The sequence below is a fragment of the Homarus americanus genome, unplaced genomic scaffold (genome assembly GCF_018991925.1).
Source record: "Homarus americanus isolate GMGI-L3 unplaced genomic scaffold, GMGI_Hamer_2.0 scaffold6317, whole genome shotgun sequence".
Lineage (NCBI taxonomy): Eukaryota > Metazoa > Arthropoda > Malacostraca > Decapoda > Nephropidae > Homarus > Homarus americanus.
Genome location: NW_024730668.1, coordinates 17724907 through 17867726, shown reverse-complemented (window position 1 = coordinate 17867726; position 142820 = coordinate 17724907). Strand labels below are relative to the sequence as shown.

The 142820-nt window shown below is 41.3% G+C and overlaps 2 protein-coding genes across 4 annotated transcripts; one reads left to right on the top strand and one right to left on the bottom strand.

Moving 5' to 3' along the window:
• Positions 1 to 21681: 21681 nt before the first annotated feature.
• LOC121867256 (signal peptidase complex catalytic subunit SEC11A-like) lies at positions 21682 to 51298 on the bottom strand. The gene is made up of 4 exons (XM_042367115.1): positions 51159 to 51298; positions 23006 to 23115; positions 22370 to 22519; positions 21682 to 21922 (listed from the first exon to the last, which is right to left on the bottom strand). Exons 1-4 carry the CDS (start codon positions 51207 to 51209, stop codon positions 21697 to 21699), a joined length of 537 nt encoding a protein of 178 aa, XP_042223049.1. The 5' UTR covers positions 51210 to 51298; the 3' UTR covers positions 21682 to 21696.
• Positions 51299 to 51752: 454 nt separating this feature from the next.
• On the top strand, positions 51753 to 97870 carry LOC121867252 (nucleotide exchange factor SIL1-like). Of its 3 annotated transcripts, none has more exons than XM_042367112.1 (8): positions 51753 to 51869; positions 64656 to 64880; positions 67849 to 68138; positions 74755 to 74977; positions 75387 to 75559; positions 78377 to 78529; positions 89537 to 89761; positions 89906 to 97870. In XM_042367112.1, exons 2-8 carry the CDS (start codon positions 64673 to 64675, stop codon positions 90122 to 90124), a joined length of 1491 nt encoding a protein of 496 aa, XP_042223046.1. In that variant the 5' UTR covers positions 51753 to 51869; positions 64656 to 64672; the 3' UTR covers positions 90125 to 97870. The 3 variants fall into 3 exon arrangements, with proteins under 3 accessions (XP_042223046.1, XP_042223048.1, XP_042223047.1); XM_042367113.1 differs by lacking the exon at positions 51753 to 51869 and adding an exon at positions 59376 to 59467; XM_042367114.1 differs by lacking the exon at positions 64656 to 64880.
• The last annotated feature ends 44950 nt before the right edge of the window (positions 97871 to 142820 follow it).

Genomic DNA, 142820 nt, shown 5'->3' with positions numbered 1-142820 from the left:
ATATATATATATATATATATATATATATATATATATATATATATATATATATATATATATATATATATATATATATATATATATATATATATATATGACTACTAGCAAGGAATCGAACCCTCGAGGGTTCGATTCTCTTGCAGAGGTCTGATTATATGTCTAAAGTCCAGGATATGGACTAAAAATGAAGTATATATGCAATCATCGCTTCATACCAGCTGGATTCGTAAAATGCTACTGACACCACATAAGAGGCACGGGCAGTTTCCCAATGAGGTTCACGGCGCCATCAGCTCGATGAACAGGCTTTGTGTGAAAATATAACAGAGTCTAGAACTGCTTTTAGTGTCCTTGTGGCCTAGCCGGTAGCTCCCTAGTCCCACCCAGTACGCTGGAGGTTCGATTCCTTGCTGGTGAGGTCTGTTGATTATATATATATATATATATATATATATATATATATATATATATATATATATATATATATATATATATATATATATATATATATATATATATATATATATATATATATATGTAATATTCAGAAATTTCAGAGTAATTTCGAATGCCCCGCCATTGGCGATACTGAGCGTTCAAGGTCGTCGGAGGGAAGAGAGCGCTCCCTGCACATAGCGAGAGTTTGTGGAACTAGGCCTATATGATATTAAATGTAATTTGCCGAATTAATAATGATGCGATTCATGAAGTTAAGGGACTATTATTGAATTTGAAATTATTATAGATCGTTTATCAGTCTGAATAATGTCACGGGTGTCCCAAGGAATTATTAGTTAGGCGGAAAATATGTCACGTAGGCCTAAGCTAACGTGTAGTGGAATTCTCCCCTACAAACGCTGTTTGTCGCTGCCTAGCCGACCCCACCAATTCCCCAGTGTATGCCTCGTGGTCTAGGTCAACCAGCGCCGCCATACACCACGGAGCGGGGGTCAACTGCTAAGCCACGCCTACCCCCGCTATTTAAGACCTGACCTCGTGTTGATCTGTCTCTCTTTCTACCTACACGAACCAGCCAGCAACACCTCCGCCTGCCTGGCGGTCCTCGCTCCTCCGCCTGCCTGGCGGTCCTCTCTCCCGCTGGCGAGCATGGCGACCCACAAGCTGTCCTTCTCTGAGCGTCCTCACCAACCAGCTCTCTCTACATCACGCTTGTAACCATGCTGCCTTCCCAGCACCAAGCTGCATTGTACATCCAATACAACATGTATATAGAGAGCACATTGTGAGTTTCCTTTCTCCATCCCATCCTGAGTGTGAACCAAACATCTCATACCCCACAAACGCCTTGAGAGGAGACGCGATGCTGGCTGGTCCTCAGTCACGGGGAGCATTCAGACATACAAGACGTCCCTGCGCGTCCGTCACAGAAATAGTCACGTGGCCTAGTCACCTGTGCTGCGCTATTGCAGTATAACAAGGTTTCCGTCAGAACCCACTTGACCGGAGTTGACTGCGAGAGATTGACTGCCAATTGAGACTGCCGTTGATGATTGAGGGTGGCGATTGTCGCCATTGGACCGATCAGAGTAGGCCTGTCCCTGTTTAGCGGGGTATCAAAGGATCTCTGGAGGGAATCTAGCCGTCTGGATGCCCAGCTGACGACGGGACGATCGTTGGGGTCAGCAGCTCTCCTCTACCTCGGCTCACAACACCACATGTCTCGAGCAGCTTAGTGAAACCCTCTTGCTAACGGGAAGCTAAAGCTTCTCTCAACTGTACAAGGTCTGATTGGCTTACTCCCTTCCACTTGATGGACGCACTGGGAGTACACTGAGGCTATCTGAGTAAATTAATGGTCACACACTGAGACAGTGAGTCTAGGACTCTAGGAGATACCTAGTAGGAACATTTTATCTCCCTTATTACGGGTGTATGTTGAGTTGGGTGGAGCATGGTTCACGAGTATTGGTGGACCCAGTAACATATTAATAATAGTGAATATATTTGGGGGTAGTTAATACCATTTCTCAGTTACTGATATTATCTTGACGTGTAGTTTAATATTTCTTAAATAATTTTGATAGTATTGTTGTTTGAATGTTTGTGTCATTAAGTGGAACCAGAGTGATACTGTGATTTGATTCTTTTAATGCATCTAATTTTTCTTCATAATTCTGATCTCAGGTACAACCTTTGTTCCCCAGAGTAGTGGTTAAGTTAGGTTAGGAAGAGTGCATCTGTTGGGGTGATATAATTTTGTTGAGTGCCCTTAAGGCCTATTCATTGTAGGGTATTTAATTTCTTATTTTTATTACCATTTCCTCAGTGACTGATATTATTTTGTTGAAAGCCCTTGAGGCCTATTCATTGTAGAGTATTTAATTTCTTATTTTTTATTACCATTTCCTCAGTGACTGATATTATTTTGTTGAAAGCCCTTAAGGCCTATTCATTGTAGAGTATTTAATTTCTTATTTTTTATTACCATTTCCTCAGTGACTGATATAATTTTGTTGAGTGCCCTTAAGGCCTATTCATGGTAGAGTATTTAATTTCTTATTTTTTAATACCATTTCCTAAGTGACTGATATTATTTTGTGAAAGCCCTTAAGGCCTGTTTCATGTGTGCAAGCAACATTTCTTAATACTTCAAATTTATTGTTGCCTGAGTTTCTAATAATTTCTATATCATGTATAACTTTTACTCCCCAGAGTAGTGTTTTAAGTTCAAGTTAAGAGGTGCGCATATTGGTGTACCATTATTTGATTGTGTTTGTAGTGTTGGAGGAAATATAAGTGTCTAAATTTTACAGTGTGTCTCATTCATCCCAGTCACAGACGCTATCCTTCCACGGGTCACGGACAATTCATTTTGTTTAGTAGATTTAAGTGTTCTTGTGCTGGTTCGGGATTTTTCTCAAAGGGGCGCTTCCACTGCCATTACCATCTTATAATCTTTAATAAACCCCAAGTCAAGTGAGAAATTAATGTCCAGTAAATTCCGACCGGATATATATATATATATATATATATATATATATATATATATATATATATATATATATATAGACCCCGTCTTACGACTGCTTCGACTTACGACCGCCGCAGTTGTGACCATTTTTTTTTTCAATTTTTTTTTTGAAATGACGCACGCATTTTCTATACCGAAACGTTTCCAGTTAATGTAGTCTCCATGTATAATTAGAAAATTATGGGGGCCCCATGTGCATTCAGCTGACTACATTAAAGGTAAGTGCTCAGTCACACTGTAACCATTCCTTATTATTTATTACTTTCACTGTATTGTATCCATTCCTCATTATTCATTACTTTTACTGTACTGTATTTCATTGTAGATTATTTATTTAAAAAAAAATATATCTATGTCGGACTTACGACCTGGATTTGGGTCCCTAACCCCGTCGTAAGTCGGGGTCTATCTGTATATGTGTGTGTGTGTGTATATATATATATATATATATATATATATATATATATATATATATATATAAACAGTGGGTATGCTATAACTAACCGGATCCTACTACGAATATTCCTATAATGAACGGTTTTACCTAATTGAGAATGCTATAACGAACTAAACTCCTGCAACTAACATTATTTAATTTTTTTTTTTACTAATTTATTGTTTTTATTACAAGTATTAATGATATTCTTTATTTCAGAGGTTTAGATGCATATGCACTTTTTGCTAATTTTTACAATTTTATATTACAGTATTAATTTCGGCTTTACAATTTGTTTCACTCTCTCACATTTCTATTTACGTGTAATTTTGCCAGAACCGGATTCACTTTCCACAAGGTGCATCTACTCATAGGCTATATATGCCGGTGAAGTATAATTTATTTATTTTTATTTAGCTCATAAAATTCATACAAATTACTCAAGCAGAATATAATTTATATTGTTGAATTCTACAATATGATGATCATTTGGAATATAAACATCGCGGATTTTGTATTAGACATACAATTTTTATTTCTAATGTAATAATTTTGTTTACACAAAGTAAGTATTTTATCTTGTGCAAAATATGAAGTTTTAAATTCAAAAATATTCCCCTGACCTGCAAGGAATCCAGAAATGTCAATTATATTATCCTAACTTTAGTCTGAAAGTTATTATTTATTAATAAAAATGTAAATATACTATTTTCCTCAAAGCTTCTTCCAGAGGGAGGGACCCCACCCAGCTAGGGCGGAGTATTTTGATTGACAGATAGTGTCCTTTTGAAGAATATTTCTTTGTTTATTTAATGAAGATATATGTTTTAGCCTGGCAAAAATCTATACAAATTACCCGACAGAATATAATTTCATATATTGCTGAATTCTTACAATATGATGATCATTTTGAATATAAACATTATGGATTATGCATTAGACATACACCAGATCCAATGTAATAATTTGGTTTGCATGGAAGCAAGTATTTTATCTTTTAGTGCAAAATATTATATGACGCTTATATTCAAAAATATTCCTGACCTGCAAGGAATCCAGAAATGTCAATTTTATATTATCCTAACTTTAGTCTGAGGCATTATTTATTACTAAAAAGTTAAATCTAGTTTTTTCACCCAACATTTCTCTGGTAGGAGGGAAGGTGGGGGGTGGGGAGGAATTAGATCGACCGACCGACCATCTGGCGCGGTTGGAAGAGGGGGGGAGGCAAGTTGGGGTAATTTTGATTGACAGATACTGTGATATCTCAGCTTATAAGATTGGAATTTGAACATAAAAAATCTGCCTCAAAGTTAGGGTCATTTTAATCACCAAAGTTATAAAATTCTTATCTCTTAAATATTGTGGTTTAGTGTGTCAAGACTGGTGATGCAAGAATGTAAGCCACCTCACAAGCGTCCTACTCACTCACTGTTTTTATACTGAAACTTACGTTTGGCAAGGTAAGCTGGATCTCAAATTAAGATTACCGTATATTAAAAATAATAAAATGTATTATAAACCCGTTCAATATACTGTAAAAAGAGAATTATACCCTGTAATAAACATAGCTATCATCACACACTTCCATTTCCACAGTGAGGAGACAAGAAAGGAAAGGATCACAGATTGGGCTATATTTAGCCGTGGAGGTATTTTAGTATCGTATATTTGCATATTTACTGATAATAATACTTATCTCCTATAAATAATTAATTTAAAATTTATTTTACAAAGAATATTCAGTAAATGACTGCGCGACTCAAAAACTACCGACAGTTAAATACAGACGCTATGACATCACTAGTGTTTCATAATGATACACCAGCCGGCAATATTTGATGCTAATACTGAAGTGAATTGGCCTTATTTTAAGTAACTAACCATAAACAAATTCAAAATTACAAAAAAGATCAAAAGGAGAAATACTATACCAAAGTGGCTGTTGTGTTGTCGTGCTAAGAGGAACAATTGAACTGCAATTGTGTGTAATGAGGCAGAAAGTCAGGTCAGCAACTCCGGGGACTTGATTTCACAATTTTCGTGATGCCATATGGTGGCAGCAGGGCTCACTATTAGACAAACACATTATGCTTCCCAATATCTCAGGCGGTAGTACTCTTTAAATCAACACTGCACTGCATTATATATTGTCAGTATGTAAAATAAATTTCAAAATGACCAATAATTTGCTTGCAAACACAGAAAAAAGCATTTAGTTGAAGAGAGTCTCAAGCAAGATGTTACCTCCACTGAAAAGAGAGAGAGACTGGCGCCTGTTTGGTGTGTTGCCAGGCTGGATGGCGCGCATGAAACTAGTTTCCTTACCTTCAATTATGTTCAATAATTGTTAAAATGACTAAAAAATTTAATATTAAACTTATAAAATTATTGAATAGTATAAACTTCTTGATATCTACTAAAATAGTAAGGAATTTAAGCCCTAAAACTGATTACTGTATTGGCGGACTAATACAGGTTGACAATCCTTTATCCGAAATCCTTGGGGCCAGAGGCATTTCGGTTTTCGGAATTTTTCGGTTTTCAGAATGGTTAGGTTTTTTTTTTATGTGTATTAGCCCACCCGGGCATAGATCACTGACCCACATTGGGGCATGGGGGTCTAAAATATAATAAAAATTATAATAATAATAATAATAATAAAAATAATAATAATAATAATAATTCATAGGTCTAGGTCGTGTTTCTCACTTTTGATCTTTTTTTCATTCTTGTATTTCTTTACTGTATTATTATTTTATTATTACAGTATTATTATTATTATTATTATTATTATTATTATTATTATTATTATTAATTTTATTATTATATTTCATTATTATTATTATTATTATTATTATTATTATTATTGCAATCATTATTATTTTATTTTGGTGTACAGTTGGTCCTCATATTACGCGGTTACTGTAACCCGGAGGGTCCCGCAGAAAGTGAACAACATAACATATGGGATTAATTGAAATGGAGTCCAGGCCGATCCCCAAACTCCACTTTTTGACGACACACAACTATGTTGTAGTAAAAATTTTATCTTAACTTTATGATGGTATGAAAAAACAAGTAATATAGAAGAGGTTAGGTTAGGAAAGATAAAGGTTAACATAGGAAAAATAAAGGTTAGGTTAGAAAACTAAAAATTTTGTGTAACACTTACGGTAGTAGAAGAGATGGGTCGGCATACGGGGATGGAGGCTGGTTCCGAGGCAGAGGGCAGATTACTGGCCCTCAGGTGAATCACCATTACTAGGTGAATCATCATCACAGGTAAGGAAAGGTTTTTCTCTGGGGGTGGTGGTCCGGCGGAAGCCATTTTACGGAACAATGGATGCGCGTTTACACGGAGTGGCCTTGAGGGATGAAACTGCCGCGGCTAGGTCAAGCGTCGTCTTTCCTCCCTCCCTCCCTCCCCCGGGTGGACACGTCATAATACTTTAAGCCAATTACAGCTAGCAGCAGAGGAGGGTAGGGATGCATGGCCAATCACAGGTCTGATACGTCATATGACGTCAGTGATAACGCAACAAAGACACACACTGCGCAACCTTACCGCGCCGCTTGCCCAAGCGGAGGGAGGAGGAGGGAGGAGGAGGGAGAGGCAGGCAGGCGGGCGGGCGGGTGGCGCGTGGGGAAAATCTAAAAATAGCGTCGCGCCGGACACTCTCCGCGTAATGGCGTTCGCTACCGCGGAATGTAAGAATGTTAGGTTCTGGCAAGGCACCGCGTTAACGGTGAAACGCGGAATGCGGGACCGCGTAATATGAGGACCAACTGTATAATTATTAAAAATTTTATTTACTATGAATAATTATTAGTATTATAATTATTATTACTATTACATTTTTGCCCCCCAGGCCCCGATGTGGGTCAGTGATCTGTGCCTGGCTGGGCTAATAATACCTGCAAAAAAAAAAAAAAAATGCCCAAAAAAACTTCCGGTTTTTAGAGCTTTTCGGTTTTCGGAATTTCGGATAAAGGGTTGTCAACCTGTACTACAGCTGGTGGACCGCCAAATGCAAGCGAAAACATGTTGAGGTCGGCTCGTAAAAAACTCGTTAATCGAGGGATTGCTCGTTAACAAAAGTTAAGAATCTTATGGAAGGTAAATCGTCAACCAAAATCTCATTAACCGAGGGATTACTGTACTGTATTTTTGGTTTTACTTCTGTATAAATGATGTGTGTGTATGTGACGTCACACTGAGTGAGTGAGTGAGTGAGGGAGGGAGGGAGGGAGGGAGGGAGGGAGGGAGGGCTCCTCAGTTATCAGGCGGTTCACTTTCTACCCACTCACACCCACGTTCATCATTTTTTCCTATTTTATAGTTTTATATTATATTACCTTCATATATAAGCCACAATAAGAGTATTTTAGTGATTTTTCTATAACTTTTACAGCATCAATGCTCCAGAAATGTTTGTGAAACGTGGCACAGTGTGTGTGTGTGTGTGTGTGTGTGTGTAATAATAATAATAATAATAATAATAATAATTAACGGTTTATTGAAAAAGTTCTGCAGCCCGAAGGCTGAAAATATACATTGGGCATAAATGACTTATTACATACATTGGTGGTTTAACAAAAGCCTTCATTAGAGAAAGGTAAAGGAACATACAGTGAACATACAGATTAATGTAGGTGTTGAACAGCAAAAACGTAGTGTAGTAACTCCCTCCCAGATGGTGTTAGGAGGGACCTCACGTGGTGTAGTAGTTCCCTCACAGATGGTGTTATGAGGGGCCTCACGTGGTGTACGATGGTGTTAGTACCCTCACAGATGGTGTCCTCACAGGGTTTATGAGGAGAGTAATTCTCACAGATGGTGTTATGAGGGGCCTCACGTGGTGTAGTAATTCCCTCACAGATGGTGTTATGAGGGGCCTCACGTGGTGTAGTAATTCCCTCACAGATGGTGTTATGAGGGGCCTCACGTGGTGTAGTAATTCCCTCACAGATGGTGTTATGAGGGGCCTCACGTGGTGTAGTAACTCCTTCACATATGGTGTTATGAGGGGCCTCACGTGGTGTAGTAATTCCCTCACAGATGGTGTTATATGAGTGAGGTGTGGTTCCAGGCCTTCCTATCGTAGACGGATTAACACATCGCTGGTAGTTGGGTCTCACGGGCCGTTATCACTGGGTACCTGGGACCTCACTGTGTGAAAGGTCAACTTGGGTACCACTGTTACTGTTGAGTTGTTCTCACTGACTTAAGCACTGTTCACCACTGTTCACCTCTGTTTAACACTGGTTCCATTTCTTTCCTAAATGAAATAGTAACTTCTGGCGTGAACTTGTTGATATTCCGGTGGGGAGGAGGGTTCAGGGGAGGGAGTTGGTATGGGCCAACATAACAGTTGACCTGGCTGCTCCGAGAGGAGCGCCAGGTGTGTGTGTGTGTGTGTGTGTGTGTCTACCGCTCTGTATGTGACATCATAGGACACAGCTGGAGTGGCGAGTGAGCCACTCCACACACACACACACCCATGGCTCCTCTTAGTTTATAGTTTTATATTACAGTATAGTCTCGGTTTATGCGGTCAATTGAACCCGCGGAGGTTCGCGTAAAACGAGAAATGCGTAAGCGAAATAACAGAACATATGGGATTAATTGAAATAGAGACCGGGCCGACCCCCAGACTACCCTTTTTCCGACACAATACATATGTTGTATTAAAAATAACATCTTAATTTTATGATGGTATGCACACACAATTAATATTTAAGAGAAATATCAATAATATTAGGTTTTTTAACACTTACGTTAGTAGAAGAGATGGCTGGGCACACGGGGATGGGGGGTTGGTTCCGAGGCAGAGGGCAGATTATTGGCCTTCACCTGTATCACTTGTATCACTATCCACAAGAGAGGCTTGCAGGGCCTCTTTGTCAAGCCCCTCAAAGTCCATATCCTCACTATCACTATCACTGACTTGGGCTGGCTGTGGTGGGTGAAGAACTCGGTAATGTTTTGTTGACTGGGCAACTTAGTGTGCACCCTGCCCGCACCGCTTCCCGCGTAAATGATGGAATGTACCGCGTAACTAATAATTGCTGGTCTGGCCAGGTGCCGCGTAAATGACCAACCGCGTAAATCGAGACTATACTGTATATTATCTGTTTCTAACCCACATTAGACTATTGTAATGATTTTTCCACAACTTTATAGCATTACTGTTGACTTTTAGAAGTTGTGGAACATATCCTAATTTTCCCCATAAGATTAAGTAAAGTGCATTCGTTCCCCCGGTTCATCCGGACACCCTCTCCTCCCTAATTATCCGGAAGTGCGAGGGTTTACTGTACATTACTTTCTTCATATATTTTTACTCAATTACATGTACGTATACACCATCCTCCAGAAAGATTGTGAAAAAAGTAAAAGAAATAATTGTCCTCCCCGACTTATGACGGGGTTAGGGACCCAAATCCAGGTCGGAAGTCGAAATGGTCGTAAATCGAAAATGCTTAAATAATACATAGAAAATCTAAAATGGGTGTCTCTTTTTCTTCTCAGCACCACAGAACTCTCACTTTTAAGCTTGGCAGCCATTTTAAAGTGAATTACAAACGAAAATTTTGTCAGTACACAGCGTAATCACTGACGTTGGGACTCGAAAATACATAATTTGACAAAATTTGGGTATGACTGAGGCGGTCGTATGTCCAGGTGGTCGTAAGTCGAGTAGGTCGTAAGTCAGGGAGGAGCTGTATAGAGAGAAGAAGCGGGAGGAGGGCGCAGAGTGTGGCAGTCAGCGGAGGTAGTGTTCCTGTTGGTCTGGTTGCTATGGTGAAGCAGGGAGTGTATGCAAATGATGATTGTGTTACTGTTTCATTTGGCTTTTATTTACGGTTCTGGCAATACAGTACAGTAATATCTCCGTTAGCCGGACTCCTTCAAACCCGGAACTCTGTGATAGTCGGAATTGAAATTTTCTCGGAAAATCGTTCCCAAAGCCGGAATTTTCCAAGAAAATTCAGAGAAAATTTTCCCGATAACCAGAAAATTCAGGGGATGGAGGAGTTTTTTTGGGGGTTTGAGAGATGAAAATCAGGCGCACTTTCTGGAAATTCCGAGAAAACTTTCCTGTACTGTACCCGGAAAATTCTAGAAAATTCCAGGGATGGGAGATATTTTTCCGGGTTCAAGAGAAGACGTAATGGGTAATTTCTGAAACTTCTAGGAACATTTTTCCGTTATCCAGAAAATTCCGGGGATGAGGGATTTTTTCCGGCTTTGAGAGAGTCGTCTCGTTACCCGGAAATCTCTCATTCCCGGAAGTGCTCAGCACCAATTGTTCCGGCGAAATAAGATATCACTGTACTGTACAGTATTTTGGTTGTAACTTATTTATTGGTACATGTATCCTCGATAATCGTGGGACCCAATATTCGCTGATCTGTCTTAGAACAGTATCCTCAATTGCGACCACATGTACAGTCAACCCTCACTTTACGCGGTCCCACATTCCGCGTTTCCACGTTTACGCGGTACCCTGCCGGAACCCGGGATGCTCGCATTCCGCGGTGCGAGTACCCCTTTACGCGGGTGAAGTATAATTTTTTTATTTAGCTCATAAAATTCATACAAATTATCCGGCCAGAATATAATTTACATTGCTGGAATTCTTACAATTTGATAATCATTTTGAATATAAGCATCATAGATTTTGCATTAAGCATACAAATTTTAGATCTAATGCAAGTATTTTGTTTACTCAGAGCAAATATGTTATCTTTTGTGCAAAATATATGAAGTGTATATTCAAAATATTCCTCGTCTTGCAAGGAATCCAGCAATGTCAATTATATTATCCTAACTTTAGTTTGAGGTATTATTTATTACTATACCTTAATATCTAGTGGTTTTCCCCCAAAAATTTCTCAGAGAGGGAAGAGCCAGGGAGTGTAGTGTGAGAAGAGGGGGAGGGAGTTGAATCCATTATTTGAATGGACATTAACTTGCGACTGTATTTCTCTATTTCTCTTAAGAATTAATTGTGTGCATGTACAGTGATCCCTCGGTTAACGAACGCCTCGGTTAACAAAATTTCGGTTAACGAACTGCCTTCCATAAGAATCTTCAATTCGGTTAACGAATTTCTTACGAACCGACCTCAACATGTTTTCGCTTGCACTGGCCGGGCAACCAGCTTTAGTATCAGTCCGCCAATACATTAAATGGTTCTAGGGCTTAAATTCCTTACTATTTTAGTAAATATCTAGAAGTTTATACTATTCAATAATTTTAAAAGTTTAATATTCAATTTTTTAGTCATTTTAACAATTATTGAACATAATTGATGGTAAAGTGACTACTGTAGTTTAATGTGCGGCATCCAGCCTCTTAACACAGCAAACAGGCATTAGTCTCTCTCTGTTTTCACTGGAGGTAACATCTTGCTTGAGACTCTCTTCAATTAAACCCTTTTTTCTGTGTTTCCAAGCAAATTATTGATCATTTTGAAATATATTTTACATATTGACAATATATAATGCAGTGCAGTGTTGATTTAAAGAAAATAATCTTGAAATACACCAAGAGAACTAAAATTTTATGGGTGAAATGGTGCCATGGGGTGACTTCTCTTCCACCCCCAATGCCTTCTCTTCTTCCTTCTCCTCCACCCCCATTCTAATTCCCATCATCATCATCATCATCATCATCATCCAGGAGCCTTCTACATACACACCTCAAAGTAAGTGAACTTTTCTACCATTTTTGTTGAATTTAGGCAATTTTCGGTGAGCTGGAACCAATTACCCAAAAACCCATTGAAACAATGGTTTCGGTTAACGAACTTTTCGGTTAACGAACAACCTGCTGGAACGGATTGAGTTCGTTAACCGAGGGACCACTGTACCATCAAAAAATTAAGATGTTATTTTTACTAGAACATAGGTATTGTGTCGGAAAAAGTGGAGTTTGGGGGTCAGCCGGTCTCTATTTCATTTAATTCCATATGTTACGTTGTTCACTTTACGCATTTCTCACTTTCCGCGGTACCCTGTGGGTTGAGTTAACCGCGTAAAGTGAGGGTTCACTGTACGCTTATCACCGATTGATATGGGTTATCGCGGAATAATCATGGGACAGGGACAGGTCCACGAGAGCAACAGCGGTAACAATGACTGCCAAGAGATGGCAGCACGGCTCGTGGCGCCAACTTCCAGCGATAGCATTTGTTTTCCCGTGCCGTTTTGGCTGGTGTTTAAAGACAGTTTCCTGCTCTGTGCTTGTTTTTGGTGCAATATTAGTAACTTTTACTCTCCCTCCATCATGACACCTGTGAACAAGAAGAGCGTTAAGGTTCCTGATCCAGCTAAGTGACAAAGACGTGTGTATTCTCTGCAGGAAAAGATAGATATGATAAAAACGTAAGTGATGGTACTACGTCCGCTGCAGCGGTACCGGGAATATGGTGCCAATGAGTCGACCATACGGTCTATGTATAAGGTTCGCACTGATGTGATGAAAGTATTTAATGAAGCATCTTCAAGATCTGCGAGTCGTATCGTCAGGGTTCAAAAGGATCAATTTCTGCAACCAATGGAGAAGGGGGTATTTTTGTGGATGGAAGATTGCTACAAGAAGCAGCTTCCTGTAACATCAAAACGGCTGCAGAGCAAGGCAAGACACATCTACAATAGTTGGTTTAATGTTCCGATGTTCCCGACAAGGATAAGCATGTTTTTCAAGCAAGCAGGGACCGGCTGCAAAAATGTTATCAAGACACGCTGTAACAAGCAAGGTGGTGTCTGGTGAAGTTGCATCTGCCGATGCCGAGGCTGCTCGTTGGTACCCACAAGAGTTTCATTAGGTAATGCAAGAAGGTGAATGTTTACCTTGCCAAGTGTTTAACGTTGACGAAATAGCTTTGTTTTGGAAGTGTAAGCCTGACAGGACTTACCTTGCCAAAGAAGAGGCAAGGATGACAGGCCTCAAAGCTGCTAAGGAACGTGTGTCTCTTCTTTTCTGCGCCAACGCTGCAGGTGATTACAAGTGTAAGCCCCTGCTAATACACCACTTGGCCCAACCTAGTCCCTTAAAGAACAGAAGCATGTTAAAGCTACCTGTACATTGGTGTGCTAATAAGAAGGGCTGGATGACCAAAAGTATTTTTGAGGAATGGTTTATGACTCACTTTCATACAGAAATGAGGAACTACTGTGCCAAGAAAAATGTCCCCTTCAAAGTTATTCTTCTGTTAGACAACTGCACAGGCCACCCTACAAACCTCAATGATCTTCAAAAGTGAAATAAAAGTTATATATCTACCTCAACAAACTATATCACTGCTACAGCCTATGGATCAAGAAGTTATGTCTATATTCAAGCCGTTCTATCTGGATCTTGCCTTTGCGGCAATCAACAATGCAAAGGATGAAGACGAGGAGCTCACGGCTCAACAGTACAGGGGGCCCCCCAAATTCGTGGGGGTTACGTTCTCAAAATGATCGCGAATCGCTAAATCCACGAATAACATTTGTGGGTGGGGGGTGTTACATTTTTACTTGTGTACAAAGAAATGTATATTCCCTTTATGTGTTTGCCCTTAGGACAATTATTCCCTTTATGTGTTTGCCCTTAGGACAATTATTCCCTTTATGTGTTTGCCCTTAGGACAATTATTCCCTTTATGTGTTTGCCCTTAGGACAATTATTTCTTTTACCTGTAGTATTGTATGTATGTGTGTGTGTGCGCATACACACAAAACACATACAAATAAATAATAATTGGAAAAGCCTCTTGCAAATAATCAGAATCAAATTTATTAAAAATTTGAGTCTATCCTCAAGTCCGTGCTCTATTAATAACGTACAGCAAAGCCTCCGATAACGACGGTTCAACTAACGAATATTCATATCTAAGACCCTGGTTAATTTAGAACCCAATTCAATACGCCATTATTTTCTTCGTACTTACAACAAAATTTAAAACAAAATATTAAATTTTTGTTAAATAGTAACTAAATCCCGAAATTATAAAAAACCAGGCCTTGTGCACGGAGGCTGCCGGGTTTGTTGGTGGTGACGCCAACATCACTAGTATAAACAGTCGCAGCTGGCGGACCCTTTGTTTTCAAGCATCTGAACAGGAAAAGGAGAAAAACTTTCTTAGGTTTCTTACAGCATTTTTGCATCCCTATTCAACATGAGCAAGAGAGCAAGTGATGGTAGTGTTGTTTCAAAAGCTAATAGAAAGTGTACAAGGTTAGCCGAGAAACTAGATGAGTTAAAACGATATGAAAAAGGTGAAGTGGATCCATTAACAGAACAAAGCATTAAAATTTAAATAAATGCAAATGGCCTCTACATAAAGTTGTATAGAGAAAAGAAAGCAGCTATGCAAGGTTCTTTTGACAATTTTATTATTCAAAGGCCTAAACCATTAACTACAGCTATATCATCAAATTCAGCATCATAAGCAGCTTCAACAACAACTTCAGGTTCAGTAACAATTTCAGCAACAGCTTTATGTAAAGCTACAGCTTCAGCCAAAGTTGAACTTACAGCTTCAGCCAGAGTTGAACCTGATAACTTCGTCATCTGAGTAAAAACTCACACAACATCATTGGTTGTCCTTATGTTATAGACTTTACCACTATTGGCGAGTAGAATTTTTGTTTTACATTCGTAAGTATTATTTAAAACATATATGAACAGTAAATAAGTTTTGCTTTCATATTCGTATGTAGAGAAATGACGATATGTTTTAAAATGTACGCACTTACTGTACATATGTTGGTGTTCCCAATCGTCTTGCTTTATTTCTTTACCATTAGTGGTTAGCTACTTCTAGTGTTCCATTTATGAACATTAAATAACATTACTTAAAACATACATATTGGTATTAATTTTTTTTTACATTAAATTCACTGCAGCTACAACCAGGGTCTCATTTTCTTCAGTTTCTTGTGAAGAACCATCATCACACGAAAACAATGCTCTCTTGACTCCTCATGTGTGTTTTAATATTCTATGTATTATCAATGAATTGCATTGTTCATTTCACAAATATAAACATTAATTCAATCAAATACATATTCAGTAGTAAACAATAATGAATCTTTTGTACATATTCTTAAAATAAATGACTATGTTTCTTTGAGGGCGCAAGTATACATTGGCGTTCTACTATCAGTCTCACTTTTTTTCTTTAACATCAGTTTTTACTTTTACTGTACATTAAATAACATTAATTAAAACACATTTTTTTCATTAATTTTACTACAACAACAACCAGGGTCTTATTTTCTTCAGTTTCAGGTGGATAACTGACATTATGGGTGTAAACACTGACAACAATGCCATCTCTTAACCTCTAGTGTGTTTTAATATTCTACGTATTCTTAATGAATTGTATTGTTCATTAATTCAATCAAATACATAATCAGTAATAAACAAAAATGAATCTTTTTGTACCTATTCTTAAAAAGATAAATGACGGGGTATCCTTAAATGTGCACATACTGTATACTGTATGTTGGCATTCCCAATCCATTTCTTTTTTTTTTCTTTGCCATTAGTGGTTAGCTACTTCTATTGTTCCATTTAACAACATTAAATAACATTACTTAAAACATATGCAGTCATCCCTTGGTTATAGCGCACTTGGTTATCGCGATTTTCGTTATCACGCCTCCATCAAAATCTGCACACCTGCTGTTATAGCGCATTTTTCAAGCCGAGAATTTCGTTATCACGCAGTTGCCTCCAGGTGTTTTTACCCATTTGCTTCACCTACATCTATTGAGGATAAAATCTTTCACCTACAAATTGACAATAACACATTTGCTGTCATCAGACATATCTAAGTTGTCTCAACAATTGCAACCCCAGTTGCAATTTCAAATTCTGTGTCATTATTAAGGAATAACGAAGTCTCGGGTGCACTCTAAGATTGAGAGAAAACGGAGGACTCAGGTGTCCTGAAGCGATGAGAAAACGGACTCCTCAGACGAGGGTCTCAAATAAAGAATGCATAGCTACATGTTTTGTGGACTACAGTATTGAGCGTACCCTTTTCATCACTTCGTAATAAACCTAGCCATGCCTATGTGTGTTTCTGATACTTACCATTACATTATCTATATCTTTAAGCCGAGAATTTAGTTATCACACAGTTGCCTCCAAGGTGTATTGTTACCCCCTTGCTTCACCTACATCTATTGAGGATAAAATCTTTCACCTACAAATTGACAATAACACATTTGATGGATGAAAGTGGATGGAGGTAACAAAACTTGAAAAGCGGTTGTACAAACACAAGCACTCACACATGCCACTCATACTGACAGACTTGACACTCACTTACTTGACAAGTTTTACCAACCATAAAGACAGCTGAAGCTTTCAACATCACTCACAATGGATCTTGAATGTTCCAACTGTAATCAGACCTATCTAAGTTGCCTCAACAATTGCAACCCCAATTGCAATTTCAAATTCTGTGTCATTACTAAGGAATAACGAAGTCTCGGGTGCACTCTAAGATTGAGAGAAAACGGAGGACTCAGGCGTCCTGAAGTAATGAGAAAACGGACTCCTCAGACGGGGGACTCAAATAAAAAAAGCATAGCTACATGTTTTGTGGACTACAGTATTGAGTGTACCCTTTTCATCACTTTGTAATAAACCTAGCCATGCCTATGTGTGTTTCTGATACTTATCATAACATCTACAGTATATCTACAGTGGGTCTACATGGTCGTAAAATGGGAAAATTGGGGTTGGGTCTTGGGTGCCTGGAACCAAATAGAATAAATACCATAGGTTCTGTACTTTCATTATCGTGTTTTTCGTTATCACGCACTCGGTGCGGTCCCAATTAGGCATGATAACCAAGGGATGATTGTATATTAATTTTTTTACATTAATTTTACTACAGCTACAACCAGGGTCTTATTTTCTTAATTTTCTCGTATAGAACTATCATCCCGGACTCCCGGCTGTAAACACTAACGAAAACAATGGAGTCCCATCTTCTCTTGTATGACCATATTATTATTCATTTATATTGTATAAGGTGAATTCAGAAACATTATTTAAAGAATATAGTTTGCAATTTTCATTAATTGTATTTTAATGGCAATTAATGATTAACGATATGATGATTCACCTTACACTGCAATATTGGAGGACACATTACCGTCGTTATTCGAGGCCTTACTGTACTGTAATAGAGTACGGACTTGAGGGCAGACTGTCACATTTTTAATAAATTTGTTTGATTATTTGTGAGAGGCTTTTCCAATTACAGTATTATTTATTTGTATGTGTGTCTACACACACACACACACACATACATATTTACATTACAGGTAAAGGAAATTACTGTCTTTAGAACGAATGGCTCCCTGTCCCAGCCCCAAAAATGCCGGCAACTTTAAAACTACCCACAGATATTCTTGGGTACATCCAGGGTGTCATCCACAAATAACCGAGAACCGTGAAGTAAAAACTCTGCGAACTTGGTGTAAAGGCTTGGACTTAGGGATATAAATCCCTTGCCAGCCTAATCAGGATCTTATAAAAGGAAAGTCAAGAACCATGGGTTTCCAAGGGGTAACAAACAACCGTTAGAGATTGACATCTCTTTACTACGAAAATAATCACAATAATTGACACCACTCATACAAATATCAAATAAACAATTATGGGAGTCAAACAATTACGGGAGTCAAACAATTACGGGAGTCAAACAATTACGGGAGTCAAACAATTACGGGAGTCAAACAATTACAGGAGTCAAACAATTATGGGAGTCAAACAAAGTACAGATATTTCCTACGGCTGCAGCCCGTTAGAATGTTCTGTTAACGCGGTGGTCTGCTCTCAGGGAGAAGGTCCAGGGCAGCTTCCTCACTTGGCGTTGGTGGACGATGTCTTGCCACACAAGAGAGACGCCAGGGCATGGAGGAAGTGGCGATGACGTGGCAGCCGCGGTAGTAGCTGGAGTAGGTGTCCGGAGATTGACAGCCAAATAGTGAAGGACTAGGGAATCAGCCCACGAGCCCCAGGAGCCTCAGATGAGCACACAGAATTGTAACGAACAGTGAGGGAAGTGCAGCTGTGGTGCTGGCTGGGTAGTGTCTGATGTGTGACGATGCAGCAGCGACCTTCTCACCTCCGTCTACCCCCCCTAGTGGGGCCGCGAACAAGCAAACAAGCGGCGGACAACCATCCCGCTCATTACCGCCCTTACACTTGGGGGGGCATACTGTACCGGATGAATAAATTCAACGTTCTACATAGTGTTCGGTTTATTGACAAGGCCTGGGCTGCAGTCGGTGATACATGTCTCTTGAATGGTTGGTGCAAGCTGTTACCTGACAGCACTGACTTTGTTGGGTTTTAGCAGGATCACTTTTGACTTGGGTCCTGAATACGACATGAGCACAACTTGAAGAGGGTTTTGAAGACCTACAATCTGCTGACCTCATTAACTTTGTGGAAGCTGCTGAACAAGAATTTCCTGACAGTGATGTTCTTCAGTAAATAGGCGAGTCACTGAATGATCCTGGATTAGAAGAGGAAGATGAGGAATGTGTTGAACCCAGCTCTACATTAAGCATATTAAACCTTGCAAAAATACTGGCCCTTCACCAACAGTTAGTTGATCTCATAAATGAAGCCGACTCCAGTTTCAAGAGAAGAGAAACTTTAACTTCAAATTTAACAAGAGACATAGCACCCTACAAGCAAATTTATTGGGAATGTCACGCAACAGCCAAGCAGGCTATGATCATGACTTTCATTCGGAGCTTCTCTGCATCACCAAGACCATCACCAGCCACACCAACACCAGTGCCATTACCTGTAACACCACAACAGGAAGAAGAACAATAACCAACACCAGGTCCATCAGACATCACTCATGCCCAGGCATCAACTCCTACAGTAAATGACAGTGACTCTGATCCATACAACCCACCTTCACCACCATCTCCAATCCCTTGAGACTGACTGACACCCAAGACGATGACAACGGCGCCACCTACATGGATGTAGATGTAGATTCTAGCCTTATGTAAATAAGCCAAGCACCACACTAGACTACCTAGACCCAGTAAGCAGGAGCTTAGAAGACATGCCCATAAGTGTGATAAGCACTGATATTTTTTATTGATTATTGGTTGGCATTAATAAATACAATCTTATACAGTATTATATCGTTCAATGTACCTACACATTTTTGGGGGTATATTTTGGTCAGTTAGGGGGTGCATCTTTGGGGTCATGGGACAAAACTAGTTTTCAATATATGCGGTTTTACCATCACGGTAGTTTTCTGGAACCTAACCCCCATTATGGGTAATATTTTTATTTATTCCTCACATTTACTGGTACTGTATATATTATTTTAAGATAACTACGGCTACGGGAGGAAAATACACACACAAGTTTTTTCCTACATACTGTACTCCCTGCTGAAATGGGGTGTGTGTCTCATATGCCGTTATCTCCCCCAACCATACAGTGAGTTCTGCTATAACGCGTGTTCTGATAACGCGAATTTCCTCTAACGCGATTTATGAATTAGGAACGATATTTGTATAACGCGAATGCTTGTTTGCTATAACGCGATTTTTGCTTACTATTTCTCCAATTTTGTGGTATTAATTGTGAATATGGTAAAGAAGAATATCTCCAAGAAGCGTTCTGGTGATAGAATTCCCGGTGATGATCGTAAAAGAAAGGATATAACACTTGAAGAGAAGCTCGATGTTATCAACCTCAAAATCACCCTTCTCCCCCATCAAGTTACATTCATATTTTTTCAAGGTAAAGTGTTACATTTACTTATGATTTCATTATTAGATATGAATGTAACATTTATTTAGACTGTGCTATTCTTTGTGTTAGGCTAACTACTAAATTTTTTCGATTTCGAGTAATCTGCACCTAACCCTATTTTCTCCATAAGCCCTGTTATTTCTATTACGCGATTTTCTATAACACGATATTTTACAAGAACACAATTATCGCGTTATAGCAGAACTACCTGTACGCTTCTACAATAATATTTTTCTCGTTTTTTCCCCAAAGCCAAGCACGTAAAGTTAATATGAGTTAGCTAAATGTGCATAAGATGCAACACGACTGTATTTCCATTATGTGTTTGATCTTATGATAATTATGTTTTTGCACATTCTGTATGAATGATTGAGTGTGTGTGCGTACGTGCAAGAGTAAAAGAAAACGAAGAAAATTACGTACAGTATACAGTATCTAACCGAAATTACAAGTTGAAAAATAACATAGCTCACAGCTCAGCCTCACCTGCCCTGAGTGCTGTGGATATTATTCCTCTTATGTATACTCTTATGTATATCAAGGATTATACACAGTAACATCTCCATTAGAGGGAACCTCTCTAAGCTGGAACTCTCCAATAGCTGGAATTGAAATTTGCTCAGAGTTTTTCTGGAAAATTTCTCTGAACTCCAGGTTTGGGAACAAATTTCAAGGGTTAAAAATCAGGTGAACTTAATGAAAAATTCCGAGGATAAATCCAGACACTCACTCCATTTTTTCCCGGGTCTGGGAGCAAATTCTGAGGATGAAAATAATGAAAATTTTCTGAAAATTCATGTAACTCTCATATTTTTTCCAGATCTGAGAGAAAATTACGAGGATAAAAAAATGGGTAATTCTGGAAAACTCCAGAAACTCTCTCAAATTTTTTTTACCCAGGTCTGTGAGCAAATTCCCAGGATGAAACATTTCCCAGTACCTGTGCCAGGAAAAATCCTCGGGATGAGGGATTTTTTCCGTGTTTGAGAGTCGTCTCGTTACCCAGAATTCTCTCATTCCCAGCTAATGGGGATATCACTTCTGAAAAGCTCAAGTCAGTTTATACATTATGTATAAGAAAAAATAAGGCTGTTTTACCCAAAAATCAGGTGTTGGATTATGCACGTGTACAGTATACACAGTAATCATTCTACGTAATCCTTGTTCTTATCAGCAAAATTATTCCAACAAAAACAAAACTCATTGCTCTTATTCACAGCTTTTAAAACAAAGAAATAATTAAACTTATATAAGGAGGAATGGTCCGTCTCATGACAGCCCAGAACTACATGACCTTCACACCAATACCAAGTGAGTATCTCAAGTACTGTACAACACTAACTCACACACTTGTGCCTCCATTCATCATTCAATGTTACACAACCCTTCTCAGATGCCTGACACACACATCACATCCTTCACCTTGTCTCTGTTCAAACAAACTATTGATTATTGTTTTCCTACCAAGTAAAACTTTCTGGTAAAGTCAAAACTTACCTTGAATTTTGGATAGTCATTCATAATGATCGTAACTATGCCGATGAAAGGGACGTATCCCCGCGCACGTCCGACTACATCTTTGCGATTCAGCCAAGCCTGTCCATTTGCGTACAGGCCGCGGTCATCAACATTATTGTTGTCTCCCTTTGTCAAGAACTTGACACTTCCATCGTCCCTGCAAATATAACATTTATTACCATCAGCAACAATTGATGGCTGTACCCAAAGCTTACCCTTTACCAACTTCCAATATGAAATAATCATTAATTTGTTTACAGTCAACAAGAAAATTAAAATGTATTCAATGACTAAGATAATTTGTTTATTCATCAGTTTAATAAGTCTGGGCTGAATTTTCAGTAATATATTATTAACATTAACTCTCATATCAATTACAGTAACTGGAAAAGGAATATGGTTATTAAATAACTGTCCTGTATACTGTACTTATACAGTACAGCACAATACTGTATATGTATTTTTAGTTGTAATTCTATATCTGAATTCACATTAAGAGACTAAATAAGTAAGAAAATCAAAAGCTAATATCAAATAAAAGTTTAATCACTCGGTGAATAAGCTTGGGCAAGTGAGCTGTACAGTATAAGCGATGACAACCTACTTCTCATGGACCTTCATGACGCGGTGAACAATGGGAATGTCCCGCCCCTCAACCTTGAACACCACGATCTCCCCGGCACGAATAGGCTCATGGTCATAGTTGGTCAGGAAGAGGAGATCGCCCCGATGAAATGCTGGCTCCATACTCCCACTGTTGTTAACAAAATGTCACTGCATATAAAAAATGCATGAATGTAACAACAGCCATCACCACCTCATTGTTTCTCCTACACTCGTAACCAAGATATGTGTCCTGGTACTGTACCGCAGACAGGTATATTTTAATACTACAGTAAATATGTTCTTAAAAGTCAAAACAGTAGAAACATTGCCAAGGATGTCGAGAAAATCTGCATACAGACTCCCATATTAATAAACAAACACAGTACTACTGTACAATACAGGTAAATGTGGCTAATGGTAATGATAGTACAGTACTGTACAGTACAGGTATATTAATTACAGCACAGGAACAGTACAGTGTAGCACAAACTTTTCTACAAGTGAAACATTTCTCAACATATCTTTCTGACAGATAAATTAAACAAACAACCTTCTATGTGGCATTTATGATGTTTATGAAAACATCAAATTTGTATCCACTAAAGTACAGTAGCTACAATAGACAGAACTGTACCTGAGCACCACCACGATGGGACTCTCACTGCCCGTGACCACCATCAGTCCCTTCCAGATCATAAGAGCCGAGGAGACTATCATAGCAAAGTTCAGCACTTGGTAGAACAACTGGAAAATAGAATGAGTTATCGTTAAATGATTGTGTTACATCTATGGCACAGCATTACAAATACAGTACACATAGTACACTATACCTATATATCCTGTCTATTCATTAACAATCATATCTAATGCCTTGTTCCTTCAGAGGACCATCTAGTACAGGTTGACAATCCCTTATCCGAAATCCTTGGGGCCAGAGGCATTTCGGATTTCTGAATTTTTCGGTTTTCAGAATGGTTAGTTTTTTTTTTTTTTTTTATTAGCCCACCAGGGCACAAGTCACTGACCCACATTGGGGCCTGGAGGGCGAAAATATTATAATAATAATTATAATAATAATAATAATAATAATAATAATAATAATAATAATAATAATAATAATAATAATAATAATAATAATAATAATAACAACAACAATAATAATAATAATAATAATAATAATAATAATAATAATAATAATTCATAGGTCTAGGTCGTGTTTCTCACTTTTTATCTTTTTTCATTCTTGTATTTCTTTATTATTATTATTTTATTAATACAGTATTATTATTATTATAATTAATATTAATTTTATTATTATAATTATTATTGTTATCATTATTATTTAATTTTGGTGTATTTTTATTAAAATTTTTATTTACTATGAATAATTATTATTATTATAATTAGTACAAGCTGTATTACTATTACATTTTCGCCCCCCAGGCCCCAATGTGGGTCAGTGATCTATGCCTTGGTGGGCTAATCCCTGTTAAAAAAAAAAAAAAGTTTTGCTCCACAAAACACCTTTCGGTTTTCAGAGCTTTTCGGTTTTCGGAAATTCGGATAAAGGATTGTCAACCTGTACTGGAAACAAGCTTCTGATGGCTTTCTCGGTTATCCTTGGTCAAATTATTGTACTGTTTTGTTTTTTTACGAGGAATAACCCACCCGGGCAGAGGTCATCGACCCACAATGGGGCCTGGGGGCGAAAAAATAGGAGTAAAAAGAAACTAAAAATAGAAAAGAAAAAGATTACCGGTACTGTACGTTAATCTACACCACGAACATGCGGGAAAATCAGCTTTTTAAATTGAGACATTGTATGAGTGTGGAAACACAGAAGGCAGAGCATTCCACAGTTTGGCTGTAAATATTACCTCTACCTGCACTGCACAGTGGTCCCTCGGTTAACGAGCACAATCTGTCCCAGAAGGTTGCTCGTTAACCGAAACCACTGTTTCAATGGATTTTTGGGTAATTGGTTCCAGCTCACCGAAAATTGCCTAAATTAAAAAAAGGTAGAAAAGTACACTTACTTTGAGGTGTGTATGTAGAAGGCTCCTGGATGATGATGATGATGAGAATTAGAATAGGGGTGGAGGAGAAGGGAGAAGAAAAGGCATTGGGGTGGAAGAGAAGTCACCCCATGGCGCCATTTCACCCATAAAATTTTAGTTCTCTTGGTTTAATTCAAGATTATTTTCCTTAAATCAATGCTGCACTGCATTATATATTGTCAATATGTAAATTAAATTTCAAAATGACCAATAATTTGCATGCAAACACAGAAAAAAGCATTTAGTTGAAGAGTCTCAAGCAAGAGGTTCCCTCCACTGAAAAGAGAGAGAGACTGGCGCCTGTTTGGTGTGTTGCCAGGCTGGATGGCACGCATGAAACTAGTGTCTTTAATTCAATTAAGTTCAATAATTGTTAAAATGACTAAAAATTTTAATATTATACTTTTAAAATTATTGAATAGTATAACTTCTTGATATTTACTAAAATAGTAAGGAATTTAAGCCCTAAAACCGATTACTGTATTGGCGGACTAATACTACAGCTGGACCGCCAAATGCAAGTGAAAACATGTTGAGGGATTGCTCGTTAACCGAAGTTAAGAATCTTATGGGAGGTAACTCGTTAACCGAAATCTCGTTAACCGAGGCGCTCGTTGACCAAGGGACCACTATATAGTAACATTATACTAAGCAAACTCTACCTCTGATCAGAGCAGCTGTGTGGCTTGTTTATATTTTGGTCAAGAGAATTACCTACTGGATGTGAAACTCGTATTTTTAGCTGTGATGTTTTGTGTTGCCACGATCGGCCACCAGGGTGTAGCACCATCGCTATTGTTTTGGTGTCATCGACTCATTGCAAATGGCTGACTGGCAGCTGAACTTTCTGTTAACATTTCTTTAATATTTCTAGGGGCATTTTTCATTTAGATAATTTTTAATGAACATATGTTTCTTAAAGGTAATACAGTTTTTAAATAATGTAAGACATGTATCTGGTGTGGGTTACATATGCTGGGGAAGGAGGTACAGTGAGATGTTGTGAGCTTCCCTCTGCCGTTAAGCCATTATTTACATCTTCGGCAAATTTGTCGCAAGTTTTTTATAATAGATTGTGATAATTTGGCTTGTTTTTTCAGTATCTTATTATTAGTAACAAAATTTTTTTGCTTAGTGGACTACTGCTCGTCCCAGACTCCCTAGCTAGTCACCTCCGCCTTTGGCGCTCGGCCTCCCATCCGTAATACGGGCGCATTAGACGCAGGGTAATTTGTGAAACAATAAAAAATAAATAAAAATGAGTCTTATACACCGGCAAATACGGTACCTGCATTGTACACATGCTGAACTGCTGCAGTGTCTATATACATGCTGAACTGGATACAATACTTTACTTGCATTGTCTATACAAATGCCAATCCAACTAGTGTATAAACTTGTATGATAATTATACTCAATAAATATTATTATTATTATTATTATTCAAGAACTTGTGTCACAAAAAGAAATATTAAGATACTGAGCACCATAGTCTGATATGAAAGCTTGACCATGAAGCATCACTTTATGAGCTACAGCCAGCAACTAAGACCCATGTATGGACTGGGGAGACCTAAGAGACCCTTATCAATAGTGGCTGGGACTATTCCATGAATAACTAACACCTCACTCTCACAACAAGTCCCAAAGTGGATGTATAGAAGCGAGTCACCATTTAAATCAAAAGGATATGAGTCATGATGTCATGCTATCATAGGTACCATACAGTACAATATCAGGGGCAGATCCTGAGGGGGTTCCGGGGATCTGGACTCCCCATTTTCATCAGAAAATTCCAATACTTTTTTCTTAAATGCAGTATTTTACTCAGGTGTTTTTGTATAGTAAAAAGTAATTACTATTGACCTCAGAATATCTTTAAATATCAAGTGCACATGGCTTCAAAGTGCCCATGATATTGGTCAGATTTCAAAAAAATTTCTGGGAGGTTTACAGTGGCCCCCCCCCCCCCAGAAAAGCCCAGCTGGGTGGGCTCGCTGTGCTTGCCATGTACCCCCCACCCACAATTTCTTGGACCCCTCTCTTTTGACAGTCCTGGATCTGCCCCTGAATATTAACATTACTTTTGGGTTAGGTAGGATATAACTTTTGGTGGGTTGGCCAGCAGAAAAATACCTAAACCGTACTGTGTCCCATGACTGAGGAAAGGTTAGCCATGCTTGACTTAACCCATTGAGTATAATGACTTAACTCTCTGAGTAGGAATCTTAAACCAAGTCAACAATGTATATTTGCTCGAAACAAGACTAACAAGTACAGTACAGTAGGCTCTCGCCAATAACGACTTCCACAATAACGTTTTCGACAATAACGGCAAGTTACAATACATACCCATTTTCGATAATAACGTCTGGATTCTCTTGAATAACGAAAATTTCGCGGGAATCGTCCGAGTGCATCAATGATAGCGTTTGTTTGCCGCCATGATGATGACGTAGTTGTCCACTCCGCCTCACTCTCACACACGCTCAGTGGAATACAGCGCTGCGCCCACGTGTGGGATTTTCGCCACTATAACCAGTGGTTGTTAGGGTCGGTGATCAATAATGGCTTCTGCATTTTTGCCTGTGGGGGCTAAGGGAGGTGGTGGAGGGAGTGATTTGCCACCTGAATGACTGGGAACTTTTAAAGTGAGGAAATTGAACTATCCTGAGTCTACAGTGCAAAATATTAAGAGGAACTTAGAGGAGACCAAGAAGAGTATTGCGCTGGCTAAAAATATTTCGGTAGTGATGGAAATGCAAGGCGAGCTATGAATGATAAAGGCGATAGAAACAGGTTGTTAGTGATAACAGAGCATTTTCTTGTGAAATGGTAAGTTTGTAGAATGAAGACAGTGCAAGTGTTAGTGACCCTCAGATATGGAACAATCATCACACCAAGCACCTCAAAAACTCCCCCAAACTAAGTGTTATATTACTCAAACTCTTTATTTTGATGATTGAATAGCAATTCTTTTTATTTCAGCTAACAAAAAGTGTTAGGAGGGCTTCAAGGGGAAAAAATGGGTGAAATTCTTGTGGCGGCGGCACCAATAAACCCTTTTTACATGTATGTTAATGTCACACAAAAAACGCTTTCGCTAATAACGGTGTTTTTCAGGCACCTATTAAACGTTGTTGGTGAGAGCCTACTGTACTTGGGTTCATAAAAAGGAGTGGTAGTTACAAGACTAGCGAGGCCATCCTAAAAATATATCTTGCGCTTGTGAGACCTCACTTGGATTATGGAGTTCAATTCTGGTCACCGTACTACAGAATGGATATAGAATCCCTAGAGAGAACAAGTGATTGTGGGCTCTTCGTGCCCGGTGGCGAGTCCGGTGGTACAGTTTACCAAAGCTTGAAAGTTCGAACGCTCGTGCTTGGCTAGCACGCAACCGCCGGCCAGCTGACAGCGTACAGCAACATCGCTTTCCAGCGTAAATAAAATGGTTAATTAATGCCTTCCTAAAGAAACCATCGACATGGGACCAAGTTTGTTCCACTTTACGAATTTTTTGTGATTTTTCCACCAAATTTGATGAAAAACAATTGTGCCATTTCGGCTGCCCAGAACAGACACACGGCTATTCCTATAGTATATGAGATAACCATGGTCGTGGTTGTTATAATCATGGTCGTGGTTGTTATAATCATGGTCGTGGTTGTTATAATCATGGTCGTGGGTGTTATAATCATTGTCGTGGGTGTTATAATCATGGTCGTGGTTGTTATAATCATGGTCCTGGTTGTTATAATCATGGTCGTCGTGGTTGTTATAATCATGGTCGTGGATGTTATAATCATAGTCGTGGGTGTTATAATCATAGTAGAGTGGTTGTTATAATCGTGGTCCTGGTTGTTATAATCATGTGAGTCGTGGTTGTTATAATCATGGTCGTGGTTATTATAATCATGAGTAGGTGGTTGTTAGAATCATGGTGCATTAGTTTGTTACTATAATCATGAGTAAATGATTTGTTATAATCATAGTCATAGATAGTACAATCATGGTCGTGAGTTTATTTATAATCATAGTCGTGGTTGTTATAATCATGGTCGTGGTTGTTATAATCATGGTCGTGGTTGTTATAATCATAGTCGTGGTTGTTGAATCATGGTCGTGGTTGTTATAATCATGGTAAATTGGTTGTTATAATCATGGTCGTGTTGTTATAATCATAGTCGTGGTTGTTATAATCATGGTCGTGCTTCTTATAATCATGGTCGTGGTTGTTATAATCATGTTCCTGGTTGTTATAATCATGGTCCTGGTTGTTATAATCATAGTTGTAGTTGTTATAATATTAGTTGGGTGATATAATCATATCTGTGTTTGTTATAATCATGGTTGTGGTTATTATAATCATAGTCGTGGTTGTTATAATCATGGTCGTGGTTGTTATGATCAGAGTCGTGGTTGTTATGATCATATTCGTGGTTGTTATAATCATGGGCGTGTTTATTATAATCACGGTCGTGGTTATTATAATCATGGTTTAATGGGTGTTATAATCATGAGTAAGTAGTTGTTATAATCATAGTTGTGGTTTGTTATAATCATGAGTAGAGTGGTTGTTATAATCATGGTGGTTGTTATAATCATGGTAGAGTAGTTACGTAGTAGTCGTGGTTATAATCCTTAATTCGTGGTTGTTATAATCATGGTCGTGGTTGTTATAATCATGGTTGTGGTTATAATCCTTAATTAGGTGTTATAATCATGGTCGTGGTTGTTATAATCATGGTCGTGGTTGTTATAATCATGGTCGTGGTTGTTATAATCATAGTAATGGGTGTTATAATCATGGTCGTGGTTGTTATAATCATGGTCGTGGTTGTTATAATCATGGTCGTGGTTGTTATAATCATGGTCGTGGTTGTTATAATAATAGTCGGGGGTGTTATAATCATGGTCGTGGTTGTTATAATCATGGTTTTGGTCGTGATACTGTACTTACAGTATATAATATACTACAGTATAAGAAGGAATAGAATAAAGGTTAGAATAATTAATTAAAGAAATATTCACCATAAGGAGAGGTTAAAATCATAAAAAAAAATTATTATGAATCACCGATGACCATTCCGAGATAAATTATTTTTTATTTATTTTTATTTATTTTTTATTTATTGGGCACTCCCCTACATCCTTGTGTAAGGTGAAGCGCAGAAGCATTTACAGTGCCCAACAGGGAAGCATGCTAAGTTCATGCTTGCCTTCATGTCTCATGAGTTAAGGGCATAGAAGCCTGAAGAGTCAAGGGTATAGAAGCCTGAAGAATCAATAGTTTATGTCATTAAGTTATTGGAAGCTCCAACAACTTGTCCCTGAATACGAATTCGCAACTTTCGATTTACACTAGGTACCTACTTTACTGCTAGGTAAACAGGGGCTAATGGGGGCTAGGAAGTACTGTATGTCCAAACAACTTCCACCGGCGATAAATTATATTATGAAGAGAAGTGACCTTGATTCTGGTTATATTAGTCACCATCTGCTTAAGTCATTACCTGTGTTAAATCATCATAGTCATCATCTACGTTAGTCAGTTTTAAGCCCATCACACATGACTGCCCGACCATCGATGCTCTTTCCGCGCGAGGGTGTTAGTTTTCAATGCGTCTTATTATTTACGCAGGTGGATGTAAGACCTCCTACCCTCACTGACGCAGCTATGGTCAATTTGGTGACAGTGAAATGTTTGACAGTTAGCGCTAAAGGTCTAGTGAAGTATTTGTTAGTTTATTTGTCGTTTAGATTGAGCTTTTGTTTTTTGCTTATAAAATTTCATAGAAGTGACCGGGGAGAATATAATTTACATTGCTGGGATTCTTTTAAGATAGTGATTAATTTGAATGTAAACATGCAATAGTTTGCATTAGACTAAAATTTTAGTATTCATTTTGCACAAATATTAAAGAGCACAATTTTCTTGATATTTAATCCCCTGGAAACGAATGTTAACATAGAAAAGATTTCTGAATTACTGAATTGGCAGACTAGCCCATCAGCTGATGCTCACAACAAAACGTGATGTTCGTGAGGATTTCGTTAATCGAATTTTTGTTCGTTAACCGAATTGAAGATTCCTATGGAAAGTAATTCGTTACCTGAAAATTCGTTAACAGAGGGAACACTGTACAGGGTATATACATATACACTTTATATATGTATGTATATATATATATATATATATATATATATATATATATATATATATATATATATATATATATATATATATATATATATAATATATATATATATATATATATATATATATATATATAATATATATATATATATATATATATATATATATATATATATATATATATATATATATATATATATATACATACAAACAGTTAACCCTCACTTTACGCGGTCCCACATTCCGCGTTTCCACGTTTACGCGGTGCCCTGCCGGAACCCAGGATGCTCACATTCCGCGGTGCGTGTACCCCTTTACGCGGAAAGCGGCTGGCGAGCCGCGCCATTTTTGGATCCAAACCTCCCGCCATCCGCCATGTTGTGTAAGCTGCGTGAACATGGTGCGCACAAGGTCGCCCAGTCATCAAAACATTACCAGTTCTTCACCCGCCACCCACCACAGAAGGCCCAAGTCAGTGATAGTGATAATTATGGTGAGGATATGGACTTATATGGACTTTGGGGAGTTTGACAAAGAGGCCCTGCAAGCCTCTGTGGTGGATAGTGATACAATTGATACAAGTGACACAGGTGAGGGCCAATAATCTGCCCTCTGCCTCGGAACCAACCGCCCATCCCCGTGTGCCCAGCCATTTTTTCTACTAATGTAAGTGTTAAAAAACCTAATATTATTGATATTTCTCTTAATTATTAATTGTGTGTGCATACCATCATAAAGTTAAGATAATATTTTTACTACAACATAGTTGTGTGTCGTCAAAAAGTGGAGTTTGGGGATCGGCCCGGACTCCATTTCAATTAATCCCATATGTTATGTTATTCACTTTACGCGTTTCTCACTTCTGCTTGGGACCTTCAGGAGTTACGTGCCAGCGTAAAGTGGGGATATATATATATATATATATATATATATATATATATATATATATAAATATAACTAACTCTACCTGCCTTATATATATATATATATATATATATATATATATATATATATATATATATATATATATATATATATACTATATATACTTCTGCTGCTATATCACTATATATATATATATATATATATATATACTCATATATATATATATATATATATATATATATATATATATATATATATATATATATATATATATATATATACAGTGAGTTCTGCTATAATGCGTGTTTTGATAACGCGAATTTGCTCTAACGCGATTTATGAATTCGGAACAATATTTGTATAACGCGAACGCTTGTTTGCTATAACGCGATTTTTGCTTACTATTTCTCCAATTTTGTGGTATTAACTGTGAATATAGTAAAGAAGAATATCTCCAAAAAGCGTTCTGATGATAGAATTCCCGGTGATTATCGTAAAAGAAAGGATATAACACTTGAAGAGAAGCTTGATGTTATCAACCTCAAAATCACCCTTCTCCCCCATCAAGTTACATTCATATTTTTTCAAGGTAAAGTGTTAAATTTACTGTATGATTTCATTATTAGATATGAATGTAACATTTATTTAGACTGTGCTATCCTTTGTGTTAGGCTAACTACTAAATTTTTTCGATTTCGAGTAATCTGCACCTAACCATATTTTCTCCATAAGCCCTGTTATTTCTATTACGCGATTTTCTATAACACGATATTTTACAAGAACACAATTATCGCGTTATACCAGAACTACCTGTATATATATATATATATATATATATATATATATATATATATATATATATATATATATATATATATATATATATATATATATATATATATATATATATATATATATATACACACACACAGTCAACCCTAGCTCTACGCGGTCCCACATTCCGCGTTTCCAAGTTTACGCGGTACCCTGCTGAAACCCGGGATGCTCACATTCCGCGGTGCGTGTACCCCTTTACGCGGAGAGTGTATGGCTCGAAGCTATTTTTAGATTCGCCCCTCCCGCCTGCTCCCGCCTCCGCCTGGGCAAGCCGCGCGGTAAGGTTGCGCCGTGCATGTCTCTGTTGCGTTATCAGTGACGTCATATGACGTATCGGACTGTGATTGGCCATGCATCCCTACCTCCCTCCGCTGCTAGCTTTAATTGGTTTAAAGTAATATGATGTGTCCACCCGGGGGAGGGAGGGAGGGAGGAAAGATGACGCTTGACCTAGCCGCGGCAGTTTCATCCCTCCAGGCCACACCATGTAATCGTGCATCCATTGTTCTTTAAAATGGCATCCGCCGGACCACCGCCCCCAGAGAGAAACCTTTCCTTGCCTGGACCCAGCCGCCCTAAGCCAAAGAAGACACGACGTTCCTTAAGCTACGAGGTGAAGTACAAGATCATCCAAGAGTTGGAGAAAGGAAGAAGACAGGTTGATTTGGCGCGTCAGCATGGTGTGAACGAATCTACGATCCGGACGATAAAGAAGGATGCAGCCAAGATAAAGGAGCACATGAAGATCACAAAGGCTACAGGTGCTTCTATGATCAAGTATTTCCACAACCAGGTGCTTCTCAAGGCGGAAAAATTACTTGTGACCTACTTGGTGCATCAGGCGCGACGGAACATGGCGGTGGACACGCGCTCTGTTAAGGAGTTACGCACGTGAACTGTATGCTGCAGTGTCATGAAAGATGGGAATTACAGAGCCCAAACCCTTTAATGCTTCCTCTGGGTGGTTACAGAGGTTTAAGATGAGGAACAAGATCACCAATATCAACATTGGTGGTGAAAAAGCTAGTGCTAACCGTGTTGCGGCTAGAGATTTTCCTCCGTTTCTACGTGAGATTAAAAAGGAAGGACAGTACACCGATGACCAGGTGTTTAACATGGACGAATCTGGTCGTTTCTGGAAAAAGCTACCTTCCAAGACCTTCGTTGTGAAAAATGCCAGCAAGATTCGGGGCCGGAAGTTGCAGAAGGAGCGCATCACCGTCCTGTTTACCACCAATGCCTCCAGTGCCTGTAAGCTCAAGTTATTGGTGATCCACACAGCACGCAAGCCGCACGCCTACAACAGCATGGACATGACCAAGCTAAATGTCCACTGGCTGACCACACGTAAGGCGTGGATGTTCTCTACACTGTCCCTCTCCTGGTTTGATGACTGTTTTGTTCCCGATGTAAAAAAATTCTGTGAGCGACAGAATGTGCCATTCAATATTTTGTTGCTGCTGGACAACGCACCAGGACACTCGCCCCTAATGTTAGATCGTCACCCCAACGTAAAAGTGGTCTTCCTTCCTCCCAACACTACGTCTATATTACAGCCCATGGACCAGGAGTTGATTTGCAATGTGAAAGCTGCATTCTCAACCAAAAAATTCCAGCTCCTGAACGACTACACCAACACCAGGGAAGAGTTGCGTAACCTGAGTGATACCACCACCGATAGCAAGAGCGAAGAAGATGAGGATCAACAGTTGGAACAGCAAAAAATACTCTTCAAACAATTCTGGAGAATATTTAACACCAAGAAAGCTGTGGACTTCTTGGTGGAGTCATGGGATCAGCTGTCTATTGCTACAATTCGTCACGCATGGAGACATGTGTTGCATGGAATACCAGGTGAGAGGAGGAGTCAATCTGTGACTGGTGAGGTTCAGAATGTTGCAGTAGCAGTGGACCTTGCCAGAGAAGCTGCGCAGACTGTTACAGTTCCAGGCTTCTCCGAGACCACCAACGACGACATCCTGGAGGTGATCAGAGATCCTGAAGTGACTGCCGACGAGATGTTGGAAGAAGAACACGTCAGTGAAGAGGAGGAAGAAGGTGCGTCAGTCTCCGAAGAACACAATTTAAGTCATAGTGATATTAAGGGTGCTATGGAGTGTGCAGAGAAGATGAAGTCCTTCCTTTCCCGCGACAATGACGATGACCGCTATGAAGTCTTCCATACCCGGCTGGTGCAGGCTATGGAGCCGTACATCAAGGTGTATCACGACAACATCAACGCCAGCCGTCAGCAAAGCATAACAGATTTCTTCACCCGCAACCCACCACAGCCAGCCCAAGCCAGTGATAGTGACAGTGAAGATGACTTTGAGGGATTTGTCAGGGAAGCCCTGACAACTGTAAGTGACAGTGATGGTGATTCACCTAGTAATGGTGATTCACCTGAGGGCCAGTAATCTGCCCTCTGCCTCGGAACCAGCCTCCATCCCTGTATGCCGACCCATCTCTTCTACTACCGTAAGTGTTACACCAAATTTTTAGTTTTCTAACCTAACCTTTATTTTTCCTATGTTAACCTTTATCTTTCCTAACCTAACCTCTTCTATATTACTTGTTTTTTCATACCATCATAAAGTTAAGATAAAATTTTTACTGCAACATAGTTATGTGTCGTCAAAAGGTGGAGTTTGGGGATCGGCCTGGACTCCATTTCAATTAATCCCATATGTTATGTTGTTCACTTTACGCGTTCCTCACTTTCCGCGGTACCCTCCGGGTTACATTAACCGCGTAATGTGAGACCCAACTGTGTGTTAGCGGTTAGCGTTCCCCGGTCACAGTCATAGGCTTGTGTGCCGTGGGTTCGAATCCTGGTGGGTTGAGGTGTTGATTATATATATATATATATATATATATATATATATATATATATATATATATATACTGTACTGTATATAACTACAGTACTAAGTTTGTATTGGTACTCACCAATGGGCGGAGGTGGTAGAGCGAGTGTGTGGTGGGTAGTGGAGCAGAGGAGGAGGATGGCGGGAGCGGAGGAGGAGGGTGGGAGCGAAGGAGGGCGGGGAGTCACTGAGACTCTGTGGCTGCCTCCTGTTCTGACTGGGGTTCCTCCGCCGCTGCTTGCTCCTCCTCCGTTGATGTTTGCTCCTCCTCTGCTGCCGGCTGTTGTGAAGAAGTTACTTCTGTCGTCCCATGACGAAAAAATTAATCCAGTGTTGACTGCTTGGTGCTACTCATCATCTTCTTACAGATCTCAGTGTAACAACCAAGACTGTCCTCAATGCTCCATTGAACCTTTGAGCTACGTTCTCTGTTTGGGTCGTCATCTAGAAGGATTTGCATTGCTTGCTGGATCATGTTCAACGATTCTGCCATCCTCTTGGAAGTTAGCGTTCGTTGAGGTTCTTTGTCGTCGTCTTCAACGGGACTGTGTTCTGTTAGTTGTTGCAGATCTTCATTGGTGAGCTCTTCTGGATGGGATGCCAGGATGTCCTTAAGATCCTCTGATTTCAGCTCATCAAAGCCTGCCTCTCTAACCAAGCTAAGGATATCCCTATTCACAAATGGGACTAAGTCTGTGAATCCCGTAAAACTGTTGACGCACTCACGCCAGTTTACGCCACACACCATTCAGGCAACTTGCTGAAACCTCTTCCCATGCCTTGCCAATGTTGTCAATTGCATGAAGAATGTTGAAGCCGCGCCAATATTCTCGAATCGTTGGTTTATTTTCTCCATCTGTAGCCTTGAGCAGCTGGGCCATGGTATGGCGTAAATAATACGCCTTGAATGCGGTGATGACGCCTTGGTCCATAGGCTGCATCAGTGCTGTCGTGTTGGGAGGCAGGAATACAACTTTTACACTGTCATGCAAGAGAGGATGAGCTGGAGCATTGTCTATGATGAGAAGAATTTTGAAGTTAAGGTTCTCCTTGGCACAGTATTCCTTCAGTGCAGGGACGGCGTACACATTTAACCACTGGCTAAATATGGCGCCGGTTATCCTTGCCTTCTTATTTGCCTTGTAGATGACAGGAAGGTGATCCTTAGAGTAACCTTTCAAAGCCTGTGGGTTGGCAGCGCAAAAATCAGCATAGGCTTCAGCTTGAAGCCACCGGCAGCAGTTGCTCCAAGCGGTCTTTTGCCGCTTTAAAACCTGGCGCTCTTTTCTCCTCCTTGGAGATATAGGTCCTCTTAGGCATCCCCTTCCAAAAGAGACCAGTCTCATCCCCATTGTAGACTTGCTTCGGTGAGTAGCCTTGTAACAATGTCATGAGTTTCCCGCCACTTGAGAGTTCCCGCCAATTTTAAGCCAATAGTGTGAAGGCCTTAGGCCCGTCTTCGACCAATGAGAAAGCCTATGAGGCATGACGTCATGAAAGTTTGGGTGTCCCTTGTGGGCCCACCCGGAGTCTGCATTTGGTAAGAGTTAAGTGTGGTTGTGTCCTGGGTGTCACCACGTCATATGGCGGCTATAACATGAGTACCTATTAGGTTTGATCTGTTTCCGAAATGTATTGCGAGTACCGTATTTTGCGGCACAGAAGACGCTGCATCGTGGAAGACGCACCCTGATTTTGGAAATGTAATTCTAGGAAAAAAAAATTTATACTTACTAACCGACACCAATGAAACCGTTGCTTGATATACAGCCCCTTTGGCACAAGTACACACTTATAACTGCTTATCAGTCGTCATTTTCATCAATTTAAAAAAAATTAATAATCTGGATAAGTAGGTGAAATCTTTAAAAAGCATTCATTTTATACACCTGGTCACCTACGTGTCTAGCGGGCTGTAGTGTTTACATTCTTTCTCTTGTTTTTGTCGGTATGACAACGATGGGAAATATTTTCCAACAGTAGAAGGTAAGCAAATGTAAACATGTACAGTATATCAACGTCTAAAGAAAACTAAAAATCTTTATTTAAAAAAAATAAATTAAAAGTAAAAAAGCAACTCTAAAAATTAGACGAATTAAAATTTTTGGTGTGAAGAAAAAAAAATTTCTGCGCTTTGAGACCAGCAGACAATCTTTCACAATTCCTCAATTAGATGGTGCTGATGCACCACTGCCATTAGTAAACAAACCGCACAGCAGCAAGGGTTGTGTAGCTGCAGCCGTTTATTTTTTACCTACCGAGTAAGTAAATACAGTAATCGTATTTTTCGCAGTACAGTATATCAACAATATTAGTTAAATCAATTGTTTTATAGTACTGTATAGAGAATACTTGTAATTGCTAAGTAATGAGGTAACAGTCTTTGTAAGGGGCTAATTTCAGTTGACCCTAAGAAAACCTCTGCTACAACCCATCAACTAGCGTCGTGGAAGACGGATGGTAATTTTCAAGGTATATTTTTGTAATAAAAAGTGCGTCTTCCATGCCGTAAAAAATGGTAATGGACCCCTTGGTTAGCAAGCTAGGAATTTAGGTTTATTATTTTGAAGTGTAATTGTTCAATTTGAGTAACGTCGTTAATAAAAGAAGAACCATTATGATTAGTTCTCAATTTCCTTGTGTTGACTAAAACATTATCATGCATGTCTTTGGTATTATGCAGTAATACGGTGAGTCCTATATACAATAACTATCCTATATTTCCCCTCTATGAAGTATTGATATCTCAGTCCCTCTATGTTGCAGACAATACTCCTTGGTTCGTGGAATGAAACAAGTCATGAACCAATCCTCAAACAGTGCGAAGGTCATCCAGGCTTTCTTATTACTGCGATAAAACACTGGCAATGTGTGCTTGCTGACATGTTTAAAAGCCCTGGGGTTCTCTGAATGATAGATCATGAAGGGCTTTAGCTTGAAACCAGCAACCTCCCCCCCCCCCAACAGAAGTGTAATTCTGTCCTTGAATCCTGGCATTGTTTTCGTCCCTTTGTGGATGTATGTCCGCTCAGGCATGCGCTTCCACAATAATCCAGTCTCATCCACATTGAATGTTTGCTCAGGCAAATAATTCCCTTCCACAATCACTTCATCTAACTCCTCCTTAAAAGCTTCGGCAGCACCAACATCGGCACTAGCTGCCTCTCCACTCACCTTAACATTGTGTAGACTGTAGCGTTTTTAAATCTATCAAACCACCCATGACTTCCTGTAAAGGTTTGATCACATTCATCTCCTGCCTGCTCCTTCAGGCTTTGGAACAGACTTCTTGCTTTAGCCTGTATGGTTAGAAGGCTTAAGGGTACACGCTTCTGTATCTGGTCTTCTATCCATATCACCAATAATTTTTCCATATCGTGAATAGGACCTTGTCTTTTCTTTGAAATTATAGTTCCCTTTATAGGTGTTGTTCCTTTCACTACATCACGAATACGTTCCTTGTCCTTCAGACTAGTGGATATGGTCGAGTGTGAGAAACCTAGGTCACGTGAGATTGTTGCTACAGTCTTTCCATTCTCATGCTGAGTTATTATCTTCATTTTTATCTAAAAAATAATTGCCTGTCTCCTTTTCCTTGGCACACCACCAGCACTCTCACTTTTACGCTTTCCAGTCATTATAAAGTCAATTATATACGATAATAACGAAAGTTCACAGCGCGATCAGTATATAAGATACGATAGCCAAACACCAACTAAGCGCTCCACTGAGTGAGTGTGCCCACGCGGCGACCCAGCCGCATCACGCTCTCGCCCGGGACAGAAATGTTTCGGTATAGAAAATGCGCACGTCATTTGAAAATATTTTTGGTCACGACTGCTGCGGTCATATGTCCCGACAGTCGTAAGGTCAGAGCAGGTCGTAAGTACCAATGGACGCAAGTCCATGCAGTCGTAAGTCGGGGACTACCTGTATAGACCTAATTATCAAGTGAACCATTTACTAACATAAAGTATATTATTAGTGGTAATGCAGCTCCTGCCAATATTTCAATGTCAAACAGAGGCCCTAACCCATTCACTACAAGGAATCCCACTTTTAATATTTTATTTGGCTAATGCCAGATGATTTTATTCATTTCAGAGGGGACCCCATACACAAGGGGTTAACTGCCAAACTATAGTAAAAAATTCTTATTATTGAACTTAGCTTACTGTACCCGATAATCAATATTTATACTATGACGCTAAATACCATTTTTAAATTTTAATTTTTGTCTTTTTCAAGTTACTGGACAGAAATGGTGGGGGTATAAAATATCAGATCCCCTTTAGATTAGCCCCTAGCTTATCTCACCTTAAGATTAACCCCCTTAACATTAACCTAACCTAACCCCCCAGGTAGCATTAGGGTGATTAATAATAATTAAGTCAAATTAGCTGGTTTGGCTAATCTTCAAGCGATCCAAAAATCTCCGACTATCTGCGTACAGTACACAAAAGTTGTGTAGAAAGACAAAGAAGTGTTCTGGATATTAACTAAAGAGGGGAGTGCTGTGTAGCTAAGTGACGATAACCTCTACAGTTACAGGTGCAGGCATCCCCCCCGTAACGGAAGGGTTCCGTTCCCGGAAAATTGACCGTATCGCGAAATTCCGTAACGCGAAACCTATTTTCCCATTGACTTCCATTATAAAACTGGAGATGTGTTCCTAAGGAATTTTTTCGGCCCCAAAAAAGTAATTCAAGCACTTTTATTAATGAAAATAAACATTTATAAACACATACAATACAGAGTATTAAATAATTTGTGATATACATTCTTAAAACACCAATTTAGGGGTTAATATTGCATAATACACCTAAACCCCGACTTACGACGGGGTTAGGGACCCAAATCCAGGTCGTAAGTCCGATATGGTCGTAAGTCCGATATAGATAAAAAAAAAAAATCTACAATGAAATACAGTACAGTAAAAGTAATGAATAATGATGAATGGATACAGTACAGTGAAAGTAATAAATAATAAGGAATGGATACAGTGTGACTGAGAACTTACCCTTTAATGTAGTCAGCTGAATGCATGGGGCCCCCATAATTTTCTAATTATACATGGAGACTACATTAACTGGAAACGTTTCGGTATAGAAAATGCGTGTGTCATTAAAAAAAAAAAAAGTCCAGTAGTCAGCAAGTCGGGGTCTAGGTGTATTGCATTATACAGCTATGTGTATGTTTATTTGAGTGCCCCGTCAAAGGAGTCCATTTTCTCTCACTTCAAAGCCGCCTGAGTTGTTCGTTTTATCTTAATCTTAAGAGTACACCAGGGACTACTGTATTATTTTTTAGTGGTGACACAGAATTTGATATTGCAACTGGGGTTGCAATTGTTGAGGCAACTTAGGTATGTCTGATTACAGTTGGAATATTCAAGATCCATTGTGAGTGATGTTTAAAGCTTCAACTGTCTTTATGGTTGGTAAAACTTGTCAAGTCTGTCAGTCTGAATGGCATGTGTGAGGCCTTGTGTTTGTTAAAATTTACCCCAATTTCCGTAAGGGCGGATTTACGGGCCGTAACGCGAAATTATTGGTCATAATTTACAAATTCTGTAACAGCGAAATTCCGTAACCCAGGCTTCCGTAACGCGGGGGATGCCTGTATATACAATACATAAATTCTATCATTTATACAGTACCAAAACACAACAGATGCTTCTCTGTCTATGCAAATATTCAAGAACAGTTACATGATGAAATAATGTTTGATGGCAAGAATAAATGACATCACTTGAAGATTAGTACCTTGCTTATTTCACCTGAGAATTAACCACGCTAATGCTACCTGGGGTTTGATAAGTTAGTGATATTGTGATTAACAAAACAAAATAAGCTGTGGACTAATCCTCAGGTGCCCTAATACATGTTCAGTACTAGTTGCATACAGTTATACATAATATAGTATACAGTAACAATATAAGTCTGATGAAAGATTTCTAAAGTTTACAAACAAGCTGAGTTCAACAACATTATTTCTGTGTTCAGGGATAAGATACTGTACTTTCTAAAACATTGATTACAATATAAAGATGAGGAAAAATGTTGACAGATGCCAAGGCAGTGATAGAAATTTGTGAATTAATTTCACACACACTCAGCAAACAGCTGTGCAAGTGACAAGTTGTTAGTCAACATAGACCTTTCACACTTTGCTGTGGCAACATGTAAGTTGTATACTACACAGGCAATAAGTGAGAGAACAGGAGGATTACTCAGACCTTGCTGCTTCTACTGCAGTGACTATAACACCACATGGATTCATGGATAACAAGTCCAGTGATGGCATCATAGCTCTGGAATGGCATCATAATAGAGTACTGTAAAATGTGAGACTTTCTTTAGAAATGCAAGTACCACACATCACTCTTCACTCCAGTGTATAGATCACATGAAGAATAGGAACCTCTGATTATTTCACCCATTGAATAAACTTTATTATAGTCAGGGGAACATCTGCATATTTGCTGCAACTGTGGACAAAAACCTGAAAGCTGGTTGATGTACCTTGTGGTACAGGTAATAGAAATTTTTTGTCCCTAAAGGGCAAAGGTTTCAAGGTCAAAGTTAAGGAAAATTAGATGGCAGTAACAACACATCAATTTTTTACCACGACTTTGGTCATTACTCAAGGTCATTGTTCAGTTTAGGTCATAAATAACACTATACAGTAATCAACTTTGTCTCATTATGAAGATTGATATGATATGTCACACATATAGTAATAGTTTATGCCTGATGCCCTTCTAAGAGTAAGCAGACTTTGTGGTCACGCGATTGACCTGATGACTCCGTGTGTATGACCAGGTGACCTGGTCAGTTGCTTTAACACAAATATTATTTTGACGGCAAAATTAGCCTTCTAGTTCTTCAGGGAGTCGTCTTTGGGAAGTTTTTAGCATCTGGCCTTGATACCCTGATTAACCTTGACCTCTACACCTTTGGCTTTAGGGCCTAAACCTTTACATTACCACAAGAAACAACTGTACCAATTTTCAGGTTTTTGTCCACAGTTGCGGCAAAGTCGTCAAGTTTGACAGATTTCCCCAGACTAAATGCCAACCTAACTTAACCTAACCTAAATCCACCTTCGGTATTATGGTGTTTAGTCATCAAGGAAAGGAAAAACAAGTAATCTGTTGGTTGTTAGTGCTGTTGTACAGGTGCTTGAACACATCGTACAACTGATATAATTACAGTATTACTCTATTTTACGGCACATAAGACGCACAGGCATACAAGACACCCCCGTATCAGCAGGGAATATTAAGGAAAAATTTGTTTTTGTATTTTTCACCTGTTGCCATAGTTTTCTTAAAATAATACATACAGTACCATTAAATAGGAGCAATAAATAAAAAATATACAGTGACCCCTCGTTTAACGAACGCCTCGGTTAACGAAATTTCGGTTAACGAACTGCCTTCCATAAGGATCTTCAATTCGGTTAACGAATTTCTTACGAACCGACCTCAACATGTTTTCGCTTGCACTGGCCGGGCAACCAGCTTTAGTGTCAGTCCGCCAATACATTAATCGGTTCTAGGGCTTAAATTCCTAACTATTTTAGTAAATATCAAGAAGTTTATACTATTCAATAATTTTAAAAGTTTAATATTCAATTTTTTAGTCATTTTAACAATTATTGAACATAATTGAAGGTAAAGTGACTAGTTTAAAGTGCAGCATCCAGCCTCTTAACACAGCAAACAGGCTTTAGTCTCTCTGTTTTCACTGGAGGTAACATCTTGCTTGAGACTCTCTTCAACTAAATGCTTTTTTTGTGTGTTTCCAAGCAAATTATTGGTCATTTTGAAATATATTTTACATATTGCCAATATATAATGCAGTACAGTGTTGATTTAAAGAAAATAATCTTGAAATACACCAAGAGAACTAAAATTTTATGGGTGAAATGGTGCCATGAGGTGACTTCTCTTCCACCCCAATGCCTTCTCTTCTTCCTTCTCCTCCACCCCCATTGTAATTCCCATCATCATCATCATCATCATCCAGGAGCCTTCTACATACACACCTCAAAGTAAGTGAACTTTTCTACCATTTTTGTTGAATTTAGGAAATTTTCGGTGAGCTGGAACCAATTACCCAAAAACCCATTGAAACAATGGTTTCGGTTAACGAACTTTTCGGTTAGCGAACGACCTTCTGGAACGGATTGAGTTCGTTAACCGAGGGGTCACTGTACTGTGTTGCAATTTGACTGCTGGACAATGAAATTTGTCAATCATTTCCCTAGACATGGGAGACAGCTCACTGCCCCTCCTCCACTCAGCATGAAACTCTTAACACATGAATAAAGTTTATTCACTTTTATGTTTTTGTGCTTATGATTTTTTTACCACAGTCTGTATGTAAGATTGTGTGTGCATTTAACTAGATACAAAACCCAATGAAAATTAAGTGTATATTGCTACCCAAAATTACGAGTTGAAAATTAGCCATAGCACAGCTGACAGCTTGACCTAGAGTGGCAGGGAGAGGGCTAGGGGGACATGGCTGTAGTGACAAGTCTTGTGTTACTACAATATTACAAATTCTGTACTGTACAAAACTAATATAAAATACTGAAAAACCAGGGGAAAAATGTAAGAAATATTATGACAGATGTAAAGTAACACCCTACACGTTAAGTCAAAAGGCTGAAGCAAACTCACAACTCCCTGTACAGTACAGTACCTATTTTCCAGCATTCATAATCCAAACCACCTACCTTTCTTAACTTATTTAACAAATTTTGTACTACTTCAAACAACATTTGTATATACTGCAAAATCTATATGAAAAAATGCAGTAAACCCAGTAAGAAAATGTTAAATGAAAGTTTAACATAAATGCCATTTACATACATACTGGCTGCTCAGCCACAGCAACACAACCCAGCCGGGAAACATCCAACACTGCCTCTGCCAACTCCCTGGTAACACCCATCCCCCACCGCACTCCACTCCAGCTAACTAACTCATTCTCAAAGAAATGTTTATTCCCCCTCTGTGTTTGACCTTACGATAATTTTTTGCATAATACTGTATGTATGCAGGCTTTTGTGTGCGCATAACTGAGTACAAAAATTAAGAAAGTTATGTATATCTACCCGAAATTATGAGTTGAAAAATAGCCGTAACACCTCACAGCTAGGCCTGGTGACTACAGTAATGAGTCTTAACTTGGCAACAATGCTGCCACTGATATTAAAAAATGCAAATGTGATAAGAAAATTACACTGCCCCTTCACTCAAAACGGATTTGTTCCATGCGGATTCGCTCGAACACGTTTTTCATTACTACCTGGTATTGCTTAACATAAGCCTATGATTTACCCAATCGCGGGTTGAGCCGGGCCAACACGGAAAAATTCAGTCTAGCAAAGTGCTCGGTCTGACCACAAGCAGAAACTTCACTTGGATTAATTTAATTGTTTTTTCTTTCATCACCAACCAACATCCTATACCACCATCATTCTACATACCCTTCACATATGAGTAAAGAATATTTATTATTCTTATTCAATCAACAGGAATGCCGAGAAGATCAGTGTCGTAATATCAGGTGAACATAACTTTCTTCATATATTCTTTTTATTCAGTTATTTGCTCACACAATCCTATACTTACAGAATGTGCAAAACAAAAAAATCATCATCACTAGGTCAAAAAAATAAAATAAATATAAAACATTTCTTTGTACGGCAGTGAGATTTAGCGGGAGTTAAGGTTATTATTCAACTCGTAATTTCAAGGTACAGGAAGATAAACTTAAATTCTTCATATTTCTTTTATTCAGTTACATGCACACACAATCCTACATACAGAATGTGCAAAAATATTAATAATAATACTACAGTAAAAGTCCAAAAATCCGGACCACCCGAGAATCCGGACTTTTTGAAAACTAATTTTTTTTAGCTGGCTTTTGTGTGTATGCGTGCATGCGTGAGCGCCACAGCTGCACAGCAACAACAAGCGACCAGGCGGTCGCCACTTTAAAACGAGCAATCAAACTGTGACAACGTATGTAATTTTGAGTCCTCCTCTTTCCATTTACAGAGTAAGTACTGTACAAGCCCATAATAATGGCTCCTAAAGTAGATAAATTTTGTTGTGTGAAGAGAAAGAAGAACACGTTGAAATTGAGTGACAAACTTGAAATAATTAAAGAAACTAGAACGTGGTGTGAGCAATACTGTTCTAATGGAAACATACGACATTGGAAAGTCTACAATTTATGATATAAAAAAGGCAAAGAATAAAATTCTAGAATTCAGAGCTTTTTCTTTAAAACTGCTCACTTTGATAAATGAAGCATGCTATATTTGCTAATGAATAAACTATCAAAATGTACCTGCTCATCTCTTCTTTCTTCCTCCTTAAATTTGAATTTTAAAAGTACAAGTGCTGCCTGAGAATCCGGAAAATCTAGACCGACCCAATCCCTAAGCAGTCCGGATTTTTGGACTTCTACTGTATAATATAATAATAATCATGAGGTCAACAACTTAAAACGATTAAACATTGCTTCGTGTGCCAGCAGGAGGAGGAATGTTGCTAAGGGAAGTCCCCAGCTTGGTCGGGTTGCTATGGTGAGGCATGAGGGAGGCCATGTGTAACTCAGCCAGTGCTTGCAAATGGCTGCGGTGTTAAATTTTTGGAAAATGATTTCATGGACACGCCAGTGCATCCACAATATCAAGGTTAAGTGAAATTGGTAGATGTACTGTACAGTGTATTAGTGAGTTACTTTTGAGCTGTACTATGTCTTTGAACTGTGTGTGTGTGTGTTATAATCATTCAATTTTTAGTATGTGTATTGCTGAAGAAAGTACTGTAATGGGTACTCTCACATCTACAAAAAATGTAAAACTACAACAAAGCGAGGGGCAGTGTATCTGTAAATTTTCATTTGTATCAGTATTTGTAGCTTTAAAGATAAATGGTGAAGGTATGACATTAATAGATAGTAATGCTTGTAAGAGTTCAGAAACGGTTGCTGCTTAGCTCTGAAGAGTTGGGTGCCTGCCTTACAGACGGTAATCATCAACAGTAAGTATAAATCCAGCTTTTATATCTACAATAATTCTTTTTTAATTATTTAAAAGTACAGTACGCCCGGGTAATTCGCAGTCCTCTATTTATTCGCGGATGACACCCTGGAAGTACCCAAGAATGTTTGTGGGTAGTTTTAAAGTTGCCGTCATTTTTGCGGCTGGGACAGGGAGCCATTCGTTCAAGAGACAGCAATTTCCTTTACCTGTAGTGTATTGTAAAAATGTGTGTGTGTGTGTATACACACACACACACACACACACAAAACACATACAAATAAATAATAATGGGAAAATCCTCTCATGAACCACCAGAAACAAATTTATTAAAAATGTGAGTCTACTCCGTGCTTTATTAATAAAGCACAGAGTACAGTATGTGTGTGTCTACTCAGACACACACACATATACAGTATATAAAACAGGTAAAAAAAAAATAATTGTGCTACGGGCAAACACCTAAAGGGAATACAGTATACATTTCTTTGTATACAAGTAAAAATGTAATCCCCCCCCCCCAGGTCAGCAAATGTTATTTGCAGATTTGGCGATTCGCGGCCATTTTGAGAACCTAACCCCCGCAAATTTGAAGGGCCTAGTGTAATAATAATATGTTTAACCCTTAGGCCCCGGGTGTCGTTCCAGAACGTCCACCTATTTTCCCGCCAATTTTTTATTATTTCTGGAAAAGTTGATTTTTTTCACGATTTAACCCCATGGGGGAGGGGGGGTACTACCAGCAGCACCCTAACCCGGGGCTTAAGGGTTAAGTAAGCAATAACATATTTTTAATTCTGGAATTAGGCTAGGTACAACTTAGCCTACTGGAGACAGCAACTGGGGGATTCATTAGTCTAAGGGAGACAGGAACTTCACATATAGAACACAGGCTCATTTTTTTAGCCACTCCTCAGATAAAAAAGTGTATCTTATATGCCGTAAATTACAATGATTATTAAATACTATTTAGGTAATGGTGGAAGATAGTATCACAAGTTAACCAGCTACTTGAGGACATTTTCTAAAGAAGGTAAAGGATGTTAGTGGTAACTCATGAAGAACCAAACTAACAATGTGTGTAATATACAGGGTATACTGTACAGGTACTGCATTATTTTTAAGATTTGTCTGTCATGAACACTATTCTAAACCCACTTATTACGCTGCCATATGTACGATGTTTAATACTGTATATGGGACGTTTTATTTTATCCACAGAAACCCTTCCAAAACTTATATTATTATTAGCAGGCTGATAAAATGAAGCAACCTTACTTCCTACCCTATGTTAGGTTAGGTAAGTTAGGTCTGTTCAGTCTATCTCCGACATTAAATCATAAATGTAGCAGTATTAGGTAAGTAGTTCCTGTGGATGAAACATAATGCTCCACATGTAAACTGTAAACAAAAGATGTCTTTAAGATACAGGTATTAAGGAAATAGTTGCTCCTCCAGACCTTTTGGACTTTTTATGATAGAAAAATGTTCTGAAGTTGATGGGTAATGTGTGATAACTCTCTTTCAGCATAATCAAGTTAGGCAGAGGTGAGAGAGAAATATATAATTGTATGCATCAGGAATTTTTAGTTTTGCAACGTAAAACTTTTAGTGGAATACGTAATAATCATAGTTGTGCATCAGTTATCAAGACAAAACACTAAACTCTCATAACTGTGGCCACTACTCTTAACCTAACCTAACCGAACCTACACCTCTACACACATTAAATAAAAGGTACGCTAATTTATGAGAACACCGCAAACACTAGAAGTTGTTCTATTTTGTTGATTTTTCCACAGATGTTCTCTATCATTATAGTAAGTATTTTAAAGGGTATAAAAACTTTTCCTTTTAATAATAAGTATTTTATTTTGATTTTTTTCTATATCTACGATTATATATAAATCACCTGTGGTGGGCAGGGGATGAAGGAAGAGGGAAATTGCAGGGTAAAAACACAGCAAAAAGCTTATCATATGTCACTAAAATGATGTCTCTATGTGCTTTTTTTGTAATTTACCATAAATACTCTTTGGAAAAATCTACTGAATCATCACATGTTGTTGTCTGCTCCGTTTAATTTTTACAACCGAGCTCCTCAGTCCAAGCATATTCTCATGTCCACATCCACAAAAAATTTTAGAATACAGTTGAGTCTGGATTTACGCGGTTTTGGTTTACGCCTTTTGTCATTTACGCGGTGCCTTGCCAGAATTGAAATGCTTGATTTACGCGGCAAATTTGGTCATTTACACAGGAAGCGGCGCTGGCAGGGTGCGCACAAGGTCGCCCAGTCAAGTAATCAAAACATTACCGAGTTCTTCACCCGCCACCCACCACAGTCGGCCCAAGTCAGTGATAGTGAGGATATGGACTTATATGGACTTTGAGAAAGCAGCCCTGCAAGCCTCTGTGGTGATACAGGTGAGGGCCAATAATCTGCCCTCTGCCTCGGAACCAACCCCTCATCCCCGTGTGCCCAGCCATCTTTTCGACTAAAGTAAGTGTTAAAAACCTAATATTATTGATATTTCTCTTAATTATTAATTGTATGTGCATACCATCATAAAATTAAGATGTTATTTTGACTGCAAGGTACGTATTGTGTCTGAAAAAGTGGAGTTTGGAGGTCGGCCCAGTCTCTATTTCAATTAATCCCATATGTTCTGTTATTTCATTTACGGGTTTCTCGTTTTACGCGGTACTCCGAGGGTTCAATGGACCGCGTAAATGAAGACCCCAACTGTATACCACAACACTTCAACAAAGTTGATTTCATTGGTACCAGATATCAAAATAAATACTTTATGTTTAATATGGCTGGGAGTATGTCCCCCAGCTAGAAAGTTAAGTAAGGTTAGGAAGGTCTCTTTGGTTCTAGTAAATGTTGCCTAGTTTAAAATACAGTACAGTACTTACTATAATGATAAGAACATCAGTGGAAAAAAGGTAAAAGTGCATTTTCACAACCAATTGGTTTTTTACCAGAAATCTATATTTTTCCCAAGGTTTTTGGTGTGATTCATTCGAATATGACCTTCATTCCATGGGAAATGAGTCGTTTTTTAGTTATCACCCTCCCCCCTCCCCTCCAACAATCTTATGAATGAAACTGCAATAATACCGGAAAAAATTAAAGAAGTTGAACAACTCCTTCTGACGGTAGCAGAGTTCTCATACATTACCAAAGATAATGTATGAGATGTGCTTAAGATTAGCACCATGACTAAACCTATATTAATGTTTTTCTAACACTGAACCAACTGTAAACTTTTACAAAAAAAAATTTCTGAATAGCCATCTACCAAACTATCTGTTCTATCTATCTATCAGATCATCTAACTTCTTCCCCCAATTTCTTACTACTATCTGAACTTGAACTGACCAAAGCAGGTTCACCCAAACCTTTTCAAGTCTCCAACTACAATCTTTATACCTCTTTCCGTTCTAAGGGAGGTGTATGTGCCTACTGCAACACACGTACACCTATAGCTCAACTCACGGATCTTGAATCTTCTCTTTATGTCATCTGGCTCAAAATATCTCTACCAATTATGACTATTTTTCTTTCTTTCCCTCTTATGGTTTCTCTCCCCCACTTTGTTCTCTAATTTCTAGCTTCCTTGAAATCCGATCCATGGCAGTTGTTGTCAAGGGATCGATATCTCGCTCTTTCTCTACCAAAAGTGGTGTCCCACAGGGTTCTGTTCTTTCACCTACTCTCTCCTTCTTTTTATCAAAGATTTATTTCACACTACAGTACTACTAATTCTATCCATTCTTACGCTATTGATTCTACTCTTCATATTTTTCCCTTCCTCCTATTTCTCAAACTAGTTCTGTTTCTAGAGCTGATATCATTTCATCTATCATTGCAGATCTGTGCAGCATCTCCGAATGGAGAGGTAGAAACTTGGTTAATTCAATACGTTGTAATAAAACATAGTATTTACCAATTGCACTTTCCAGATTAGATGATCTCCCACCAATCACATTTCAGGAAGCAATCATTCTGCCAAACTCTAAAATAAATATGCTAGGTTTCACCATTTCCTATAATATGTCATGGAAGCCACACATCCACAACATTGCTAAAGCTGCCTCCCGATAGCTCGGAATGCTGTACAGATGCCGTAGCTACTTCATTCCTGAGCAGTTGCTTCAAGTTTATAAGGTACTTTACGGGCAATGTTCAGTGTATTTGGCATCCTGTGTACCACCGGCAAGGCCGTGGGCTCGTAACACTCGTCTTGCCCGCCGTGCCCACCGTTTCTGTGTGGATGTCGATCACACTAGAATAACCCGTTATAGTACATCCTTCTTTCCTCACACAGCCAAACTGTGGAATGCTCTGCCTTCTTCTGTGTTTCCATACTCATACAATGTCTCACTTCAAAAAGCTGATTTTCCAGCATCTTCGTGGTGTAGATTAAGGTAATCTTTTTCTCTTCTATTTTGAATTTCTTTTTCCTCTTATTTTTTCGCCCCCTAGGCCCCGTTGTGGGTCGATGACCTGTGCCCAGGTGGGCTAGTCCCCATAAATTAAAATCTAGCTATCTACCTGTCTATATATCAATCTACCTATTAAACCATTTATCTATCAATCAAACCATCCAGCTATATGTCTATCTAACAAACCACCCAGCTATCTATCAAATCATCTATCTATTTATATATCAAGCCGTCCATTTATCTGCCTATCAAACCATCTATCTGTTTATATGTCAATTTGTCTATCAAACCATCTATCTATCTATCAGTTCATCTAACTAGATAACGTGTGAACAGCTCTGGAGTGACAGGCAAGAGGCAGCTGGAACAAACACACACACACTACACTCTATATCTCCCTTAATATACCTTTCAATACCTAACTAACGACACGTAAAACCGTACACTACCAACCTGACGTATGTTCATTCGTCTTAAATCGTCTAGGAAATCTAATTGCAACATTTTGGAGGTGTTGAGGAGGTGAAGCTGTAGGTCGCCGGGGTGGTGGTGTGTTTACTGCTGTGCTGCCTGGCACTGTGGCCCTGCTGTGTTGGCGCTTCTCTCCCCATATCTCTCTGTTTATCATTTAATTTATACATTAAAAAAATAAAATGATTGTAAAAATATCAGAAAATTTGATATATATTTCCAAAATAGATGAAAATGCATCTAATAAGGAGATAAAGAGCTAAATATAATATGTTATATATGATATTTTCATTTATTTTTTTGGATTTTTCAATAAAATTATGTATTACAAATATAAATATCAAATTATAACACTTAAAAATTGCATATACATACTATCAAACAGATAAAAATATGCATAATAAGCCGATAAAATCTAAATGCACATCTACTTATTTATATATTGCAATTTAAGAAATTCAAAATAATTAATGAATTACTTTTTACATATTATAATTATTATTTTTTAATTAAAAATGATAAGTTGTGTAAAAGTTTGAAAAGAAGTATTAGGCTCGTAGTTAGGCAAACAAAGTGACGTGTGACTCGAGGGTTGGAGGAGGTGATGACACATCTTAGGACACGTACTGTATATTACTACCCAATACACGCCACTGTCAACAACTGATGTGTTAATCTTCCCAGGTGTGAGTGGTAAGTTTGTCAAGTAACTGATAATAATGGTAAAGGGTGACCACCAGAAGGAATTGGTTGAAAATTGATCTGCACACTAATATGACATTAAACGCAAAAATGGAAACGACAATGCCTAGAACCTGACCTAACGTACCCAACCTAGGTCAGGTTCTATTAGGTTTGATGCATTATCGTGTTAACTAATGTGAAACAACTTACCTTATTATTGAGGTTGATATACATCAGCAATGGCGAGGAGGTGGCTTACCATAATTTTTTATGGTATTATTTTATTTACACACCGTTCATTCCTACCATTAATCTATTATCATATTTCAATAAGACGTCTAATTATAAGATAATTTTCATCTATTACATTACCGGCGAAAATCTATAATAATGGAGATAGCTTTTCCAAAATATTTTCTATTTTCTTCCATTAACATCCCGCCATTATCGTTTGCCTCCCATCCAACACTGCGTGTCTCCTGCGTCTCCTTCATAAATCATCCTGCGCATGCGTTGCTGTACACATCATGCAGCCAATCAAAAGCCTTTTTGATTTTGAAACCAATTAAAATGTTTTTGGGTTTAATTCGCTGTATTTTTGGCCCAATCAAATTCGAGTATTCTTTTTGGTTTCTCATACAGTCAACCTTCACTTTACGCGGTCCCACTTTACGCGTTTACGCGGTACCCTGCCGAAACCGGAATGCTCACTCTCCGCGGTGTGTGTACCCTTTTACTCGGAGAGCGGCGCGAGCAGGGTGCGCACAAGGTTGCCCAGTAATCAAAACATTACCGAGTTCTTCACCCGCCACCCACCACAGCCGGCCCAAGTCAGTGATAATGATAGTGAGGATATAGACTTATATGGACTTTGAAGGGTTTGACAAAGAGGCCCTGCAAGCCTCTGTGGTGGATAGTGATACAAGTGATACAGGTGAGGGCCAATAATCTGCCCTCTGCCTCGGAACCAACCCCCCATCCCCGTGTGTCCAGCCATCTTTTCTACTAATGTAAGTGTTAAAAAACCTAATATTATTGATATTTCTCTTAATTATTAATTGTGTGTGCATACCATCATAAAATTAAGAAGTTATTTTTACTACAACATAGGTATTGTGTCTGAAAAAGTGGGGTTTGGAGGGTCGGCCCGGTCTCTATTTCAATTAATCCCATATGTTATGTTGTTCACTTTATGTGTTTCTCACTTTATGCGGGCCGCCGTGGGTTAAATTAACCACGTAAAGTGAGGGTTCACTATTTTGAAATTCAAGTTCATTTCCGACCATGGAAGTCTGCGATGGGTGTCACTTAAAGTATATGGAGCTGATTGCGAGTTTTTGGAAAATAACGAAGAAACTATAGCATTTTTTCGATCGCATGGTGTTCTTCCAACCTCAGTAAAGTGTACTAAGAGCAAGACTGAATGTAAATATCGCAAAGACCAACATATGTGGCGTTGTGTAAGAATCCCAGAATGCAACGACGAACAAGAACCTGGCTCTTCCCTCTGAGAAATTTTGGGGGGAAAACCAGGTATAGTAATAAATAATACCTCAAACTAAAGTTAGGATAATATAATTGACATTGCTGGATTCCTTGTAAGACCAGGAATATTTTGAATATAAATGTCATATATTTTTCACAAAAGATAACATATTTACTCAGATTAAACATTTTATCTAAAATTTGTATGTCTAATGCAAAATATATGATGTTTATATTCAAAATGATCACCAAATTGTAAGAATTCCAGCAATGTAAATTATATTCTGGCCGGGTAATTTGTATGAATTTTATGAGCTAAAACAAATATCTTCAGTTAATAAAAAAAAAAATATTCTTCAGACACTATCTGTCAATCAAAGTACCCCACCTTGCCTCCCCCCCCTCCTCCAACCGCGCGGTCAGTCCCAACCCTCCCCCCCACCCCCCACCAATCCTCCCTTCAAGAGATGTTGGGTGAGAAAAATGAATTTTAACATTTTGTATTAAATAATACCTCAGATTAAAGTTAGGATAATATAATTGACATTGCTGGATTCCTTGTAAGACCAGGAATATTTTGAATATAAACGTCATATATTTTGCACAAAAGATAACATACTTACTCAGAGTAAACATTATATCTAAAAATTTTATGTCCAATGCAAAATATATGATGTTTATATTCAAAATGATCATCAAATTGTAAGAATTCCAGCAATGTAAATTATATTCTGGCCGGGTAATTTGTATGAATTTTATGAGCTAAAATGAAAATCTTCAGTTAATAAAAAAAATATATTCTTCACACGGTAACAGATGGTCGGTCGCCGGTCCCTCCCTCCCTCCCACCCACCCCCCACCAACGTTCCTACTTGATAAATGTGTGGGAATACCAGACTGTTTACCTTTTTAGTAATAAATAATAAATCAGACTAAAGTTAGGATAATATAATTGACATTGCTGGATTCCTTGTAAGACCAGGAATATTTTGAATATAAATATCATTTATTTTGCACAAAAGATAACATATTTACTCAAGAGTAAACATTATATCTAAAATTTGTATGTCTAATGCAAAATCTATGATGTTTATATTCAAAATGATCATCAAATTGTAAGAATTCCAGCAATGTAAATTATATTCTGGCCGGATAATTTGTATGAATTTTATGAGCTAAATAAAAAAAATTATACTTCACCGTGTAAAGGGGTACACCCACCGCGGAATGTGAGCATCCTGGGTTCTGGCAGGGCACCGCGTAAACGTGGAAACGCGGAATGTGGGACCGCGTAAAGTGAGGGTTGACTGTATATATATATATATATATGTATGTATATATTGAGGTGCTCCGTTGTTTCCATTTTCCCGTGTGATTTTATCAAGATTTATCTTATCCACGTTTTCATTGTGGATTTACATGAAATATATATACAGTTAACCCTCACTTTACGCGGTTAATGTAACCCGCAGGGTCCCTCGTAAAGTGAGAAATGCGTAAAGTGAATAACATAACATATGGGATTAATTGAAATGGAGTCCGGGCCGACCCCCAAACTCCACTTTTTGACGACACACAACTATGTTGTAGTAAAAATTTTATCTTAACTTTATGATGGTATGAAAAAACAAGTAATATAGAAGAGGTTAGGTTAGGAAAAATAAAGGTTAACATCGGAAAAATAAAGGTTAGGTTAGAAAAACTAAAAGTTAGGTGGAACACTTACGGTAGTAGAAAAGATGGGTCGGCATACGGGGATGGAGGCTGGTTCCAAGGCAGAGGGCAGATTACTGGCCCTCAGGTGAATCACCATCACTGTCACTTACAGTTGTCAGGGCTTCCCTGACAAATCCCTCAAAGTCATCTTCACTGTCACTATCACTGGCTTGGGCTGGCTGTGGTGGGTTGCGGGCGAAGAACTCGGTTATGCTTTTTTGACGGCTGGTGTTTATGTTGTCGTGATACACCGTGATGTACGGCTCCATAGCCTGCACCAGCTGGGTATGGAAGACTTCATAGCGGTCATCGTCATTGTCGCGGGAAAGGAAGGACTTCATTTTCTCTGCACACTCCATGGCACCCTTAATATCACTATGAGTTAAACTGTGTTCTTCGGAGAATGACGCACCTTCTTCCTCCTCTTCACTGACGTGATCTTCTTCCAACATCTCGTCGGCAGTCACTTCAGGATCTCTGATCACCTCCAGGATGTCGTCGTTGGTGGTCTCGGAGAAGCCTGGAACTGTAACAGTCTGCGCAGCTTCTCTGGCAAGGTCCACTGCTACTGCAACATTCTGAACCTCACCAGTCACAGATTGACTCCTCCTCTCACCTGGTATTCCATGCAACACATGTCTCCATGCGTGATGAATTGTAGCAATAGACAGCTGATCACATGACTCCACCAAGAAGTCCACAGCTTTCTTGATGTTAAATACTCTCCAGAATTGTTTGAACAGTATTTTTTGCTGTGCCAACTGTTGATCCTCATCTTCTTCGCTCTTGCTATCGGTGGTGGTGTCACTCAGGTTACGCAACTCTTCCCTGGTGTTGGTGTAGTCGTTCAGGAGCTTGAATTTTTTTGTTGAGAATGCAGCTTTTACATTACAGATTAACTCTTGGTCCATGGGCTGTAATATAGACGTAGTGTTGGGAGGAAGGAAGACCACTTTTACGTTGGGGTGACGATTTAACAGTAGGGGCGAGTGTCCTGGTGCGTTGTCCAGCAGCAACAAAATATTGAATGGTACATTCTGTCGCTCACAGAATTTCTTTACATCGGGAACAAAAGTCATCAAACCAGGAGAGGGACAGTGTAGAGAACATCCACGCCTTATGTGCGGTCAGCCAGTGGACATTTAGCTTGGTCATGTCCATGGTTTTGTAGGCGTGCGGCTTGCGTGCTGAGTGGATCACCGATAACTTGAGCTTATAGGTACCGGAGGCATTGGTGGTAAACAGGACAGTGATGCGTTCCTTCTGCATCTTCCGGCCCCGAATCCTGCTGACATTCTTTACAACGAAGGACTTGGAAGGTAGCTTTTTCCAGAAAAGACCAGATTCGTCCATGTTAAACACCTGGTCGTCACTGTACTGTCCTTCCTCCATAATCTCATGTAAAAACGGAGGAAATTCCCTAGCCGCAGCACGGTCAGCACTCGCTTCTTCACCACCAATGTTTATATTGGTGATTTTGTTCCGGATCTTAAACCTCTGTAACCACCCAGAGGAAGCATTAAAGGGTTTGGGCTCTGTAGTTCCCATCTTTCGTGCCACTGTGATGTACAGTTCACGTGCGTAGTCCTTAACAGAGCGCGTGTCGACCGCCATGTTCCGTCGCGCTTGACGCACCAAGTACCTCACAAGTAATTTTTCTGTCTTGAGAAGCACCTGGTTGTGAAAATACTTGATCATAGAAGCACCTGTAGACTTTGTGATCTTCATGTGCTCCTTTATCTTGGCTGCATCCTTCTTTATTGTTCGAATCGTAGATTCATTCACACCATGCTGGCGCGCCAAATCAACCTGCCTTGTTCCTTTCTCCAACTCTTGGATGATGGTATACTTCACCTCGTAGCTTAAGGAACGTCGTGTCTTCTTTGGCTTAGTGCCGCTGGGTCCAGGTAAGGAAAGGTTTCTCTCTGGGGGTGGTGGTCCGGCGGAAGCCATTTTACGGAACAATGGATGCGCGTTTACACGGTGTGGCCTTGAGGGATGAAACTGCCGCGGCTAGGTCAAGCGTCGTCTTTCCTCCCTCCCTCCCTCCCCCGGGTGGACACGTCATAATACTTTAAGCCAATTACAGCTAGCAGCAGAGGGGGGTAGGGATGCATGGCCAATCACAGTCCGATACGTCATATGACGTCAGTGATAACGCAACAAAGACACACACTGCGCAACCTTACCGCGCCGCTTGCCCAAGCGGAGGGAGGAGGAGGGAGAGGCGAGGAGCACAGGCAGGCAGGCGGGTGGGGCGAATCTAAAAATAGCGTCGCGCCGGACACACTCCGCGTAATGGTTGTAATGTGAGCACGTTAGGTTCTGGCAAGGCACGCGCGTGGAAACGCGGAATGTGGGACCGCGTAAAGTGAGGGTTGACTGTATATATATATATATATATATATATATATATATATACAGACAGATCCCGACTTACGACTGCTACGACTTACGACCGTCGGGACTTACGACCGCCGCAGATTTTTTATTAAAAAAAAATTTTTTTTCTTCAAATGACACGCATTTTCTATACCGAAACGTTTCCAGTTAATGTAGTCTCCATGTATAATTAGAAAATTATGGGGGCCCCATGTGCATTCAGCTGACTACATTAAAGGTAAGTGCTCAGTCACACTGTAAACATTCCTTATTATTTATTACTTTCACTGTACTGTATCCATTCCTCATTATTCATTACTTTTACTGTACTGTATTTCATTGTAGATTATTTATTTAAAAAAAAAAAAAAAAAAATTTTTATGTCGGACTTACGACCATGTCGGACTTACGACCTGGATTTGGGTCCCTAACCCCGTCGTAAGTCGGGGTCTAGGTGTATACTAATATACTGTAGTGGGAACCCCAGAACCAGAGTTGTAAAAAGTACTGGGCTTTGTTACTTAAGTAAAAGTATTCTTACATTGGCAAAATGTTACTCAAGTAGAAGTATCCAAATGTCAATGTACTCGAGTAAAAGTAAAAAAGTATCTCATTCATAAAGTACTCAAGTACTGAAAGTAAAAAGTAACAAAAAATTATGTCTCAAATATTAAAATAAATCCAGAGTAAATCCAAAAGAAATAGTTAACTAAAGATAAAAATAAGAGACACCGCATTACACATGTTTATTTGCAAATCTTTCTATTAAGATTAATCAATAACTGATTCTCAAAATTTAGTTTTCCAATCAGGATCATTTAGGCCTAAATATAAACCCAGCATGACCTACCAAAAAGAATATGTTTAGCCGCTCTTCTCCCTGCAATCCATCGCTTTCTTCCTTATCCACACAAGTATCGTCAACTAGGACTTATGGTCCGCAGATATAATGTTGTCTCTGCTCACATTAGGTTAGGATACAGACCTATCTGGCATGTATCTGAGGTGGGGGGATGACCCACACTTCTTTTCCTGTAAACTCTGTTACTGCCCCAATGCTAACACCTTTCAACACTACTGTGCGGTATTGCCTTGACTGTCCCACTATGAGGGACCTCCTACCACTCACCACCTACTTATTAATAATAATTTATATTTAATTCTTGTACACTACCCATGCTTTGGTGGGTGCTAACTCCCATTGTCCTTAATCATATCAATATTGTCTCCATATCACAAATCATAGCGTGTCCTGCAAGACACGAGTACTGCACTCGTGTATTAGTGTCTGACTGCATGGTCTTGTGACTAGGGTTGTCTCCCCCTGGTGTGTAATCAATCAATTAAATAAATAATAAACCCAGCATGACTAAACAGACACTCACAAGCAGCAGATGCAGGTAGTGGGGTGTTAAGCATCAGAGATAAGTCGCATAATGTCGGGAAAGACCTCAGTAGCTCCATTCCATCCCCTAGGCATGCCAAAAAGCTATGAAGCTCCTTCATTTGAGTTTGTAGATGATTGTTGCTTCCATAATGACTAAAAATACTCATCGTGAATTGTCCCTCTAGTTGACAGGTGGAGACTATGGTGTTGTAACTTTTCAATTTTATTTGACGAGTGGCTGAATTTTTCGCACCACGTAACATCTGGCAGGTGCTGTGGGGAAACAGAGATACTTGGTTATTTAAGCAGAATTTTAAATGCACTCAGTCTCACAAATGTGTAGATACAGGCTTTATATCTAAGATGGGATTATGTAAAGCATTTTAGAATCCTAGCCTCTTTGAAATTAATTTTTGGTACAGGTATATGCAATGAGCAACTGACGTCTAACCGGAAGACCAAGCCACTGAAGGAAAGGTGGGGGACAAGAGACGGGATTCGATGGGGAAGGGGGGATAAGAGGCTAGGCTGGACGAGGTGGGTGGTCAAGGTGCTAATGGACACAAGAAGATCAAAGTGTAAGTCCGCTGTCATGGCCACTGCCACCTGACCTGATTTCACCTCACGAGATCTCTAGGTAGGTGACCGCGTGGTGTCTCCCCACACCGTACCCTTCACGACTCCACCCACACAACTCTTACTATACAGTAGTTAATAATTAATTGATTAACTAATTAAAAAAATATATTACTAGTTTGCCACACACATTAAAACTGTTTGTTTGGGGCATGTAACGAGTAATATTTTTTTTTCTTTTCAATTGTATTGGATTAAAAGTATTATAAAACCATACTTTAGTTAAAGTACTAAAAAAAATTTTACTTTTTAAAGAGTAGATACCCAAAAAAGTTACTCGAGTATAGTATTCAAGTACAGTTGTACCCCACTTAACGCGGTCAATTGCGTTAAGTGAACAACAGAACATATGGGATTAATTCCAATAGAAACTGGCCCGACCCCCAAACTCCACTTTTTGAAGACACATAACTATGTTGTAGTAAAAATAACATCTTAATTTTATGATGGTACATGCACACAATTAATACTTAGAGAAATAGAGAAATACAGTCGCCAAGTTAATGTCCATTCAAATAATGGACTCGACTCCCTCCCCCCTCTTCTCACACTACACTGCTGGCTCTTCCCTCTCTGAGAAATTTTGGGGGGAAAACCACTAAATTTTAATAAATAATACCTCAAACTAAAGTTAGGATAATACAATTGACATTGCTGGATTCCTTGTAAGACCAGGAATATTTTGAATATAAATGTCATATATTTTGCACAAAAGATAACATAGTTACCTAGAGAAAAATTTTATCTAAAATTTGTATGTTTAATGCAAAATATATGATGTTTATATTCAAAATGATCACCAAATTATAAGAATTCCAGCAATGTAAATTATATTCTGACCGGGTAATTTGTATGAATTTTATGAGCTAAAACAAATATCTTCAGTTAATAAAAAAAAAAATAATCTTCAGGACACTATCTGTCAATCAAAGTACCCCACCTTGCCTCCCCCCCTCTTCCAACCGCGCGGTCAGTCCCAACCCTCCCCCCCACCCCCCACCAATCCTCCCTTCAAGAGTTTTTAACATTTAGTATTAAATAATACCTCAGATTAAAGTTAGGATAATATAATTGACATTGCTGGATTCCTTGTAAGACCAGGAATATTTTGAATATAAATGTCATATATTTTGCACAAAAGATAACATAGTTACTCTGAGAAAAATTTTTATCTAAAATTTGTATGTCTAATGCAAAATATATGATGTTTATATTCAAAATGATCATCAAATTATAAGAATTCCAGCAATGTAAATTATATTCAGACCGGGTAATTTGTATGAATTTTATGAGCTAAAACAAATATCTTCAGTTAATAAAAAAAAAAAAAATTCTTCACGGGGTAACAGATGGTCGGTCGGTCCCTCCCTCCCCCCCACCCCCCACCCCCCACCAACCATCCCAAGGAGATGTGTGGGAAAACCAGAGTACTTAACTTTTTTGTAATAAATAATACCTCAAACTAAAGTTAGGATAATATAATTGACATTGCTGGATTCCTTGTAAGACCAGGAATATTTTGAATATAAATGTCATATATTTTGCACAAAAGATAACATAGTTACTCTGAGAAAAAAATTTATCTAAAATTTGTATGTCTAATGCAAAATATATGATGTTTATATTCAAAATGATCACCAAATTATAAGAATTCCAGCAATGTAAATTATATTCTGACCGGGCAATTTTTATGAATTTTATGAGCTAAAACAGGCAGTCAGGCAGGGTGGGGGGTGGGGCAAATCTAAAAATAGCTTCTCGAGCCGGACACTCACCGCGTATATGTGGAAAAAATCCGTGTTAAGTGAAAGTTCAGCTCTGGCGAGGCACCGCGTATATGATAAAACGCGTTAAGTGAAACCGCGTTAGGCGGGGTAATACTGTATATTTATTTCGTTACTTTACAACTCTGCCCAGGGCACACCTTTACAACATATGTCAGTAGACAGAGTTGGGAAGCAGAGGGAAGGTATAGGGTTCAAAATAATGAATATAAATACTGTACTGTACAGTAATGTGCATTTAGTATATATAAGAAACAAGTTTTAGTGAAAATTCCTTGTAATTTGTCCGTAAATAATTGAATAAGTTCATGTCTCGTCACACTGGCAACTGCCTAAATGTCATCTTAAGATCAGATGAGTCCATCATCATATATGCCATGATGGTCTTTCCACCAAGAGACACTGGTAGAAAAAATAATGCAGTATCACTAAGCATTACCCTCTAGATTCTCTTATAATGAAAACTCTTGTATAAATAGATTGTAAAATTCAACAATTTTATATTAATACAGTAGTTTATAGAAGGAACTATAGTACTGTACAATACAGTATGTATATGCTTTTCGAAAGTGTCATGTTTCTTGTGTTCCATGGCATAGACAGAAAGGTTGTGCTCTTAGGTGACTTCAATGCCAGAGTTGGCAGAGGAGCTGACATTTGGCAGGGAATTATAGGGAAAATGAACTAGGCAAGGGTAATCCCAACGGCCTACTCCTCCTCAGCAAGTGTGCTGATCACAACCTCACTATCACCAATACCTTGTTTAGACAAGCCGACAAGTTCCAGGATTTGTGGCAACACCCACGATCCAAACATTGGCATCTCATTGACTACATCATTGTCACAGAAAGTGATCGCCGAGATGTCATCAACCGAGCCATGCATGGCTCAGACCACTGCGACACTGATCATCGGCTCATCAGAGCCAAGCTCTCACTTCACATCGCCTCAAAACAGCGAAGGCAACAAGCCTCCAGAAAAGGTTTTAATAATAAGCATCTGGATGATCCAGCGGTAGCACATGCTTTCAGAGAGCAACTCAAACATGGGCTGATAAACAACCCGACAACAAACAACCCAAATCCCAATGTTGAATGGAGTATTCTCAACACTGTCATGACAAAAACCTGCAGAGAGACCCTCGGCTAGATCGAAAAAATACACCAGGACTGGTTGGATGAAAATCACCCGGAAATTAATGTACTTAGCTATGATAAACATGCTGCTTTAACTGACTGGCAGAACAACCCTAGTCTAGGACCAAAGCTGATACCTTACTTAAGAAGATTGCAATGGCCCAGTGTGAACTTTGCATGCTAAAGAACGACTGGTTTATAAATAAAGCATGTAAAATGCAAAGACTTGCAAATCAGCACAAGATGCGTGAATTTTTCAATTCCACTAAAACATTTTATAGCCCAATCACTCGTGGCACAGCCCCCTTCAGCGCTGGAAAGAGCACTACCATTCGCTGTTCAACTGAAACACCGATGTGGACTACCCAACATGCCCTTTAGCATCCAGAGCTGACCCACCTCAGCTGACCTCCATCCCTGGATGAAGTAGCTACTGCCATCAAACATGAAATGTACAAAACCTCAGGGTTTGACAGAATCCCACCTGAGGTGTATAAGGCTAGAGGATCTCTGGTTACTAGCCGTCTCCATTCACTCCTGGAGAATATATGGGAAAAGGAGGAAATCTCCCAAGCTCTTAAAGACGCCTCCATCGTCAACAATTATAAGAACAAGGGAAACTGGTCAGACTGTGACAACTACCCGTGGGATCTCGCTGCTGTCCATAGCTGGCAAGATTATCACCAGAGTCCTCCTCAACAGACTTCTTCCTTAGACATAAAACTTCCTCCCAGAATCTCAGTGTTGCTTTAGACCAACTCGTGGCACCACTGACATGATCTTTGCTGCCCTCCAGATAACAGCGAAGGTGAAGAGAACAGCATTGTGACCTGTACATGGCTTTCATCAACCTAACCAAGGCCTTCGACTCGATCAACAAGGAAGCCCTCTGGCGGACCCCTGAGCTGTTTTGGCTGACCACCAAAATTCATCGCCATTGTGAGGCAACTTCATGATAGCATGAACGGCAGTGTCCTGCACAATGGCACCCAGTCTGAGTTCTTCCTCATCCAAACGGGGGTAAAACAAGGACGTATACTGGCACCAAATCTCTCTTTCATTTTCTTGGCTGCTTTCCTTACCCATGGCAGTGCCAATTTAGCCGGTGGGGTGGACATCCAGTACAGATGAGGGGTCTTTTCAACATAAGATGACTCCAGGCAGGAACAAAGGTGTTGGCAGCTTCCAGTACTGAACTTCAGTATACAGATGACCTCACCCTTGTCGTTCACACTGAACGCTACTCACAGGAGATCCTGAACACCTACACAGATGCGTATGCATGCTTCGGACTTGAGGTGATTGTACGTAAGACTCGGATTCTCTTTCGGCCTGCCCCTGGCTCAGTCACCCCTCCACCATCCATTCAGCTTAACGGTACTACCCTCACTAATGTAACCCACTTTCTGTATCTCAGCTTCCACCTGTCCACCACCGCAGACATCAATGAAGAGATTCAACACTGGATCAGATGTGCATCTCAAGCCTTTGGCAGACTCTGTACCTGAGTCTTCAGCTGTGGGGAGCTGAAATTATCTACAAAACTGCATGTATATCGAGCAGTGTCCCTCACCACCCTGCTACATGGCAGCGAGACATAGGCACCTCAAGGCACTTGAAAACTTTCACCAACGTAGTCTAAGTTCCATCCTCTGAGTTCGCTGAAAAGCCAAGAGAACAAATGCCAGTATTCTCGCTGACACCAGCTGTAGGAGCATCGAGGCTACCATTATCCATGAACAACTACGCTGGACTGGCCATGTTACCCGTATTCACGACAGTAGACTGCCAAAGCAGCTACTTTAGTCACCTAATGAATAGTGAATGTAACGCTGGTTGGCAACTGAAAAGGTATAAGGATAGTCTTAAGACAAACCAGAAAAGTGGGAAATTGACCCCCTCACCTGGGAGACGATTACTCCACACCGTAATGCTTGGAGGGGCACCACACGAGAAGGTGTCAATACCTGCGAGTTAGCCCGACTAGCTACCGCGGCTGACAAGCAACATCTGTAGACGGGCCTCCCGGTCCTGTATTGGCCCCTCTAGTCACCTCAGAACTCACTAACGAAGGTGACATCCTTAATAGCTCATATCATTGTATCATAGCTGGATGATCATCATACTCGAATCCGAGTGACAGCAAAATAGTAATATCGTGGTACAGTTGTAGAGAATCCTTCATGATTGGTTAAGAATTAAAATACTATACTGTACTGTACTATACCTTTTGCTTTTATTGATTTTTCCCTTTGTGTATCATCCTCAGACTGTGAAGACACAAGAATGAAGTGGGTGTTGGGTGTAGTGGTGACGGCGGTGGTGATGGTGTTGATGATCACAGACACTCGCAGTCAGGACAACCAGTTGGTGGTGGTGGAGACTGACGATGACGATGATGGTGTCACTGTGGAGGAATATTCCGAGCCAAAGAAACTCGTTGACATCAGTAAAGTTTTCATCCCTACCAAGGAATGGCAAGTTATAGAGCCAGGTGAGTCGGTTACAACTGGACAGTTTGTGCCAGCCAGAGTCTGTGAGGTTAGGAATGGAGGGAATCTTATATCAAGGTTGCATTGTGCTCATATGAAGATCGGTCAACCCTTCCATGGCAACTGTAAGTCTTGCAAAGGAACTGAGAAACCTCAGCTGCAGTCTACTGAAGGGTGATGAAGCCTTGCAGCAATGTACTGTACAGGGTGTATTTGGGAAGTAATATTAGCTGTGATGGAAGATGTGTGAAAGAAATCATAAGAATAGTTCAAGCAAAAACAGCATTCAATAATCTAAAAGACCTAATGAAAAGATACAATAACTTCACTCTGAGAGAGAGGCTGCTGAAAGGCTTTACTGTACTGTATATGGCAAGGACTGTTGGATGGGTGAGAAGTGTGGGTACCTTAAGCAGACACCAGAAAAAGGTTAGAGGCCTTTGAAATGTGGTGTTATAGTTGAATGATAAAAATAAGCTACACTGACAGGAAGGCAAATAAAGAAGTACTAAGACTGGTAAAAAATCAAGAACAATACTTATAAATTTACAGGTAAAAAGAATTTAGATACTGTACTCTACTTTGGTAATATAATTAGGGATGGGGTGAGAATAGCAGAAATATTAGTGGGTAAGGATGAGGGTAGGAGAACCAGAGGAAGGCAGAGACTGGGTTGGATGAATTAAATTAAATTAAAAACTTAGTCTCCAGTAAGATAGAATATCTTGGAGGACTGTGGTCACCAACCATCATATATGAGGAAGGTACTCTGATTGAGTGATCGGGTAATAATTCAGTCATGTGGGACAGTAAAATTATCTCATCCTACCGCCAAGTTCACCCCTTATGATCACATGTTAAATGTGAATTTATTCAGGATTAATACCAAATATTTTTCATTCATTACCAAACGAATTTTTCATTAACAAACTGCTTTGAACAGCATCAAAAGCTTCCACCAGTGTCCTGAATTTTGTGATACTACACCTAGACAGCTGCACAACTGCTTATTCTAATTGCACGACATTGTTGACTCAATTGCATTATACCAAATTCACATTTGCATTTTAAAAAATCTCTTTCCTAATACTGTACATTTGTTGTGTTATAACCAATTTGCATTATGAAAACACGTGTTACAAATGAACAGACTGTAAATTATTTGACTACTGAATTGCTGTAGCTATTCATGCCATCCCTGCATCAGGATTGGCTATTTCAGTGGGAAACATCAGGTTTATTTACATATTTTTCCCAAAGTCCAGGTGCTTGAGATATTTACTAAGTGTTCAGTACAATATTATTGTTACCTCAGTAGAGTTGTAGAGCTAAACTTTCCATAAAATCTTTGTCACCGTTGTGATCTCCATGAAACTTAGAAATTCTTACAAGGGTGAACAACCACTTCAATAATTATGCAGGTTCAGTGTGTCTTTTAATGTCTTTTACAGCCAGAGTATTTTACTACAGCATAGTCTGGTTTTACGCGGATATTTTTACGCGGCACCTGTCAGAAGAGATAATTATTATTTACAGTCATTTCTGCAACAATGTGTGTTTTGTCAATGCGAATTGGCTATAACGCAATTGATGAATAGAAGAACGATATTTGTAAAACGCGAACGCGTGTTGGCTGTAACGCGATTCCACTCGAACGTTTTGAGTGTACTGTCGCTTGGCGCGGGGTTATGCCGTGTTTGCAGTTCACATTCGACATCACATGTTCAATTGATTCATGTGTTTTGTTTGTGAAGTGCTATTTGATAAGGACTCTATAAATTTCATCCTTCTTTGCAAATTTTGGCTGTTCCCATAAATACTGTATAAAAAAAAATAAAAATAATGTTTCACAGTGCGGACTAATCGCGTTTTACACCCGCGCTCTCTGTTAAAATCACACGATTAGTTGAAACGTGTGGGTTGTTTTGAAGCATCCTCAGTGATTTTTGCTTACTATTTCTCCAATTTTGAGGTATTAACTGTGAATATGGAAAAGAAGAATATCTCCAAGAAGCGTTCTGGTGATCGCATTCCCGGTGGTGATCGTAAAAGAAAGGCCCGACTCCTCAACCTCAAAATCGCCCTTCTCCCCCTTCAAGTTATATTCATATTTTTTCAAGGTAAAGTGTTACATTTACTGTATGATTTCATTATTAGATATGAATGTAATATTTATTTAGACTGCTATCCTTTGTGTTAGGCTAACTGCTAAATTTTTTCGATTTCGAGTAATCTGCACCTAACCCTATATTCTCCATAAGCCCTGTTATTTCTATTGCACGAATTTCTACAACGCGAGGTTTTACAAGAACACAACTATCGTGTTGTAGCAAAACTGACTGTACACCGTAAATTGCATCATGTACGTGGCAAGCAGCAGGGCAAGGTGCTGGGCGCTGAAGTCAGACTCACGCCGGTGATGTCACAGACTGTGATTGGGCCACTTATCCTTACCACCCACGCACCCCCTCTCTTATATATTAATTGTGTGTGCATACCATCATAAAATTAAGATGTAATTTTTATTACAATGTATAGTATTGTCGGTGATAGCCAAAAAAAGTGAGTCTAGCGGTTGGCCCAGTCTCTATTTCAATTAATCTCATAGGTTCTGTTATTTTATTGATGCGTTTCGCTTATACGCGGACCTCCATGGGTTTAATTAACCGTGTAAAACCAGACTATACTGTACAGGTTATTTGTTACTCACTAAACATAGTCTGAATATACTATACCACTCTGATAATAATTGAACTTGGTTGTGAAAAATGACATTAGAGTTAGGAACCTGATTAGAGACCGTGCAACATGGATAGCTGCCATCAAGTTATCGCAGCTCACCCACATAAGCTTGGGAAAAGGGCCATAAAACTTTGATGATGATGAAGGGTACAGTAAGAATGAGAAAGCAGAGGTTCCCTTACATGTAGATTTTGTTTTGACTTTTAATAATTTTTATTGTGTTGACAGATCATGTGGTGCTTCCGGGTCTCCATATACGAATGAACTTAGCGACGGGACTAAAAGAAGCAAAGCTCTTAGACGGGGATGATGGAACCGACTACGAGAAGTCATTGGAGCGCTTACGTAAGACCGGCCACACTGGCGTTACTGGGGCCGGAGTCTCCTCTAACACCCCCACCCCAGAGGCTCCTCCCACTGATGATCAAGATGAAGAATACCCGAGAGCTGCACTCATGAGGGACAATATACTTGAAGCTCTTAAGAATATTAAGAGTGAAGATGGTTTGACCCCAGAGGTGATTATACTGTAATGATTTTTTGTAGTCTGAGTTGAGGATGAATGAATTAATTATTATCATTTCATTTGAACCCTAATGTTCATGTTTACATAATGGCCATGCACTAAAGGTGGCCATGCTGAGGAAAGGAGGCCAGTGATCTGTGTAGGACCCCTCCCTTTTTGATAATTTGGTCAAGGGCTATTTTGAATTCCAGTATTGCTCTTGATTCCACCCTTTGTGTGATTAAGCATTTACAGTACTTATATTCGTACTGCATGATAACTTGGCGAGTTGTAGTTATGCTTTCTCATGTTGGTGGTGTGTGACATCACAAAGAAATGTCCCAGGTTCGTGTTTTCCGTCTCTTTCAGGATATTGAATGTTTCAATGAGATCCGCCCTATTGTGCCATGTCTGAAGGGTTGTTAGTCCTAAGGCCTACCGTCTACTTGGATAATCAAGATGACAAGTTCCAGAATAATCTTAGTTGCTCTGTTGCACCTTTTCTAGAGATGTTAGAGCTGTCTGCATACAGTAATCTAGATTAGGACGTTCTTGAGATTTGTACAGTTGAAGGAGTATTTTCCTATCGTTATATTCAAAGGTACACTTTATAATTCCCAAATCTCTATTTGCTTTCCTTGCTGCCTTCAGTGAATGATCTGTTACAACGCCCTGCGCTTTCTCCTTGTCGACAGTATCCACGAAAGTGTTATTAACAGAATAGTTGTGCTTAGGGTTATTGTATGCTACATGTAGGTTCTTGCATTTCAGAATGTTAAAGAGCATTTGCCAGTCCTTAAACCATTTGGACAGCTCATTTGGGTCTTTCTGCATTGTTGTAACGTCGTATTGATTTGCTACCTTTCCAATTTTCTTCGCATTGTCCGCAGACTTTACAATGTTGATATATTTTCATTTGTCATTTATGTGGATCACAAACAGGGTGGGTCCAAGGGTAGAGCCTTGTGGTACTCCACTGAGTACCTATTCCTATTCAGAATGTACTCTCTAACTACTCTTTGGTGTCTGTCTTCGAGCCAGTTGTTAATCCACTTCAAAATCTTGCCTATGATGTGTGTGCCGGGATCTTAGAGGCTAGTCATGCATGTGGGACATTGTCATATGTCTTGCAGAAATTCACGTACAACACCTCCAATGGTAAGCCTTGATCCACATATTGTGTTAACTTTTCAAGGAACGTGAGTAAGTTTATCAGACAGGATTTTCTTTCTATGACACTGTGTTTTGATGCGCTAAGACTGTATGATTAGGTGTTTGGGTAGTGGCTTCCCTCAGAATTTTCTCGAAGTGCTTGCATATATGTGATGTTAGGCTGATTGGCCTGTAGTTTTCTGCTGCACTTTTCCTATACAGTACATCCTTCTTGTATACTGGGGTGACATTGGCTAATTGCTTTACCTTCAGCCAAGGATTTCTTGAATAGGAGTTTTAGTGGGGTGTAAATCTTGTTTGGCACCTCCTTCATCACCTTGGTCTGTGCTCCATCCACCCCAGGGGCTTTGAGTACTTTGAAGCTGGTTAATTTCGTTTTGATGATATCATCTGTAATTGCTATCTCTGTTAATTCATTTTCCACCCCTAAAGTATACATTCCCTTAGGCAAGGATAATATACTAGTAAGAATAGTTCACCAAGCACTTGTTTTGCCCCCAATGCACAGCTCTGTGACATCACTGTTGTAAACTCGCATCATCTGGTGACCTCTGTGTGGGCCCGCATCTGCTCCCAGGACCAGTGTACAGTATCAATAATTATGGTTATTTGTGCAATATTCGGGTGCACCAGCAATGCACTAATCCCAAGTAGAGAACACATCAAGTATTACTGATTTCCCGGAGATAAGAAAACTTGTGATAAATGGATAAGTGCCTGCAAGCGCTCTGATAATATAAACGCCACATAAAGCTTGCCGAGAACTTGTTTGGAGAGAGTTCATATTTCTTTTGTATATCTCCTTAATTCTGGAATGTCTGTCAATATCTAGGTATCTACAGGAGGGTGAGGCATTCATCTTGTTATATGTGGCCAAAAAGAACTGAATATTTTTAATATCTTGAAAAATTAAAGGGAAGTACATTGGTATGTGTGTTTCTGGCGTCAACACCATGCTTGTTTCAAGACGCGAGGGAAGATTTCTTGTAGCCAGTTGTCCAGAGTACCCTCAGACATCCACCTTTCCATATCTGGCAAAAGGAAAATTTTTTGCATTGCTAATACTGTAAGTTAACAAAAAATGGAGTAGCTTCATCCATGTCATCAGCAAAAACACACACACACACACACACACACACACACACTCACTCACTCACTCACTCACTCACTCACTCACTCTCTGTTTCTTTGGAATATTTTTTTTCATATAGCTGCCACTTATTTTTTGGAGGATTATGAGAACATAAGGCATTCATTTTGTTTTACTTGACCACAGAAAAGCCTTAGCCTTACGAGTATTCTAAAAAATGAAACAATCAAACATCAACCAAGGTAAGGTCGTCACCATTTGTGACTGCTCCCAAGTCACCAGATGGCGTATGTCACTAGCCTGACGTCATTGAACGAAACAGAGCTAAAGTTTGACATTACAGCGGTTTGTCCTCAATCTTTGGTACTGACATGTTTAGCCCATGTTGTTGATTGATGGAGTTGTATTAATAGGACAAAATTCCCTTCCACTAAATTAAGTCATTCTCTTTCTTCTCACATTGTGAATTAATCAAACAATATCTGGTGTAAACAGTGAGGTCCAGTAAAATGAGCTACTTGTGTTCCTGAGAAATTGTTTGTTAGAAGAATTCTTAGAAAACAGGACACATTTCACTCCTTATCCATTATTAAAATTATTAAAAACTGTGTTGCACTTGAGCCCAGGTTGTAAACAGATGCATTGCAGCTCAAAAAATTCTTACCCCAAAACCTAACAATTTTAAAATTAAATACTGATGTTATAATGGAAACTGTGCAGTATATATAGTGTGTAGTCACCAAACCTGATGATTCATGCTGCTTGCCTTGTACTGTATTAAACTAAAAGTAAAGGAAGCCTAATGTTGATGTTATGAAACATAAGACCATAGCACAAAGGCAAGATTTGAAACTGTTTTTTTAGCCAGAAGAACACAGATAACAAAGAGTTGATTAAAGATCATAATACTTCCAGTATTAACCCTTAGCTGGCGGCCGAACTATATATAGATGGTCCGGAATGTGCTGAAAAATTGCAGTGAGTCTATATATAGACGTTTGACGTTTCTCCAAAATTCATCTCCTGTATTTCCCAGCTGAGACTATATATAGTCGGATATGTATGAGTGCCCTAGAGCTTCAGAAATCCCTAACTAGCAACTCAAGGGCGGCGATGGCTTGCCTGATCGCTAGCGTCAGCTGCCTGTAGCTCCAATCACTTGAACAGTCTGTTCCCAGCTTTCATAAGGTACAGAGCACTCTCTTTTGTCTCATCTGTGGAGCTGAAATTCCATTCTTTCTTTTGATACTTTGAAAAGCCAAGTTTTGTCAGATATAATTTTCAATTTTTTTTTTTTGTCTGGCATTTCACCATTTATTTTACTTTTTATTTTCTTTGCCCTGATGAGGAAATACAGTATATTCTAGACCAGTGATTCTCAAACTGGAGTCCGCGAAAAGTTTTTGAGAAATAGTGCGTTTAACGTTTGTGAGAGATTTGGCGATTTCAATTCGCAGGATATTTTGGATTTGGGTTGAAATGAACAAATGCTTTGGACTATGATTTATTCTTTAATTATTGACAATATTTGTATGCGTCGTGGTATATAAGGGGTCCTTGGTTGAAAAAAGTTTGAGAACCCCTGTTTTAGACCACGATTTTGATGAAGAATTCATGGATGATATTAGTGATGATGCAAAATCAGATAGTGTTGGTGATGAATCACAACTTGAGATTATTACAGAGGAACCAGATGATATTCTGTCAGGTGCAGAAATTGATGGTCAAGATGACATTGCTCCAGTTGGATGATTGAACAATTCTCCAGTTAGTAGAGAACGATTTCCATTTACGGGAGACACGGTAGTAAAAGTAGTTTTGCAAGATCCTCAGAACCCAATAGAGATTTTTCTGTCTTTTATAGACTGAGATATAATAGAACATATAGTGAGAGAGGGAGACAAATATGCAGTCAAGGTCTGTGAAGAAAACAGAAGGAGCGCGAAGGTATTACAAAGTACGTACTACTACAAGAAGCTATTTTTCAGGCTGATAGAAATGAGTTTGCATAACTGCCATGTAATCTGCAAGAGAAATGGAGGCCAGAAAAACCTCCTTGACTTCAAGTTGTTCTTGATTGAACAGATTGTGTCTACATATAGCAAAGATGTTTATTGGATAAAGAAACCCACAAGCTCAGTGACTCGGGCCATGCCCTACAAGACTGAGTGGAAGACATTTCCTAATAGAAACAGTCAACTGAAGGTGGTAGTACTGTACAAAGAAAGATCAAAGGAGATGTACTTACTGTGCAATGCAAAAGAAAGTGAGAAGTATCTACAGCTGTGATGTTTGTCAAGTTGCACTGTGTATTACTCCATGTTTTACCACACATCAGAAAGCCTTCCAACACAGGAGAGTGACAGCAGTGAATGAACAAATGCCATAAGAAGCAACAGTAAGGCAACAATATAATAAGGGAGGGTGGGAGGGAAACCACATCCAGGTCACAAATCCTGGACACAGCTTTGCTGTGGGTGTGAGTGACTCCACGTGCCTTACTTATACGAATATAAATAATAGCCACTTACAAAATTTACGTTTTAATATTAAAAGCATCTTTGCTATTAATGAAATATAGCAGCTGTTCCATATTGCGGTAGAGTCTATATATAGATGGTGTTAAAATTTCACAAAATGTGGTGTAACATTATTTATGTTCCACTCCAGTGGTCGGCGTCATCTATATATTGACATTTATTAAATTTGCCTTCTTCAGTCACTGCTGCCGCCGGCTGAGGGTTAACATGGCTGAGCCTGTTGAGAGCCTGAGCTCTCTTGAAGGCACCTGATATATACTGTACATTTATCTCAAGGAAGTATTATGTGACATTTAGTATCATCTGGAATAGTACACACAGCATGGTGGTAATAAGAACATATCGGAATGTTACCACAGTTATTACTTCGGTATTTTTTTATTTATTTTTTGTATTAAAAGTACAGTATATACATAATTTACAGTGGAATTGAAAACATAAATATGATGAGGAAAGCAGTACAACATGGGTGTGTTAAGGTGGAACAAGAGGTCAGAGCTGTCAGGATTGTCAACTTGGCAAATATATTTATTGCAATTGTAATTTCTATCTATCTTCATGGCAATTTCTGATAAAACGGTTTTGGTGGTACAATAAAGGCAGGTATATAAAATAGATGTTACCAAAAATATTAATACTTAGACAATAGATATTTTTTAAGAGATGATTTAAAGGAAGGGAGCAAAGTCTTTGCTCGGATGGGTGGGGGTAAGTTGTTCCACACCTTTACACCTTGATATTTTATGGAGGTCTGGGACTGAGAGGAGCCCATGGGGGGTGGTCTTAGTAGCTCTGGGTGCCTTAAGTTGTATCTTTGATTATTCTGGAACTGGAAATAAGTGTTGTCAAGCAAGTGATTGACAGATTTGTAACAAATAGGGCACAGCAGTAGGTGTTAATATCCTCGAATTTTAACATTTTCAATTTAGCAAATTGTTCATTTGTGTGAATTGTTTTTTTTCAAGTAGGTCATTGTCCGCATAACTCTCTTTTGTGCAGTAACCAGGGATTGTGTTTTTGAAGAGCCAGAGGTCCCCCATAGTGCATGACAGTGTATCAGGAGTTGGTAAACAAGACCAAAATAGATTTCTTTCATTGCTGTAAGAGTGAGTGACTGTTGAGTGTGATACATGATACCGCACTGTTTGTTGACTTTGCTGTGAATGGCTTGTATGTGCTTCCCACCTAATGCATTTAAGATGTTTTTTTACAATAAACATACTGTAATGTTGGTTAATGTAGGTGTTATTCAGAACTTTAGGTTTTGGTGATGTTTATTTTAAAATGCAGTATTATGCTGTCTTAAAGTTGTAGATAAATCATTGAGTAAATGTTAACACCGATATTCACACACACCTGCTAACACTAATGCATCGCACCTCCCTAACCTCACATTTAAGATAAAGATATTTTGATCTCCAGTCCTGTCATAATACTGAAGATGAATGATTAAGTACTGTACTATAGATATCATAAGTTACATCCCTCCCACTCACCGGCACACCTGTTCCCTGCCACATACATATTTAACAGCAATAAGTATTAGGCTCGGGTGATCTTTAATATTGTTCTTACAAACCTGGCAGTGATGCGTGTACACATAGAGGTTTGTGGGCTACAGGCATGTACAGTACTGTACATGTGCACATTAAGATGCACATGTATCGGGCAAGATAATCATAAGCTTACATGACGTGTGTATGAGTAGGTACTTAAAGGGAATCTTACACTTTTTTTATTTAAAGATTTCAAGTTATATGATTCTCCCTCATACTCACAACTCTGGGGGGAAAAATAAGAAGTTTGTGTGCTCTTGTTTTTCTAAGGAACTTAGTGAAGAAGCGGCAAACACCAAGGGAAAATTTCGCTCCTACGGAGAACTGAAGAGAGACTTTAAGGAGTTGAATATTGCAGTGGAAACAGACTCAGAAATAATGACCAAATTAATGAAGCAATACCGGGACTCTGACGATGATCGTGTCACCATTCTGGAGGACCTAGAGTACCTTGTTCACCAGTTTGACAATGCCATCACCTTTGTTGATATGGGTAAGTCTAGTTTCTTTTTTTTAATATCAGTGTCAGTTTTAAATTTTTGGCAAACACCACACTTCTATAATGTTGTTAAAATTTATGCAGCCATAACGGGGTATCCGGTGCCTCTCATATCCTTTGAATTATTAGTATTGTGCTGTACACTGCCATGCTGTGATACTGTTTATTGTCGTCTGCTAAATAGATTAGATGAAAACCACTAGAGGTCATTTTTTATTTCATTGGGATTAGTAAATCAAGTTTTCATGCAGCACCCTATATTTAAGTCTTGTGTATGAGCCAGCCACTGTGAAAGAGTAAATTGGAATTGCATTAACATTGTATCTTAGTTTACACCTTGTGTGACTTTCTTCATTATTCTTTAACATGCTGTAGTTCTGTGTTTATTTCCTTGTCATTTTAGGTGGACTCCAGCAGATTGTAGTGACTGGAGTAAATGCCAGCAGTAGTGCTATAAAGAAAGGTGCCCTTCATCTTCTGGGGTCAGCTGTACAGAGCAATCCTAAGGTTCAGATAGCTGCTGTGGAGGCTGGCTTAGTGCAGGCACTCATCAGAGCGGTGGCATATGATACGCAGGTCAGATATCACGGTCATCGCTTTTCAGCCATTTTCCATGCTTGGATGGGTTAGCTGCGATTACCTAATGGCAGCTCTCCATGCTGCACAGTCGCTTGTCAGGCTCTTAAATCTAATGTGATTTATTACAACCTCTTCAGGGGTAGAAATTCACATACGCCCGGTCGCCCGAGGCAACCAAAATATCATAAGGGCGACAAGATTTTACTATTTTGCTGGTCTGGGATTGTCCGATGAGCGAGTGGACCGATGACAGTGGTAATAATAATAATAATAATAATAATAATTAACGGTTTATTGAAAGAGCTTGGCAGCCAGAAGGCTGAAAATATACAGTTACATAATTAGGGAATTGGTTTCGAATTACAAATCATATACAAATAACATAAGTGATATAAATAAGATATGTAATAGCTAGATGGGGAAAAGCTCAAACTACAAACACATTCAATGTGTATAAGAGCTTCATATAGAGAATACACTATTAATGCTAGTTATCTTAATTGTATCACCCATTTTCTGTATATAACACTTTATATGAAAATGAAAATAAAATATATATACTCAATGATATAATGTAGTGTGATAAAACTGGACAAATGAGTTGGTGCAATGCCACCTAGAACACCAGGCCGGTTCAGGGATTGTATAACATCACACACAGATACCACCGCTATTCGTGTCGGTGTATGGAAACCGTGCATTGTAATGAATAAACGCAGTCTGATTATGTAGATATACTATTATTGAGGAATTCATTTCTATACATAATATATAAAAGCAATGACAGCGAAATTTATTACCTGAATGTATAATAGGCAAGAAAAAAAACAATTTCAAGTACATATTCAGATTATCACCGATACAAAGAAGATATCGAAAAATAATAATGTGTATGAAATTTGACAACCAATTCACACATACATTCAAAATCAAATAGTAATTGACTATTGTATTATAGAACAAAGTGAATTATAAAGATATAGTATTAGAATTTGATCATGGTTAAAATCTTTCGCACACTCTTATTTTTTACGCTAACGTTATCATTATTTCTTTTGCATTACAGTGACCCCTCCGTTAACGAACTCAATCCGTTCCAGAAGGTCGTTCATTAACCGAAAAGTTCGTTAACCGAAACCATTGTTTCAATGGGTTTTTGGGTAATTGGTTCCAGCTCACCGAAAATATCCTAAATTCAACAAAAATGGTAGAAAAGTTCACTTACTTTGAGGTGTGTATGTAGAAGGCTCCTGGATGATGATGATGATGATGATGGGATTTAGAATGGGGGTGGAGGAGAAGGAAGAAGAGAAGGCATTCGGGTGGAAGAGAAGTCACCCCATGGCACCATTTCACCCATAAAATTTTAGCTCTGGTGTAATTCAAGATTATTTTCTTTAAATCAACACTGCACTGCATTATATATTGTCAATATGTAAAATATATTTCAAAATGACCAATAATTTGCTTGGAAACACACAAAAAAAGCGTTTAGTTGAAGAGAGTCTCAAGCAAGATGTTACCTCCAGTGAAAACAGAGAGAGACTAACTCCTGTTTGCTGTGTTAAGAGGCTGGATGCCGCACATTAAACTAGTCACTTTCCCTTCAATTATGTTCAATAATTGTTAAAATGACTAAAAAATTGAATATCAAACTTTTAAAATTATTGAATAGTATAAACTTCTTGATATTTACTAAAATAGTTAGGAATTTAAGCCCTAGAACCGATTAATGTATTGGCGGACTGATACTAAAGCTGGTTGCCTGGCCAGTGCAAGCGAAAACATGTTGAGGTCGGTTCGTATGAAATTCGTTAACCGAATTGAAGATCCTTATGGAAGGCAGTTCGTTAATCGAAATTACGTTAACCGAGGTGTTCGTTAAACGAGGGGTCACTGTATTATATATTATTATTATCCAATTGGGAAGCACTAGTGGAACTACACCAGGTTTCAGTCAATGTCGAACCAATTTGGATGTTATAGTTCGTCCAGTGTGTTCATCGAAATAACTTGATGACCGTTGATAATAATCAGAGGATTTAAAGTGCAGTTCACAAACCTAAACACAGCAAGTTCACTTGTTAGTTATACAATATGAGAATTTTTATTGTCTTTTATTCAAAATAAGTGGATGAATATGGTTTACATTTGGATTAGGAAATAATTTTGATATATTGGTACGTTCCAAAGAGCTTCATCACAATGGAATGTGCTCCATGCAATTTATTTATTTTTTATGTGATTATTCCAGTGTTCACACTGTAAATCCGTGCTTCATGTGCACAATTTAGTTAATATGTGATTATTCCAGTGTTGGTTTATGATTTAACATGGTTTCTACTAGTAAATAAAAGTCACACAGTAAATGGAACTTTGTATAAACCTGGTAAGTGCTAATGTTTTATGTTTCTTGACAAATTGTTTAAGGGTTAGTAAAAATTTATACGGACTAGTAAATTTTCAAATCTACAAGTCCTGCTGGCGGCTATGAAAGAACGGTGAATTTCTACCCCTGCTCTTCCCAGTCATTCTTGCCGTGACCCGGGTTGTCTTCGTCTCCACATTTTGACTCTTGCACGTCTTGGCCCAATTGGTCTTATCCCTTCTCTCCACGTGTTCAAACTTACTATGATCCTGTTTTACACACTACACTCCACTAGAATGGATTCAGTAGTTATCATGTGTAATAAAAAATGTCTTCTTGCATATAGTCTCAGAGTACAGTACTATCCAGTATAGTCGCTGTCAACCTAAAATATCCTCAATTAATATATATCGAGCCAGTAAATGATAAACTTATTGTATCGGTAGGAAGGTGTGGCGCGGAAGGCCGTGTATGCATTATCGTGCTTGGTGAGAGGATTTCCATTTGGACAACAAGTGTTGGTGCAACACGGGGGACTGGAGGTTCTACGTAAGGTGTTTGACCGCAAGGACTACCTCAGTTTGCCTCTTCAGCTGAAGGTCAGTAATGTGAAGTATTTCCCCAAATAACCATCAACTAGGACTTCCCAATATTAACCTATTCACTACAAGGATGCCACTTTTAATATTTTTGGGGGGTTGACACCAGACAATTTTATTCAGCTTGTAGAGCACCCCGTACACAAAGAGTCATTATCAATCTATTGTATTGTTGGGAAGTTGTGAATGGACACCAATTATGACAGACAGACAGACAACATCACTCTTTAATCCCTCCAAACGTTCATTCAGGGAAGGATAATAAAAAAGGAAGCTCTCACTCCTCTGAATATTCATCCTGTGTATACAGTTGAGTCTGGATTTACGCGGGTTTGGTTTACGCGTTTGGTCATTTACGCGGTGCCTTGCCAGAATTGAAATGCTTTAATTACGCGGTAAATTTGGTCATTTACGTGTAGAGCAGCTGGCAGTCCAGCCGCGCCGCACCATTTTTGGATTCAAACCTCCCGCCATGCTTGGGTAAGCTGCGCGAGTAAGGTTGCGCAGTATGTCGCTGTTGCGTTATCGGTGACGTCCTATGACGTATTGGACCGATTGGGCCACGCATCCTTACCTCCCTCACCCGCTAGCTGTGATTGGTTCAGTGTAATATGACGTGCCCTGCCACGGGAGGGAAGAAGCCGCTCTCCTCCCAGTCACTCCGTGTAAACTGTGTTCTATTGTTCCCGCTAATCTCGTAAGAATGGCTTCCGCTGGACCCCCCCACCACAGAAAAACCTTGCTTTACCTGGACCCAGCCTCTCCAAGCCAAAGAAGATACCACGTGCCCTAACTTACGAAGTTAAGTGCAAGATCGTGCAGGAGTTGGAAAAAGGTACGAGGCAAGTTGATCTTGGTTGCCGCCAAGATAAAAGAACATATGAGCATCACAAAGTCCGCAGGTGCTTCAATGGTGAAGTACTGCCAGAACAAGGTGCTGCTCAAGACTGAGAATTTGCTGGTGTGCTACTTGATTCGTCATGCAAGACGGAACATGGCGGTGGACACGCGGTCAGTTCAGGACTACGCACGTGAACTGTACGTGGCAGTGGCACGTAAGATGGGAATTGCAGAGCCCAAACCCTTCACTGCTTCCTCTGGGTGGCTGCAAGGGTTTAAGAAGAGGAACAAGATCACCAACATTAACATTGGTGGTGAAGGAGCGAGTGCTGACCTTGTTGCGGCTAGTGATTTTCCTCCATTCTTACGTGACATTATGGAGGAAGGACAGTACACCGACGACCAGGTGTTCAACATGGATGAATCCTGTCTGTTTTGGAAAAAGCTACCTTCCAAGACCTTCGTTGTCAAATCTACCAGCAAGTGTCGGGGCAGGAAGTTGCGAAAGGAGCGCATCACAGTCCTGTTCACCACCAATGCCTCCGGTACCTGTAAGCTCAAGGTATCGGTGATCCACACAGCCTGCAAGCCGCATGCTTACAAGAACATGGACATGACCAAGCTAAATGTCCACTGGCTAACCGCACATAAGGCATGAATGTTCACTGCTCTGTCCCTCTCCTGGTTTGACGACTGTTTCGTTCCCGACGTGAAGAAATTCTGCAAGCAACAGAATGTTCCATTCAACATTTTGCTCCTTGACAACGCACCAGGACACTCGCCCCTACTGTTGGATCGTCACCCCAACGTAAAAGTGGTCTTCCTTCCTCCCAACACTACAGTGAGTTCTGCTATAACGCGTGTTTTGATAACGCGAATTTGCTCTAACGCGATTTATGAATTCGGAACAATATTTGTATAACGCGATCGCTTGTTTGCTATAACGCGATTTTTGCTTACTATTTCTCCAATTTTGTGGTATTAACTGTGAATATGGTAAAGAAGAATATCTCCAAAAAGCATTCTGATGATAGAATTCCCGGTGATTATCGTAAAAGAAAGGATATAACACTTGAAGAGAAGCTTGATGTTATCAACCTCAAAATCACCCTTCTCCCCCATCAAGTTACATTCATATTTTTTCAAGGTAAAGTGTTAAATTTACTGTATGATTTCATTATTAGATATGAATGTAACATTTATTTAGACTGTGCTATCCTTTGTGTTAGGCTAACTACTAAATTTTTTCGATTTCGAGTAATCTGCACCTAACCCTATTTTCTCCATAAGCCCTGTTATTTCTATTACGCGATTTTCTATAACACGATATTTTACAAGAACACAATTATCGCGTTATAGCAGAACTACCTGTACGTCGTTAATCCAGCCCATGGACCAGGAGTTGATATGCAACGTTAAGGCTGCATTCTTTACAAAGAAGTTTAAGCTCATGAACGACTGTACCAACACCAAGGATGAATTGCGTAACCTGGGTGACACCGATAGTGATAGCGACGACAAGGAACAAGAGTTGGCAGATCAAGAAGTTCGCGTCAAACAGTTTTAGAAGAAATTTAACGTAAAGAAAGCTGTTGATTTCTTTGTGGAGGCATGGGGGCAGCTGTCTGTGGCAACGATTCGTCACGCATGGCGGCATGTGTTGCAAGGTATCCCAGGTGGGAGGCAGAGTCAACCTGTGACTGGTGAGGTTCAGTCTGTTGCAGTGGCAGTGGACCTTGCAAGAGAAGCTGCACAGTGTTACAGCTGCAGGCTTCTCCAAGACCACCAACGACGACATTATGGAGGTGATCACGGATCCTGAGGTGACTGCCGACGAGATGTTAGAAGATAATGACTTCAGTGAAGAGGCAGGTGGTGCGTCATCCCAAGAAGAACGCAAGTTAACGCATGGTAATGTTAAGCTCATCCTTTCCAACGACCCTGACGATCACCACTATGAAGTCTTCAATAACCAGCTGTTGCATACTATGGAGCCATACATCCAGATGTATCACGACAACATCAACACTAGCCGTAAGCGTAACATCACAGACCTCTTTGCCCGCAACCCACTACAGCCAGCCCAAGCCAGTGATAGTGACAGTGATGTTGACTTTGAGGGATTTGTCAGGGAGGCCCTGACAACTATGGTGGATAGTGATGGTGATTCACCTGAGGGCCAGTAATCTGCCCTCTGCCTCGGAACCAGCCACCATTCCCGTATGCCAACCCATCTCTTCTACTAACGTAAGTGTTAAACCTTGATTTTTCTTTTACCTGGTACAGTATATTATTCTCTTATTGATATTTATCTTCTATATTATGTGTGTGTGCATACCATCATAAAATTAAGATACTATTTTTACTACAACGTACGTATTGTCGCAAAAAGTGGAGTTTGGGGGTCTGTCCAGTTTCTATTTCAATGAATCCCATATGTTCTGTTGTTTCATTTACGCGTTTCTCATTTTACGCGGGCCTCCAAGGGTTCAATTGACCATGTAAATGCAGACCCAACTGTAATAGATTTTTATCCTGTCTTCTGTGAATTGTGTGTTTTGATATTGGCCTTATTAACTTTTTAGGGACTCGAGAGTACATTACAGTAGGCCCTCCAAATTCGCGGGGGTTAGGTTCTCAAAATGGCCGCGATTCTCCAAATCCGCGAATAACATTTGCTGACCAGGAGAGGGGGGGGGTACATTTTTACTTGTGTACAAAGAAGTGTATAGTCCCTTTATGTGTATGCCCTAAGGACAATTATTTCTTTTATCTGTATTGTATATACAGTATGTGTGTGTGTGTGTGTGGACACACACACAGTACTGTACAAATAAATAATACGGTAGAACATCGATATAACGAGATACGTTCCAAGAGAGGTCACTTTAAATCAAATTCGCACTAAATCCAAGTGTTGTTTCAGTGGAATAATTTAGTTTGGTACTTGAGAGAAACACAAAATACTAAAAAGACTTGTATTAACTAATAAATATGAGAAAAATATATGTTGTACTGATATATATTCAGCAAGCACTCATAAATCAACGCAGCAAAATTACAAGAGGCAAAATGGTCTGTATACTAGCGATCAGCTGATGCGAGAGGGTGGTCGCGCTGGTGCCGCACACCGCCTGCCACTCGTCTGCCTCGGTCCATCCCTACCACTCACTATGCTCTTTCACTTTCTTCTCAACTTAGTTTTTCATTACTTTATGCTACAAAAAATAGATTTTCACCCACCTTTAGTTAGGCAAGTCGTCCTCTGAAGATGCAGTATGTCCGTTCAATAGAGCAACAGCTCGAGAACTGAGGATGCCGGAGGGTGGCGGGCAGCTTTGTAGCGTGCCCAGTGAGGCGTCTGGCGGGAAACATTAGGCGCGAAACTTAAAATAGTGTGTATTTCTATATGACATGCCAGATTTGACTCGCATAAAATAGGAAAGATTCGCTTTTAATTGATACAGGTGTCCTTAATTGTGGGTGTCGCTTTAAATCATTTCGAGCATCGGGAGTGTAGACACTGGATGTCGAGCGTGGGGTCTTGTATATCAACACGGCACAGGTGGTAAATTGGTGTCTTAACAACTTCACTGGAGGGCAAATATCCTCCTCACCGGCACAGGTACTTAATAATGGGCCCGGGAGGAACAGTACAGAGGCTAGGGCTGTCAGTGTCCAAGTTGATGTGCTGGCATACAAGGCTAGGAGTGCAGCAGTTCACACCAACGTGACCATGAATAAAAAGCTGCAACAATACAGTCCATTTAGAATAGTGTATATTTATTTTAGTAGTAACTGTCAACATGCTATTATATTTGCACAATTCGTACACACTAAGTTGTACGTACTCATTAATTAACAAACATTACACAAGGAACCCGTAAAATCCAAATAACACCATAGAAACCAAAAATGATAATAAATGATATTGAATACTCACAGGTAGCAGATGAACAACTGGGTCAGAGGAAGGGAGCCAAGTGACCAGCCAAACGGTTACACCCGGCACTATGACTCGGTTCGAACTAACCATGAACAGCACCTTCTTCAGATGCAGAGAACAAACCCAACACTGAACAACACAGTTCCAACAATCATTGGACTGGAACATAAACCCCTTACAGTCTCCTAGTATGAGTTGGTCAGACAGACCGTTATCAACTGACCGCCTAATTATCTCTGAAGCAAGATATAATGCTATGCTTTTGAACCCCCTTTGAATAGTATGATTATTAAGTGCTATCATGGTCGGACCACTGGATCATGGTCGGACCACTGGATCATGGTCGGACCACTGGATCATGGTCCGACCGCTGGATCATGGTCCGACCGCTGGATCATGGTCCGACCACTGGATCGTGGTCGGACCGCTGGATCGTGGTCGGACCACTGGATCATGGTCGGACCGCTGGGTCGTGGTTGGACCGCCGAATCGTGGTCGGACCACTAGATCATGGATGGACTGCTGGGGCGTGGTTTGGCCGCTGGATCGTGGTCGGACCACTGGATCATGGTCGGGCTGCTGGATCGTGGTCGGACCACTGGATCATGGTCGGGCCGCTGGATCGTGGTCGGACCACTGGATCGTGGTCGGGCCTCTGGATCGTGGTCGGGCCTCTGGATCGTGGTCAGACCGCTGGATCGTGGTCGGACCACTGGATCGTGGATGGGCGCTGGATGGTGGTCAGACGCTGGATCGTGGTCGGACCACTGGATGGTGGTGGGACCACTGGATCGTGGTGGGGCCGCTGGATGGTCGATGGCGCTGGATCATGGACCTCTGGTTCAGAGTCAGACCGCTGGATCATGGTTGGACCGCTGAATCGGGTTGGACGCTGGTTCGGATCTGGATCAGTGGGACGCTGAATCAGGTTGGACCCGCTGGTTCAGAGTCGACTGCTGGATCGTGATGGGACGCTGAATCGGGTTGGACTGGTTCAAGTCAGACGCTGGAACATGGTCGGACGCTGAATCAGGGTTGGACTGCTGGTTCAGAGTCACCGCTGGATCATGGTCAGACCCGCTGATGGACCGGCAGTGTGGTTCAGAGTCAGACACTGGATCATGATCAGACGCTGAATCAGGTTGGACCGCTGGTTCAGAGTCCTGGATCATGGTGGACGCTGATCAGGGTTGGACGCTGGTTCAAGTCGCCGCTGGATCATGTGGGACCGCTGAATCAGGTTGGACGCTGGTTCAGAGTCAGACCGCTGGATCATTGGACCACTGAATCAGGTTGAACCGCTGGTTCTCAGACCGCTGGATCATGGTGGACCGTGGTCAGGGTTGGACCGATGAATCAGGGTTGGACGCTGAATCGGGGTTGGACGCTGGATCATGGTCGGACGCTGGATCATGGTTGGACGCTGGTTCGTCAGACCGCTGGATCGCCTCTGCTGAATCGGGTCGGACAGAGTCAGACCACTGGATCGATCGCTGGATCAGGTTGGACCACTGGATCGAATTACTGTTTTTCGGTGGTGTCAGGCGCTGGGTGGTGGTCAGGCCACTGGACGTGGCGTGGTCAGACGCTGGACGCTGGACGCTGGATCGTGGTTGGACGCTGGATCGCGGGTTGGACCGCTGGATGGACGCTGGATCATGGTTGGACCTCTGGTTCAGGAATCGAACCGCTGGATCATGGTTGGACCGCTGAATCAGGGTTGGACTGCTGGTTCAGAGTCAGGACTGCTGGTTCAAGAGTCAGACGGCTGGATGCCATTACGGACCGCTGAATCAGGGTTGGACTGCTGGTTCAGAGTCAGACTGCTTTGCTGAATCAGGGTTGACCGCTGGTTCAGATCAGACTGGATCAGTCCCGCTGAATCAGGGTTGGACCGCTGGTTCAGGAGTCAGACCGCTGGATCATGGTCCGGACCTGAATCAGGGGGACCGCTGTTCAGATCAGGGGATCATGGTCGGACCGCTGAATCAGGTTGGACCGCTGGTTCAAGTCAGACGCTGGAACCCGCTGAATCATGGTTGACCGCTGGTTCAGAGTCAGACGCTGATCATGGTGGACCGCTGAATCAGGGTTGGACCGCTGGTCAGAGTCAGAATCAGGACGCTGAATCAGGGTTGGACCGCTGGTTCAGAGTCGACCGCTGGATCATCGGACCGCTGATCAGGGTTGGACCGCTGGTTCGAGTCAGACCGCTGGATCATGGTCGGACCGCTGAATCAGGGTTGACCGCGTTCTTCAGGTCACGTGAATCAGGGTTGGACCGCTGGTTCAGAGTCAGACTGGATCATGGTCGATCGCAATCAGGTTGACCGCTGGTTCAGAGTCAGACGCTGGATCATGGTCGGACCGCTGAATCAGGGGTTGGACCGCTGGTTCAGAGTCAACGGCTGGATCATGGATCATCGGACCGCTGAATCAGGTGGACCGCTGGTTCAGAGTCAACCGCTGGATCATGGCGGACCGCTGAATCAGGGTTGGACCGCTGGTTCAGGAGTCGACCGCTGAACTGGACCGCTGAATCAGGGTTGGACGCTGGTTCAGAGTCAACCCGCTGAATCAGGGTTGACGCTGGTTCAGAGTCAACAATTGATCAGACGCTGAATCAGGGTTGGACGCTGGTTCAGAGTCAGACCGCTGGATCATGGTCGGAGAATCAGGGTTGGCGCTGGTTCAGAGTCAACTGCTGGATCATGGTCGCTGAACGCATCGGGGTTGGACCGCTGGTTCGAGTCAGACGCTGGATCATGATCCGGACCTGTGAATCAGGTTGGACGCTGGTTCAGAGTCAGACTGCTGGATCATGGTCGGACGCTGAATCAGGGTTGGACCCCGCTGGTTCAGAGTCAGACCGCTGGATCATGGTCGGACCGCTGAATCAGGGTTGGACCGCTGGTTCAGAGTCGACTGGATCATCGGTCGGACCGCTGAATCAGGGTTGGACCGCTGGTTCAGAGTCAGACCGCTGGATCAGTCGACGCTGAATCAGGGGTTGGACCGCTGGTTCCGCTGGTGGTCAGAGTGGATCGCTGGAATCAGGGTTGACCTCAGGGTTCAGAGTCAGACAGCTGGATCATGATCCAGACCGCTGAATCAACGCTGGTTCAGAGAGATGAACCCGCTGGATCATACCGCTGTTCAGAGTCAGTGCTGGCGGTCGACCGCTGAATCAGGGTTGGACCGCTGGTTCAGAGTCAGACCGCTGGATCATACGGACCGCTGAATCAGGGGTTAGACCGCTGGTTCCAGAGTCAACCAGCTGGATCATGGTTTGACCGCTGAATCAGGGTTGGACGCTGGTTCAGAGTCAGACCGCTGGATCATGGTCGGACCGTTTGGGAATCAGGTTGGACTGAATCAGGAATCGCTGGATCATCTGGATCATAGCTGGTCGGACCGCTGATCAGTTGGACCGCTAGTTCAGATCGACCGCTGGATCAGCGGTGGGCTGAATCAGGGTGGACCGCTGGTTCAAGTCAGACCGCTGGATCATGGTCGGACGCTGGTTCAGGAGTCAGACCACTGGATCAGGTCGGATCGCTGGATCAGGTTGGACCACTGGATCAGAATTCCTGTTTCAGGTGGTGTCAACCGCTGGGTGGTGGTCAGGCCACTGGGTGCGGTCAGACCAATGGGTCGGGTCGAGCGGAAGACGCTGGATCGGTCGGCCGCTGGATCGTGGCCGGCCGCTGGATCGGGCGGGCTGGATCGTGTCGACCGCTGGATGCGGTCGGACCGCTGGATCGTGTGGTCGGACCGCTGGATCAAGGTTGAACCGGCTGGATCATGGTTGGACCTCTGGTTCAGAGTCAGACCGCTGGATCATGGTTGGACCGCTGAATCAGGGTTGGATGGTTCAGACAGACTGCTGGTTCAAGTCAACCGCTGGATCATGGTCGGACCGCTGATCAGGGTTGGACTGCTGGTTCAGAGTCAGACCGCTGGATCATGGTCGGACCGCTGAATCAGGGTTGGACCGCTAGTTCAGAGTCAGACGCTGGATCATGGTCGGACGCTGAATCAGGTTGAACTTCGCTGGTTCAGAGTCAGACCGCTGGATCATGGTCAGACCGCTGATTCAGGGTTGGACCGCTGGTTCAATCAGATCAGTCAAGACCGCTGAATCAGGGTTGGACGCTGGTTCAGATCAGTTCTGGAGAGAGTCAACCGCTATGTTCAGGGTTGACCTGGTTCAGGAGTCGGACTGCTGGTTCAGTCAACCGCTGGATTCAGACCGCTGTTCAGAGTCCCGCTGAATCAGGGTTGGACCGCTGGTTCAGAGTCAGACCAGCTGGATCATGATCAGACCGCTGAATCAGGGGACACGCTGGTTCAGAGTCAGACCGCTGGATCATGGTCGGACCGCTGAATCAGGTTGGACCGCTGGTTCAGAGTCAGACCGCTGGATCATGGTCGGACCGCTGAATCAGGGTTGACCGCTGGTTCAGAGTCAGACCGCTGGATCATGGTCGGACCGCTGAATCAGGGTTGGACGCTGGTTCAGGTCAGACGCTGGATCATGGTCGGACCGCTGAATCAGGGTTGGACCGCTGGTTCAGAGTCAGACCGCTGGATCATGGTCGGACCGCTGAATCAGGGTTGGACCGCTGGTTCAGAATCAACGCTGGATCATGGTCGACGCTGAATCAGGTCGGACCGCTGGTTCCAGAGATCATGGTCGACGCTGGTTCAGAGTCAGACCACTGGATCAGGCGGATCGCTGATCAGGGTTGGACACTGATCAGAATTCCTGTTTTTCAGGTGGTGTCAGCAGGTCGTGGTCAGCCACTGGGCCAGACCAATGGGCAAATGGTCGGGCCGCTGGATCGTGGTCGCTGGATAAGTGGTCGGACCACTATCATGGGCGCTGGTGGTTGGACCGCTGGATCAGGGTTGGACGGCTGGATCATGGTTGGACCTCGTTCCAAGTGGGACGCTGGATGGAGTGGTCGGACCGGCTGGATCGTGGTCGGGCCGCTGGATCGTGGTTGGACCTCTGGATCAGGGTTGGACCGCTGGATCATGGTTGGACCTCTGGTTCAGAGTCAGACCCGCTGGATCATGGTTGGACCGCTGTTCAGGGTTGGACCGCTGTTCAGGAAGTCCGAACTGCTGGTTCAGAGTCAGACCGCTGGATCATAGTCGGACCGCTGAATCAGGGTTGGACTGCTGGTTCAGAGTCAGACCGCTGGATCATGGTCGGACCGCTGAATCAGGTTGGACCGCTGGTTCAGAGTCAGACTGCTGGATCATGGTCGACCGCTGAATCAGGGGGACCGCTGTTCAGAGTCAGACCGCTGGATCATCAGAGTCTGATTCAGGGTTGGACGCTGGTTCAGATCAGACGCTGGATCATGGTCAGACTGAATCAGGAGTTGGACGCTGCTTCAGAGTCAGACCGTGAATCAGGTTGGACCGCTGGTTCAGAGTCAGACGCTGGATCATGATCAGACCCGCTGAATCAGGGTTGGACCGCTGGTTCAATCAGGCGCTGGAACATGTCGGACCGCTGAATCAGGAGTTGGACCGCTGGTTCAAGTCAGGAGCCGCTGGTTCAGGGTCAGACCGGCTGGATCATAGTCAGACCGCTGGTTCAGAAGTCGAACCGCTGAATCAGGGTTGGACCGCTGGTTCAGAGTCGAACCGCTGGATCATGATCAGACCGCTGAATCAGGGTTGGACCGCTGGTTCAGAGTCAGACCGCTGGATCATGGTCGACGCTGGTTCAGTCAGACCGCCGGCGGTCGGACGCTGAATCAGGGTGGACGCTGGTTCAGAGTCAGACCGCTGGATCATGGTGGGACACGCTGAATCAGGTGGACCGCTAGTTCAGAGTCAGACGCTGGATCATGGTGGACCGCTGAATCAGGGTCGGACCGTGGTTCAGAGTCACCGCTGGATCCGGACCGCTGGTTCAGAGTCAGACCACTGGATCAGGGTCGGATCGCTGGATCAGGGTTGGACCACTGGATCAGGAATTCCTGTTTTTCAGGTGGTGTCAGGCCGCTGGGTCGTGGTCAGGCCACTGGGTCGTGGTCAGACCAATGGGTCGTGGTCGGACCGCTGGATCGTGGTCGGGCCGCTGGATCGTGGTCGGGCCGCTGGATCGTGGTCGGGCCGCTGGATCGTGGTCGGGCCGCTGGATCGTGGTCGGGCCGCTGGATCGTGGTCGGACCACTGGATCAGGAATTCCTGTTTTTCAGGTGGTGTCTCTCCTTCATGACCTCCTTGTGGAACGAGAGGAAGCGCAAGGTGAACGGTTGAAGCAGCTCCTCCGCCTCAACATTAACGAACAACTGTCGACGGGAGGATGGTGTCCAGCTGTGTCATCTCTGTTAGCAGCGGCGTCATTTGACCGGCGGGATCGACGGTACGATATGGGCGCAGCGCTGAGGAATGAGATGCCACTCAGACCCGACCATGACACGGTGAGCTAGAAAGATAACTACTGTAGTTTACTTGGAATTAAGGGATGCCTGGGTTTACAGTACTCACCAAGCAAAATGATCTGGGGTGTGTTAATCTTGCTTGATCTGTAAAATTTATTGTATTTTTTCTTTTTTTTTTTTCAGGTGGATAAGGTTGTATCAGCCATGGGCAGAATGGTAAATGTGTGTCGTTACCAGTTCTACGATGCCCTTCCTCTTCTCAGACATCTGGCTCACACCTACAACGACTTGGCTTACAAAGAACAGTTCCAGGATGACAACGACGAGGGTCATGTGTTCAAGAGTATAGCAGACATGATTCAAAGACTTCTAAAGAATATTGGACAAAGAAATGAACTATGAGCTTTAGAACTGTGTATTAAACAATGGTGATAGTACAAAGTTTGCCCAAGAGCCCTTGTGTATTTTGTTTTGTGATTTAAATTTTAGTATGACTTGCATGCCTTTTTTACAGTATAATTAAAAGATAATTCATTGATTTTGTGCTGAGCTATATCAGGTCACTCTTAAGCGTTTTACAGAGCAACATCAGGTCACTCGGTCATGTCTACAGAGCAACATTTGGTCACTCTTTGACCTTGTAACAAACAACAGAGACTCCCTCACATCCTGACCCAACATTGCCTTTGTGTATCCTTGTATTCCACATGCTGATAATCTAACACAGTAAAAATTACAGTAAATGGGCCTTTAAGTAATTTTTTACTATACTTTGATTAGCAGATATCACAGTAATTTTAGTGAATTCGTGAATGACTAGGTTTGGCTAACCCATGCAAGTGTGGAAACTGGCCATAAAATGATAATAATGATGACTTGACATCTTAAGGCCTGAGTTATAGGTTTGAAAAGTGTGCACTAATTGTGTTGCAAGCATCACCATGAACTAACCACCACCCTTCAGTAAGTAGTTGTGATAATCTGGAGTACATTTTTCCCCACACCAGTTACAAGTAAGTTATTCATACACATAACAAGGACATTGTACTTGGGATGAAAGGCTTTTTTCCACACATTCTTTGTATCCTTGACCATCAGAAGGAAGAACTGTTCCTCCTCAGTCATAAATGGTGGTATTGTTTCAAGAGCCGTGGTAATTAATGATGACCAGTGTGCTGTACTCGGGCGTATAAAGAAAGCTTCCTGTACGTGAGTAGGATTGATTAAACACTGTACTGATCTCTTGTAATAACCTCCCACTGGACGCTGTTGTACTGTTGTTATCTTTCACAATGAAATGTGTTATATACTGAATGGTAACAAGTATCAATTCCTTCTTTTACCTTTCTAGAGTATTGACTACACAGGGTTATCACTCGGAAGCTCTTCCTGAAGTCTTCCTTCTCTCACACACCCGCCCCTTTAATATCTTATTCACATTTTGACTTCAATAACTCCTAAAAGAAACTACTGTTGTTAAGTTTTTAGCTATTGATAGTCAGATAGATAAATATTCAGTAAAATTTTCCAACTAAGTTTACATTGACTCGGCAGTTGTCTTAGAGGCGTTTTGCAAAACACAGTACGTATACTGTAAGGTTGGAAACAGAATACATAACCTTCCCTATGGTTTTTAATGAATAAAATATGGTGTCCAATTGTTTACAGTTTGCCTAACGGGCACAGTATGGTATGATCACAGTTTTCCGTCCTGGTGGGTGAGGAGGCAGATGTCTTTTTTTGTTAGTACAGTACCGTACTGTAAGTTTTATTGAATAAATGACGATAAAATACTTGATACTTGTAAACCTCTCGGGTATAGCAGTTGACATCCTAACCCTTTTGGGGTGATCTCATTGTTAATTATGTCCAGGTGTCATGTGGAATTATACCAGTAAGCTGTTGATGAAAGTCTTATTATACAGTACCTGTACAGGTAAATCCAAATTTATGAGGATTTTATTTATAAAAATTAAAAGTTATGGGATAATATTTGTCCATCACTTTAATGTATAAACAAAAACCTATAGATAAGAAAAAATTCGTTGTTTTTGTATTATTTTTCTTAAGTACAGTATACATATTAATGAAAATACGATAAAATAGTGCCTTGTTTTTTGTTACTTTTTCACTGTCCGTATTCTTACTTATTTTACTAACTCGCATTTTTATAATTCTCTAACACTTGCAATGTTATTAATTTTACAAATAAGCTTTTGATGTGTCCCCATTCACCTACGTAATTTTTATTGACAAGCTCTACCAGGAACGTTGCCCTCTCATAAATAGTGGTCCGCCTGTACTGTAGCTTGTTCAAGGTGTTGGATGAATAATTTGTATTACATGAACCAGTTGTAATATTTACCTCTTAAATTATTTCATATTTTTCTGAGTAATATACTTTTGAACATAAGTACTCTATTGTCGTCTAATTCTTATTAATATTATATACAAATAAAATAGGGGGTTGTTGAGACAATATTTGATGTGGATAATACTTACTGAGCTAGGAAGAGCTTATGGTACAGTACAGTAAATTGCAGAAGAAAAAACTTTGTAGAAGTGTTGAGATTCTGGTGATTTGTTCAGACTTTTCCTAAACCATGTACCATAGTTAGGATCACCTGAAGATTTGCACCTGATGACTAAGACACCCTTACTTATTTTTCCTGATACTGCCTTAACCTTTTGGCTGCGGGAAGTTACCCTAAGCTGAATGGAATCATCTGGCAGTAGCCAGAATAAAATGGTAAGTGCAGGAATTGCAGCAAAAGGGTTAATCTAACCTAACCTAACTTAATCTCATCTCCCACCAGGTAGCATTGGGTTGGTTAATAATCAGATGAAATAAGCTGGGGCTAATCTTCAGGTGAAATAAGCTGTAGCGAGTTAATCTTCAGGTGAAATAAACTAGTGTAAATTAATCTTCAGGTCTTCCTCTGATTGCTCTCTGTGACCACCACCTTGAGAATGATTACTAGTTTGAAAACATACAGGAGTATATATCATTAGTATGAACTATCATATACTATACTGTAAGTTAAACTCACAAGACCTCTATAGCCATGTTGAAAGTGGCCAAGAGATAGAAGACTCTTTCTACTTGGTCATTCATTGTCTCTTGTGTAAATGTGTACTATTCAGGTACAGTACTTATTTCTCTTCCTTGTATCAGTGTAGCTTCATGCACCGGTAAGGTTATGACTAGTGATATCTCCGTTAGCCGGGACAATTGGTGCAGAGCACTTCTGGGTAATGAGACTACGGTACTCTCCCAAAGCTGGAAAATGATCCCTCATCCCTGGAATTTTCCGTGAACCGGGAACTTTTTCGCGGAAGTTCCAGAAATTGCGCACTACATCTTCTCTCAAACCCGGAAATAAATGCCCTATTCCCCGACTTTTTCCGGGTACCAGAATTTTTTCAGAATTTTCCAGAATGATCCATTATTTCATCTCTCAAAGCTGGAGAAAATCCCCCATCTCCGGAATGTTACGTGTACAGATTCCGGAAATTTTTTTCTCAATTTCTGAAAAATGCGCCCGATTTTCATCTCTCGACCCCGGAAAAAAAATCCCCCATCTCCGGAATGTTACGTGTACAGATTCCGGAAATTTTTTTCTCAATTTCTGAAAAATGCGCCCGATTTTCATCTCTCGACCCCGGAAAAAAAATCCCCCATCCCCGGAATTTTCTGAATACCCTGTACAGGTACCAGGAAAATTCTGGATATCGGAGAGTTCCGGTTAAAAGGGTTTCCAGCTAAAGGAAATAATATTTATATCTCTCTTGAGTTTTGTAAAAGACTTGAATGAAGAGACTTTCTGTACTCGTATACTGTACATTGTATATGGAATTGATGTAATTTTAGGCGGGTTTTGTGTTTAGCAAGGATATTACTGTGTAATGTATCATTCAAAGTTACTCAGGAAATTGATTTAGAATGAGAGACTTGTTTAAAGGACGTTGACTAATGAGAGTAGGCGATGAGACAGGTGACATAGTTCTGTCTCATAATTTTTGAGGTTTGATTGACTACTGTAGTGTATTTCCTAACCTTGTTATGCTCTTAAAGGCCCAAGTTGTTGAAGCAGAGTACAGTACAATAATATTATAACCTCAATAAAAAATATAGATGGAGTATGTTAATGGTCTGAGTATACTGTACTGTAGATACATCACATTGATCTGTGAAAAGTTGCATGCTTGTCTTATTTCTGGTGCAGTCGCTCTGTGGTTCTGTGTGTAGCCAGTGGGTTCACACATTATTTATATTTACAATAAAACATGACTTTTTTTAATCAATAGACCTACCTGTTTTTTTTTATTATTTCTTTGTGATAATGCCAAACTGGGGTTAAATTTTTTATTTCTTGGGATGGGAAGTACCACTTGGATATTGTTTAGTAATCTCTGGGTGATATGCACATGCTGGGATACAATTTGGATAAAGAGAAGGGAAAATAGGCGAGTTGATTAATGTGTGACTCAGATCTCCCGAGCAAGCATCGGCACTGTCCCCATGGCTCTTCTTATGACACAGACGGTGGACAGAAAAAACAGTATTCTTGGATCCTCTGGTACAGTATAGTATTCAATATTATTGTCATGGTGTTTGGTCTCTTGGTCAGGTATTGTACAGTATTGTATTGCCTGAAATGAGGGAATTATACAGTGTCCATAAATTATTTGACCCATTTTAAAAATTAATAAACTTGAATATTGGAATAACAAATGGTGCACATGTGGAAGTCTATAACGACCAGAAAATTTTTTCACGAGTTAGTTGTTCATTATGTACTACACGGTTATCCCTCATTTAACAATGGGACTGTGTTTCTGAGAAACCTAACACGAAGCAAAATTATCGCCAAACTAGGGATGACAGCAAAGCACGGAGTGCAAACGACAGGTTCAAATGGCAGGGTGGTAAACACCGAGTATAGTACAATACTGTATTCCCTAATAATAAACATAAACGAGTTTGTTATAAATTGTTTCGAAGCTAAACTCTAAATTTATTAACACCAAACTTCTATATAAACAATGTGGTTCACTGTTAAGCGATTTAGTGTGCAAAGGGGGAGCCTAATTTGAACCAATTTCAAATTGCATATGTCAAAAATGAAAAAAAAAATTGCTTTGATAAACAAAGTTTATACATAGCATATATGTGACACAGTTCAGCTGAAAAATCACCCAGCTGACTGAGAGACCTGTGGCTGGGTTGTGTGTATACTGTAACAACACGTTGGGGAGCAAGGCTGGTCTTGCAACATACTGCCTCCACAAATATGTTCACTTTACTCATACACACTCGTGGTCTTCATTTTCTTATTTTATAGTTTTATATTATACTAATTTATTTCTAAGCCACATTGGAGTATTGTAAGGATTTTCCGCAACATTTATAGTTTCGTTACAAGTAACAAAAGCAACTTGCCATTTCACAGGCCAACCTTAACCCCAGTTTTTCTCTCTTCACAGGGGGTCCAGGTGTCCCTAAACCAAATTTTGACCTGACATTGAGGTAGTGTCAAAAACATTTTTTTACTAAACTGAATTAATGCTAAATGAAGGATACCTGTATATTAAAACCAGCATATTTTATTTATGCTGTTTTTGAAGTTATGAATTTTTAAAATGGGTCAGATAATTTTGGGAGACTTTGTACATGTACAGTATAACAATATTGGATCCCAGTAGTAGGACACCTCAGGTGTTAGACTTGAAAAACTAAATACTGTGCAGTATACTGTACTGTATGTATAAATAAATATTTTCTTGAGTTTAAAACAAAAAGTTTGTGAACCTTGGAGGTCTTAACAATAAGGTTATTCTTTTGTGTTGGTTCCTCCATAATTATTAGAGTTAATGTACATGTTGAATGCTGTGCAGAGTTGCCTCACAGGAAAATATATATATATATATATATATATATATATATATATATATATATATATATATATATATATATATATATATATATATATATATATATATATATATATATATATATATATATATATATATATTCTCTCTCTCTCATATTTAGTTATGGGAGGCACAGAACCCGTATCTCCAAGTGCCCAACCTATGACCTATTTGCCAATCACGTACGTCGTGATATTACTACTGCAATGTTTTTGTTTGAGGACTCTGGTTACTGCAGGGGTGTAGGAACAGATTACCACAACTACTAAAATATGTCAAGTTTAAACTTACTTGCAAAGAAGCAGGTATTGTTCATGTTTCTGCCTCTACTCAGCTGCCATAGTGTCTTTGGTTGTATATTGTATTGTGAGACATCGCCATGGTTATGAAATATGTTGCTTTCTTATGACCGAGGGTCAGACTGATGAGTCCTGAGTAAGAAGGGGCAGAAAAAGTGTTTGCCTGAATGTCCAGAAGAATGATGAAATGATATTTGTCTTGGGCCAGATACCAATGGGGCAAGTCCAGGTTTTATAACAATAAGAAAGTTTGTATAAGATACTGAAGGGGAGTGAAGCTGTAGCTCACATGATTTTGTTGTCTTATACAAGTTGTATATATTTTCTTGCCTTGAAGAGCTTTTATTATCTGTTGTGTTTTTAGGTATGGTACTACACATCAATTTCTCCTGTTTATGATGCCCACATTTTCAGTGAATGTGGGTAACCATTTCAAAGGTGATTGTCTTTATACCATTTGTTTTTTCTATAAGATATGGACAAAAATAAGACTTGAGACAGTGTATTCTATCATTACCTCAGTTTCTGAAGGATATGTGATGTCAGACCTGAGCCAAAAGGCTGAATTCCTTAACAATATTTATGTGTTGATGTTCATCACCAAAACTGTTAGTGTCAGGTTATTTAAGTCTTCAGGAAAGATTATGCAAACACCTTTGTGCTTTGTGTGTGTGGAAAATATATGAATGAAGCAGCTTCAGGAAGTGCCTTGATGGCCCAGTATTGGGCCATCAAGGCACTTCCTGAAGCTGCTTCACTGATTCAACCATGGGTGATTTGAACTCACACTGGTTGGTTGGTTGGTTGGTGTAAGGGACTTTTGTGCACGACAGTAGATAAGCTCAGTAGGTAATGTACAGTATATTGAAGTGTATACCTTCATGAACAATATTTTGTTTGGTATTATTAAAGTACAGTAAAGTATGTAGAGTTGTTTAAGTAATGCTTTACATCAGGAGATATTGTTTAGTTAACTGGAAAGAAGTAAAGAAAAAAAGGTAGTTTTGACATGATTGGTCATGTTTTTGTGACTTTTTTCAAGAATCATTGTTTGTAAAGGTCATTGGAAAGATGTTAATAAAGTGTAGAAAGTTATTTAGAGTTAGTTAAGTTGACAGGTTAATGGAGTTATAGAATATAACTCATCCTTTCTTAGCTTGATATGATGAAACAGTGATGACAATAATGTAGATATATCATCATATCTGTATTTGTCTAGTCATTACTACTGTTTTCACTTTCTGAATAGCTTAAATGCTTTTGGTTATATTGTAAATACAGTACAGTTCAGTATATTGGTGTGTTATAGTGCCCACCTACAGCAGTTGTCCAAGTATATAATAAAAATGTTGCGCAGTCAAATATTGGATATTTATTATATTTTGTTAATTTCTCTCTAGGCCAACAAAAAACTAAGTACTGTATTAATATAAAGGATATATTTAAAGATCACTGCTTTCATTTTTATGTTGAATAGTGATACTGTAGTAGTAAATTGGTCCAGTAGGATTGGTCTCCATTATACCTGTACTTGTATGTTTTCATGTCGTGTGTTGTATTTAATGGTAATTTATATCTTACAACTGGATGACTGTTTATTATATTGTACAGTTTAGGAACGCTTCACCATGTTCATCCATTAAGACATTCATCCACCCCCTCCCTCTCCTAACTCCTTACACACACCAACTGGTCTGGCCTGGCATCGTTTTAAGGGGATGGGGGTAATCCTCTTAGTACTTAATGCTACAGAAACAGTTCAATAACAGACATAGTGAACCTTCAAGTCCTGTCATCTTAAGGCTTTACACTTCACTTCACTTTTTTTGCTTTCACAGTATTGTCTTTCTAGTGAAAGGTAAAATGATTGGCACTCTGAACACCCATATTAAATAATAATTCATCTCACATTTAACTGTATTTATTTTTTCCATATTGAAAATTAATACTGTATATAAATTAATTTATGGTCAGGATTTGGAAACAAATTATTGGTAATTATTATAACTTTTAAGTGACAATAAACCAAAGACAATATTTCCATGTGTTCACTTGTTTTGTCTTCGACTTTATAGGTTCATATAAAGATGTTACTATATTTAAATGGTGTCTGATTACTGTGAGGATTACCTTTTTCACTCTACTGTAAGTATCTGCTGGTTTTGTGGGCATATTGAACCTGAGTGCCACAATAGGTGATGCAGTATGAAGCAGACTTTCCCATATGTGATAAATAGATGTATTGGTATATGTATACAGTAATTCCTAGCTTAACGTCGTCCCACCTAACATTGTTTCGGCGCTACATCGCTAAAATTTTGATACCAAAAATTCTAACGTCCCGGTGAGTTGGTACAACGTCGTTTTGCGTCATCAAGGAACTACTTTTTACGGCGCATCACCCTCTCGTCTCGGCTCACTACCCTCACTCGCGGAACGTCACAGCGTCCCCAAGCCAGTCTCTGTTACGACTTCACATCATTCATTTGTGCTAAAGTGTTTTTGCTCTAAAACTGTACTCTAACTATTCGGAATGGCTTCCAAGTGCTACTGATGCTAGTGTAGTGAAGAGGCAACGTAAGACCATTACCCTTGCTACGAAAATGGATGTATTAACCCGATTTGAAAAAGGGGAACGTGCTGTGGATATAGCCACTGTGCTTGGTCTAACCCCCACAACGGTCCGTACTATCTGGACCAATGCTGACAAGATTAAGGTTAGTGCTGGAAGTGGTACATCTCTGAGTGCAACTAAGACAACTCGTAATAGAAGCACTTTGATAGAAAAGGTGGAAAAGATGCTGGCAATGTGGATGGAGGACCAGAATCTACGCAATGCCCCTGTGAGCCTTATGGTTATTCAGAATAAGGCCAGATCCTGGTTTGACGACATGAAGGAAACCAAGGGTGAAGGATCAAAGGAAGAGGCTTTTACGGCCAACTGAGGCTGGTTTTAACAATTTAAGCATCTTTATAACTTCCATAACATTAAGATGACTGGTGAAGCTGCTAGTTCAGATTCGGTTGCTGCAGAGACATTCCCACCAGATTTAAAAAACATTATCCAGGAAGGAGGCTACTCTTCAAAGCAAGTCGTCAATGTGGATGAGACTGGTCTCTTTTGGAAGAGGACCTGTATCTCCAAGGAGGAGAAAAGAGTGCCTGGTTTTAAAGCGGCAAAAGACCGCTTGGCACGAACGCTGTCAACGACTTCAAGCTGAAGCCAATGTTGATTTCTCATGCTGCCATCCCACAGGCCTTGAAAGGTTACTCGAAGGATCACCTTCCAGTGATCTAAAAGACAAATAAGAAGGCATGAATAATCAGCGCCATATTTAGCCAGTGGTTAAACGTGTACGCCATCCCTGCAATGAAGGAATACTGTGCCAAGGAGAACCTTGACTTCAAAATTCTTCTGATCGTTGACAATGTTTCAGCTCATCCTCCCAATCTCGACGACTTGCTTGACTGTAAAAGTTGTATTCCTGCCTCCCCAACACGACAGCACTGATGTAGCCTATGGACGAAGGCGTCATCGCTGCATTCAAGGCATTTATTTACGCCATACCATGGTCCAGCTACTCAAGGCTACAGTCGGAGAAAATAAACCTACAATCCGAGAATATTGGCGTGGCTTCAACATTCTTCAGGCAAGTGATAACATCGGCAAGGCAGGGAAGAGGTTTCAGAAAGTTGTCTGAATGGTGTGTGGCATAGATTGTGGCCCGAGTGCGTCAACAATTTTAAGGGATTCACGGACTTAGTCCCAGCAGTGAATAGGGATATCCTCAGCTTGGCTAGACAGGCAGGCTTCGATGAGCTGGGATCAGAAGATATTGAGGACGTCCTGGCATCCCATACAGAAGAGCTCGCCAATGAAGATCTACAACTGATAACAGAAAGCAGTCCCGTTGAAGACAACGACGACGAAGAAGAACCTCAACAAATGCTAACTTCCAAGAGAATGGCAGAAGAGTTTAACATGATCCAGCAAGGAATGCAAATCCTTATAGATGATGACCCTAACAGAGAACATAGCTCAAAGATTCAACGCAGCATTGATGAAAGTCTTGGTTGTTACACTGAGATGTACAAGGAGAAGAGTAGCACCAAGCAGTCACTGGATTAATTTTTTCGTCGTGGGACAGCAGAAGCAGCTCCTTCACAACAGCCGGCAGCCGAGGAGGAGCAGCGGTGGAGGAATCCCAGTCAGCGCAGGAGGAGGAGGAGGAGGCAGCTGCAGAGTCTCAGTGACTCACCACCCTCCTCCCCTCCCGCCCTCCTCCGCTCCCGCCCTCCTCCTCTGCTTCACTACCCACCACACATTCGCTCTACCGCCTTCGACCATCGATGAGTACTAATACAAACTTGGTACAGGGGGTAGTTGTATCTGCATACACTAGTTTCCATAGAAATGGCAATGATTTTCTGTATATGTAATGTATTTCATGGGCCAAGGGAGGCTCAGGAATGTAACTCCCATATTTTATCTATTTCTTAGAGGAAAATTTATCCACTTAACGTGGTTTCGTAGAAAGTCGTGTTTTCAGGAACGTAACCTCAACGTTAAGCGAGGACTTGCTATGTGTATTGGGCTATATTTTTGTTATCATTTAGTTATGTTTGTTTTGTTTGGTACAAAACAAAGAAATATGAAAAGACTTTATTCGAAAGCGAATTTCATCTTTGACTTCAACCTTTTATGATAAATATTTAAACTTTTCTAACATCCTTTCTGAAGTGCTAATGCCTTGAAATCATTTCCATTTTGATAGTCCAGATATTATCATTATTTTAGAGAATAACAAGCGTGCTTTCTATTTGTGAACATATTTAGTTTGAATAAATGGACAGCTACACGAACATTTTCTATGAACTAATTAGCTTTTTGTCGCTATAGACGAGAGGTGTGGCTTACGGGCCAGGTTAGCATGGAAATATTATAGTTAACAAAACCATCTGGTGCTGAATTCCAGTAGGGTCCTTTGCTTAAGGCAGTGTTTCTCAAACTTTTTCAATCCATTCCCCCAATAAGGAACTCTCAACATCCTTGTGGCCCCCCCCCCTTCAGTACTCTCCCAAGCCCCTCACAAATAATGATGAAAATAAAATATTTTGGTTCTCTTCCTTTATTTTAATGTTTACAATCATCAAACAAAATGCATATTTTGTTACAGTTCCATGGGATGGATGACATTGTTTCCTTTCAGTCAGTAGACTGATTCGAGGTTGAGTCACTGATAAAGCACATCTCATGTCTGGGTCCACATGTAACCGGTTTCGGCTTTTATTCATTATTTGAAGGATGGTGGAAAAACCAGATTCACAAATAAGTAGTAGAAAAATGGCAAGAGGACTCGCAGTGCGATCTCACTAACTTTTGGATATAGACTGATACATTGAGCACCAGAATACAGTCAGATTTTTCTTTATAGAGGTTTCTGGCAGCAGAATCGTTCCTGAAATCAAGAAATTCGTCCTGAATATCGGTGGGAATGGCAGCAATATCAAGAGTGCCAGAGAAAGGATTCCTCACCAATTTCCCTTCTTCCTCCTCGAATTCTGGAAAGTACCTTTTGAGCTCACTTTCCAAGGATTTCAAGTGCTGAATTATTTCATTTTTGAGTGATGGGTCAAGTAGATGATCCTCTTCAATCTCGTCAAGAACAGTTGAGATTCTCAAACATGGCAACATTTCTTGCACTGACTTTCCTTTGCCAGTTCTGGAGTTTGTCAAGAAATGCACGAATACAATCCATTTGGTGAAACACATTTCTTTCTTTGCGTTATAGCTTGAGATTCAGCCTGTTTAGTTGCTCAAATTTGTCTGCCAGGTACGCAAGACGTGGCTCCCACAACACCTCGTTAGTAGATCATCCTTCCCTTTCATTTCCAGGAACAATTTAAGTTCGAACACTCGATTCACAACATTGCCCTTGGATAGCCATCGTAAAAGAGGTGGGTTTCATGCTCCGAATCCATGCTATGAGGGCCTGAGCTGCCACCATTTATGAGGGCCTGTGTGTGCCAGTAACAATTCCTTTTACTCTCATACTTATTACCATTGGTAGCGTGATGAGAGGAGGCTCGTGGGTAGATGTAATGATAGTATCAAGCAATAGGGAAGAAATAACGGTAAATACTGTAGGTAAATAATAGACACAATTATACAAATACAAAATTTGTTTAAACATGAATATGAAATTAGGAGAAAGAATTTATTTGTACCAACAGACGAAATCTAGTACTAGGCCCTCAGGCTCAACATGCTCACACCCCTACTGGGTGGACATACTCAATAACACTTCCAACCCTACTGGGTGGACATACTCAATAACACACAACTCTTATAGTCACTTCGCACCATAAAGACCAGGGGCAACTGCCACTACAACACTCAGTCGTCAGGGGTGATACTCAAGCAACAGCCATGGGGTCCAGCCACCATGGAGTACTTTCCGACGAACTCTGAAGATTCCAGTGGATTAATTCCACCACACAAATAGCCCTACTGAGTTAGACACTCATCCACCAATGATGGGGGCTGGTAGTGGTGTGTGGCTTGGTGATCCGGGGTCACCTCGCAGGCCGAGCATTAGGGCCAGACGAGCCAGCTATGGGGGCTATAGGTAGTCTGAAGTGTCTGACGGCCGGGTCTCACGAAGGTAACTGATCCTACTGGACCTCGGACATCTCCCCAGACATAGTGGATACAACATCCACGCTACAGACACGGCCTAGGCTGCGTTAGGGACCTGTATGGATGAAGGGACAGGCACTCACTAACGGTGACAACAACATCACGTTTCAGGGGACGTTAAAGACGTACATATGACTTCACTCAGCATATCAACTACGTTACTGTAACACTTGCACAATCAACTATTAATTGGGTCAAATCACTTAAAGAAGGGCGAATTACAACACAGAGTGGAATGGCATACCTGTATAACTGAGACTATGAACTCAGTTTCATTCCCTACTATTATCTTCACTAACAATGCTCTGACTCAGCTATCAAAAGCCAAAATTAAATTGATTACAAAGGGTTGGATGACAACAGGTCCCAACATGCAGCGTCTGCTCCGAAATCCGTGGATTATATTCAAAGTTCCCTACAAACAAAGACGGGGAAACAGAGAAAACGGGGGACGTTTCCCCTGGGGGACTCGGAAGGTTTTGTGGACGTTTGAGCGTAATATGAATCCTTAAGGTTTTCAGGTTAGCCGTTATCACGATCATGACAATGCCTCTACAGAGGTTCCGGAAAAGGCGTGAGTTCCTATCTCCTTCTTTCACAAAGTTGATGCATTTTACCACTGCACCCAGGATCTTGCAAAGGGCATCAGGGAGAGTTTTCGGCGCCAGTGCAAAACGATGGATCATACAATGAACCTCTTTGGCATTCGGAGCTACTTCCTTGACGTGCTTCTGTAACCCCGATTTCGATCCCAGCATTGCTGGAGCCCCATCAGTACAGACTCTACATCAATTTCCCCAGATGATCCCGTTAGCTGTGAAGAAAGAAGTCAACTCTTCCATCACATCTAAAGCTGTTGTAGTTTCAAGCAGTGTACAGAACAGATATTCATCCTTGATGTCACGCAAGAATACATTCCTAACAAACACGAGTAGCTGTGCACAAGAACTCTCATCCGTTGACACATCCAACTGTATTGCAGAAACAAACAGACGAATGATAAAGACAAAAAATTATTATAATAAAAAGCAAAAATGAGACAATAATCGGAATGACAAACATGCATAAAGTACATACATACTGTATGTAAACATATATAAAATGCCTTTGCAATCACATGTAAAACATACACATACAGTCCACTCACAGTACATTCACATATTTTCTTATTGATATCTTGAGCCAGACTGAGAACATTCGGTCTGATCACCATCTGTAAAGCGATGATACATGAACATGTGAGATCAGTGACTTGGCCCAGCGCCTGTCACCCTGACAGCAACTGTAATCGTGCAATCTGAGCGAATCCGTTTGAAATGAAAAACTAGGTGCTGCACCACACTTTGTAAATATACAAACTGTACCGTACTGGTATTATGATTACACACAATGACCGAAAAAAAAAGCAAATAAAAATAATTAATTTATCCCCTAACAAGGCAAAGTAACAAAAAAGAAGTTGAATCAGAGTCCACATTTTCTCCAATCATATACTGTACTACATACACTAGCCCGCCATGGTCCCCCTAAAATCTTGCTGTGGCCCCCAGTTCGAGAAACGCTGAGCCCTTAAGATGAGGGGTTGCTACAATAGTATGCGGTCTACTGAACTGGGACTGCTATAGTATGTGGTCTACTGAGCTGGGGCTACTATAGTAGGAGATCTACCGAGCTGGGCCTACTATAGTATGCGGTCTACTGAGTGGGGGCTACTAAAGTATGCGGTCTACCGAGCTGGGGCTACTATACTATGCGATCTATTGAGCTGGGGCTACTATAGTATGCGGTCTACCGAGCAGGGACTACTATAGTATGCGATCTACTGAGCTAGGGCTACTATAGTATGCGGTTTACCGAGCTGGGGCTACTATAGCATGTGGACTACCGATTTGGGGCTACTATAGTATGCGGTCTACCAAGCTGGGGCTACTTTAGCATGTGGTCTACCAAGCTGGGGCTACTATAGTATGTGGTCTACTGAGCTGGGGCTACTATAGTTAGTGGTCTACCGAGCTGGAGCTACTATAGAATGCGGTCTACCTAGCTCGGGCTACTATAGCATGTGGTCTACTGTGCTGTGGCTAATATAGTATGCGGTCTACCAAGCTGGGGCTACTATAGTATGCGATCTACCGAGCTTGGGCTACTATAGAATGAGGGCTACTGCGCTGGGACTACTATATAGTATGCGGTCTACCGACCTGGAGCTACTATAGTATACGGTGTATCGAGCTGTGGCTACTATAGTATGCGTCTACCGAGCTGGGGCTACTATAATATGCGGTCTACCTAACTGGGGTTGCTATAGCATGCAGTCTATGGAGCTGGGGCTACTATAGTATGCAGACTACTGAGCTTGGGCTTATATTGTATGCGGCCTTCCGAGCTTGGGCTACTATAGCATGCGGTCTACCAAGCTGGGGCTGCTATAGTATGTATTCTACTGAGCTGGGGCTACTGTAATATACCATCAACCGAGCTGTGGCTACTATAGCATGTGGTCTACCGAAATGGGCTACTATAGCATGTGGTCTACCAAGCTGGGGCGACTATAGTATGCAGTCTACCGAGCTGGGGCTACTATAGTGTGTGGTCTACCGAGCTGAGGCTACTATAGCATGTAGCCTAACCGAGCTGGGGCTACTATAGTATGTGGTCTACCGAGCTGGGGCTACTATAGTTTGCGGTCTACCGAGCTGGGGCTACTATAGCATGTGGTCTACCGAGCTGGGGCTACTATAGTATGTATTCTACTGAGCTGGGGCTACTATAGTATGCAGTCTACCGAGCTAGGGCTACTGTAGTATGTGGTGTACCAAGCTGGGGTTACTACAGTATGCAGTCTACCGAGCTGGGGCTACTATAGTATGCGGTCTACCGAGCTTGGGCTACTATAGCATGTGGTCTACTGAGCTGGGGTTACTATCGTATGCAGACTAGGGGCTACTATAGTAGCAGGGGCTACTATAGTATGCGGTCTACCGAGTTTGGGCTACTATAGTATGCCGTCTACTGAGCTGGGGCTACTATAGCATGTGTCTACCGAGCAGGATCTACTATAGTATGTGGTCTACCGAGCTGGGGCTAGTATAGTATGTGATCTACTGAGCTGGGGCTACTATAGTATGCAGTCTACTGAGCTGGGGCTACTATAGTATGCGGTCTTCTGAGTTTGGGTTACTAAAGTATGCGTTCTACCGATCTGGGGCTACTATAGTATGCGGTCTACCTTGCTGGGGCAACTATAGTATGCAGTGTACCGAGCTGGGGCTACTATAGTATGTGGTACTGAGCTGGGGCTACTAGTAGTCTGGGGCTACTAGCTACTGCGTCTACCGAACTGGAACTATTATAGCATGCGACCAACCGAGTTGGGGCTACTATAGAATGTGGTCTACCGAGCTGGGGCTACTATAGTAAGTAGTCTACCGAGCTGGGGCTACTATAGTATGCAGTCTACCGAGCTGGGGCTACTATAATATGCGGGCTATTGAGCTGTGGCTACTATAGTATGCAGTCTTCCGAGTTGGGGTTACTATAGTATGCCATCTACCGAGCCGGGGCTACTATAGTATGCGGTTCACCGAGCTTTGGCTACTATATTATGTGGTCTACTGAGCTGGAGCCACTATAGTATACAGTGTACCAGGAAGACCAGGTAGGGGAGGCATAGGTGATCTTGGGAAGTATGAATGTTGAGTAAACACTGAGGAGCTCGGGTGCAGGAACTCCGAGGGACTTGAGTCGGCGGAGGAGGTGGAGACGGAAACTGGAGGATTTGACATCTTCACTGACGTGTGGTTTCCAATTTAGTTTCTTGTCTATGGCGTCGCTGAGGAGCTTAGTGGAATCTACAACCTGGAGTGTGTTGGGACCTAAAGTAATGGAAGGGGATGGGACAACGTCGGAGCAGAGGTTGATGTGCATAAATATGGTTGATGGTGACGTGGAGGTTGGTGGCCGAGTTTTGGAGACTGTTCAAGACTTCCTCAGTGATCGACGCCAAGCTTTACGATTTCGAGGGGCTGTCTCCACCTTTCAGTCACTCGCCTGTGGCGTCCCCCAAGGCACCAAGATGGGACCACTATGCTACCTTATGCTTATCAGTGATGCCCTAAGAGAAAACCCTGCTCGCTGGAAATATGCCGATGACTCCACCATTAGGATCAACGTCAACAATTCTGCTCCCGACTATACCGCCCTTCAGGACTTATTGAACAGTCTCCAAAACTGGGCCACTAACAACCACGTCAACATCAACCATGCACATCAACCTCTCCTCCGACGTTGTCCCATCCCCTTCCATTACTTTAGGTCCCAACACACTCCAGGTTGTAGATATCACCAAGCTCCTCAGCGTCACCATAGACAACAAACTAAATTGGAAACTACACGTCAGTGAAGTTGTCAAATCCTCCAGTTTTCGTCTCCACCTCCTCTGCCGACTCCAGTCCCTCGAAGTTCCTGCACCCGAGCTCCTCAGTGTTTACTCAACATTCATACTTCCCAAGCTCACCTATGCCTTCCCTACCTGGTCTTCCTCCCAAAATGCCACACAACGTAAACACCTAGAAAAAGTGCAAAAGAGCGCATGCAAGATTATTCTCTCCCCTTCCTACCCCACATATAAAGAAGTGCTCAACACACTGACCCTCTCGGCTCTCACTGACCATCACCGCGACCTCATCTGCAAATGTGGTGAGAAACTTATGCACCATACTCGACACTGACTCCTACTACCAACTGAGATCCCTCGCCCGAGAATTGCTGTTCGACACCACAACCGCATCCAGCCCATACGAGCACGAACTGATCGCTATAAGAACAGCCCAGTCCCAACCATTGTAAAAATTATCAATAACTTGTAATAAACCAGTGTATTCACTCCTAGTAAATCCTACTTTTTGCACTGTCACTATGTTGAAATGCCCTGTAGTTTGAGCTTTTCCCCACCTAGTTATTATATATCTTATTTGTATCACTTATGTTACTTGTATATCATTTGTAAATCGAAACCCATTCCCCAATTATGTAACTGTATATTTTCAGCCTTCCGGCTGCTATTCTCTTTCAATAAACCGTTAATTATTATTATTATTATTATTATTATTATTATTATTATTATTATTATTATTATTATTTATAGTATGCTGTGTACCGAGCTGGGGCTGCTTTATAATGTGGTCTACTGAGCATTGGCTACTATAGTTATGCAGTCTACCGAACTGGAGCTACTATAGTATACGGTGTAGAGCTGTGGCTACTATAGTATGCGTCTACGGAGCTGGGGCTACTATAGGATGCGGTCTACCGAGCTGGGGCTACTATAGGATGCAGTCTACCAAGCTGGGGCTATTGTACTATGTTGTCTACCAAGCTGGGGCTACTATAGGATGCGGTTTGCCGAGATGGGTCTACTATAGTATGTGGTCTACCGAGCTGGGACTACTATAATATGTGGTCTACCGAGCTGGGCTACTATAGTATGCGGTCTACCGAGCTAGGGCTACTATAGTATGTGGTGTACCAAGCTGGAGCTACCTTAGTATGTGGTCTACTGAGCTGGGGCTACTATAGTATCTGGTCTACGAGCTGGGGCTACTATAGCATGCGGTCTACCGAGTTGCGGCTACTATACTATGCGGTCTACTGAGCTGGGTGTAGGTTATGTATCTATGCTGCTGTGCCGAGTAGCAACCTTGTATATAAGCTACTGTGCCGAGTAGCACCTATGTATATAATTACGTGGCAACACTGCACGTGTTATGTGGCAACATTGCCCCGAGGCTGCCATATGGCAAGGCAGTCTCAGTCTGACTGTGTGAGCCGTGCATGGCACACGCTAGTCACCACTTGTATTTCTCCTATCCCTTAGTAAACGGACTTCAGTGTTACCCGGTGTTTCCCTACCCATCACTGCATTCCTCAGGGAACACTTGTAACCTTCATGGCACAGTGACTAGGATCTGTGGACTTACAAGTGTGTGAACGATGGACAGTTAGCCGGCGATGTGATGTGCGCGTCGACTCTTAGTGTGTTGTGTTGTGTTTCGCCGCGATGTGCAGTGTTGGGCCGTCACAGTGCTTTTTAGTGACGGTGGCAGTGTTAGTGTCAGTGTATTAGTGTGTCTAGAGCTGAGAGTTGAGCATTGGCCTGTTTTTTAGTGGTACCCACGGAGCACGCAGGCGTACACCCTTCTCGTGTGACATCCCGGGAGACACTGACGGTCTCACCCCCACCGCGGTCTCTAGCCACCGGCATTAAGGCCACCACGAAGTGCATCTGCTGTCTCAGACACACACACACACACGCACGCACGCACTCACTCACGGACAGAACAGTGGACTCTATGCGTTATTTCTGCGCTGTTTATGTCATATATATGTGGTTCGAGCTGTTGAGGCGCCACTTTATATACTAAACAGTGCAGTCCACGCACACATTAAGATGGGCGGTAAGAAGGGACAACGTCAAGATGGGAGACACGACTCCCCACCACTTTCTCCTCTACCGGGCGCAGACTCTCATCCTCCACCTCCAGTGACGGACATTGCCACAATTCTGAGGTGGATGGACGACCGGGACGAGCGACGTAGAGAGATGGAACTTCAGAGGGAGGAGACACGAAGAGAGGAGGAAAAGTCGCATTTTGATGCACTATTGGCGACCCTGGCGCTAACCCACCCTCCGTCACTCGCACACCAAGGCGCCAATATCCTCCCTTCTCCACCACACCAGCGTCCTCCAGGTACTCTTGCCTCCAAACAAACAGCTCCCAAGGCATCTGTTCAACCCCCACCCGCCCTCTCACCAGACATCACGTTTCAGCTTTTTCATGAGTGGAGGCGGCGTTGGACAGATTACTCCACGATGGTGGACCTTGACAGCATGCCTCCGAACAAACAGCTCATCCAACTGCGGATGTGTTTGTCGCTGGAGACCCAGAGAGTTTTGGAGCACACGTTGCAAGTGCCTCCCGATTCTTCCTCTTCAGTGACGGATGTGCTCGACCTTTTACAGGAGCATGTTAAGGGTCGGAATACCGAGGCTTTGCGTCGCCGCGCCTTCACCAGCTGCAAGCAGGCGGAGAACGAATCCTTTGACGACTTTTTTGTACGCTTGAAGAGTTTGTCAGAGGAGATCGACGTCTGCAAGGCGCACAGCCGGGAATGTGAGGAAGCCTGGATCAAGCACGGGATCTTGGCAGGTGTCAGGCAGGAAGAGTTGGTGCAGGGACTCATCCCCCTGGACGCTTCCTCCACACTCCAGGTGGTAGTGACTGAATGTCGGTCGTACGAGGCCACCAAGTCCGCCACCTCTGCCTTACGGGCCCCACCTGCTGTGAGAGCTATCTCACAATACAGGAAGGGTAAGAAGGCGGCCAACAACGTGAAGGCTGCCGCACGTTCTTCCACGCCTCCGCCTAGTGCTGCCTGTGGCAGCTGTGGAAAGCAGCATGGCCCCAAGACATGCCCAACCGCCGACACACTGTGTCGTGGATGTGACCGTAAGGGCCACTGGTCTAACACAGACAGGTGCCCTGCACGAGGCCGCAAGTGTCAGGCCTGCGGTCGCTATGGACACTACGACAAGTGCTGCCGCCAACCCAAGCCCAAAAGCCCGAGACGAGGAGGAAAGCAGCGCACTTCCCTCAGGGTGGTTCGCACGCAGCCCCCTCCAGATGGCCCACACAGTCCCAAGCAGCAGCGGAGTCACATCAGGAGGGTGGACTCGACCACACGCCCCAGGGCTACCCCTTCCCCCACCATCCGCGTCGCCATCACACACGGTGATGTGTCGGGTCACATCGAGGTGATACCGGACACCGGCGCTGATACTACGGTGATTGGGTTGAAGCACCTCCAGAAACTGGGCCTCACCAAACGTGGCCTGGGACCACCGCCGCAGCTGCAGTACTACAATGCGGACGGTTCCCAGATGCCGGATGCTGTGGGCTCCTTTCAAGCCGAGATCACCTACGGCGACAGGTCGTGTCACGGATGGATCGACGTGCAGCCTACTCTCGCTACACCCTTGTTGTCGTGGGAGCACTGCAAGGAGTTAGGCGTGGTGCCCAGAGACTTTCCCGAGCAGATCCCAGCTGCTTGTTACGCCGCCAGCAGGGTGCGTGAGTCGACGAGCGACGCGCCTGGTGCTGCCACACAGAGCTGCCCAGAACCCGCGTCCACTCCCACCCACACAGGACGCTCCCCTGCCCAGATCCTGTATGGTCACCCTCTCCGCTCTTGCGTTCCTGCACACGCCAAGGCTATTGCGAAGGAGTGGCAGACCAGAGCCGAGAGCTGCGACCGCCGCGCCGCTACACGTGCCCAGGACGCCAAGGCTCGGTATGACGACCGTGCCCGCCCTCTTCAGCCACTGGAGATTGGTGCCCTTGTCCGCGTCCAGGACCCGACGACGACACGTTGGGACAAGGTGGGCATAGTGATGGCGTCGGCCAGTCGCGGGACTACAAGGTCAGGATGCCGAGCGGCCGTGTCTGGTGGAGGAACCGCCGCTTCCTCCGGCCAGTCCCACCCCCTGCTGCTGGCCCCCTGACCGAGGACGAGTCCCCTACACCTCACGAGGATCCGCCCCACAGTGCACCTCGATGCTCAGAGCGACTTAGGACTAAGAAGTCCGCTCAAGACAAAGACTATGAGCGTGAGGGGGGGAGGGAGATGTAGGTTATGTATCTATGCTGCTGTGCCGAGTAGCAACCTTGTATATAAGCTACTGTGCCGGGTAGCACCTATGTATATAATTACGTGGCAACACTGCACGTGTTATGTGGCAACATTGCCCCGAGGCTGCCATATGCAAGGCAGTCTCAGTCTGACTGTGTGAGCCGTGCATGGCACACGCTAGTCACCACTTGTATTTCTCCTATCCCTTAATAAACGGACTTCAGTGTTACCCGGTGTTTCCCTACCCATCACTGCATTCCTCAGGGAACACGGGGCTACTACAGTATGCGATCTACCGAGCTGGGCTATTATAGTATGCTGTCTACTAAGCTGGGGTTACTATAGTATGCAGTCTACCGAGCCGGGGGCTACTATAGTATAAGGTACTGAGCTTGGGTTACTATAGCATGCAGTCTACCGAGCTGGAACTACTAAAGTATGTGGTACTGGGCTGGCGTTACTATAGCATGCAGTCTACCCAGCTGGGGCTACTATAGTATGTGGTACTGGGCTGGGGCTATTATAGTATGCGGTCTACCGAGCTGTGGCTACTATAGTATGTGGTACTGGGCTGGGGCTACTATAGTATGCGGTCTACTGAGATGGGGCTACTATAGTATGCAGTCTACCGAGCTGGGGCTACTATAGTATGCGGTACTGAGCTGGGGCTACTTAGCATGTGGTCTCAAGCTGGGGCTACTATAGTATGTGGTACTGGTATAGTATGCAGTCTGACTATAGTATTTGGTACTGGGCTGGGGCTACTATAGTATGGTCTACCGAGCTGTGGCTACAATAGTTTGCATCTACCGAGCTGGGGCTACTATAGCATGAGGTTTACTGAGCTGGCTAATATAGTATGCGGTCTACCGAGCTGGGGCTACTATAGTATGAGTCTACCGAGCGGGCTACTATAGCATGCGATCTACCGAGCTGGGACTACTATAATATGCGGTCTACCTAACTGGGGTTGCTATAGCATGCAGTCTATGGAGCTGGGGCTACTATAGTATGCAGACTACTGAGCTTGGGCTTATATTGTATGCGGCCTTCCGAGCTTGGGCTACTATAGCATGCGGTCTACCAAGCTGGGGCTGCTATAGTATTCTACTGAGCTGGGGCTACTGTAATATACCATCAACCGAGCTGTGGCTACTATAGCATGTGGTCTACCGAAATGGGCTACTATAGCATGTGGTCTACCAAGCTGGGGCGACTATAGTATGCAGTCTACCGAGCTGGGGCTACTATAGTGTGTGGTCTACCGAGCTGGAGCTACTATAGCATGTAGCCTAACCGAGCTGGGGCTACTTTAGTATGTGGTCTATCGAGCTGGAGCTACTATAGTATGCGGTCGACCGAGCTGGGGCTACTATAGCATGTGTCTACCGAGCAGGATCTACTATAGTATGCGGTCTACCGAGCTGGGGCTACTATAGTATGTGGTCTACCGAGCTGGGGCTACTATCGTTTGCATTCTACTGAGCTGGGGCTACTATAGTATGCTGTCTACTGAGCTGAGGCTACTATAGTATGCAGTCTACCGAGCTGGGGCTACAATAGTATGCGGTGTACCAAGCTGGGGCTACTATAGTATGCGGTCTACCGAGCTGGGGCTACTATAGTATGCGGTCTACCATCACAAAGAAATTCGATTCCAGTTAGATTTTCAGGGCAGACGTAAGGAAAATTCCACTAAAGTACCAGATTTCAGAAGGGCAAACTTTGACAGTTTAAAGAGGCAGCTGAGAGAGGGGGTGTCGCGCTTGTCCGTGAACCTGAGAGATGACTCAGACCTGATAACGACATCTGAGACTGCCGAGTTCTTCGTCAATTTAAATAATGAGTTACTTAATGCACAGAGGCAGAACATATCATACAAAAAACTCAGATCAGACAACAATGACCCTAAATGGATAAATAATTATTTAAAGAACATCATTGGCCAAAGGAAGGCTATAGGTAAAAGGATAAAGAATGGCGAAATTTACCTCCAGGATTATTATAAGATATTGGCGAGTAGGGTTAAAACCGAGATAAGGAAAGCCAAGAGGAATAATGAGGTAAGGATAGCAAGGGAGGCGAAGACAAACCACAAAGGATTCTAGAAAATGTATCAAACTAAAACACGAGAAAAGATTGGACCAATACGGTCAGATACCGGCGAGCTCACTGATAACGACGGAGAAATGAGCAATAATTTGAATAAATATTTTTCAACAGTTTTCACCACCGAAAATTTAAACATGATACCCGAGGCACTGACTCTATTCAGAGATAGTGAAGAAAACAAATTAAGCGAGATAGTAGTGACTAGTAACGATGTTAGTAAGCAAATAGACAAACTAAAGCCTAATAAGTCACCTGGTCCCGATAAGATATTTGCCAGAGTATTAAAGGAATGTAAGGAAGAGCTTAGTATGTCCTTAGCAAAGTTGTTTAACATGTCCTTAAAAACAGGTGTAGTACCAGAATCCTGGAGGATAGCGAATGTAATACCGATTTTCAAGAAGGGGGATAGATCACTATCCTCTAACTACCGCCCAATCAGGCAAATTACTGGAAGCAATCATTTCAAACTCTATTCGAAATCACCTGGAGAAGCACCGATTAATCAATGATTCCCAGCATGGCTTCACAAGCGGACGTTCTTGTCTAACTAATCTATTAACATTCTTTTCATCAGTTTTCGAATCGGTGGACGAGGGGCACAATTATGATGTGGTATATTTCGACTTTAGCAAAGCCTTCGACAGAGTCCCCCACGAAAGACTGATTAGAAAGATAGAAGCTCATGGTATCAAAGGTAACATCCTTAAATGGATTAGGGTGTGATTACAGGACAGGAAACAGCGAGTGAGCATTAACGGTACGAAGTCCCATTGGAGCAACGTCACAAGTGGAGTTCCCCAAGGCTCAGTACTTGGACCATTATTATTTATTATATACATGAATGACATAGATATCGGCATAGACAGCAACATAAGTAAACTCCATTGAATTGAATTGAATTGAAACAGTTTATTTAGCCAGAAAAACACAGATACAGAGTGGATAATAATAACAATATTAACATGGCAGAGCCAGTTGAGAACCTGAGCTCTCTTTGAGGCACCATCAAGGAGTACTGTGCTGTACTGTGTTTCCAAAGTTAACGACAAGTGTGTTTACAAGTGAATGACATAAAGAATCTCTGGCATTGGCTGAATATACAGGGTAAAGTTGAATTAGTAAGTCTTATTTCATTTGACAATAATACACTAAGAGAGGAGAAAGGAGTGAGAGACAGATATAGGAGAGAAAGAAATAAGGAAGAGTAAAGAGAGAAAGAGAAGAGAAAGGAGACATAAGAGGAAGGAGAAAAACAGGAGATGAAGAGAAAAGAAAGGAAAGGAAAGAATGAAGAGAAAGAACAAGAAGAGAAAAGGGAGAGGAAAGAGATGGACAAAGAAAGAAAAGGAAGAGAAAGAAAAACCGAGGAGAGAAAAAGAGAGATCAGGTACACCACCTCTACCACCATCGTCTACTGTCACCAGGGTGTGGCTGTCAAGTTTTAGTGCCCTTCCCCCTACCACTTAGGCCTCTTCCTACTACCCAGGCCTTCCTCCTCCCATAATGACCCCAAAAGACTCCCTCCATCACCCAATACCCTTTCCATCCCTCAAGACACCCTCCATCTACCAGTAACCTCCTACCACCCTCCGTAGCAGAAGTTCCTCAGACAAGCGGAAGTGGCAGGAATGTTGTCCCTGTGTGTTTTTTAAGGGGGGTGAGGAGAGGGCAGGTCAGGTCATGACCTCTTCCTATACTTCTTGTTGATCTGTCAACTTATGGGACACCGTCGACTTTCCACTCTCTCTCTCTCTCTCTCTCTCTCTCTCTCTCTCTCTCTCTCTCTCTCTCTCTCTCTCTCTCTCTCTCTCATTTTTTCTCATAATCCTTTACTTTATTTGTAACTCTTTTTTACACATACTCTATCTCTGGCTTAGTTGTACATTGCCAGTGTAAATAAACAATAGAAATCCTTAGGTACATCTAATTTCAGATAGACAGATAGATATTGCTTAATACACAGAAAAATAGATCGATCGATAGAAACATTGTTTGCTCTATAGAAAGAATGCTTAATAGAACGATAGATGAATTTCTTGATAGACAGAAATACCTGCATTGCTTTATAGACATAGATATTTATACAGTAAAATCGTCACACAAGTTCACAATGATTCAGCAATTATATAAACAATACATCAGTTGTCACTGGTTGAGGGACCTGAGGTACAGTACACGGCTCCCCCACACAATGGTAACTTACACATCACTCCGTCCCTCCCACCATCCCGCCTCTCACTCACCCTCTTCCCCCTCCTCTCCCTCCCTCCACCCCTCCTCTCTCTCCACACCCTTCCCCCACATCTACTCGCCTTCCCCCCCCTTCAACCTTCCTTCCTCGTCGTCTCACTCCGCCCCCACCCATTCCCTCTATGCCTCCTTCCCCTTCCCTCACTCTCCCTCTACCCCTCCTCTATCTCTATCCACTCCCCTCCCTCTCTCCCTCCCTCCACCCCTCCTCTCCCTTCACTCACCCTCCTCTCATCCACACCTCGTCTCTTCAACGCCACGTTAGTTCCGAAACTTACAAAAAAGGACAATTATCTGTTTTAAGAGAGTTTACAAATTACGTCCACAAGAACATGACGATTAACTTGTTTACTTGTATGTTCTTGTATAGTTTACTTGTTGTATGTTGTTGTGTAATTTACTGATATATAGCTGACTTGTTGCATGTGGTATTGTTTACTTGTTGAATGTTGTTTTATTGATTTGTTGTATTTTGTATAGTTTACTTGAATGTTGTATTGTTTACCTATTGTATGTTGTTTTGTTTACTTGTTGTATGATGTACAGTTGTTGCATGTGGTACTGTTTACTTATTGTATGTTGTATTGTTTACTTGTATGTTGTATAGTATACTTGTTTGTGGTATTGTTTATTAGCTGTATGTTGTATAGTTTACTTGTATATTATTGTGTAGTTTACTTATTGTTTGTTGTTGTATTCTTTACTTGTATATTGTGATATAATTTACTTATTGTATGTTGTTGTATGGTTTACTTGTTGTATGAGGTATAGTTTACTTGTTGCATGTTGCATAGTTTACTTGTTGTATGTTGTATAGTTTACTTGTCGTATATTTTTATATAGTTCAAGTGTAAGTTGTTGTATTGCTTACTTGTATGTTGTTGTTGTATAGTTTATATGTTGTATGTTGTGTAGTTTGCTTGTATGTTGTTTATTTTGCTTTTATGTTGTTGTATAGTTTATATATTGCATGTTGTTGTATTGTTTACGTGTATGCTGTTGTATAGTTTACATGTTGTATGTTGTATAGTTAACTTGTATGTTGTTGTATAGTTTACTTTTTGTATGCTGCATTGTTTACAAGTTGTATGTTGTTGTATAGTATACATGTTGCATGTTGTTGTATTGTTTACGTGTATGCTGTTGTATAGTTTGCATGTTGTATGTTGTTGTATAGTTTACTTGTTGTATGCTGCATTGCTTAGTTGTATGCTGTTTCGTTTACTTGTTGTATGTTGTATAGTTTACTTGTATGTTTTATAGCTTACTTTTACGTTGTTGAATAGTTTACATTTTGTATGTTGTATTGTTTACTTGCATGTTTTTTGTTTACTTATTGTATGTTGTATAGTTTACTTGTTGCATGTTGTTGTTAAGTTTACCTATATGTTGTATTGTTTACTAGTTGTATGTTGTTGCTTAGTTTACTTGTATGTTGTACAGTTTACATGTTGTATTGTCTACCCATATGCTGTTATATAGTTAACTTGTATGTTGTTGTAGTTTACTTGTTGTATGTTGTATTGTTTACTTGTTGATGTTGTTTTGTTTACTTTTGTATGTTGTATAGTTAAGTTGTTGTATGTTAATGTATAGTTTACTTGTATGTTGTTGTATAGTTTACTTGATGTATGTTGTATTGCTTGCATTTTCTATGTTGTATTGTTTACTTGTTTTATGTATGTTGTATAGTTTACTTGTTGTATGTTGTTGTATTGTTTGCATTTTTTATGTTGTATTGTTTTCTTGTTGTTTTGTTTACTTGTTGTATGTTGTATAGTTTACTTGTTTCTTCAGGAGTCCGTTCATGCCCCGTACTTGCCAACAGTAAGAGAGACGTGACTGATCACCCAAGCGGCTAACGAGCCGATCAATGGTGAAGAGGATAAAAGTAAAAGAGTAAAAGGTATGTTGTATTGTTTATTTGTTTTTTGTTGTTGTATAATTTACATGTTTTATGTTGTACAAGTATTGTTTACTTGTATATTGTTTTGTTTACTTGTTGTATGTTGTTGCACAGTTTATATGTTGTATTGTTTACTTGTATGTTGCAGAATAGTTTACATATTGTATATTGTTATATAGTTTACATGTTGTATGTTGTCTCTATTTACCCAGCAGTTAGTGGTCTCTGCACGGCCATTGCCGTCCTTGCAAGAAAGCTGGCATCCTCGTGCTCTGACAGCCTGCCGCCTCATTCCCCTGGATAAGAATCCAGGATGTAGGCCAATAGGAGTGGGGGGAGTGCTCAGGCGAATCATCGGAAAATGCATAATGGGGGTGGTAAAGGATGATGTCAGGGCAGCAGCAGGGAACCTGCAAGTTTGTGCTGGCCAACAAGCTGGAGGGGAAGCTGCCATTCACGCCATGAGAACTATATTTGAGCAGCGCGATTGTGAGGCCGTTTTCCTGGTCGACGCTTCAAACGTATTCAACATACTTAACCGCAAGGCCGCACTGCACAACATCAAGATCAAGTGTCCAAGCTTTGCAATGTATGTTGAAAACTCGTATAGGAATCCATCAGACCTCTATATAGTAAACAACAAGGCTCTAAGAGGTGATACCATCTTCCAGTCAACCGAGGGAACAACACAGGGGGACCCTGTTGCAATGGCAATGTATGCAATTGGCCTATCAGTGTTCCAACACGAGATAAAATTTGAAACAACCGAGGTCAAACAAGTGGCGTACGCTGATGACCTTACAGGAGCAGGAAAAGTGGAGGACATAAAAAAGTGGTGGGACCTGGTAACATCGCGAGGTCCACAAATAGGGTACCACCCAAACGCCAGCAAGTCCTTCCTCATTTTGAAACCAGAACATTATGAACGGACAATGGAGGTATTCTGTGGAAGTGAGGTCAAAATAACAAAGGATGGCCAAAGACACCTAAGCCCAGTAATCGGCACGATGGACTTCAAGACCGAGTACGTAGCGGGAAAGGTGAATGAGTGGGTTAGGGAAATCCAAGCTCTGTCTGAGATTGCTAACGCAGAGCCACATGCGGCTTTTGCAGCATTCACCCATGGAGTCAAGCATCGCTGGAACTACCTGATGCGCACTGTCCCTGATATCGGACCCCTCCTCCACCCTCTGGAAGAAGTTATCAGCGTCAATTTCATTCCCAAATTAGTGAAACACCCTCACCTAACCCCAGCAGATAGATCACTCCTTGCACTATACTGCCAGCCTGGGGTCACTAATTCTAAGGGGAAATACTTAACTCTAATCTTAATTTCTAAGGGTCGCTGCCACCAGACCCCCTCTGGACAGTATGTAACTCGTTAGGTAGCGGGCACAGTGGACTAGGCATTGGGTTAGGTTTCTCATTGACCAGATCGATAAGGGGAAAGAAGGGTGAAACCACAACATGTCTTAGTTCTTTCAAATGTTCCTTCTACTTACTTCAGTTCATTTTTGGTACTACCTAACCTCAGTTCTTTTGGGTAGCATGTCGATGGTCTAGGCATATGGGTAGTGTAATTCTGATATCAGGGTCACTTGGACGGAAATAAAGGTAACTACTGTGGGAGAAATGAATACTCCTAAAATACTCATTGGACAAGTTTAATATGAAATCAAAGGGGAAAAGAGATATTACTAACATATAATTACAAGGTTCAACTGGTGGGCTCATTGCACTCCGTATTTCTTATTTACTTGTTTCCTTATTTTCCTGTTTACTTAACAGCAATTACTCAGATATTACACTCTTACCGTGCACACTCTTACTGGTGTCACATTACATTACATAGCAGGACTAGTTCCTTGTCCCTACTCACAATACATAGTCACATGGCAACGCCTTGCAGATTACTTTACTTCTCCCACATTACTCGGTATTTCTCATTACATCCAGTTATAAGACCAACTGGCATATGGTACTTCACAGACTGCTGGAAGTGCATAGGAGATGCACTCACAACAACACGTTAATACTGATACAAACACTGACATGGGTCCACTACCCAACATCGGGTAATTATTAACAAACACATGCAACCACACTGTGGACCATAACTCCAAAGCATAGACCTAGCGCCTCTAACAACTGATGACTACTGTTGTGGTCGGTTACACTCCGACACGAGGCAGGTCTGAGGCCCTCGGCCCACGAGGTAGAGTGGAGCCGATTAATCGTGCCGAATTAGCGCCATCCCTCATATATTGACCACTGCTGGGTATCCACCTGCTCTGAGCGACAGGTGGGTTTCAATTAAGCCCACCGTCGATCTGAGAACGAAGGTGAAAGGTGATACGGGAGGTTTTTTGGGGAAGCATGGTGGGTCACAAACAAATCTTTAGTATCGCCACGTCAGATATTTATGTTATATTACTTCTTACACTGGGTGAATGACAATTCCACTGTTAAAGCATGAACACTGATGAACACTGATATTCACTACAACAGACTGAATCAAACTGAATGGTTATAAACCCTGAGTTGCCAGCGATCGCTACTCACTCAATGACAGAAATTACAAACAATCTAACTGTTACTCATTCAAGGATGACCCTCAGTTGACAAAGGTCTGGCGAATTGCTAAAGACGATTTACACAGACTAATTCAAGGTTGCGTTGCCAGTAGAGAGTGGAATAAACGTAGTGACAACTGTCTTCGAAGGCGGGACTTACTGGGAGTGATCCTGAGGGTAAAACTGATGGGAAAAACACGTCTCTCCTGAGATTCTACAAGAGGGGTGGATTTGAATGTTATGTAGCATAATATGAATTAAAATGGGTTTTTAGGAATGACAATGATGTGCCCAGTACAGAACTACCACCGAGACTGGGAGGAATGGGACTAACCAATCCAGAGGAGATTGCTGCCACTGAGCATCAAAACTCAGTTAAGCTCACGGCAGCCCTCACAGACCACATAATAGCTCAGAACGCAACAGGGGAGGTGGATACCAGTGAAGTAAACAAGATCGGAAGGTCCATTACGACAGAACGACAGCACGGCCAAAGTGACAAATTGCAGCAACTATTGCTGCAAATACCAGAGAATTTGAAGAAAAAAAAGTAGCTATAGTGCAGGAGGTGGGCGCCTCGAACTGGTTAACTACGTTACCGATGAGGGCAAATGGTTTCAGTCTCAATAAACAAGAATTTACAGATGCCATTGCTCTAAGGTACGGTTGGCCAGTAGAAGGATTGCCCTCCTAATGCGTGTGTGGCTCTTCCTATGACGTCGATCATGCCATGGTGTGCAAGAAAGGGGGCTTCATATGCATGAGGCATGACGAAGTAAGGGATCTCACAGCAAATATGTTGAAGGAAATCTGCCGGGATGTCATGGTAGAACCGACCCTCCTTCCTTTGGATGGTGAGATCTTCCAACATAGGACTTCAAACACATCTAACGAAGCCCGTGTTGACGTCAGTGCTCGAGGATTATGGACGCGGGGACAGCGAGCTTTCTTCTACATCAGGATTTTTTATCCCATGGCCGCATGTCACCGTAACCTAGCTCTCGATGCTGCACACAGGAGGAACGAAAACGACAACATAAGGGCATATGGGGAGAGAATTCAAAACGTTGATCAGGGCAGCTTCACTCCTCTAGTGTTCACAACCTCTGATGGGATGGGACCAAGTGCAAGATGTTTCTACTCTAGACTCGCGGAGGTGATCTCCGAACAGAAGCAGCAGCCCAGAAGTTATGTTACAGCCTGGATGAGATGTCGACTGTCTTTCTCTCTCCTTCCGTCGGCTTTGCTCTGCCTCAGGGGAACGAGAGCTTCTGCCCCAATGCCGACAACAGCTGCAAATATTGACTATGAGGCTACAGTCACTGAATGCCTCATAGATCTGCGGCTCTACTAATTTCAACACAGATAGGAGAGCTACTTATGTATTAGGATATTTAATATTAAGGTAATAAAATGGCGGCGAAGGTGTGGCTATTGGGGGAGGCTGGAGGCCACGTTTCAAAAAAAAAAAAAAATGGGGACCTGGATGTTAACCGATTTGCGGATAGTGTTCCGGGATAATGGTTCCGGGACTATTTCTTGACATTGGGTCACGCTGCTCACGCAACTTGTTAACTCAGGGTGTGGTTGTTGTGTTGGCGACAGCTTCTACACCTTAAACAAATACACACCTAGGTGGCCCTTGGGCCGGCCATCCTCGTAACCATAATTATGTTGTATTGTTTTCATGTTGTATGTTGTATTTACATAAGAACATAAGAACATAAGAATGGAGGAAACTGCAGCGGGCCTATTGGCCCATACTGGGCAGTCCCGTTTACACCCAACCCCTATTGCTCATATAAGCATCCAACCTATGTTTGAAGCTATTCAGCGTATTCGAGTTAATGATGATATTTGGTAACTTGTTCCATTCATCCACTACTCTGTTTCCAAACCAGTGTTTACCGATTTCACGCCTAAATCTAAATTTATCTAATTTAAAACCATTGTTACGAGTTCGCTCCTGGTTGGATAGTTTGAGTACCTTTGTAATGTCCCCTTTGTTTAGCCCTGCCTTCCACTTATACACCTCTATCAGGTCGCCCCTCGCTCTACGTCTCTCGAGGGAGTGCAAATTAAGATGCTTTAGCCTGTCTCTATACTCAAGGTTCCTAATGCCCGGGATTAGTCTTGTCATTCTCCTCTGAATTCTTTCCAAGGATTCTATATCCATTCTGTAATACGGTGACCAGAACTGAACTGCGTAGTCCAGGTGTGGTCTCACAAGAGCAAGATACAGTTTTAGGATGACCTCGCTAGTCTTGTAACTAACACTCCTTTGTATGAACCCAAGTACTTTATTAGCCTTGTTACGAGCAAAAACACATTGTTTACTTGGTTTAAGGTTCCTACTTATCATTACTCCTAAATCTCTCTCGCAGTCGGATTTCTCTATGGCATCGTTGTTCATCTGGTATCTGGTTTCCCTGTTTACATCTCCTATACTGAGTACTTTACATTTGTCGACGTTGAATTTCATCTGCCATTTTTCAGACCATTCGAAAAATTTGTTTAAATCTTCCTGTAGTTTTGCCAAGTCCTCGTCAGATTTAATAACACGTCCTATTTTAGTGTCATCAGCAAATTTACTTATGTTGCTGTCTATGCCGATATCTATGTCGTTTATGTATATAATAAATAATAATGGTCCAAGTACTGAGCCTTGGGGAACACCACTTGTGACGTTGCTCCAATGGGACTTAGTGCCGTTAATGCTCACTCTCTGTTTCCTGTCCTGTAACCACGCCCTAATCCATTTAAGGATGTCACCTTTGATGCCATGTGCTTCTACCTTTCTAATTAGTCTTTCGTGGGGGACTCTGTTGTATGTTGTATAGTTTACATGTTGTATGTTGATTTATAGTTAACAAGTTGTATTTTGTATAGTTTACATGTTGTATGTTGTATAGTTTACATGATGTACGTTGTTGTATAGTTTACATGTTGTATGTTGTATTGTAGTATTATTTACTTGTTGTATGTTGTATTGTCTACTTGTTGTATGTTGTATTGTTTACTTGTTATATGTTGTATTGTTTAATTGTTGAATGTTGTATTGTTTACTTGCAAGTTGTATTTTCTACTTACTTGTGTGAGAAGAAGGTCTTAAAATTTGGATTATGGTTCATGGCAGGAGAATATTCGAACTAACAGAATACGTAGTTTGGTAAGGTTAAAAAGAGTCGCACAAATTACCTTAGTAATATTCCGATTAATACAGCAACAGTAAAGAGACAAATGAACACCTTTTCCTGGTGGACTTAACAGCCAATCAAAACTCTTGACACAAAATGTTGGTTGCACTCTTGCAGGTATATCAACGATTTGTTAATTTTTACTAGGCACGCCCACCAGAGGTGCTGGCAGCTTGTGTCCGAATCCTCCTTTTAATTGGTGACTTTGGTCAGCTGCAATATATATGTGTGAATTACTAGTTGAAGTATATTTGTTGTATGATACTTAATAAATGATTGCGATATTGTATGAATATCTATGTGCTTTTAAAGAATATAATAACTTTATATTAGGTATATAGTTTGTTGGTATACTCCATGAGTTCGGTGTAAACGGACAGTGTTTGTCAACATGGACAGTCATATGCTGCCTCAAGAAGAACACGTCTCAGTTGTTATTCTCACGGTGACATTCCCTCAACTGAATTGTACCAAATATTTTCTTCGGCCTTTCAGTACGTCTTTCACCGCGATAGAGAAGTGTGTTGCCCTAATATATTTTGTACTGAAAAAAAAACTGTTCAGTGAACGATTTGGTCTTTATAAATAAGAAAACATTAGCTTTTTTAACACGAACAAAACAGTTCAACAAAACTTAGAATATAACTTAAATTAAGTTAGGTAGTTTAAGTTGGGTTTGGTTAATGCGTTCTGCTTGTTTTTAAAAGTGCACGATTCCACAGCCAGTGAAGAAAAAAGACCTCGATACAGACTTAAATAGAGAGTCAGCTGAAACATTGTGGAGATAAGTGTCGTACAGTACAGTGTTTGTGTGTACTGTACGTGCAGGGAGTTGACTGCTTTTATTGTTGGGACGTCTTCGACATTCCACAGTAATGTAAGTACCAAACTGATTTATATACTGTATTGATTTACTTTCTCATGTTGTATGTCCCGGATGTTCTAGAAGAAATTACTAAACGTCCCTAGAGTTTTTAAACACCTTGTTATCTCAGGGTGAAGTTGTGCCGTGGCTGAGCGGTTACAGCTCTCGCCTCCTGACCTAAGGGTTGCTGGTTTGATCCAGGGGCATTCCCACACTACCCAGCAGTAAATGGATACAGTACTTAACTTTAAAGTTGAGTAAGGGAAGGTGGTTGAGTACAATGGTGGCCAAGCTACCTCCTGGTATAGGTAAAGCGTAGTATACGGTGTGTAGTATCAGCACTGTCCGCATAGTTATGGAACCTTTAATTCTTATACTATTATACCATCTAGTTTATGATCTTGATGGTATTCGTCTTGTTTGTGAACATTTACCTGCAACAATGGCCCCTAACTACACTTATAAAACATATCCTCATTAACTTGTTTATATCCCTTTATCATTTCTTTTGAATTCTTTTTTATTAACCTCACCACTTGTACCCAACTTTTGTACCTTCGATGAGTCTATGTATTGGGGCGCCGGTGGTAGAACGGTACCACTCTTGCCTCGCAAGCGAGATGTCACGGGTTCGATTCCCGGGCTGGTGGAAAAGTTGTTTAGACATACTTCCTAGCCCTCATTGGTTCCTGTTCACTTAGTAGTAATGTAGGTACCTGTTGTAAATCGAAAGTTGCGAATTCGTTTTCAGGGAAAGTTGTTGGAGCTTCCAATAACTTGATGACATAAAAACTATTGACTCTTCAGGCTTCTACGCCCTTAACTCATGAGACATAAAAGCAAGCATGAACTTAGCATGCTTCCCTGTTGGGCGCTGTAAAAACGCTTCTGCGCTTCACCTTACACAAGGATGTAGGGGAGTGCCCAATAAATTAATACAAAAAAGTCCTTGTGTTTTATCTACAGTTACATTATTTTAAATTACCTGTTTAAATTTTTTTACTTTTCCATTACTCGTTCTGTTTCTTCTTTATCAATCACTTCAACACTGACACGTCAACAACAAACACTTCAACAGTTAACACTTCAACATCAAACACTTCAACAACAAACACTTCAACATCAAACATTTCACCACTAACACTTCAACATCAAACACTTCACCACTAACACTTCACCACTAACACTTCAACAAGAAATACTTCAAAAATTATCACTTCAACATCAAACATTTCAACATTAACACTTCAACAACAAACACTTCAACAGCTACTACTACTGTTTTGCTGTCACTCGGGATCGAGTATGAAGATTATCCAGTTATGATAAAATGATGATTTATTAAGGATGTCACCTTCGTTGGTGAGCTCTGAGGGGACTAGAGAAGCCGATATGGATCCGACAGGGTCGTTCACAGTTGTTGCACATGTGGAGGGCTACATCTAGTGCGGGAGGGGCGGTGGAAGCGTCTTTCCGACGTTGGCGCTTGTCTGCCTCGGTTTGCAGTCGGGCTAACTCAAAAGTATTGACACCTTCTCGTGTGGTGTTCCTCCAAGCGTTACGGTGTAGGCGAAGGGGTCGATTTGGCTCTTCTTCAAGTTTGTCTTTAGACTATTGTTATGCCTTTTCAGTTACCCGCCAGCATTACGTTTACTATTCGTTAAGTTAATGTAAAGTAGCTGCTTTGGCAGTCTACTGTCGTCCATGCGGGTAATATGGCCAGGACAATGTAGTTGTTGATGGATAATGGTAGCTTCGATGCTCCTACAGTTGGTGTCAGCGAGAATACTGGCATTTGTTCTCTTGCCTTCCCAGCGAACTCGGAGGATGGAACGTAGACTACATTGGTGAAAGTTTTCAAGTGTCTTGAGGTGCCTCCTGTATGTGATCCATGTCTCGCTACCATATAGCAGGGTGGGGAAGACCACTGCTTGATATACGTAGATAATTTCAGCTCCCTGCAACTGAAGACACGGGTACGGATTCTGCCAAAGGTTTGAGATGCACATCTGATCCGATGCTGAATCTCTTCATCGATATCCACGGTGGTGGACAGGTGGGAGCCGAGATACTGAAAGTGGGTAACATTGGAGAGGGTAGTACCGTTAAGCTGGATGGATGATGGAGGTGTGGCTGAACCAGGGGCAGCCTGAAAGAGAATCTGAGACTTACCTACATTCACCTCAAGGCCGAAGTGTGCAGACGCATCTGCTTAAGTGTTCAAGATCTCCTGTAGGTCACGTTCAGTATGAGTAACAAGGGGGAGGTCGTCTGCATACTGAAGTTCAGTAATGGAAGCTGCCTGGAGTAGTCTTATGTTGAAAAGACCCTCCATCCAGTACTGGATGTCCAACCCGCCAGCTAAATTTGCAGTGGCATGAGTAAGGAAGGTAGCTAAGAAAATGGAAAAAAAGAGCTGGTGCCAGTACACATCCTTGTTTTACCCCCATTTGGATGGGAAAGAACTCACACTGGGTGTCAATGTGCAGGACACTGCCGTTCATGCCATCATGGAGTTGCATCACAATGGGGATGAATTTTGGTGGGCAGCCAACACGGCTGAGGGTCTGCCAGAGGGCTTTCCTGTTGACCGAGTCGAAGACTTTAGTTAGGTCGATGAAGGCCATGTATAGGTCAGGACGCTGTTTTCTGCACTTTTGCTGAATATGGCGGGTAGCAAAGATCATGTCAGTAGTGCCACATGATGGTCAAAAGCCGCATTGAGATTCTGCGAGGAAGTTTTCCGCCTCAGGAAAAAGTCTGTTGAGGAGGACTCGGGCGATAATCTTACCAGCTACGGACAGGAACGAAATCCTGCGTTAGTTGCCACAGTCTGACCGGTGTCCTTTGGTCCTATAAATATTGACGAGGGAGGAGTCTTTAAGAGCTTGGAGGATTTTCTCCTTTTCCCATATATTCTCCAGGAGAGAGTGGAGACAGCTGGGATTCCATCTGGCCCCGAGGCTTTGTTATTTTTCATCTGCTTGATGGCAGTAACTACCTTATCCAGGGATGGAGGATAGCTGAGATGTGTCAGCTCTGGATGCTGAGGTACCTGCTGGGTAGACAGGATATCCACATCGGTGTTTCGGTTGAGCAACGAATGGTTGTTCTCTTTCCAGCACTGAAGGCTGCCTTCTTCATCTTTAATTAGAGAGTTACTGTCGGATGAGCGGAGGGGGGCTGTTCCATGAGTGATTGGCCTATAAAATTGAAAAATTCGTGCATCTTCTGTTGAACTGAGAGTTTTTGCATTTCACATGTTTTATTTTTAAACTAGTCATTATTTAGTGTGCGAAGCTCGCGCTGGGCTGCCACTTTTTTCTTGCGCAAAGGTATCAGGTTTGGTTCGAGACTGAGGGTTGTTTAGCCAGTCAGTTAAAGTAGCACGTTTATCGTCGACTAGTACATTAATTTCCGGGTCAATTTCATCAAACCAGTCCTGGTGAATTCTTTCAATCTGGCCAAGGGTCTCTCTGCAGGTTTTTGTCATGAAAGTGTCGAGAATACTCCATTCGGCACTGGGATTTGGGTTGTTTGTTCTCGGGTTGTTTACCAGCCCATGTTCGAGTTGCTCACTGAAAGCATGTGCTACCGCTGGATCCTTTGCCGTTTTGAGGCAACATGAAGTGAGAGCTTGGCTCTGACGAGCCGGTGATCAGTGTCACAGTGGTCTGAGCCACGCATGGCTCGGGTGATGAGTACATCTTGGAGATCTCTTTCTCTGACAATGATGTAGCCAATGAGATGCCAATGTTTGGATTATGGGTGTTGCCACGAGTCCTTGAACTTGTCGGCTTGTCTAAACAAGGTATTGGTGATAGTGAGGTTGTGTGCAGCACACTTGCTGAGGAGGAGTAAGCCGTTGGGATTACACTTGCCATTTCTCCCTATGATTCCCTGCCAAATGTCAGCACCTCTGTCATCTCTAGCATTGAAGTAACTCAGGAGCACAACTTTGTCTTCTCTGGGGATAGAGATTAGCACTCTGTCAAGGTCGGCGTAAAAGACCTCCTTGATGTTATCCTCTGTATCCAGTGTTGGGGCGTATGCACTGATGAAAAAGGCATGATGTGAGTGATTCAGTGGGACTCTTGAGTGTCAAGAAGCATTCGTTGATCCCGACAGGCATTTCAGTTAGCCTGTGTAGGATGCGTTGGTGGATGGCAAAGCCAACTCCATAAATGAAGTTTCTTTCCACGGCAGGTTTACCCCTCCAGAAGAAGGAATAGCCAGACCACTGTTCTGTGAGTCGACCCTTGTCTGGAAGCCGGGACTCACGTATGGCTGCTATGTCGATGTTATACCTAGCCACAGGGGCGGTTCTTCTTTCAGGATGCTCATTTGTACAAGTATCCAGAAGGGTCCTGCAATTCCATGCAGTGACCAGAAGAAGTTGCATAGTTTGCTTTTGTTTTGATCTGTGATTATGATTGTTTTTCGACCACATAAGGATGATCATACTGGGTGCAGTTGCCCAGTCAGGCTGGTTCTTTAGGCAGGCTATGTTTAGGGCGCCTTTTCTAGTCCCCTCCCCATGTCGGGTGAGCAGAGTGGCTCCTCAAAAAGGCTGCTCAGTCGCATAGACAGGACCGGAGTGCACTGCTGCCTAGATTCCAGTGCATAAACAACCAATTTATTTGTGCTGCCCATGTGCAGAGTTGTGACTAGAGACTCCTGGCACTCATCTCTGCCTTTCCCTGTTGCCACTCGTCTGTCACCATAAGACTTTTGGGGGTATAGGGGTTTTGATGATGATGAGAAATATGATGAGCTGGATGATGGCTGTGAGTGAGTTGGTTTATGTGGTAAGGCGGGAGCACATGTTGCAATCACACATCTTGGCTCTCCCTTTTCCTGATCCAGTGGTGCAAGTGTTGCAATGACTTGGGAGAGGGAGAGTTGCAATAGACTGCCAATAGCCCAGTATTTTGGGTTTCTCCTTAGTAGCCTGTCCATCATTCAGTGTCTTAGTCTGCTGGTGTAGTCGTTGGGTTCCCATGGTGGTCACGTCTTCCCCCTATACTGCCGTTGGGGCCTTGTTGGAGCTCTGTAAGCATGTCTGCCTGATGTGGGGCTCCACCACAGATTTTTCGTTCAGGATTTACTCCCGTAGCCTTATACCTACCAAGGTTAATCCGCAAGGCAGTGGGGCAGTGGTTGGTAGGCGCCAGGACTTGTCCACAGACCAGTGGGCCTAGGCCGTCTCTCTGAGGCCCACTGCTACTCCGAGGTCCCCTGCTGGTCTAGCATGGGCCCACGAGGCACCCACTTACCGTGTGTTGCCATGAGGAGGCACAGAAGGAGTCTTGGTGGTGAAGAGGCTGTGTACTGGCAGGGGAAGACTTAAGCACGTTGCTTCCTGTTTGCCACGAGGAGGCACAGAAGGAGTCTTGGTGGTGAAGAGGCTGTGTACTGGCAGGGGAAGACTTAAGCACGTTGCTTCCTGTTTGCCACGAGGGCTAGCCATTGGCGGTAGCTGAAAGCGAGAGAAAGTGTTTGATGGTGAAGTGTTTGTTGTTGAAGTGTTAGTTGAAGTGTTAGTTGTTGAAGTTGTTGAAGTTGTTGAAGTGTTAGTTGTTGAAGTGTTAGCTGTTGAAGTGTTAGTTGTTGAAGTGTTAGCTGTTGAAGTGTTTGTTGTTGAAGTCTTAGTTGTTGAAATGTTAGTTGTTGAAGTGTTAGTTGTTGAAGTGTTAGTTGCTGAAGTGTTTGTTGTTGAGGTGTTAGTTCTCGAAGTGTTAGTTGTTGAAGTGTTAGTTGTTGTTGTTGTTTGTTAGTGTTTGTTTGTTAAAGTGTTAGTTGTATATATAAGTGTTTGGTGTTGAAGTGCTAACACTTCAACAACAAGCACTTCACCACTTAACACTTCAACATTAAACACTTCAACAATTAACACTTCAAAAATTAACACTTTAACATCAAACACTTCACCATCAAACACTTCAATAACTAACACTTCAACAACTAACACTTCAAAAACTAACACTTCAACAACAAGCACTTCACCATCAAACACTTCACCATCAAACACTTCTACAAGAAACACTTCATCACCAAACACTTCACCATCAAACACTTCAAGAACTAACACTTCACCATCAAACACTTCACAATTAAACAATTCACCATTAAATATTTCACCATCAAACATTCCTAAAACAAACACTTCAAAATCAAACATTATACCATCAAACATTTCTACAAAAAACACTTCACTATCAAACACTTCTACAACAAACATTTCACCACCGAACACTTCACCATCAAACACTTCTACAACACACACTCACCATCAAACACTTCTACAACAAACATTTCACCATCAAACACTTCACCATCAAACACTTCACCATCAAACACTTCACCATCAAACACTGCACCAACAAACACTTCACCATCAAACACTTCACCATCAAACACTTCTATAAACAACACTTCACCATCAAACACTTCTATAAACAACACTTCACCATCAAACACTTCTACACCAAACTCTTCACTGTAATGAATGATAATTATCAGACCATAGCTTACAGCCCAGAGAATTACAACATATATAACAGTGAGTGGGTACAGACCTCGTGGTACCCCTACATACCAGGTTCACACACCCCAGGACCCAAGGGACCTGACCTCGTCCGCTAATTACTTGAATTAGCGGGTGACTTGACCTACAACCACACCTAACCAAGACACACCTGGGCATGACAACACCTGGACATAGCTGTCCAGATCTAACCAGTTTAGTGTTAATTGGGAAGGTCAAACGCCGGCTGTTCCTCCCCCATATAAAGGCCCTGCAGTCCTGCCACGGGGGATTATTCCGTTCACTGTCTTTCTGTCAGTCTGGTTACTATCATCTCTTTCCCGTCCGGGTCGTCAGTCTGTTCACTTAAGCAGAATCACGCTCGTCCCCTCCCCAGGTCGGGAGGGAGACCCTGGCGTCACCAAGTAAGCAGATTCCCTGATAGGAGGCAGCCCAGCGAGCACCCACTGGGCCTACGTCAGGTTACACGTGAGTCTTTGTCAGAACGATTCCTAGGGTGAGTTACCTACTGTGGGAAGTGTATTCCTTTCATGTTTGTGTCCGAGTCAGTGTCGAGTAACGTAAAAATAATTTGCTAGTAACTCCGATATAATATTGATATTGATGTGTCCATGTCATTGAGTGAATTAATAAATAGTTGTATCAAAGTGGTGTTTAACAAGTTGTCCCTTAAGAACGTACTACGTGATAAGTAATATATGTGTATTGACATATGAGATAAGATAAGTGTATTGACAGTGTAAATAACTAACCGGCCCCGCTACCAAGCTTCCTGTCTTTACATCCTCCTACTAAATATTCTCTGTATAATTTTTCTACACTAAAAACCCCCCATTACATCACCATGAAACACTTCTACAACAAGCACTTCACCATCAAACACTTCACCATCAAACACTTCAACAACAAACACTTCACCATCAAACACTTCACCATCAAAAACTCCACCACCAAACACTTCACCATCAAACACTTCTACAACAAACACATCACCATCAAACACTTCACCGAGAAATATTTCACCATCAAACACTTCTACAACAAACACTTCACCATCAAACACTTCTACAACAAACACTTCTACAACAAACACATCACCATCAAACACTTCTACAACAAACACTTCACCATCAAACACTTTTACAACAAACACATCACCATCAAACACTTCACCGAGAAATATTTCACCATCAAACACTTCTACACCAAACTCTTCACTGTAATGAATGATAATTATCAGACCATAGCTTACAGCCCAGAGAATTACAACATATATAACAGTGAGTGGGTACAGACCTCGTGGTACCCCTACATACCAGGTTCACACACCCCAGGACCCAAGGGACCTGACCTCGTCCGCTAATTACTTGAATTAGCGGGTGACTTGACCTACAACCACACCTAACCAAGACACACCTGGGCATGACAACACCTGGACACAGCTGTCCAGATCTAACCAGTTTAGTGTTAATTGGGAAGGTCAAACGCCGGCTGTTCCTCCCCCATATAAAGGCCCTGCAGTCCTGCCACGGGGGATTATTCCGTTCACTGTCTTTCTGTCAGTCTGGTTACTATCATCTCTTTCCCGTCCGGGTCGTCAGTCTGTTCACTTAAGCAGAATCACGCTCGTCCCCTCCCCAGGTCGGGAGGGAGACCCTGGCGTCACCAAGTAAGCAGATTCCCTGATAGGAGGCAGCCCAGCGAGCACCCACTGGGCCTACGTCAGGTTACACGTGAGTCTTTGTCAGAACGATTCCTAGGGTGAGTTACCTACTGTGGGAAGTGTATTCCTTTCATGTTTGTGTCCGAGTCAGTGTCGAGTAACGTAAAAATAATTTGCTAGTAACTCCGATATAATATTGATATTGATGTGTCCATGTCATTGAGTGAATTAATAAATAGTTGTATCAAAGTGGTGTTTAACAAGTTGTCCCTTAAGAACGTACTACGTGATAAGTAATATATGTGTATTGACATATGAGATAAGATAAGTGTATTGACAGTGTAAATAACTAACCGGCCCCGCTACCAAGCTTCCTGTCTTTACATCCTCCTACTAAATATTCTCTGTATAATTTTTCTACACTAAAAACCCCCCATTACATCACCATGAAACACTTCTACAACAAGCACTTCACCATCAAACACTTCACCATCAAACACTTCAACAACAAACACTTCACCATCAAACACTTCACCATCAAAAACTCCACCACCAAACACTTCACCATCAAACACTTCTACAACAAACACATCACCATCAAACACTTCACCGAGAAATATTTCACCATCAAACACTTCTACAACAAACACTTCACCATCAAACACTTCTACAACAAACACTTCTACAACAGACACTTCTACAACAAACACATCACCATCAAACACTTCTACAACAAACACTTCACCATCAAACACTTCTACAACAAACACATCACCATCAAACACTTCACCGAGAAATATTTCACCATCAAACACTTCTACAACAAATACTTCACCATCAAACACTTCTACAACAAACACTTCACCAACAAACATTTCACCACCAAACACTTCACCAACAAACACTTCACCACCAAACACCTCTACAACAAACACTTCGCCTTCAAACACTTCTACAACAAACACTTCACCATCAAACACTTCTACAACAAACACTTCACAATCAAATACTTCACCATCAAACACCTTTACAACAAACACTTCACCATCAAACACTTCTACAATAAATACTTCTACAACAAACACTTCACCATCAAGCGCGTCACCATAAAACACTTCTACAACAAACACTTCTACAACAAACACTTCACCATCAAGCACTTCACCATAAAACACTTCTACAAAAAACACTTCAATAATTGTAGGTACCTGGAGAAAACATACTATATTTGATGGAGACTTGATAACATAATCAACATAAATATCTATTTCAATCTTGGTCATATAATTTCTCTTATATTATAGGCTTATATGCGTATAATAACTGTGCCTTGAGTGACGTTGAAACTTAATTGACAATAAGTTTGAATTTCAAGGAGAGAACGATACTAACGAGGCTCCGGGGTGTGATAACCTGACGACTGTAGCCTACCTAATAATTATTACTTCCTCGACATTATGCTGATGAAATATGACCATCAGGCTGTATTCATTCAATTTACTGTTACAATATTTTCATTAATGTCCATGGTAATCGTTGTTTACCCTATCTGTCAACATATAGAGTGCCTTAGAATTTTTTTTACATGCTACCTCACCTGGTGTGAATATTCGTAATATGGAGAGTGAACGAATTCGAACAAGCAAAGGCGAATGTTCGTTCGTTAATGAATCCATACGATTGTATTCCACTGATTGTTGGTATTTAAAAGCATAAGTTCGTTAATGCTGATCAGATATGGATGTGGTCTAGTGGGTGGCTGGAGATTCGCCTACGTCTCAGTATCTCACACAGAAAATAATGCCATAGTATTTCTACGCTAACCTGTTCGTGTAGCTGTTTATTTATTCAAACTAAATATGTTCACAATTGTTAAGCAGACTATTCTCTAAAATAATGTTAAATATCTGGACTATCAAAATGCAAATGATTTTAAGGCATTAGCACTTTAGAGAGGATGTTAGAAAATTTGAAATATTTATCATAAAAGGTCGAAGTCAAAGATGAAAAGTTAATTTGCTTTCGAATGAAGTCTTGTCATTATTTCTTTGTTCTGTATCAAACATAAAGCAAGCAGAAACAAATGATATCAAACATGTAGCACAATAGGTAATAAAATGCAGTTTGTATGGCTGGATATATCCCAAATCACTTATATAACTGGTGAAACTCGATATAAATACGCGAAGTCCTGGAAGGGGATAAAACGCCCAAGGGAACAGCCACTGGACTTCGCTGGAATTTCGCTCATCTCTACGTCAACTCTCAACAGTCAACAGATATCAGCGCTGTGGTACTTTGTAGTGGACTTCTCCCCTACAACTGCCTACAACTGCGTAGCAGCTCACCACCTGCTATCGCATTCCAATGTGCCGCCTTCCCTAGCAACCAACCAGATGTTACCGTATCTTAGCAACAGAACTAGTCACCGGCGACTTCTCGGGTTTTCCCAACATGACTCATAGAGGACTGGCGGCTGCTGCTGGGTGTATATAAGCTCTGTCTCTCCATTGAGATTCAGTCTGACCAATCTTCTTGAACAAGCAACACCTCCTCCTCTGCCGCTGCCTGGCGACCCTCGCCTCTCCTCCGCCTGCCTGGCGGTCCTCGCTCCCGCCAGCGAGCATGTCCTTCTCTGAGCTTCCTCACCAACCAACTCTCATTCTGCCCATTGTCCTGAACAAGCAACATCTCCTCCAGCAAGCTCCACGCTGTTAACATTTCATTCAACCAGGAGGCCAGCAACAGGCAACATCTTCTCTAACGAAGCTCCTGCACATCTACCTCCTTCAACAAGCTACTCACCGCACGTCTCTACCAAGCAGCCCCTCACCACACAGCACCTCCAGCACCAGACTGTCTATCATGTAACTTATATATTATACAAGAAAACCACATTAGAGTTTCCTTCCATCCTGAGTGCTAGACAACATTAATATCTCGATACCCCTACAATGGTGACTCCCGGAGATAAGCACTCACACAGGATGGAGGAGACACTGATCACGCTCCCAGTCTTCAAGCAGACACCAGCTCCTCGTCCTGCCTCACGCACCACATTCTGACGACCCCAGCACACCCGTCCTGCCTCAGACGCCGACCCCGGCCCAGCAGTACCTGCCGTGAGGGAAGCACACAACATCCATCGCCTCCACACCCCCTCTTTTCTCCCTCAGGTACTCCCTGCTAATGTCCTGCACCCTGCTGCTGTCGTGGACCCAGCTGCTGTCACGAGCCCTAACCCGCTTCTGCTGACCCAGCCCTTGCTCCTGATCCAGGCCCACACACACCCCAGCAGGCGCATCTGACGACCCTGTACCTGTCGTGAGGGAAGCACAACATCCATCGCCTCCACACACCCTTTTTCTCCCTTCTCCCACAGATAGTGTGTATCTAGACAGTTGTATTTCAGCGATCGGCTCATCACGCCATCGCCGTTGTCTCACATGAGGCATGCACCGCCCTGTCTTCCTCACATGTGCTAAGCAACTCTACAATCAACAAGTCTCCTACACCGCCTGGAGGGGAGGGGGAGTATTGTAGTGGACTTCTCCCCTACAACTGCCTACAACTGCGTAGCAGCTCACCACCTGCTATCGCATTCCAGTGTGCCGCCTTCCTTAGCAACCAACCAGATGTTACCGTATCTTAGCAACAGAACTAGTCACCGGCTACTTCTCGGGTTTTCCCAACATGACTCATAGAGGACTGGCGGCTGCTGCTGGGTGTATATAAGCTCTGTCTCTCCATTGAGATTCAGTCTGACCAATCTTCTTGAACAAGCAACACCTCCTCCTCTGCCGCTGCCTGGCGACCCTCGCCTCTCCTCAGCCTGCCTGGCGGTCCTCGCTCCCGCCAGCGAGCATGTCCTTCTCTGAGCTTCCTCACCAACCAACTCTCATTCTGCCCATTTCCTGAACAAGCAACATCTCCTCCAGCAAGCTCCACGCTGTTAACATTTCATTCAACCAGGAGGCCAGCAACAGGCAACATCTTCTCTAACGAAGCTCCTGCACATCTACCTCCTTCAACAAGCTACTCACCGCACGTCTCTACCAAGCAGCCCCTCACCACACAGCACCTCCAGCACCAGACTGTCTATCATGTAACTTATATATTATACAAGAAAACCACATTAGAGTTTCCTTCCATCCTGAGTGCTAGACAACATTAATATCTCGATACCCCTACAACTTAACCAACAAAAACATTTCTCACACCCACGAGCAGATTATTAAATACTTTATCCACTAGCTTGGCATTTCCCCGTCTTAAATGGTGAATTGTGACAAGATTTAAGTATGCTACGAAGTATAAAGAAACGATGTACGTAGAGGTTCAGCATTTTCATCCTCTGTCAGTATCAAGAAATAGTGTTCTAATGCGAGCTCTACCGTACTGACAGTACGAGTCAAGTGTCCAGCTGATCTGTCACTTTCAGCTGATCACCCGTCGATGTGGCCGCGAAGTCCAGTGGCTATTCCTCTGAGCGTTTAACCCCCCCCCCGGATTGCAAGTATTTATATCGAGTTTTATCATTTTATAAATGATTTGGGATATATCCAGCCATACAAACTGCATTTCACATCTATTGTGCTGTGTTTGGTATCATTTGTTTCTGTTTGCTTTATGTTTGGTACAAAATTAAAGAAATAATGAAAAGACTTCATTCGAAAGCGAATTTCATTTTCTTTTCATTTACATTTTTATCGTCCAAATATTTAACATTATTTTAGAGAATAACAGATCTGTGTACCAATTACTCAGAACACATTTAGTTTAAATAAATGGACAGCTACACGAACATTTTCTATGAACCAACTGCTTATTTAGAAGCTATAGACTAGGGCGTGCTTATGGGCCAGGTTAGGTGGAAATAGTACAGTAGAGTGTCTCATCATGCATATGATTTTAGCTATGACACCATTCGCGTAGGGTGATAAGCAGAATATATATATATATATATATATATATATATATATATATATATATATATATATATATATATATATATATATATATATATATATATATATATATATATATATGCTGATAACTACAAGGAAAGAAGAAACACGAAGTTCCCAAGGCTGTGTAATCTTACATCTTCAGGGCAGTGAGTATAGACTAGAGAGAGAGAAATAATAAAACCAAGGTGTAAATATACAGAGGAGGGAGAGACCAGGTCCGGTACGGTCAGGTCGTGTTTTTCTTTTCCTTGTGGTTATCAGCATATACCTGGATCACGCGCACCTACAGTGATTTATTTGCATATATATATATATATATATATATATATATATATATATATATATATATATATATATATATATATATATATATATATATATATAACAAATTAGTATGTCTGTGTGTTTGTGTGTGTCCGCACGAGAATCTCGGAAACTACTTTACCAATCTGTAGTGATGATGGATGGTGTTATATGTAGAGATGGTGGATGGTGTTATGTGTAGTGGTGGTGGTGACGGTGGTAGTGACAGTGGTGGTGATGGTGATAGCGGCATGTTTGTGGTGATAGTGGTGGTGGTAGAGACTGGTTGATAGTAGTGGTAATGATGGTGGTGGTAATGATGATGGTGATAGTAGTGGTGGTAGTGATGACGGCGGTAGTAGTGATGGTAGCGTTGGTGGTGCTATATGTAGTGATGATGGATGGTGTTATATGTAGTGATGATGGATGGTGTTATATGTAGTGATGATGGATGGTGTTTTATGTAGTGATGATGGATGGTGTTATATGTAGTGATGATGGATGGTGTTTTATGTAGTGATGATGGGTGGTGCTATATGTAGTGATGATGGATGGTGTTATATGTAGTGATGATGGATGGTGTTATATGTAGTGATGATGGATGGTGTTATATGTAGTGATGATGGATGTGGTGATGATGGGTGGTGTTATATGTAGTGATGATGGATGGTGCTATATGTGGTGATGATGGATGGTGTCATATGTAGTGATGAGTGGTTGTTTTATGTAGTGATGATGGGTGGTGTTATATGTAGTGATGATGGATGGTGTTTTATATATAGTGATGATGGATGGTGTTATATGTAGTGATGATGGATGGTGTTTTGTAGTATTGATGGGTGGTGTTATATGTAGTGATGATGGATGGTGCTATATGTAGTGATGATGGATGGTGTTATATGTAGTGATGATGGATGGTGTTTTATGTAGTGATGATGGGTGGTGCTATATGTAGTGATGATGGATGGTGTTTTATGTAGTGATGATGGATAGTGTTATATGTAGTGATGATGGATGGTGTTTTATGTAGTGATGATGGGTGGTGTTATATGTAGTGATGATGGATGGTGTTTTATATATAGTGATGATGGATGGTGTTATATGTAGTGATGATGGATGATGTTTTATGTAATGATGATGGGTGGTGTTATATGTAGTGATGATGGATGTTGTTAAATGCAGTGATGATGGGTGGTGTAATATGTAGTGATGATGGATGTTGTTATATGTAGTGATGATGGATGGTGTTATATGTAGTGATAATGGATGTTGTTATATGTAGTGATGATGGGTGGTGTTATATGTAGTGATAATGGATGATGTTATATGTAGTGATGATGGGTGGTGTTATATGTAGTGATGATTAGACAATAAAATAATAACAGTTTAATGCTAAAAAAATATACTTTGCTGTACCGGTGTAGTGAAAAACATGGTGGAACTTACAGACACCGTTAATGAGCTATTGATGGAAGAAGTTTTGGGGACTGAACAGTGAGACAATGTGGAGCTTCCCGGAGGGTGGCGTCCTACCGTGGCCTAGTGGATGAGCCTCCCGGAAGGCGGCGATTCTGCTAGTATATATATATATTTTATTAGTATATATAGCACGCGGACTTCAACATATAATTAACAACCTCACCAGCCAGGAATCGAACCCTCGACCTTATGCGTGTGACCAGGGATTGCTACCACCATGCCACAAGGTAGTAGCACGGTGGTAGCAATCTCTGGTCACACGCATAAGGTCGAGGGTTCAAGTCCTGGCTGGTGTGGTTATTGATTATATATATATATATATATATATATATATATATATATATATATATATATATATATATATATATATATATATATATATATATATATATATATATGCAGTACCAGAGAAGGAAAAGTTAAAAGAAAATCATTGCGTTTCAGTTTTTGCTATGTATTTAATTAAGCAGTGCAGCTTAAGACATGTTGATTATAACTATATGTACAGTTGCCTACAGGATATCCTTTCCTCCCTGTTGTTTTCGTTATTCTAATAAAAAGGCTGTAGACGTGAAGTGACAGGAGTTATGACACCACATGACAAGGGTTGCCGCCACTGACACCTTTTAGACAAGTGATCTGTGAGTTGATACACACAATGAATTTGACTGTTTGAAGATGGTCATTTATCCTTTTCAATAAACAATACAGGTTAGCAAATTTCCTCTATAAACTCTCTCTCTCTCTCACACACACACACACGTAATAATGTAGTTTGTCATGCACTGACAAAAAATGTATCATCGACATTAACTTTACATGTTTATTTTATACTGTCAACCCGTTCTTTTTTCAGTTTTTATTTTTTTTATTTAGCTTTATTGACGAGTTGATCAGCTTTCGATTTAAGATCCGCATCCTGAAAAAAAGACGACACCGAACAAAAATATGTAATAATCTCTTAAGGTTGTCGAGATATATCTATTGATAGCAGTTTTATGTATTCTTCTCCAACCTTTAGATCTTTGTCTCCATGGTAACACTTAAACAGATTTTCCATGACTTAGAATGTTCCAAAAATGTACAACTTGGTTTCATTAGCCTTCCTTGTTCCCTATATGCTGTTTCAGTCCAGAGCCCTCTACAAACTGCAAGCTTTCTGTTTCTACTACTTCTTTATAAGCAACCCCTGCTCCTTCAAGGGTAACTGGATCATATTTTTCAACGTCTTCACACTCATTCACTGGATCCTTAACATTAATCGTGGAAAATTGAATTGTACACAAAGTTTGCGCTTAAGGACTTTTTCTGTATTTTCACCTGCAGTAAACTGTGTTGTACTAAAGTTGGAATAAGAACACTCTGGCATATTAACATAACTACTATCTCTCTCTCTGTTATAACTGTGACCCATTAATGCTCTGCCTTTGGTAAGAAGACAATATGTTTTCACACAATATTTTACTTGAACCGGGGACGGATGTTCTCAACAACCTCCTATTTGCTAAACATAGAATTGCACACAAACACTACACAGTTAGTGGGCATTATGTAACAGAGGACACCAGCTTTCACAGTAGTGGCTGCAGCCGATTGAGGAAACGGTCTCTCGGTCTGTCCACACTGTGACGTCATGCGCGAACTGGCTTGCATATTGGGTCAAGTGTGGGCAGACCACCTCCTTTTCCATAGACCTAGAAGCTAGCAAGGAAAGGCGAATGCTCGTTCACTAGTTCTAGTTGCACTTTTTTTTGTTCTTTCGTTGGTGTAGACGCATCTTTACAATAGCAAATTGTCTTCACACATCAACAAGTGAGGATAGTGTCGCTGTTGCAATACAAGCATTTACGTGATCACCACGAAAACGTATAAGGCAGTGTGTATACATCTTTTCTGAGACTGAAGAGTATATGAATTAAGTAAACACATATCTCTTCATTAAACTGAAGTGCTACTTTAATTAATGTGTATATAATTTGTGGTTGTACAAGAGTTTGTCAAAGATAAATGAAGTAATATATTATTCTTTTATAAATTATTTTACTCTGGTGGAATATCAGTTAATGACAATGCTAAACAAATACCATGGGGGCAGGTGAGAGAAGTGTAGTGACTGTTAGACCAGGCCTTAATTTACTTTGGTGCAGGACAGGAAACACTGCAACAGTATCTCCAGGAGTCCTTGTGTTAATGTTGCAGCAGAGGAAACACCTTAGTTATTGAAGCACAGTGATACTTTATAACATCAAAACTTTAGCTGTTGAAGCACAGTAATACATTGTAACATTAACATCCAAGTATAAGGTTGGTGGCATTGTGGTTACAATACTGAGAAGGCGACCTACCGGACCCGGGTTCGAAATTCGACGGAAAAGTAAAAGAAGAATTTGTATTGTGGCCCAACTTATCAGTGATGGCCGCACCCTCCTGGGTACTGGTACACCGGTTACTGTTGGACCACTGAACCAGGTATTGACGGGCAACTGGATCAGATACAGAGGGACCACTGAACCAGGTACTAAGGGACCACTGGACCAAGTTCTGTGGGACCACTGGACGAGGTATTGAGAGACCTCTGAATCAGATACTGAGGGACCATTGCACCAGGTACTGAGGGACCAATGGACCAGGTACTGAGGGACCACTGGACCAGGTACTGGGGAACCACTGGACCAGGTACTGAGGGACTACTGGACGAGGTACTGAGGGACCACTGGACCAGGTACTGGGGGACCACTGGACCAGGTACTGAGGGACTACTGGACGAGGTACTGAGGGACCACTGGACCAGGTACTGAGGGACCACTGGACTGGTACTGGGGAACCACTGGACCAAAATGCTGAGGGACTACTGGACAGGGTACTGAGGGACCACTGGACCAGGTACTGGGGGGACCACTGGACCAGGTGCTGAAGGACTACTGGACCAGAGCACTTGAGGACTGCTGGACGGGGAGTGATGGACACTCTCAATTAGATACGGAGGAACCAATGGACCCAGGTAGGGATCACTGGACCAGAGTGCTGAGGGACTGCTGGACAGTACTGAGGGACCTGGACCAGGTGCTGGGGGACCACTGGACCGGAGTGCTGGACTGCTGGACGGGGGTGCTTGGGGATCACTGGACCAAGTACTGAGGGACTACTGGACGAGGTGCTGAGGGACGCTGCTGGACGGTGCAGGGGACAACTGGACGAGGTGCTTAGGGATCACTGGACCAAGTACTGAGGAATGCTGGACGAGTGCTTAGGGATCACTGGACCAGGTACTGAGGGACTGCTGGACCCAGGTACTTAGGGGATCACTGGACTGGTACTGGACTACTGGACGAGGTACTTAGGGATCACTGGACCAAGTACTGAGGGAATACTGGACGAGGTACTTAGGGATCACTGGACCAGGTACTGAGGGACTACTGGACGAGGTACTTAGGGATCACTGGACCAAGTACTGAGGGAATACTGGACGAGGTACTTAGGGATCACTGGACCAGGTACTGAGGGACTACTGGACGAGGTACTTAGGGATCACTGGACCAGGTACTGAGGGACTACTGGACGAGGTACTGAGGGATCACTGGACGAGGTATTGATAGACCTCTGAATCAGATA

Coding starts and splice junctions, on each gene's coding strand:
- LOC121867256 (XM_042367115.1), bottom strand. CDS start 51,209: ATGTTGCAATTAGATTTCCTAGACGATTTAAGACGAATGAACATACGT. Junction 23,116..51,158: donor GACGAATGAACATACGTCAG/GTTGGTAGTGTA, acceptor TCTATTTTCCAG/TTGTTCTACCAAGTGCTGAA. Junction 22,520..23,005: donor CCCATCGTGGTGGTGCTCAG/GTACAGTTCTGT, acceptor TGTTAACAACAG/TGGGAGTATGGAGCCAGCAT.
- LOC121867252 (XM_042367112.1), top strand. CDS start 64,673: ATGAAGTGGGTGTTGGGTGTAGTGGTGACGGCGGTGGTGATGGTGTTG. Junction 64,881..67,848: donor ATGGCAAGTTATAGAGCCAG/GTGAGTCGGTTA, acceptor TTGTGTTGACAG/ATCATGTGGTGCTTCCGGGT. Junction 78,530..89,536: donor GTTTGCCTCTTCAGCTGAAG/GTCAGTAATGTG, acceptor CCTGTTTTTCAG/GTGGTGTCTCTCCTTCATGA.